Source organism: Dermochelys coriacea, chromosome 14 (genome assembly GCF_009764565.3).
Source record: "Dermochelys coriacea isolate rDerCor1 chromosome 14, rDerCor1.pri.v4, whole genome shotgun sequence".
Taxonomy (NCBI): domain Eukaryota; kingdom Metazoa; phylum Chordata; order Testudines; family Dermochelyidae; genus Dermochelys; species Dermochelys coriacea.
In genome coordinates, this window is record NC_050081.1 from 19,234,638 (window position 1) to 19,373,387 (window position 138,750).

At 44.4% G+C, this 138,750-nt stretch overlaps 1 protein-coding gene and 1 long non-coding RNA gene across 2 annotated transcripts; one reads left to right on the plus strand and one right to left on the minus strand.

The window, feature by feature from the left end:
- Positions 1-520: 520 nt before the first annotated feature.
- On the minus strand, positions 521-100,865 carry LOC119842830. Its single transcript, XR_005288817.2, has 3 exons — positions 100,381-100,865; positions 2,234-2,375; positions 521-1,516 (listed from the first exon to the last, which is right to left on the minus strand). It is a non-coding gene; the product is annotated as an uncharacterized LOC119842830 (long non-coding RNA).
- A 17,884-nt stretch (positions 100,866-118,749) lies between these two features.
- On the plus strand, positions 118,750-120,695 carry LOC119842826 (urotensin-2 receptor-like). Its single transcript, XM_038371497.2, has one exon. It carries the CDS (start codon positions 119,009-119,011, stop codon positions 120,092-120,094), a length of 1,086 nt encoding a protein of 361 aa, XP_038227425.1. The 5' UTR covers positions 118,750-119,008; the 3' UTR covers positions 120,095-120,695.
- Positions 120,696-138,750: the final 18,055 nt, after the last annotated feature.

Sequence of the window (138,750 nt, forward strand, 5' to 3'; positions counted from 1 at the left end):
TCAAATGGACCATCACCTGGTTAAGTGGCTACTCTTCAGCAGGAAAGAGCATGTGAAAAATCTACATCTTGACAAAGAAACAGCTTCAGGTTCCCATCCACACAGACTTTCTGTCTCTTGAACCTCAGCCGGAGATGCTTTTTGAAGAAAGAAAGAACTATAAGAAGGCAGAGTAGATGTCCCAATTATTCCTCCCTTTCTCTCTATCCATGGCTTTCACAACACCTGAAGAACAAAGGAAACATTTGGACTAGGGGATGGATCCAGACTGAAATAAATTCATCCAGTAAGACTGCTGAAACATGTGGTGAGAGTGACTTTGCTTTAAATTCACTTAGCTTGTTAAATTAAGCATTAATTGTGATTTACTTCCATTTTCTTGTAACCAATTCTGACTTTTATGTCTCATTACTTATATTCACTTAAAATCTATCTTTTGTTGTTAATACATTTATTAATACAGCGTGTTTGAACTGAAGTGTTTGGGAAACTCTATTTGAGATACAAGGATTTGCGCATATCATTTTCTATTAATAAAATGGCTGACTTTGTATGAGCTTGTATGGTCCAGGAGCAATCTGGGCAGTACAAGACGGATATTTCTGGGGAAAGTCTGGGACTGGGAGTTTGCTGGTGTTGCTCTTCAGTATAATTTAAGAGTGGCTGGTTACAGCACTCATATACTATAACTGGGAGTAACTTACATGCTGGAGGCTGTGTGTAAGGAGACCAGGAGTGGTAACTCTCACAGCAAAGCAGTGTAAAAGGAAAGCCAGGTTGGAGAACTGAATTGGCACAGCTGTTCATGAGTCCAGATTGTACCATGGGTAATGTCACAGCAGAGGATGGGTCTAACTGGGTGCATCATCCAATTTTCATGCATTCAGTGGGAAAGCACCACCTCCACACAATGGCATTGAAAGGTGAAATGTTTAAATGACAGGCAGCTATTAAAAGGATGTGCCAACTTTTAAAAAAAAAGAAGTTGTTTTTATCTGTACAATGGTGAGGAATGGGCCAGAAGGTGAGGGAGCAGCTAATCAGTTTTTCATGTACTGCTAAGCCCTTGAACCGCTAAGCATCACTAAATTGTGGGCCACCAATCTTCATAACAAATGCTCAGTGCTGAGGTTTGTTCACAAGGTGAATGAGAGTTTATTTTGCACAGGCATGCACGCACGCAGACTTTTCAGTTACGTGCATGCATGCCTGTGCATTCATATGCATAAAACACTGGATACGGTTGCTGAGCCACCTTGTCGGTGGCAGCAGAGAGATGTAAGTAGATTCGCTTTCTGTAGGACCCCTTATGCACGTTGTGCCAGGCTGCCTCTCCGATATCTGGAGCACTCCAGCATTAGCCTTCCTGTTCTCTGGAAGCTGTTGAGTCAGAAGCAAGGTGGATCAGGGCTTCATCTTGGCTAAGAGGCTTTACTTCTAATGGATACTGCGAAGGATGAAAGTTGATGGGGAGGTGGAAAAGGCTGCTCCACTTTGTAGAAAGCGTGAGTTCTGCCTTTTCCAAGAAACAACAAAGAGAGCGTTTCAGTGGCATTGCAGGATGAGTCAACCAAACTAATCCACATCCTCCCGAACCTCTTGTCCCAGACCCGTGAGTCGGTCTGACTCTGGAGCCAACATGATGAGAAGCTCCACTTCCTCAAACCTATACCAGACCCACTGAGAACAGTGCCCTCCTTTCACATGCATAACCTACTGTGATGGCCGTTGACCTTCAGTGGGAGTCAGGCACCTACCCCCTTTCAATGCCTTTGAAAATCCCACTTCAAACTCCATCTCGGCAATGTCTTGTGGGTGTCCAATCACCCCCAGGGCTTTAAACAGGGCCCCAATGATAGCTCTGCAAAGAAGCCCCATCCTCTGTCAGGAGTAACCCACCACGTGTTACACCTCCACAATAAATATTGCTGATTGAAATGGATGGTCTCCCAGACAGAAGTATTGGTGCTTTGCATAATTGAAACCATCAATCTTTCAGGAGCTAATTTTCTGAAAGGCAACTATTAATTGTAAGAGCCAAACATTGTCACCATCCCCTTTTGTTGAAGGTCATTGTTAAAATATGATGCAAACAGCCAAGATGAAGACGTCCTTTCCATGCAATGATGCTTAGAGGCTAGTCCAGAGGTTCAAAAACTGTGCTGCATATGCCCTTTATTATTGCCCCTAGTAATCCATACTAAATAAACCTATTGATACATTAATTACAAACCCAGAGAAGCGGCAGATTTGCATCTTTGCTGGGAGCAGGAGTTTTATGCCTCGGTGATTTGTACGTGAATGTTGTGTCCTTTCCATGAGGATGAATCACAAAGTTTGGTGCCATACTGACCTCCCAGAAATTGGCTCTGTTTCTGTAAAAAGCAAAAGCATTTCCATGTATTATTTTCATTATTAAGATACGAAAAGATGAGAGAGTTCTGCCTGCCAATACATCTACAGTCCAATAGAAACCCACATCACCATGTCTCAGAGCCTGGTCAATTGACTCGGGTTTGCAGGGCGCAGGCTCCGGGGCTAAAAATTGCAGTGCTGAAGTTCGGGCAGAGGCTGGAGCCCAGGCTTTGAGATCCAGTCCCCTTGCAGGGTTTCAGCTGATCCAGGCCAGCTGCAGCCATGTTGTGGTTCTTTTACTGCGGTATAGATAACCTCAGTGGTTTGAGGAAAGGACTAGGAATCAGAGCATCTACATTAAATATCCAAAATTGGGAAGAGCCAAGGCGGGTGAGGTAATAGTTTTTATTAGACCAATTTTGGCTGGTGAAAGTGAAAAGCTTTCAAGCTACACAGCTCTTCATCAGTTTGAAAGCCTATTTCATTCACAAGCAGTAGTTGATCCAGTAAAAGATATTTCCTCACCCACTTCTGCTCTCATATCTTGGGATCAACACCACTGCAAACAAAATCTGGAAAACATTTTTCCCTTCTAGGTGCCGCTACTGGCCTGCTATTTGAAATGGGATTTCCATATAACTGAGTGGCTTCTAGGGCCCTGCTGTTTAAAGGGTCCAGGGAAGCAATGGGACTCAGCAGCACGTTTTGAGAAAAGCAAGGATGATCTTGTGGTTAAAGCACTGGACCAGGACTCAGGAGATCTGATATTAATTCCTCGCTCTGCCACAGAATACCTGTGTGACCTAAATTTCTGTGTTCCATAGTAAGCTCACACACACAAAAAATGAGAACAACAATACCTTTTCCCCACACTTTGTCTGTCTTGTCTATTTAGGCAGTAAGCTCTTAGCAACAGGCAGTCTCCCTTCCTCAATGTGTCTACACAGCGGCACCTAGCATAATGGGGCCCTGATCTCAGCTGGGACTACAAGATGCTACTGTAATATGAATAATCATTATCTCCCACGCTAGAGAGCTCCCCAGCTGGGCATCCTTCAGAGAGAACACTTAATGTCTCAGATCCCCCTTACTGCAAACTTGGTGGGGAAACCAACTCAAGTGCACCTACCTGTCTACAGGAAAGCACCTACCAAAGAGGCCCTTACTCTGCTGCTTTCCCAAGGGTGCCGGTTGAGAGAGGAAGGCCAGACAGTCTGAACAAGCAGAAGGGAGAACAAACTGGCCAGCCACAGGGATAAAGTGGAAGACTACCAGGCCTCACACCTGCCCAGGTGACCCTCAGGATGAGCTGGGATGGTGCCCATCCAAGCTCGTTTTTCTTCTTTCAGCACCTCTGGAAGTTGAGGTCCCCCAGCGCACAGATTAGCATCTTTTCTTTCCCACTTCTCTAAAGGCTCAAAAGAGAAAAGTGCTTTCAGCTTTCTGAATATAGTCACAAATAGATGAAGGACCGAGAGCCCCTCTAAAAGCACGCAGCATCCCTTAGGCACTGAGCCGCCTAGGATCACAATTCCTCCAGCAGCTCCTGCTGGGCGCTGTGCCACTGTGCTGCCTGTGAAGGCATGTGACACTCATAACTGAGCCATTAGGCTGAGCTTTTCAAAGATGCCTAAAGGATCTGGACACCCAATTGGGTGGGAATTGGGAACCCAAATCCCTTAGGTGGCTTTTCAAAGTTCAGCCCCAGCCTTGTGCTTTCCAAAGCAGCAAAGGTTGAGAGTGTTTGCTCAGCCCTGAAAAAGGGAAGTGCCTCAAGTCGCTGAACATCATCTCTGGACAGTATTCTGGGCATCCTGCGACACAGAGCCTGGTCCAAAGCCCCTGCAGTCAAGAGGCATCTTTCCATTGACTTCACTGGGCTTTGGATCAGGCCCAAAGTGAGCCCCTGGAGCTCCACTGATTTGATAGTAGGGAGTGATCGGCACCTTGAAGGACCAGCCCTGCAATGTGCTAAGGGGTGAGGGGGTGGGGCGGAAGTCCCAGCATCCTTGGCTTACAAGTTGGCTGCATGGGGGTGGGGACTAATAGAGGGATCCTTAGGAGCCTGTAAAAATCTCCCAAGACCCAGATAAGCAAACGCTTTCACTGTTGCACTGTTTTAAAGAACTGTTTTACAAAAGCTCATTTCCAAACGCTCCTGCCAAATTTCATCAAAAAACATTGATCAGGCAAAAGTGGGGAGGACACAACAATTGGGAAATTTATGTGAAATGACTGCATTTGTCTTCTGGAGTCTACGACAGTGTGGCTGGCATTCATACAGGAACGGAGGCTGCCATCCACCCAATTAATTCCAGGCTACCTGACATGTACCTAATTGCTTTAGGTAATGCAAAGGTGGACATTAAGCCCTGCCTTTCAATTATTCAGCAGCTATGAAGTCCAGAAATTTCTGCTGCTCTTGCCTAGTTCTTCCCCTTATAGGGAGTCTACTGGCCTGAAGGAAATTGGGCCATCAACATGGAAATGAACTAATGAGGGACACAATGAGCAGCAGCAGAGCCTTCTGTCATTGTATCGTTCTTTGTTTCTCCCAAGCTGCTTTAAGTCTCAGGAAAGAACAAGGGAATGACTGTAATACGTGCAAGATAAGCCAGAAAGTAAATGTAAGGAAAGCAGGCATCACCTCTGTCTGATAGATCGGGACTGGATTAAATGGGATGGAGGTGAGTCGTAGGCTAGAACAAGGAGCAGGGTACTTGAAAAGCTGCAAAGACAGAAGGCCCTGCCATTCTATTTAAGGACAGATCACAACTACAGAATCTTCATCTGTTCGCATTCAGGGGAAAGCAATCTCCTGTCCCCAATTCATTGGCCAGTGACATAGTTTCTAGGTACAAGGCAGCTATGAACAGAGGTGAGAGCCTGATAGAGTTTGATAGTAAGAACATTTTTTCATATTTGGAGGAGGAAAATACTCTTGCGCTGATACAAATTATGCTCTGGAATGTCATGACATCCCGTGACCACGGAATATGTGGGTGAGAGAAGAGTTTGGAAAAAAATAATTTGGGAAGTATCCCATAAATGCCAGCAAATGACACAATGTTATGGACCCAGTCTTGGCATTCTCATTCAGTCAGAATTCAGGAGTTCCATGGGAGTTTTGCCTGAAACTGAACTTCAACTTTTAACCCGACATAAAACATTTTATTTTTGTATTTAATTCCACAACAATTTAATGGAAAATTGGGGTTTCGACTGACGATTTGGGAATCTGTCTGCACAACTGATGATTTCTGTTTAATCCTGGGGACTCTGTACGCATCGATCAGACTGCAAACTCCATTTGAACATGTAGCCTTTCGCCTTCTCTGTTGCCCATTTGCCTACATGTTGGACTGAAATTCTAAAGGCTCGCGGCCGAAGAACAATAGGAAGTCATTAAACTTTGACAATTGGCCAGCCCGGTGGCAAAGACATAGCTCTTACCCAGGAGGACTGATTCGAAAGGTCACCTTGGTGACAAAGTCCACTGGCATGGGTTTTCTGGTCATCTGGAGGAGCCAAGCAGGATGTCCCCTGACCAAGGGAGCTCAAAGTTATAAAGAGGGAGGAGATGATCTGTCCGGGGTCTTGGGCCATTTTCTCTCTAGCTCAATGAGAGAGGACAGAGAAGCAACCCAGCATGTCAGGGCCTACATGAGGCAGGGGGCCTTGCCGGCCTGAGTCCTAAGGTTGCCTCCAGGATTGGCCTGGAGTTTCCAGGAATTAAAGATTAATCTTTATTTAAAGATTATGTCGTGTGAAGAAACTTCCATGAATACGTCCATCCAAAATTGGCAACCCTACTGAGCCCAGTTGGTCCCCTATAGATTCCTGAGGGATGGGTGAGCTAAGGAAAGGCATTGCAGTTAGGATGTTTATTGTTTTTTAAATGATCTGGTCTCTCTTGTGCATTTTATGGTTAAGTATGAAAGAGCAATAATGTGTTAGACTTGTTCAAAGTATCTCCCTGGATGTTGAATGCTCCACAACTACCACTAGGAGCTGCAAGAATGAGTGAGAAAGGAACTCAGCAGGCTCTCACCCTGGGGTAGAGTTCTGAGTGACTGTTAAAAGTACTGGGGAGTCTAAATGGTCACCATTATGCCCAGGGACTAGGCAGCTGGACAGCAGGTTCCAGCTCTGAGGACGGGGTGCTAGAAAAAGGATTTGTGCCCCAAATCTGTGCCAAGGGACCCCAAGATTTGGGCAGTAGCTGGGCTCCACTCAGGCTCCAGGAGGCTTAACACACTTGGGGACCCAGAGATCTGGATTCTCCTCACAGCAGTCTGGTGGGTGGCCAGAAAGGAGGAGCCCAAAAAGATATGTGACATTGATTAATAGATGTATTCCATTAACTGTGTTTGTTCTGAGCTCCAGCCGTTTGTTGTTTTTTAACAGAATTTCCTGGGCGGGGTCATTTTCCAACCAGCTCTAAAAAAAACAGTAGCTGCAAATGAACTGTTGGAGAAGGGAGAGTTGGCCAGTTGTCACTATGCCCTGTAGCTTGATGAGTCCAGTCCTCGCCCTGTCAGCTTCTAGGAACGTCTGACAAGCATCAACGACAAGTTATTCAGAAAACTCCCCAAAGGGATGATCAGGTTTTTCGTCCTGCACTAACTATGGGGCTTGTAACATTCACAGCTGGCAGAAATAAACCTGTTACATTTCCAGCAGTGTGACCAATAAATAGCTCGTGCACAGAATGGGGGCAGTTGGGGTGAATAAGTCAAAGGCACAGGGAGAGGAAGGAGTCACAGTTACAGCAACAAGAGCCAGGGTACATCAGAGGGCTCCTGCTAGCTCATCCTCTACGGACATTACAGGGCTCTGAATGCAGGAGGAAGTGACCAGTCAATCATGAACCTCTTTGTTTTTTGCTGTTAAGATCAGACAAGGTCAGTTAAAAACCTGAGAGCACTGAAACATGGGCTACCCCTGGATAGAAAAGCCCACAATTATACTCATGGGGTTTTCTCCTCACTGTTCGATCTGGGCGTATTGTATTTACAGACATGGAACTAGTAAGGTGTTTAGTCCCCAGCTATTTCTCTAGATGAGCATGGATATACAACATATACAGAAGGTAGTAGAATCCAGGCATAGCTCCACAGCTTCCTTACAGTTCCACAGGCTTCTTCCGCCCCCCTCAACCGCTCGGCGGTTCTGTGCCTCAGTTTCCCCATCTGTAAAATGGGGGTGATAGTACTTCCCTACCTCACCAAGGAGTTGTGAGACTTAATCCATCAATGTATGTGAAGTGCTCCAAGATCGTCCCCCTGGCTGGCACTACAGAAGGGCAAAATGTCATTAAATTATTATTACTCAATGGATAAGAACCACAGCATCCAGGGATTGCACATAGGAAAGGGCAAACATCATGGATATTACAATCTCACCCCTAAAAGAAGATTGTAACCAGTGCCCCTCCCAGCTGCTGCAATCTCCCTTCATTCCCCTACTCTTTTTCCAAGACTTTGTTTAGACTTCCCCTTTTCCCCATTAGAGCTGCTGAGCTTTCTGGCAAACCACACGCATGCGATAAACAAAGAAAAATACCCTACATTGAAATCAAGTTCTATGGGGGGGAGGTTTCTAGAACTTGCCTCCAATTTATTCTGTCTTGGTGCATCTGTTGGGAGCAGGGTATTAAAATGCATACCATGAAAACAATTGGCCAGAACGTTTTGGGAGCAAATGTTTTAGTCAGTCAAATATAATAGGCTTCCACTAGTTAGGTCATTTTGTTGTTCCAAAATATTATTCTTTGATCTCTTAACAAGGCCTGTTCTTTTAACAGGGTTTCATGTAACAAAGCTGGCCCGGTTTGTGCAGTATGTAGTCTGGTTTGCTTCTGTACTTTGAATACGCATTGCATTCACAGGGCTGTTCTTTCATCACATCAACTTCAATGGCACGGTATCTTCTGGTGCACTGGGAATTTGTTTTCAAAAAGATTTTGCCTCTTAGCAGAGATTCATTTCAATTGGCTCTGCTGTACATCTTTGCAGGTTTTGATTGGGATGAATGGAAAGTATTCTCATCTCGGAAGGTCTGATCTTTCAACAAGTGCTCATTATGGACACCACAAAAATGTGATAGACACACACAGTAAAGGGGATAAAGGGCCAATCTTGCAACCTGTACACTAGCAAGATCCCCACTGAAGTCTGGCCATATGGCATGAAATTTATCTAGTTGTGGTTAATGACATCTTTCCAGTCATTATTATACGCTTGTTATATAAACGAGCTGTAAAATAATTCAGGGCAAGAAAGCACATGGCATTACTCTGTCCTCCTGAATTACTGCTGTTTACATGGAATAAGAGATAGAAAGGGAGAATGCTAAACCATGTTTAAAAAGGGCCAATAAAGCAAGGAAGAAGGTCAGACTCTCAAAGGTATTTAGGTGCCTAAAAAGACAGACAGGTGGCTAGTGGGATTTTCAAAGCTGCCTCAGCAGCCTAGGTGTCTAGCTCATCTAAGTGAGTTTGTAAATAACCCCAGATGCCTGTCTGCCTCCTTTAGGCACCTAAATAGTGAATTATTGCATATTAAGAAGTACCGAGGGCTCCACACCCCTATAACCTTAAATCATACACTGTTCCCATTGAAGGCAAGGGAAGTTTTGTATAGTAAAGGGCTGCAGAATCAAGCCACTGGTCTGGAAAAATTACAATTCCCAAGCAATTTTGGAAACCTAAGATTTCAGTTTATGGCACACATCAAATTGAACCATCAGAACAAAAGCCTTTCAGTCTGGATTATAGAATCATAGAACCAAAGAAATGTAGACCTGGAAGAGACCTCGAGAAGTCATCAAGAACAGCCCCCTGCACTGAGGTAGGATCAAGTAAAACCAGGCCATCCAGGACAGATGTTTTCCAACCTGTTCTTAAAAACCTCCAATGATGGGGATTCCAAAATCTCTATTGGTAACTTATTCCAGAGCTTGAAGACTCTTATAGTTAGAAAGATTTTCCTAATATCTAACCTAAATCTCCCTTGCTGCAGATTAAGCCCATTACTTCTTGTCGTACCTTCAGTGGACATGGAGAACAATTGATCCCCACCTCTCTAACAGCCCTTAACATTTTTGAAGACTTATCAGATCCCCCTCGGTCTTCTTTTTTCAAGATTAAACATGTCCAATTTGTTTAACCTTTCCTCGTGGGAAATGTCGGAGTGGGAGTGAATGGCTAAGGCAGGAGTAAGTAGATCTAATGGGCCAAAACTGCGCCTGTAAAAGTCAGTTAGACTGTGGAATAGTCTCCAAACCTAGTCCATGAGGAGCCATTTTGGAAGCTCAGACGGAAGATCCGGCTATTGCTAAAGTTCTTCATTATAAGTCCTTTGGGCATGAACCAAATGACCAAGAGAACACCAGAGAAGGATGTGGTAAAATCTCCACTCTGATGCATGAATGGTATGGTTGCATTTGGACACAGATGGAATATTTTTATCAGAAAACCAAGTTACAATCAATGCACAGAAAAGCACTCATCCCAAGCTCTGGGCATCTTGGGAAAATTCTTAATAAAGCAGTTAATCATAAACAAACTCTAACAGTTACCCACTAGCAGCACTACCCAGAAGCACCGGAAAGATAATCAACATGTGATAAACCCCACCAATGAAATCACCATAGTCCCCCAACTCTGCCTTCTCCCTGCTGGCCAGGGAGAAAAGTTGAGTCTCGCACCTGGATGAGCCCAGCTTCAGTAGTACATGCGATGGAGGGATGGAAGGTCAAGAAAAGTGATGCGAGGATCTGAGGCCCTTGCCTCATTTACCCTACTTGAGCCACTGCTGAAGCCAGATGAGTTTTATCAGGTGTCAGACAACTCTGGAGGCAACGCGGCTCATAGAGACCTTGGTGACACTGGGCCTGCAATGTGCGTGGCTGTCCCCACAGCCCCATCTCAGAGTATGCCCAGGCAGCCAATAAAAGCGTGAAACACAGCCACAAAACATGAAGGTGATGAAGAGTGCAAGGGGAAAGGGAAATTCCTGCCACCCCAGGACTCAAGCAATGGCTGCTCAGATGTCATCTCAGGCTTTGCAGCCAGTGTGTTACTTATGGTTCCACACTTGCTGGTGGGATTTTCAGAAACAAAGTCATGATTCCACCCAGCTGTGCTAAGGGTTTGCCTCCAGGTGAGTTGATTTTCTCTCTCTCTCAAGGCAGACATAAATATACCTTCCCCTTTCCTGTTACTGTGTCAGAGGCTGAGGCAGGTGTGAGGGAGGGAATTCTCCTCTATGCTCTGACCATGGTGCTGAATGCTAATGAAGTCTAACAGGCAACATCTTTCCAGGTTATTTCTTTACCCCTCAGCTCACGTTTTCAAATGACTGAGCAAGGCATTTTTCTCTAATTACTCGCAGGTATCCAGGGGGTACGATGCATCTACTCGGGCTGGTCCCGAGTCACCAGCTTTGCCTGCCACACTGAGCTGCCATTCTCAATAGCTGTGCTCCAGCCTCCTCTTTACATCAGGTGCCAAACTTCAGAGCTCCCCCGAAGCAACACTAATGATTTCCTGGCAGCAAAGACAGGCCCACTGTACTAATGAAACTGTTGCACACAGATGGCAATAAACAAAGCGCGGTCACATCCTCCATTGTTTCACGAGAATCTTGGGAATTGGGGAGGGAACGAGAAATTAAATAGGCCTCTTCAAAAAACAGCAACAAAAATTAATGGATCGTTGGCTTTTTCAATGTTTGCTGATTCAGCATCTAAAAGTCTCTATTTCCATTCCAGATACAGCGTCTTTCTGGTTCACAAGTGTATTTTAACAGTAGCAAATGTTGCTGCTCTCTGAGTCTTCACCATGCAAACTGCCCATGAAAGCCTGGCTTTGGCTAGGGTAGGGTTGCTTACCGGTGCTTGGCTGCTAGCAGCCTTTTGTTTTGTTTTGTTTTGTTTTGTTTTGGATGTATTGGATTCCCAAAGAGATACTAAAAATCAACCTTTTTTCTCTTGCTTGTCTGCACAAAGAAATTATTTGGGGAATGACTGGGGTTTTTGTTGAAGTTACAATGGCTCCTAGTAATAAGATTATACTCAGTCTCTGCAGCTGAGAAAAGCTCTCCTACTCAACACTGGCAGTCCAAGATACCATGCATTTCCCTCCCTGGGCTGATTAGCTCTACCACCATTGCTGCAGATGCCTCTTTCTCTGTGCTTAATGAAGCTTATCCATGCTGAACTGCTGTTGCACACTTGAGACAGCTTTTGCAAACATGAGCTGTGAAGCTCTCAGCTGGGCCTCGACCTCCAAATAGAACCTCTTCTGTTCTTATCAGCCCTGGTATTAGGCATAAGAAGATGCAATAATTGGTTGGGGCCCAATCAGCGGGAAAATATGATTACCTACTGTGACAGGGCAAGGCCAGATGGCTATAGAAAAGTAATGAGAGATAGATATATTAGCTCCAGACTAAACAAATCCCTGGTACCAGGATAAGTGAAATGGAAGCTACTCCAGGTCAATTAAGACACCTGGGGCCAATTAAGAACTTTCCAAAAGGCAGGGAGAAGGCTAGGTTGATTGGGACACCTGAAGCCAATCAGGGGCTGGCTGAAGCTAGTTAAAAGCCTCCCAGTTAGTCAGGTGGTTGTGCACGTCAGGAGCTGTGGGAGGAAGTTGTGCTGTTGGAGAGGCTGAGTAGTACACACCATAGCAGGCACAAGGAAGGAGGCCCTGAGGTAAGGGTGAAGTGGAGCTTGAGGAAGTGAGGGCTGCTATGGGGGAAGTAGCCCAGGAATTGTACATGTCATGTTTCTAAAAGGTCAGCTACCATAGCTGATACTATTAGGGTCCCTGGGCTGGAGCCCAGAGTAGAGGGTGGGCCTGGGCTCCCCCCCACCTTTGCCCCCGATTAATCACTGAGACTGGGAGACAACAGAGACTGTGCAAGGAAGGATAACTTCTCCTCACCTCCCTCGCTGGCTTATGATGAAAATGGCTCAGTAGGCTGTGACCCTTGTCTCTAGAGAAAGAAGGGTTACATGGAGGGTCACAGTGAGCCTCTGAGGCTAGCTAAATCCGCCAGGAAATGTGGGACCCACGGAGGCAAGGACAGAGCTTTGTCACATTACATAAACGCAGGCTGGGTTCTTTGTAGCTAGGCCGGCAGAAGGAACAAATGATGCAAACTGGGATTATTTAAGGATCTGCACTCAGTGTTTGAATAGTTTCTTTTATACCATCAAATTAGCAAATTATTCAAGTCTATTCAGTCACCCAGTTTAGCATTGTTAACTCTTTCCCCACCAAAATCACCACATCACATGCCTCTCTCAGCAACTCAGTAGTATAAATGGTAGGTCCTTCCTTAGACCGCTATTGTATTGTGATGGAACACCTTAGAGACCTGACTACTGCTGCATAAGAGCAGTAGAGAGGGCAAGCAGGAGGCACTGTGTTTTATACTCTAGTGAATGAGTCTGATAACGTGACTAGCTCTCTGAAGAAACAGTGTAGGCTAATGGATAAAGCAACACTTTGAGAGTCAGGAAACCTGGTTTCTGTTCCCAGAAATGCCAGTTACTTGCAGTATAGCATTTTAGGTGGGGTGCCGCTGTGCCTCAGTTTCCCCATCTGTAAAATTAGGCTAATGATGCTCACCTTTTTGCAAAGTGCTTTGCAACCTGTAGATAAACAGTGCAGGCATGTATCAAAGTCAATGGGAACTGGGGGAGGAGGGTCCTTTATGTTTCCTACTTTCCCTATTTTAGGGTAGGAGGTGCCTGAAGACAGGACTGTCTCTCTCTCCATCTCCACCTCCTCTCCTTTTATTCTCCTTGTGAAAATTTCCTCTCCTCTTTTGTTTCTCTCATTGCCCTGTCCTGTGACTTCTCTTAGATCTGTGTATCAGGGACTTCAACCCTTCCTCTCCTTCCTCCCCTAGGAGTTCTCCTCCACGCACGTCTTCTCTGCTGAGGGCTAATTGGGTGCACTCAGCCTCCTATCTTCCCTAGTCTCATTTCCCATTTCTCCATCATTGTAGAGAACCTGTTCGCCGAGTCTTGCTTTTTCTGCCTCTCCCCCAACACACCCAGCGAATAGCTAAATCCACTCCTGGACATTATGGCAACAAGCACTCTGTGATCACAGCCCTATTTCTCTCCCATCAGTGGGGCCTACTGAATCTCCCAAACCTCCTGTCTCTTTCTCCCTAAGTGAGTTTAATTAGAGGGCTAACTGGGGTTCTCCACACCCCAACAAGAGATTACCTGGTTGTCTCCTCCTGCCCACAAGAGGCCAGATGGGCTAGTCAATGTCTCCCCCATCTCTCACTGGGATGACTGGTTTGGAAGGATCTCCTGCACCCCAGCAGGAAGCAGGTGTAGAAAGCAGGGCCCAATTCCTCCACCCTCAGGCACCTTTTCTACATCTCATTCCCGCACTGATCCCACATCAAACAGGGAGGGTCCTTTGCCGCAGCTAGGATCAAAGAGCAGTGAGCAGCCAGCTGCGTAGGAATGTCACAACACAGAATGGAGCCCCCTGCTAGAGGCAGGGGTGGGGGAAGCAGAGGATGGCTGGTGTGAAGGAAGAGGAGGAGCTGACCCATTCAGGGGGTGCAGTGGCACTCAGAGTTGCAGGCCTGTGTTTACGTGAAGAGCAAGGGGCCCACTCAGATGCTGACCCAGCCAGCCTTTCAGACCAGCTGTAAGCATAGCTCAGAGTGGGGGCCTGCTGTTTCTTCAGAATGTTCCACAGGTCTAGCACAGGGGGTTCCCGGTCCACAGATGACTAGGGCATCTAGGTGCTACAGTAATACAAACAATAAATCATAATGATGATGTGAAATATATAACCCCACCTTCTGAAATAGACCCACACAGAGAGAAACCAAACAGCAGTGCTGCGGGAGGCAGATGGGGCAATTTTATGTGATACCCATTTTGCTGCTTTCTGTCAGTAACAGTGTGTAATTCACATCACCTCCCAGAAGTCTTGCAACAGGAATTGACCATATATTATTACAACTGTCTAGAGTAAAACTGATCACAGGAAATACTATTTTACATAACACAAAATTAACCTGTGGAACTCATGGCCACTGGGTAGCATGGAGGCTAGGAGCTAAATAGAACAAAAATGTGGGGGAGGGTTATATATTTACATGGATAATAAGAACATAAGAAAAGGGATTTTGGTAAGTAATTGATCTTTAAATATTCAGGGTAAATAGGCCAAATCCCCTGAGATGGGATATTAGATGGATGGGATCTGAGTTACTATAGAAAATTCTTTCCTGGGTATCTGGCTCGTGAATCTTGCCCATATGCTCAGGGTTTAGCTGATTGCCATATTTGGGGTTGGGAAGGAATTTTCCTCCAGAGCAGATTGGAGAGGCCCTGGAGGTTTTTCGCCTTCCTCTGTAGCATGGGGCATGGTTGACTTGAGGGAGGCTTCTCTGCTCCTTGAAGTCTTTGAACCATGATTTAAGGACTTCAATAGCTCAGACATGGGTGAGGTTTTTCATAGGGTGGGTGGGTGAGATTCTGTGGCCTGTGCTGTGCAGGAGGTCGGACTAGATGATCAGAATGGTCCCTTCTGACCTTAGTATCTATGAATCTATGAATCCACATTTACCGTACATATGATACAAAATAGAGGGATATACACTAGCATGCCTCAAGGCAGAAGCCAATCACTAACTGACAGGGTTAGGAAGAAACTTTTCTTATGGGTAGGTTACTCCATAATTGTCCATTGCAGAGTCCTTGCATCTTCCTCTGCAGCATGGTCTCTATCAGTGATAGGATCCTGGCCTAGATCCAGAATGGCAAGTCTTATGTTACCTATATATACACACTATTACACTAACACAAACTACATTCAAAGCACAGGCACTGACTTTTCTTTTGCCCAATGGGTGCTCCTCCCCTGCTCGGCCCCAAGACTCCGCCCACACTCCACTTCTTTCTGCTCCCCCACTCTGTCCCTTCCCCCGAAACCGACCCACCTGCTGCTTGCTCCTCTCTGCCCCCTTCCCTCAAGCGGCTCCCACTGTTGCCTGTCCTGGGAACCAGTCCAGGAATAACCACAACAAAGGGTGAACTTAAGCAACACTGAGGGTTGATTTACTGGCATTCCTTACTTGCGCAATTATACTTACACACACAACTCATTCATGCTGGCAGGCTGCAGGCACGGATGTTGGTTTCGATTTCACAGGTGACTGAGGCTAGCCGGGCTACAGCTTCCCGGAGATCAGCCGTGAGATCTCCCAAAGTCTCTTCAGATCCGCAGGAGAACTTTACAGCTTCCAGTCCCGAGTTTAGAATGCTGTTACATTTCCTTGTTGGAAACTGTCCTGGCCACCCATCTCAAGATTTATATCTTCACTCAGATAATACCATGGTTCCATAAAAGACTATATTTGCTTCTTTGTTTTGCCATTGGCTGTCACTCATACTATTTCACTCGTTCCTTATATTAATTGATTACATATTCATAAGCAAGGATTACAATTGGTAATATAGAGCAATGCAGCTTTAAGCAAGCATCTAACATCTTTCTGCTGCTTGTGGTTTTGTAACAGCAGAACAGGAAACTGTACAGGCTGCACTCGAAAGAGCACATGGGGGGGCTGTGTCTGGCTATACCTGCCAACCCCAGGGCCCACTGAACAGCTGATCAGTGGCCAGCCCTAGGGTCACAGAACCACTGTGGTTGGTGAGTGCTGAGCACCGCCTATTTTTTTCCATGGATGCTGGAGCACCAAAGCATGGGTGCCTATGATTAAAAAAATGTTAAGGTTGCAAAGTCAAGCCCTCAAAAGCTAGGTACTGCCAGAATTCGGGTTGCCCATGCAACCTTAATTTGCCCCCCTTGTGCATATGGATTATGATACAGACTTTAATTACATGATCACACACTATTTTTGCCAGAGCACCCCTGCCTCATTCAGTGTACAGAACAGCTAGTGTTCACTTAACCAGCTATTCAATATTTCATTTTCTTATTGTTCAATATGTGGCCCCCAAACCTCATTACTTCACACTGTTCAAACCCTGCTCTGAAAGCAGAATTAATTAATTTCCTCCTGGGCATTTCTATGGCACGCATTGCAACAGTATCCAAGTATTTCACAAACATTAATTTATCTTCATAAAAACCCCTATGAGGTGAGATGGTGCTATTATCCCCATTTTATAGATGGGGAATAGAGGCACAGACATATAAAGATCAAAAGTATCAACTCATTTTAAGTGCCCAGTTTGACACACATAGGAGCTGACTGTTCAGAGTAATTAGCATTTTACAGCATGTTATATATTTGGCAAAGTTCTAAGAACTGAAAATGGGATCTTATAATGGGAAGTGTCAGGCAACCCTAGTAATAGGCAGTACTCCCAGCCCTGCCTGTAAAACAAAACACAGCTCTTGAGGCTGAAAATAAATAGCAAGTAATAATGCAGAAGGAAGATAAGTCTTTATTTAGGCAAGACTCCCTGAAGTCTGAAAGATCTGAACTTTACCATCTTTCATTGCATTAGAAATGGTTCTGTTCATTTAAAAGCATGTGGGTGGTTTATTGCATTCCTGTAGACAGAATTAATCCAGATTGTTTGTTTATGCATTGTTAGTGTTAGTTCAGCTATTCAGTTTCTCGTTCTTATTTAATAATACAGGGTTATGTGATGGTGCCATTATATTTAAGTCATTGGATACTCAACCCTAGAAAAACTTTGGTCAGTGCAAATGTGGGTAAGAAAACAGGTCACACAGTTTGCTTTCAAGTGTTTAAAATCCAGATGTGCACCCAAATTTCATAGGATTTTCAATGCTGAATTGGACATGGCCAAAAATGGGATAGTGAGATTTCAAAATCCAGAGCCAGATCCAAATTTTGTGGCTTATGTCCCTCTTCTGTGCCTCTATGACAGTCTTGCAAACTGTCATGAAAATCTAAAAGCCCATACACACAATCTACTTGCCAACTCTTTACTATAGTGATGGGTCACATTTCAGGGCAACCGCACCTGTATTCCCCCACTGTGGTACAGCAAGGGCACCTCCTCTCAGGCTTCCAGGTCTCCAGCCATTACCTCTCTTGGGCAGCAGCATACATCTCTCTCCCTTCTGACTGGGGTATTTCCAGGCTACACAGTTTCCTCCTTACATTGATATTCCCAGCAAGTCAGACTGCCTCAGCAGGTCAGCTTTGCCTTCCTGCCTCAGAAACTACAAACAGCGTAATGACCACAGTTACATTACCACACATCCATTATTAAGCAAGCACGTTTATTCTTAAGGTAAAAGCATGACAGAGAAAACTTACTGAGAGCAATAAAAGAACCTCCATGCATGCTAATAAGTTTACCAGAGATCACGTCAACTCCAACAAGGTTTCTGGCAGATGAACAGACTTTCAAACCCCACCAAAGGTTTTTCTGTGGTTACAAGTTCATAAGAGCCTTAGCTCAGAACAAGCACCTCAATGAATGTGTAATTTTCTCCTTTATATAGTTTGATTCTTTAGTGACCATAAATGGGTAACCAGGCAGACAATTGGGATTCTCCTCGAGGTGTAGTTTCAAAAGGTTGGGTCCAGCAGTGAGGAATTTGTGTTCCCTCCTACCAGGTATTTCCTAGGAAACCCAGTTAACTTTAAAAATTCACATTGATTCAAATAGTTCTTGAAGCTTATAACAGTTTCTGGGGTTTATATTAGTCTGGTCTCCTCCCTAACAACATTACATACAATCCCACAGTCACACACACAATTGCATTTTTAATACAATCAGCTCCTAAGATCCTAAAACTTTATTCAGTGAAGTTTATCCAGGAAATGGCCATATCTGACATTTGCCCTTAAAAATAAACTATTTGCCCCAGGTGTAGAATTTTGCATGGCAGCTTTAAGGAGTTAAAGACTCTGAAATAGCTTAGCTTCTCAACAGCTTTTTAAATCCTTAAGCCACTTTATGGAATTAAAATCACATTCACTCTTAAAGCAGCTGAATTCCTGAAAGTTTAAGCCACTTTCAAGAAGTGCTAAGCTGGTTTAAACTATCTGGGCTCCATACATTTTTCACACTCACTATCCAACCACTGTTCAATAGCCTCCAAATCTGGTATCTTATGTAAATCAAATCCAATTTGGGTGTCCAGTATTGCTAGCTAATGATGTACATTTGTACAGATTAATACCTAGAGCCTGCAAGGGGAATGGATTCTAAAAGAAAGAAAGAAAGGGCTAGCTCCTCAGCTGGAGTAAAACAATGTAATTCTACTGCCTTCAAAGTTGATTGACACCAGCTGAGGATATGGCCCATACTCTCACTGATCTATGTTTTCACCCTTTACTGTATGTCCAAAACTAAAACGATCTCTTTCTCTCTGATAGGTTGCCAAAACCTCTCTATTTCTCCCCATAGAATTACTGCTGTATGTTTCAATAATCATCTTTTCTCAGCCAGGAGCTGGAGACCAGGAGCTATTCTGTTCCTGATAACTCATGAACTCTGCACTGGAACAGGATGCATGTTCAGGAGAAACACAAGGAAGACAGCAGCAAGTCACTGGCTTTCTTATTCCACTTTTGATAACTCCAGGGCAGTATGCTACCAGTAGTTTGCACCAGATATCCCTGGAAAGAGATCATAATCAATTACAGGTGAACAGTGAAATCAGTGGTGCTACCAGTCCTGTATCTCGTGGACAGCTGCCAATATCTCAAAAAACAGCCATTATCGGAGAAATTAATTGGTAACTCTGTTGGCAGTCCAAGCAAAGAAGTCAGAGACTAAATAAGCATAGGAACTGACCCGCTCATCCTTAGATTTTTGCTATCTTCAACTCAGGATTAAGTCATATCCACAAAGGCAAGGTAGAGAATCCTGTACTAACTGCCTGTGCAGTCCCTGTTCTGTAGCCATGCAAAGTTCCCATCATCGTAATCTCTAATGCTGTCAATCTGGCATCACTTCTGAGAACTAAAAAAATATGGAGGAGAAAGTGGGACATTGGGTATTCAAAGAATTAACAATAGCATGTGGCTTTGGAACCTAGTGTTACTGTCTTTGGTTTGGTTTCAAAGCTATTATGATTGTTGGGTGCAGTTCATCTAACAGATTGCGCACAGGAATGAAAAACTACAGAAAACCCCCCAGGTTTGCTGCGGTATGTCTACACAGCAAAGAAAAACCTACTGCTGGCCCATGCCAGCTGACTCGGGCTTGCAGGGCTGTTTCATTGCTGTGTAGACCTAGGGCTCGGATTGCAGCCAGAGTCTGGGACCCTCCCATCTTGCAGGGTCCTTGAGCCCAGATATCTACACAGAAGTGAAACAGCCCCACAGCCTGAGCCCCGCAAGACCAAGTCAGCTGGCACAGGCCAGCCACAGGTGTCTAGTTGCTATGCAGACATGCCCCTAAAGGTCAGACACCCCCACACACCTCCCTCTGAAACCAGGCCCTGTGCCCCTTAAATCTCAAAAGTGAGCAGCCTTTTCAAAGAGCTCCTTTCCCCTTCCCACTTGCTCCCCTTAAACCTTGGTTGCTCTCCTTCATGCTGTCAGTCCCCTGACTTCCTCAAGGATGGACTAATGAGAATGGGATTTTTGTAAACCCCTTGGTTGCATGACCAGTGGTCTGCTTAAAACTCATTTGGACGAAGGCCTGGCCCTCAAATGACTATGAAGCTTTGCAGCCACTCACTTCACACTTCTCTAGTCAGAGCAGCTATAGTCACTCACTCCTCCAAACTTCTCTTGCTGCTCTATAGATTCCTGACTTCCCTGCTTTTGTTTTATGCTGCACGCAGACCGATTAGAGACATTCTTGTGCTTTCAGAGTGTTATTGAGCCACTCTGAGCATGGAAGACTTATTGTAGCATGCTGGAATTTAAGTATCTCTTGCCAGGTTCTGCTCTGGTGGAAGTAAGTGTTCCTCTGTTGATTTCAGTAGAGTTACTCCAGTTTTATACTGGTGTAACCAAGATCAGCTTCTGGCCCAGACCAGATATTGGACCTGCATAAAACCACTCAACAGGTCAGTGGCAAAGGAAGGATTAGAACTAAGGATTTGAGGGCTCCCAGGCTGGTCCTAAGGGCTCTGGGAAATAATCTCTCTCCTGGATTTGTAGCTTGTGAATTTACCCTTGATAAGAATAATTGATACGATACAGCCCCTTCTATGGAAACAAGAGATATATGCACAAAAGAGATTCAGCAAATTCAAGAGTTTCTCTCTATTTTCATTTATTAAAAGAAACTCTGCAGTCTTTCAGTGCTCACTGAGTTCAAGGTACTTACACAATAAAAGGGCACTCTTTCATTATTGAGAAAGGAAGTAGATTGCAGGCAGTAAGGGCTTGGTGATTAAAACCAGCCCCAAACACTATAGTATCTCTTTTCTGATCTCAATCTGGAGTGTCCTAAGCCTACTGCAGCTGGTTGAGCAATGAGTCATGACAGCCTCACTGGAGTGTGCTATCAGGGTTCCATTAAGAATACCCATCCCATTTCTGCATCTATTTGTGAAGAATCTTGTTTTATGTTCTGACCAGGATGCCATTTAGTTGGAGAGCTCAAAAATCCTTGTTCCATGCAAATCCAACACAGACCCTGGCAATCTGACAACTCATCGCTGTAATGGCTAAGTGCATGTGAAGAGCAGGAAGAGTAAACGTCTCATCCTATACCTCCATCCATTTAAAAACATTCTTTAACCCCCTTCTCCTCCAGCCACAATGTTTATTTTAATCTTTGTTATTCAGCTGAATCTAACATTATTCCACTTCGTGTTATAGGGTGCTTCACTCTATGAAGCAGGCAGAGGTATCTCTTTTGGAGCAAGATTGTTGATCACCATTGTAAGAGGTATAGACAGATATGCTTTGAATGATTAATAATTTAATTTCACCTGGCTCTAAAAAATAATTAGAAAAGCTATCCACTTCTGTTTATCCCCAAATAGGATCCACCTAGGAAGTAAAGACAATAAGAAAATCGTTCATGTATGTGAGACACTTTGTTTGAGGACCCACAGAGCAGCCAAAGTTGGGAGTTCTACTCCAAGAATAAAAAGTAAAATGGCTGCTTGAGATTATTGTAGGCCAGAATCTCTCATATTTTGAAGATGGATAAAACCATCTGTTTTCCTCCCAACATAGCTAAAAAGAATTCCAGAAATTTACCAACCCAGGGTAACACCCTGCTTCCCTATGCAAAGTAGCCCACTACAGAATGTGAGTGGATCAAAAGAGGGGTGAGGAAGCTGCACGTTAACCCAACTAGAAATAATTTACTGTGAAACTTAAAGTCAAATAAGACAAATTGCCTGTTACCCCCAAAAAATCCAAACCATGTTTTCACCCCAAATTATAAGCTATATATCTGTTTGCCTTGTAAACCAAATATACCATTGATCATTTGTTTTGCCTCATCAATATGTCTTTCACCCCAGATTAGAAGCTGCACATTTGCTTGCCTTGCGACTCATACATCTCTCTATATGTGGACAGTGTCTCTTGTTCTGCTATAACCCCTAAATAATAGGAAATGCTTATGTACAATCAAAGCATGCATGAAGTATGTCCATCAAATTTGGAAGATAATAAGGGATTTTGTTGATTTTCATTGTAAATAACTGTGGCACTCTAGAAGTAATAGGAATTGTATGGCACAAGAAGGAGGAATGTTGAAAGATATAAACCAAAGTATAACTATGGATTATTAAAGAAAAGGCTTAAAAGGGGAGAAATTACAATTATGTGGGCTAGGATTGAAATACAATCCTTGAAATTAATCAAACATCAAAAGCCTCCGATAAAAAAAAGAAATGAAGAAATTTGTTCTACACCAGCGCCATCGACAAGATACTGATGGAAGCAGCAGAGAGCTGAAATCTGAGCACTCAGTGGACAAGCGTCCAATAGAAATCTGAAGGCTGCCCCCTGAAATCAGGAGATATATAAAACTGAGGGCACCATGTAAGATCCCAGAGTTGACTGAACCCACAAATAAGCTGCAGAATCCCCAGTGTGATAGATGCCCAGACCAGCCAGGTGGAAAGGACAAGATCTAAGAAGTGGTGAGATTTTATTTCAAAGATGGCATTTCTCCTGTTCTTTACCAAAAGTATCTAAGATTATCTTGATTAAGTCTACACTATGTAGTGAGACAGCAGGTAACCATATTTTAGATTCTAACAATGCATGCTTTCCTGCATAAGTCCAAGCAAATTAGCCTAAGAGAGATATAAAACAAAACTGTAAGCAATTGCTTACAATACTCTAAACTTGTCTCTTTTGGAACAATCCATTCAAATACCAAGGAACTTTACTCCTAAAAGTGCCTTAAAGACAAGGGCATCCTTGGAAGTGTGATAAATGTGTTACATACTAAAGAATTAATGATCATAAGTAAATCTAATAAGAAATCTTGAATGATTTGCATTGTTCCTTGTTATAACAACTGAGCCTCAACTTTAGTCTGTGATGATTGCTATCAAGACTGTGGTTGAGAATTTGAAAGTGGAAGGCAGCTTGGGTGAAAGTGATCATGAAATGATAGAGTTCATGATTCTAAGGAATGGTAGGAGGGAGAACAGCAAAATAAAGACAATGGATTTCAAGAAGGCAGAGTTTAGCAAACTCAGGGAGTTGGTAGGTAAGATCCCATGGGAAGCAAGTCTAAGGGGAAAAACAATAGAAAACAGTTGGCAATTTTTCAAAGAGATGTTATTAAGGGCACAAGAGAAAACTATCCCACTGCATATAAAAGATAGGAAGTATGGCAAGAGACCACCCTCGCCTAACCAGGAGATCTTCAATGATCTAAAAATGAAAAGAAAGTCCTACAAAAAGTGGAAACTAGGTCGTATTACAAAGGATGAATATAAGCAAATAACACAAGTATGTAGGGTCAAAATTAGAAAGGCCGAGGTACAAAACAATATCAGACTAGCTAGAGACGTAAAGGGTAACAAGAAAACATTCTACAAATACATTAGAAGCAAGAGGAAGAACAAGGACAAGGTAGGACTGTTACTCAATGTGGAGATAGAAATATTAACAGAAAATGTGGAAATGGCAGAGGTGCTTTGCTTAATGACTCCTTTGTTTCTGTTTTCACCAAGAAGGTTGGTGGTGATTGGATGTCTAATACAGTGAACGTCAGTGATAATGAGGTAGTAGCAGAAGAGGCTAAAATAGGGAAAGAACAAGTTAAAAATTACTTGGACAAATTAGATATCTTCAAGACACCAGGGCCTGAGGAAACGCATTCTAGAATACACAAGGAGCTGACTGAGGAGATATCTGAGCCATTAGCAATAATCTTTGAAAAGTCATGGAAGACGGAGAGATTCCAGAAGATTGGAAAAGGGCAAATATAGTGCCAATCTATAAAAAGGGAAATAAGGACAACCCAGGGCATTACAGACCAGTCAGCTAAACTTCTGTACCCGGAAAGATAATGGATCAAATAATTAAGCAATCAGTTTGCAAACATCTAGAAGATAATAAGGTAATAAGTAAGAGTCAGCATGGATTTGTCAAAAACAAATCATGTCAAACCAACCTGATAGCTTTTTTTGACAAGGTAACAAGCCTTGTGGATGGGGGGAAGAGATAGACATGGTATATCTTGACTTCAGTAAAGCATTTCATACTGTCTCGCATGACCCTCTCAAACAAACTAGGGAAATGCAACGTAGCTGGAGCTATTATAAGGTGGGTGCAAAACTGATTGGAAAACCTTTCCCAGAGAGTAGTTATCACTGGTTCACAGTCATGCTGGAAGGACATAATGAGTGGAGTCCTGCAGGGATCAGTTCTGAGGGCAGCTCTGTTCAATATCTTTATCAGTGATTTAGATAATGGCATAGAGAGTACACCTATAAAGTTTGCGGACGATACCAAGCTGGGAGGGGTTGCAAGTGCTTTGGAGGATAGGATTAAAATTCAAAATGATCTGGACAAACTGGAGAAATTGTCTGAAGGAAATAGGATGAAATTCAATAAGGACAAATGCAAAGTATTCCATTTAGGAAGGAACAATCAGTTGCATGCATACAAAATGGGAAATGACTGCCTAGGAAGGAACATTGCAGAAACGGATCTGGGGGTCATAATGGACCACAAGCTAAATATGAGTCAAACAGTGTAACCTGTTGCAAAAAAAGCAAATATCCTTCTGGGATGTATTAGCAGGAGTGTTGTAAGCAAGACATGAGAAATAATTCTTCTGCTATACTCCATGCTGATTAGGCCTCAACTGGAGTATTGTGTCCAGTTTCAGGTGCCACATTTCAGGAAGGATGTGGACAATTGGAGAGAGGCCAGAGAAGAGCGACAAAAATGATTAAAGGTCTAGAAAACATGACTTATATGGGAAGACTGAAAAAATTGGGTTTCTTTAGTCTGGAGAGGAGAAGACAGAGGGGACATGACCACAATTTTCAAGTATGTAAAAGGTTGTTACAAGGAGGAGGAAGAAAAATTGTTTTTCTTAACCTCTGAGGATAGGACAAGAAGCAATGGGCTTAAATTGCAGCAAGGGAGGTTTAGGCTGGTCATTAGGAAAAACTTCCTAACTGTCAGGATAGTTAAGCACTGAAATAAATTGCCTAGGGAAGTTGTGGAATCTCCATCATTGGAGATTTTTTAAGAGCAGGTTAGACAAACACCTGTCAGGAATTGTCTAGTTAATACTTAGTCCTGCCACGAGTGCAGGGGACTGGACTAGATTACCTCTCGAGGGCCCTTCCAGTTCTATGATTCTAAGACTATACTGTGTGTGCCGTACACACCTAGAACATTGGTTAAGCATATACTTGCATGGTGAACTGTTGATGGTACACTAATGTGGGTGCTGGGTGAATTAATAAATGAGTGGTTAAAAACAACCAAGTGTTCTGATTTGAGAAATCCTGTTCAAGTGAAAAGTTGACCTGAAAAGAATCCAACATTAAAATTAGAACATTAACACTCCCTGGACTCCTTCAAAAGGGGTTATCCTGTTAGATTCCTTCCTGTTTTAGCTACAACACTTATTAATTGTCAAACCTAGTTTATTCAATTTCAGCTTCAATACCTAACTAGCACCTTAGCAAAGTCATAAACATTTATCCCTTTTCTCACTTACACCATCTATAAACCACAGTAAGAAGAAAAGGAGTACTTGTGGCACCTTAGAGACTAACAAATTTATTAGAGCATAAGCTTTCGTGAGCTACAGCTCACTTCATCGGATGTAGCTCACGAAAGCTTATGCTCTAATAAATTTGTTAGTCTCTAAGGTGCCACAAGTACTCCTTTTCTTTTTGCGAATACAGACTAACACGGCTGCTACTCTGAAACCTATAAACCACAGTGAAAGCCACCCTGAGCTCTAACATAACAGACAGCTTCTTGCCACACATACAATTCAATTAATCACCTACTTAGGGCTGCTAATTACATTTTACCAACAATCGAGGACCCTTGCTACTCAAATTGAAAATTACGTAAGATCTGCTTTGAATTAAAGATGCTTTTATACTATAAACAAATCCCTTAACATGGGAGCAGCAGAGAATATGACACATCACAACAAAACAAGCACTGGCAAAAGCCAACAAATACATTTGTTTGTATTTAGTTTCTGGTATTAAATATGTGCTAGATACAAAATAATGTTTCCACCTTCATTGTTTCATGTGCCTTAAAAAGGAGTGACACTGACAGGCCAGATGCCAGCGCATGTCAAGGTCCCCATGTCTCAACTGGACACTGCTAGATACTTGGCAGGAATCTGTTTGTCTTGCCTGTGGGTTAATATTGATAGAGTAGGTATTAGAATTATAAGAAAGTGTTTAGTGTTTAGACTCTTAAATGCTTGTGAGTTGCTGCCTGCATAGGTGCGGCGTCTGGGGGTGCTCCAGGGGTTGGAGCACCCACAGAAAAAAATTAATGGCTGCTTAGCACCCACCGGCAGCCAGATACCCCCCCTCAGTACCTCCCACCCACCAGCGGCCCCACTAATCAACTCCTCCCTTTCCCTCCCAGAGTCTCCCACCCACCACAGTCAGCTGTTTTGTGGCATGCAGGAGGCTCCAGGAGGAAGTGGGAGGGGACAAAGCACACTCAGGGAAGGGGGCTGAACAGGGTGGGAAGAGGCAGAGAAGAGTGGGGACTTGGGCGGGGCCTGGAGTGGACTGTGAGCAGGAAAAGGCAGGACGGGGGTGGGGACTTGGGAGAAGGGGGTCGGTGAGGCTGGGGCCTGGGGCAGAGTGGGGGATTGAGCACCCTTTGGGCCAGGAGGAAGTCAGCACCTATGGCTGCCAGCATTAATCTCACTTGTAATATCTGTGGTCCATACTGTAATGTAATATTTGAGCGGTTATATTGTGAGCCTCTGTGACTGTCTGAATGGCCATCCAGGAGAGGGACATTAATTAGTGTGAAGAACGGCCCTTCCACACAAATTGTTATGCCCCTCCCACAAGAGGAGACCCATCAATACCAGATAGGCTATGAGTAGATCTTACAACTGGAAACACCCTACATCTGGATTGAGGAATCATCAACAAAAGGACTAAAGTCTTTTATTGTTTTTCTTCTCTCCTCCCCATGAAGATGAGTCATGTGAGTGGACTTCTCCCATCAGCTGAGTTTGCAGCTCAAAGCACATGGCAGGAGGGGGATAAAAACCCCTAATAAAAGGAACTAGGGATCTCTATGGTGCTTGAACTCTGCAGCAGCAAGGTGTTTCTAGGCATAAGCAAGAGATCCCCAGCTGCTTAGCCTGGGTTAGCCCTAAAGGACAAACAGAGCTTGCTGCTGATAAAAGTGGATATTACCTTTTGAAGCCTCAGACTGTAACTCATTCGTGTGTCTATGTTGCCTTGCTTTAACCTTGCAAATAGCTCTCCAATTTCCTTGCAGGGGCCCTTCACGGGGCAGGCCCTGTCCACAGTCCTCTCCTGTTTCAACTCAGCTAATTACACTTGCCCTGGTATCACCCAGAGAATGAAATGATCCCTCATGCTGTCAGAAACCAAACGAGGGCCAAGTGATTCTACAAAAGAGGAAGGATTGCCCAGTGGTTAGGGGCTAACTGAGGCCAGGAGAGACCCATGTTCAGTTCTCTACTCTACCATGGGCTTCCTGGGCAACCTTGGGCAACTCACTTAACTTCTCTGTGCGCCAGCGCCTGAAATCAGGCCCTTGTGGTGTTCTGGCATTTGGCGCACTGGCACAGCCAATCAAATTTGGCCTTGCCTCCAGTGTTCCCTTCAGGCCATACAGCAGCAAGTATCTACCTGACTAGGATTCAGGAGCCCCGTGGTAGCTCCTCTCCTTGCCAGGGACTGGTGGGAAGTTGAAAGCCCCTGTACCCATCCCAGCTACTCATCCTAGTCAGTTCAGCCAGGCAGCGGCTCAGCTTGGGGCTCAGGGCAGGGGAAGCCTGGCATTCAGCACATGGGTGGATGCTACACACACTCAGAGGCTCTGGTGACCCTCAGTCTTAAATTTCAGCTTGTTCTGCATCAGGGCCTCTGGCATCTGAGCCCAACGGTTAAAGGCCCAGCCCTAGGCACCCCCATCTGCCTTCCTCCTCCCTACCCACTGCTCAGCCAGATGGTAATTTACAGCTCCAGCATGTGGGCACAGAACAGACCTTGGGCTTTGTGGCCAGGAGCAAAGAGGGAATAGAGGGAGGAGAGAGGCACAGGGCCACGCTGGGTACTTTGTGCGCTAGCTCCCCTCTCCTTGTACTGGGGCCCTATAGTCTCACCCAGGGTCCGCTCTAGCTGTAAACAAACTAGGTAGCTTCAAGCTAGGGTGGCAGGCAGGTGCCTAGGAGTGGCAGCTTTCTGGGAGAAGCCACACTGCAAACCAGTCTACAGGCTGTGAACTGCAGCGCGCTCTGACACGTAGTGCTCGAACTCAGGGGTGGCCAACCTGGAGCTCCGGAGCCACATGCAGCTTTTCAGAAGTTAACATGCGGCTCCTTGTATAGGCACCGACTCCGGGGCTGGAGCTACAGGCATCAACGTTCCAATGTGCCGGGGGGGTACTCACTGCTCAACCTCTGGCTCTTCCACAAGCCCTCCCCCGACTCCACCCCTTCCCACCCCCTCCCCTGAGCCTGCCGTGCCCTCGCTCCTCCCCCCAAGAGCCTCCTGCACACCACAAAACAGCTGATCGGGAGGTGCGGGGAGGGAGGGGGAGGCACTGATTGGCAGGGCTGCCGGTGGGTGGGAGGCGCTGGGAGTGGGGGCGGGGGAGCTAATGGGGGGCTGCTGACATGTTACTGTAGCTCTTTGGCAATGTACATTGGTAAATTCTGGCTCCTTCTTAGGCTCAGGTTGGCCATCGCTGATCTAACTGCCCCATAGCAACCCTGCTGGTGCAAACTAAGAGATACCTTGTGTGCATTGTTGTACAGGACTACATCTGTGTGCGCTAGGAACCTTTTAGTTCATGCCAGCAGCATCTACATGGGGCCATTAGAGCACTGCACATTACAGCGCTCTACAATTCACGCCCCCAGAGGCCAATCTACAATGCCACTTTACCCAGAAATCTGCCAGACCTAGGCAGCTGCCTATGGCTAGTATAGATAGCCTTTGGGTTGCAGGAGGCAGTAAGTGAGGGGAGTTCCATCAGTCTTGCAGTTAGAACCCGGGAGTTAGAATCCTGTACAGCTGATAACTTGAGGGAAAGACATACTCGGGGTGAGGGAGGGGGGGAAGTGTACTTTTATGGGTGCATGAGAAAAAGAATTGATTACAATACTTTTCTTGTGGCATGGCTGGCTATAGGTCCTGTTACTCAGGACAGTTGAAAAATGAGCTATATTTCAGAGAAGTTAGTGTGAGCTTAAACTTCTTCAAACCAGTATTTAAACAGACTGGAAGATGTTGTGACTAATTACAAATTGACTGGGTAATTAAAATGAATCTACTGGGGAGGCAAAGGTCTACTTAAACATGATGAAAATAAAATGATAAATTAAAACCAGATAGGAGAATTCCCTGTTCTCTCTGCCGTTCACGACCAATTTAAACTGATTAACATAAAATAAGGTTCAACTGAAGGGCTTTTCATTTTGTTGTTTGGAAGGTTTTGTTTGTTTCTGTTTTTAATTGCCTAGCAGTATGGATCCTAGTGGTTAGTTTCTGTGACAGACCCGCATTTTCAAGATAGGTCTGTATATTTGCGACAACACTTGTTCGCATTTGGTGCCCAGCCCCATGATTGGTGAATGCAAAGCAAATATGGTTTCTGCTTTAATTGCAAGATTTTCCACGGGCAAAAAAAATGTGGTTTCAAATATAAAGATTTGGGGCTTGATTCCTCACTGCATTATTTCCCTTTTACAGCAGTGTAACTCCATTCCTTTAGTTCCTGTCAAGTTACACCAACTGGCAACTGCAGTAACATAACAGCAATTCAAACCCTTCTTGGCTGAGACCCTTTTGAAAATTCAGCCAACTGAGCATAAACTCACATGCTGCCACCAAAGCCAATGAGCAAAGTACTGATATTAACTAAGGAAAGCCCTCTGTGTTCGCTCTCTGACTTTAAGCTGATAGAAAATGTCCCACTGTGCACCTTTGTTCATAATCCTGCCCTAGGAGAGAAGTCTGTAATCCTTTATCATCCAGTCAGTCACCTGACACCATTCCAGATTTGCAGACTCTAAACTTAAACTGTGAGTGAAGTTTGAGACCAGCGTGAAATACTCTTTTGCATTTTGATTTGAGCTTTGTAGCGAATATCAATGTTGTCAAAACAGTATTTTACATGCACCCTCCCCGCCAGTGGGCTTTTTGACTAACATGTATGCTGTGGATGTGCCTTGCTGCTAGGTGTACAATTTGGCATACGAAAGCTGCATTATGCATGTTTGACGTTGGTACAATAAGTGTCTATATTACTAATCTCAGAAGCCTCATAATTGCTGTTGTGCAGATTTTCAATTAGAGAAAATTGACTGGTAAAATGTGAGTGAGGTTTTGAATATAGGGACTTTATTTTATAGTGACATCACACATAAGATACATTTTGAAGACTGATAATTCCATCACGCAGCAATTGAGATAATTTCTGCAAGGCTCTAGCACTATCAAATTTAGCATGACATCACCGCCCTGAGCCCTTCCCCATGTGTGAAATGGGGATATTATTACCGTCCTGCCTCAGAGAGGTGTTGTAAGGATAACTACATTACAATCTGGGAGGTTGTGATGAGGCTGGTGCCACCTAGTGGTTGGGTCACTGGGTCCAAGCTCTCACCCGTCTCTGGCATCCCTTGCCAGCAATCACTCCGACACTGTGGCAGTCCACCTTCCAGGCGCTGGTGACTCAGCCCTTCGGCCAGGTCATCAATCAATTTCCCCCCCCTTACAGTCCAACAGCCCCACAAGAGAAAGGTTCTTCAGCCCCTCCTCCAGACCCTGGTGGGTTGGGCACCCTGGCCTCAGGGCTTACAGTGTCTCTATCCCCCCATATCTCTGGGGGGTGGAGTGGGAAAAGGGGTTTGTGCCTCCCTCACAAGAGAGTGTTGGTTTGGGAGCTGGGGCTCTTCCTCTCCACAAGGCTCTGGCTAAGGTTCATACAGACGGCAGCATGTGCAAGCACCCCAGAGTACTTCAGGGCTGCCCGCCTGGGCCACTTCCTACTACTTACCCTCCTACCCAGGGCACAGCCAAAAGTCTTGCAAAAGATCCAGCCAAATTTTGGGTGAAGGGTTCCCTAGTCCTAGGGAAAGGCTAGTCCCTTTTCTAGGGTCTGGGGGAACTGCCATGCACAGACCTTTTCCCCTGCAGCCAGGCCTCCTGCTGCCCCTTCTCTCAGGCAGTCCCAGCCCTGTCTGGCGCTCTTATCAGCTCTTTCTCTTGCTGGAGCAGGCTCTGCTGGTGCAGCAGGGAGAAGCCACCTGGACTCAGAACTGCTCCTTAACCTCTTCAGGCCCAGCACAGGGTTTATACACCCCATCATAGAGGCACTTAGGTACTACAATGTTTGAGGCACTTCTCTGGCCCCTGACAAACAGACTCTTTGGCGGTCTTAATGACCCACTGGGGGTTTTGTGAACGTGCATGAAACTAATTTATTTCCTGTTCGCACAAAGGTTCATTGCAAATCTGGTGAAAGCTCCTGCAAACACACCTCCTGCAAAGCCTCAAGCCTGATGCGTTAGCACGACCATCTGGAGAACACTGTAAGCAAGGAAGAGGGAATGAAAAGGCTCAGTCCTCCAGTTCGTGAGCAGAGAATCCCATAGGACTTAGATGACCCATCACGTACCTCAAAGCACAAATAACTTTAGGCACAGTCCAAGAAAATGAGTCTGCAAACTATTCAGTGACTGGACTAGCAGCAGCCCTTATGCAGGTTAGCACTGAAGTGTTGTTTGCAGAGCTGCTGGGAAGAAGCTGGCACTTGTTTGCATTGCGAAGTTGTACTCTGTGTTATTAGCCCCCCTTTTACCTCCACGCACACCAAGGTTACTCCAATGCTGTTTCAAAAAGATACGACAAAGAGCAAATAGCCAGGTCCAAAGTACTGTGATATATTTTATTTCATGTTTCAGAGTAGCAGCCGTGTTAGTCTGTATTCGCAAAAAGAAAAGGAGTACTTGTGGCACCTTAGAGACTAACAAATTTATTAGAGCATAAGCTTTCGTGAGCTACAGCTCACTTCATCGGATGCATCCGATGAAGTGAGCTGTAGCTCACGAAAGCTTATGCATCGGATGCATCCGATGAAGTGAGCTGTAGCTCACGAAAGCTTATGCTCTAATAAATTTGTTAGTCTCTAAGGTGCCACAAGTACTCCTTTTCATTTTATTTCATGAGGCAGATTGCACTGAAATGCCATTCCAGCTCACAAAAAACATTAATTCAAGTCAAAAACCAGAGATGGAAAAACACTCCAGCCCTGTCTTAAGGCCACTCGATTGTGCGGTGTAGTCATCTCAAGCTGTTATGCAGCAGCTGAAAGGTAGGGTAGTTCTGGAATGGAACTTTCTAATTAGACACAATAATTTAAGTACTCAACTGATTGCAATCTTGTATCAGTAAGGAAAAGCAACACGCTCTGAGGTTGGAGTTAACTGATGCATGGGTTTGGATTTTAAGAGCAATACCACCAAATGAATGGGAGACTTTTGTCTAACCTTTAAAGGTCTTGTAAGTCAGTGATCCAGCATAAGTGAGAGTTAGCCTTCTAAAACTGCTAGAGTGCAGCAGCTCTGAAACTGCACCTTGGCGATGAAAAATTCAGCCTTCAATCACCCTTCACATGCAGTGATCTTTTTTATACAAGATGTCCTACTACATGCTTGAGCTTATGCCATTGACTTCAGCGGGGACTGAAACAGCCCCATAATCCCAACAGTCTTGCTTTCAAACAACATCGTGCTGCCTAAATGCAAGCAAGGTTGAAGCTGGGAAACCCCAATACATTTTGTTTTGTTTTCTTTTAAGCCGGTCCAGCCTAAAAATGGTCCATCAGTGCTTTGGCAAAGGTCAGGCAACGACACCAGGGTTTTTTATTAACACATTCAAACAAACAAAACAAAAAACAGGCTTTCAGTTAAAAAAATGAAAATGGAGTATTTAATTCAAATTCCTAAGTAATGAGCACTTCTGTGAAATCCCCACCACACTGCTCAGGAGGGATTGGACTGATTCTAATCCACGTTGGATGAAGCATCTGAACAATGCGATTTGAAGCCTATACAGAGAGTAGGTTTTTGGACCTCTGGATTGCTAAAGCAATAATCAGCTCGCTAGGGACACTGAATATCTCCACTCCTTAACTGGGGAGCAACCAAGGCAGGTTCCAGGGCAAAGGACAGGAGGAGGGAGAGCTTCTACTGTTGAGCTAACCCCTCTGTAAAGGCTGGGAGGAGGTTCCCATCAGCAAACTCGGCCAGTTGTGGAAGGGGAGTTCCTGTCGTTTTTCCTAATATGTGACACAGCAGCTGCACAACTCCTGACACAGTGCAGCCCCACCCTGCCCCCTACTCAGAGCTGTCCCCTAGTGGCACAACTTGGCCGGATTTATAATTTACTGATGGCTGAAAGCCTAACTCCTGACTAACTCAACCTTTATGTCCTATGGGCAATGGTTCAGCTTAATACCACATGGCAAGCATTAGCCATGCCTTTAAAAAAAAAACCACACAAAACAATTACTTGCCTCACTGGCTAATCATGGCTTTGGAGTCTGTTTTGCTAAAATAAAAAGTTAAACATCAAATGCCTCACTAGGCGTCATTAACAGACACAGGGCTTTATTCTCCTTTCCCTTCTGCACATTTTATTCCATTGGCTTGGATGGCCACACACCTGTGAGCGAGCAGAGGATCAGCCCCCAAGCATTGCTCTGTTATAAGTTAGCGGCACAGGCTGTCTCATATCTGATGGGGATTGTGACATTTCACAAGCCTCCCTTGAAAACAAAATTACTTTAAAAAATTCCATGTTAACCAGTCTGGAAACAGCAATAAGCAAAGCAGCGTTCAAGCCACTCATGCTCTCCAGAAGCTGAAAAATGCTCCGAGCCGTCTTTCTCTTATTCATGGTGGAATTCTGGAGGGAAGAGCAGACATCTGCCTCAGAGGTTAATAAGAAGCCACTCCCCACCTGCTATCAGGCTCTTTAAGGTGCACTATAATTTAATCAGCTGCAATTTGTGGTGCCAAAAAATCTGAAGGAAGGAATCATCCATGTTTCATATCCCTGAGCACTGCTGAACTGATAAGAGCAAAATCCCTTTCCTGCGGATGTGCTCTCTAAAAAGGCTTAGCCGAATTTCTTTTTTTTTTAAATCATTCTGACAGATAAACATTGATATTTTGAAGCTTTTTTTCTATTTTTATCAATTTAAATTTTCACAATTGTGCAAAATTATGGGTTCTAAGCTTTTTTTCCCCAATATTTATTGATTTAAATTTTCACAGTTGTGGGAAACTATGGGCATTTCAGACAACAGGGGTTACACACAATAATTATTAGTTGATGCTGAGAGTCAAAAATCTTAAAGCTTTATAGCCATTAAAACACAAATTGTCAACATCCACATGTCAAAACATACAAAGTAAATATCCTTAAATCAAACTCTAAGAAGTTCTCAAGCAGCATGTTCCTTAATTTGCCTATCTGTAAATTTTGATTATTATGGATGGAAGTATTTTTCCCATTGGTTTCTGTGTGTACACTGAAATTGATGTTTAGCTACATTGACCAATAAAAGTCTAATCCTTCCTAGCCTATTTGTAAATAAGTATGTGTCCAAAAGGCTGCACAGTACAGGGTCAGGCAACTGCACCAAGCAAAGCAGGGAATACCAAATACAGGGAAGCCTTTTAAAAATGGATTTCTGATAACAGTGTCAGGCTATCTAGAGTAACTCTCGACTGTGAGTGCCAATCGCAAGGCAGACTGTTAAGAAACAGGGCACAAACCCCAAATTGGTTGTGTGTTCTATACTTAGATTTCACCAACCCAGTATCAAGTATATACTCCTCAAGCATTATAACAGCTTTTATATGGAGTCATGGACAATCCCTTTGGCCACTCTGGTCTGCCTTGCCACCCAGGCAAGCCCGCCTTTGTGATAGATGGTCCCTGAAACCCAAAATCACAACAATATTCAGGTTACTTCCCATCCCAAAGGACCAGTCACTTACTCCAGCTCAGTTGTACCTCAGAGCTCAAACCAAAGACAACGCTTGTAGCCAATCCTACAAGTAAAGATTTATTAACTAAGAAAAAGAAATGAGAGTTATTCACATGGTTAAAGCAGGAAAACACACACACACACACACACACACACACACACAAATGAGTTACATTCTTAGGTTCTGAAAAGGTAACAGAAGCTACTGTAATATGCAAGCTCTATATGCCCTTTAGGGTTAACCCAAGCTACACAGCTCAGGGATCCCTTGCCTATCCTTAGAAGCATTGCCCTCTCCAAATTCCGAGCAGCACAATGATATGGTTCCTTCTGGTCAGGCATTTTTATTCCCTCCCTCCAGAGTTCAAACTGATGGAACAAGTGTTGGCACTGTCTCTTCTTCATGGATGTCGGGGGGGGGGGAGACAATCAACAAAAGTCAACATGAATCAACAGTGTAACACTGTTGCAAAAAAAAAAAAATGCAAACAGCATTCTGGGATGTATTAGCAGGAGTGTTGTAAGCAAGACACGAGAAGTAATTCTTCCGCTCTACGCTCAAGGTCTACCTCTCAAGGTCCCTTCCAGTTCTATGATTCTATGAAAATCCTTTTTGTCCTTTGATGCTCCACAAAGGCTTATTTCGTTTCAATGGGCCTTCTTGTCCGCAGGGCCAGCACTTTACACTAATGAATGATTCATTCCTGTTTGGTGAGTTACACAATTACGGAGGTTTACAATGCAAATACTCACTATGACTTTATACTAGGGAGATCAATACACGCAGCCTTCTACAAGCATTTCATCAAGTCTAAACATTAAACACATTCTTTAAATTAATTAAACATTCTTATCAACTTAACATTTATTTTATCAATGCTAACACACAGGTGGGCCAGACTGGTTTCCAGCTGTGCATTTGTCATTGTTCAGTGAGGCACAGGGGCCTCGGCATGAGCCGGCACCTGGTCTGCCAGCATCACAAAAAAACCTGATGAAAACAAAATACAATTCCAGGGCCCCTAGAAGGGGAAAATGCCTGTGAAAACTGGTCTCAGAAAACTCCATTGTAGAGGTGATAGATGGAAAGTGTCAAAATGGAAATTTTTGTGGAAATATCCATTTTCAATTAAATGTTTCCGGTGTCCTGGGGGAAAAAATGAATGCTCCCAAACTGAAAAATTTTTTGGGGCTTGGTTGCAATATTACAATTTTTGAGTGTTTGTTTTTTCAACAAAAACCTGGAAAATTTCAAGGAAAAACTTTGATGAAAACTATTTTTTTTTCCATTTTCATGGAGCAGGCATTACAATTAAGACTCTTGTTCCCTATGAAAAAAGAAAAGGAGTACTTGTGGCACCTTAGAGACTAACAAATTTATTAGAGCATAAGCTTTCGTGAGCTACAGCTCACTTCATCGGATGCTGTAGCTCACGAAAGCTTATGCTCTAATAAATTTGTTAGTCTCTAAGGTGCCACAAGTACTCCTTTTCTTTTTGTGAATACAGACTAACACGGCTGCTACTCTGAAACTTGTTCCCTATGCACACAGACAAAAGGGGGAATATGTTGCTCCTGAATTTTTCCAACATTGATTACTTTTCTTCCTCACCCCAATGTCCATTCCACTCTACTTCTATTTGGTGCCCTCCCACCCCCAGCAAATGAACGACCGCATCTGTGAAATGCTAGGTTTGCTGCTAACCACAGTCTGCAGCAGACGTTATCTCAGCGCAGCCTGACCAGTTTGCAGCTGTACACCAGAGATTTGAGAGAAACTAAGGCTGAGTCAAATGGCCAGGGAATAATGCAGACAGTGGAGCAAAAATTTGTCTGGGGTCTCAGAGGACATAGAATGCTCAACAATAAAACAACAACAACAACAGACACAATTGCAGCTTTCCTCGCAGTAGAAAAGTGACTTTAAATACCAACAAAACCACCACAAACATACAGAGTGGCTCATCAATTTCTACTGCTATTTAGCAAAGCCATTTACAGAGAAAAATTGCCACCTGCTCCCCCATTGCTAATTTGATAGCACTTAGGCTTCTACTCAGATGCCAGTTCCATGGTTATTTTCTAATACAGTCCAAATGCCCTCAAGTGCCACCCTAAAATTGAAAAAAACCCAGCACACAAGAAATGAAAATAATGACTTCAAACTTCTCCTGAATATAGCAAATATCTTTTACATATTTCAGGGATCTAAGGCAGCACTCGAATTGTGAAGGGGAAAGAAAGGATTGAGAAAGAAGTTGGAGAAAACTATTGCCTTTTCCTTCCAATTTGAACAGCAATCTGAGAACTATTTTCCATCATTTCATATCAAAACTTAAAAAACAGCAACCCAAAAGAGACAAAGACAGCTCTCAAAGTACATTTTAATAGCATTTAATAAACAGATATTACCACAGAGTCTGTAGTCAAAAGAGGTAACACTCTTAATATGCAAATTCAAACCACAAACTAAAACTTTTATTTGAATAAGTTAAAATATTTGCTGTTATTTCCCCCAATGGTAGATGCAGAACCACTGCATAAGATACTGCTGCAAATTCTGTCTGAGGCCTTTTGTCATTACTTTCATGTAACGGCAGAATTTTTATCTGCATATCGGTTTTGATAAGTCAGAGCCTGCTGGATAATGGAGAAGGATAAGAAGAACACATTGTGGTGCATGGACAAATAAGCAATGAATATTTTCATTCCATTATCGAATGGCACTTAATCAAGGATTTGAAGCATCTACACCTCTTCAAGGAGGAAGGATGTGTTGAATTCAAAAACTATTCCAGCCTTTTGTTTGAAAACCCACTTTTTTACTGAATTGATGCTTACATTCCATCTATAAATGATGTATTATATTTTTGGTGGGTGGTGGAAGAGATAGGCAGGGGTTGTTTGCCATTTCAAAAAGAAAACCCGTGTGTGAACTCATTGCTGTCAAAACTTGGGAACTCAGGCCCAGATCCTTAAAGGTATTTAGGCACCTAACTCCCATTGAACTCCTTTGAGGATCTGGGCCTCATTCATGGCTACAATCAAGCATAATTCACACAGCTGTTGTGCAAACTTCCTGCATACCACCTTTGTCAATAGACTTCAATCCTAAACTGCAGCAGCCCCTGCTGTTCCAGTCCCGGTCTGGACCCCAGACCACTCTGCCAATGCACTTAATTTTTGATGGACAGCAAGTCCTTTCTTTCTAAAGCATGATAGATAACTGAACATTGTCCTTAAGCCCATTGTAAAATCAGGATCCTCTTTTTCTCCGTTTATTCCCCTTCTCCCCAAATGGAAACTGATAACTATTTTTCAGATCACCCCAAGTGCAGCAGGTGGCAGTCTCCTGCTGTTTTTTTTCAGTGTTTTGAGTATTTGTAGTGTCACCAACTCTGGACTCCAATTTAGGCAGATGCACACAAAGGGAACTGCTTTGTCAGTTGGTTTTAAAATATTTTAAGGACACATTTATTTCAGACACTGAAATCATTCATCTGGAATCTTTGCACAGAGCAAAAAAAAAAAGGGATTCTACCATATATATCCATTATATAATTCCACCATTATATCTTGATTTAGTAAGACTTGATACTGTCTTGCACGATCTTCTCATAAACAAACTAGGGAAATACAACTTAGATGGAGCTACTATAAGATGGTGGCATAACGAGTTGGAAAGCCATTCCCAGAGAGTAGTTATCAATGGTTACAGTCAAGTTGGAAGGACATAACAAGTGGGGTCCCTCAGGGATCAGTTCTGGGTCCGTTTCTGTTCAATATCTTCATCAATGATTTCGATAATGGTGTAGAGAATACACTTATAAAGTTTGCAGACAATACCAAGCTGGGAGGGGTTACAAGTGCTTTGAGGATAGGATTAAAATTCAGAATGATCTGGACAAACTGGAGAAATGGTCTGAAGGAAATAGGATGAAATTCAATAAGGACATATGCAAAGCATTCCACTTAGGAAGGAACAATCAGTTGCACACATACAAAATGAGAAATGACTGTCTAGGAAGGAGTACTAGGGCAGCAGGGCTTAGGCTTCAGTCCCCCTCCTGGGGTCATGTAGTAATTTTTATTGTTAGAAGGGGGTCGTGGTGCAATGAAGTTTGAGAATCCCTGGTCTAGATCAGCAGTTCTCAATCAGGGCTCCCCCCAGGGCCATCTCCAGCTTTTTTGCCGCCCCAAGCAGTGAAGGGGGAAAAAAAAAAACAAGCCTGGTTGAGCTACAACTGAAGCGCCGCCAAAGGCGAACAGAGGGACTGCAGGACCCGCCGCCAAATTGCCGCCGAAGATCCGGACATGCCGCCCCGATGACGGACGGAGTGCCGCCCCTTTCTATTGGCCGCCCCAGGCACCTGCTTCCTTCACTGGTGCCTGGCGCCAGCCCTCTCCCCGCCACAGGGCTAAAGCCGGGAGTAGTGCTGGGCTAACGCCCTGATCCCCGGTGCCCCCAACCACAGGGCTGAAACCAGGAGCAGTGCAGGGCTGATGCTCTATCCCCAGCACGCACACATAGACCCCGCGGGGCAGAAGCCAGGAGCGGTGTGGGGCTGATACCCTGAACTCCTTCCTTCCCCCGCCACCCCCACTGAAGCCGGGAACGGTGGGGCTGAAGCCCTGATGTGGGCAGAAGCCCTGAGCCTATGGGCAGAGTTGAGGGGGCACGAAGTGTTGCCCCACCAAACTGCAGTGCCTTACCCAGAGTGGGGCAGTCCTGGGGACAGTTCCACCCCCCACCACCTCCTCCTCTCCCTCAGCCCCCACCCCCTGGCCAGATCCTAGGAAGCTGGAGCCAGGCAGTGAGGGGCAGCTTCTCCTCTGGCTGGTGGTGCCCTGGACCAGGCAGCCATGGCATTCCCCCATCTGCTGCTAGTGCCTGGAGTTGCAGCTAATCTTCAGCTCCCAGCCCCCCTTTGACTGCTCATGCAGCTGGTTAGAGATGCCCAGGTGGGGACCTGGCTCTGGGGCTGGCAGAGCCCTCAGGGACCAGCCACAGGCAAACAGCCCAAGACAGGTGGATGACCTACTGAGGTGAGTTGGGGATGGAGGTGGCACTCCCTCCCTGGACCCTGCTGTGCAGAGCTGGCCTGAGCCCTGCTGGCCCTTGCCCCCCCCCCCAAAACTAGAAGTCACACTACGCCTATGCCCAAGGGTCCCACCCCTGGCCCAGAGACCCGAGTCCCCCCTGCCCTGGCTGGCCCTGGAGATTTTAATAGCATGTTGAGGGGGGCCCTCAGAAAGAAAAAGGTTGAGAACCCCTAAGATAATATTCAGTCCTGCCGTGAATGCAGGGGACTGGACTAGATGATCTCTTGAGGTCACTTCCAGTCCTACGATTCTATCTTTATTCCCAAAGGGAATGCATTTAAATGTAGACCAGATGTTTTCCTGTAGCATTGATACAGCTTTATTTTTTGCTACCATTCCACTGCGAGTGCCATCATATATTATAATTACATACAAAATCTACCTTAAAAGAACATTATTTGTGTTGCAAAGTCAAGTGCTCAAAAGTTAGGTAATGCCAGCTGGAACTCAGATTGGGCAAAACAAGGTATTTTTCCCTAGCTTTGCTCTTAGAAATGACTGAACCATATTTGCTGAAGTTTTTCAGAATAATTCGGCCTAAGGTAGATAACTAGTATGTTAAATTTCAGCCTGAATAGTTAAAGTTTGGCAAAGATAAACAACTGAAAACAGGGTCTTATAAAGGGAAGTGTCAGGCAACCTTATTAATAGGTGGCACTCCGAGCCCTCCCTGTAATATATACACACACTCACACACTAATCATTGATGGAATGTCACATGCAGAAAGATGTAGGCCCAGATTCTCAATGGTATTTAGGCACCTAACTTCCATTAAAACCAGGATCTGGGCCATGCAGACTCTGTAGCCTTGGCAATGCTGACTAGCCACTGTATTTCTCACAGAAGAATCACCTTTCTGAGACCAAACATGGCATCAAGTGGCACATATTGGCCTGATGTTTTGAACAGAGATGTGTCCAAGCCAAGAACTTGGATCTGAACATGCCCAAAGTCAAAAAGAAGCACAGACCCAGCAATCTGCTTTGGGACCCCTCTCTAATTTTGAAGGAACCAACATGCATCTGCTACACCAATGTTTGTTTTGAGAAAAAATTAAACACTTATCTTACCTCAAGGTCAGTACAAAATGAACTGAAATGATGATTGCTTGGGAGTCCTTAGGCTGATTGCCCTTTGACTGAATGCTCTGCTGTATTTCTTTTTTGCATTGTACAAAGCACAATGATGTATGGAATGCACATCGAAACAAGATGGGTATCATCCTGTATTGTCGGCCCTACTGGGATAACAAGTATGCGACAAAAATGAAAGCAGTATTTTTGGAGCCAGCCGCAGGGTTAGGCCTAGTCCTAAAGATGCGTGAAACATGCGTTTGAATGTAGCACCTCCTTTTGCGCGGTGTCACCTATGGGATGGGACCATTTGGAGTTCATTTTTCCGATTCTTAGGAACATTTAAGGTGTCATTAGAGAGGGGAGAGGAAGGAATCATCTCAAACAGAAACACAGTGCAAATAAATCAGCACTGATATACCAGAGTGAAGCGTTTTCTAAATGCCTATGGATAGAGCAATTTCACAAGCCATGGGAGTAATAGGATGTCTCAGCTGTGTATTGGGAGGACCAGTTCTATCAGCCCAAGCCTGCAGCTCTTGGGCATTTCTTCAGTTCTAAACATGCCGTTTAATTAGTTCCATCTTTTTGAAGGTAAAAGACAATCTCCAAAATAGCATCCCCAGTCCCTCCTCCCCGACTCCCTCCACATTTACTATGTTAGTGACAGTAGTAAATTAAAGTGCTATCATGCAAAGAATCATCTAGGAACAGGAGATTCCACAGCCTTCCATAAAAGGTTAATCAGAGCAAGTGACAGAAACCATTTCTTCTTACTAAAGAGACGTTTAAATTAAAACTCAGCGGGACTCCAGCTGTCCATTTGAGCGAACTCAGTTTTGCCAGGCTCCAATGCAGTGATTGAGCACAAAGTCCAGTTGTGAAAGCCAAAGCAGTAATCCCAGGGGTGAATTTGGCTTAGATGTTCAGTATACATGTAAACGTTCATTCAGTGTGTACACCAGTGGTTCCCAAACTTGTTCCGACGCTTGTGCAGGGAAAGCCCCTGGCGGGCCGGGCCGGTTTGTTTATCTGCCGCATCCATAGGTTTGGCCGATCACGGCTCCCAGTGACCGCGGTTCGCTCTCCAGGCCAATGGGAGCTGCTGGAAGCGGCGCAGGCCGAGGGACATACTGGCCGCCGCTTCCAGCAGCTCCCATTGGCCTGGAGCAGCGAACTGTGGCCACTGGGAGCCGCGATCGGCCGAACCTGCGGACGCGGCTGGTAAACAAACTGGCGCGGCCCGCCAGGGGCTTTCCCTGCACAAGTGGCGGAACAAGTTTGGGAACCACTGGTGTACAGAGTTAATATGTTTAATCCTGACGAGGAACTCAGCTGTGTACCTAAGGACTGAGGGATGGTAAACAAGCAATGCCTCAGGTTGCATGGGAGGTATTAGCCATGGCAACAGTTGAGCATCTAATTACATAGTAATATCAGGCTCTATTCAGGTAATTACAGGCTAAGTGCCAGCTAATTATTTCTCTCTTTTTATTTATCAAGCCAAATTGCAGTTGCTATCAAGCAATGATCACTCTCAGACCTTATTCAAGTAACGTTCACTAAATATACTGTTATCAAGAGGTCTACTGGCAAATAATCGTTGCCACCAATGTTAATGGGAGCTACACATGCTGACTGCTGGGGGAATTAGAGTGCACGGTATTTACCTCCTAAAACCTGTGAAACTGTTGAAAAATAATGAAGGTCACTCACAGGTTAAATTGAGCAACTTCATGCAAGTGCAGGCTTGGTCTAGCCCCAGGCAGCTGAATCTAGCAAGGTTAACTGACTGGGGCTGCTCAGCCTCTCCAGCAGTTTGTTGCCTTTTAAAGCAACAAGGCTGCTTGCAAAATAAATAAGAGACAAATCATCCCTCTTGGAGCATAGGCAGAGTAAAATGATTTAGCACAAGGTTCTCTGCAAGGCCAGAGGGGGGGAAATCTTCCGTTCATTCCACAGAGCTGCCCATCAGCCTATACTACAGCCTATGGGGTCTCCTGCTTCCACCATAATTACACACACTCCCCTCTACAGGGCTTGATAGTAACCGATCTGCTGGCTACCCCCTAACATCCCTCAGTCATGTGATAAGGAGAAATTGACTCAAGTCTCTGTGATTCTTCCTTCTAACCATGAATAAGGAAAGCAGCATTATCCCTGCGCTACTGCATCTCCTTCGCCACCACACCCTGCTGCGCTGCAGAGCTTCTGCCCGGAAACTTCCCAGCCACTCCTGCCTGGCTTCCTGCTACCTATCAAAGGCAACAGTACTACTCATATCCTCTCACACAATACATTACACTACTGGACACAGAGCCCCCCTGGAGCCATGCAAACTTCTCTTCCTGCCCTCTGTGGTACCTCTGCAGTCTCCTTCCCCTCCACAACAGAGCTGAACTGTTTCTGCTGCCTTCTGCACATTGAATTCGTCCAGTATTACTGGTATTACTCCAGTGAATCAGTGGGGTGAATTTGGCTCAGCACTTCTAGAAGGATTTGACGGGCAGCAATTAGCCCTAAGCAAAAGTGATGTATACAGCTTGAAACTGTGATGCCTTTGGTTCCTGTGTACTGCACCTTTGATTTTCCAAGAAATCTTCCACTGTGCAATGAGAGCAGCCATTTTCTTCTCAGATTTACTGCAGCATGTACTCAGAGACATACACTGCACTCTCTCAGTGAGACTTTACATTCATTCTTTCTTTCTTGTTGTTTTTTTTACTCTAAAATAAAAGTTGTTTTAGATTAACAGTTCACTTTGCGTGCATGGGAACAGAATAGCAAGTTAAAGTTAAAGATGCCAAATTACAGCCCTGAAAAGTGACAAGGTGAGTGAAGTAATATCTTTTACTGGGCCAGCTTCTGTTGTTGAAAGAGACAAGTTTTCAAGCTTCACAGAGCTGTTCTTCAGGTCTGAAAAAGGTAACCAGAGTATCACAGCTAAATACAAGGTGGGACAGATTGTTAAACATAAGCAGTTAACACGTTGTAAGAAACAACTTAAAATGAAGTAGGCAACTAACATCTTTGCAGTCATAGGACAGAGGAGGATTAGTAGATTACGAATTGTTGTAATGAGCCATAAAACCAGTGTCTCTGTTGAAAGCATAATTTTTTAGTGTCTAGCAGAGGTATGAATTTAAGCTTCCCTGGTCTTTTGAACGTGTCGTGAAGGTTTCCTTTGAGGAGTAGGACTGAGAGGTCAGATATGGAGTGATCGCTTTATAAAAAGGTTTTCAACCCAGGTGATATTTTTGTCTTTTATTTTCTATTTGTCTATTATTATATTCATTTTTCTGTGTGGCTTCATTTGACAGCATAGTGATTGGTTTCACCCACATAGTGTTGGGGCATTTGATGTACTGGATGAGGTACACCACATGTTGTGATAGGCATATATAGGATCCATGGACCATGAAAGGTGTTTTGTTGGAGGTATTGAGCATCATAGCAGTGGAGATATGTCTGCAGGTTTTGCATCTGTTATTTTCACAGAGTCTGGTGCCTCTTTGAGTTGGTGGGTCCTGGTCTGTGGGGAGCTTGCTTTGGATTATGAATTTAGTGAGACTGGGAGGTTGTCTGAAGGACAGAAGAGGGGGTTCAGGAAAGAATTCTTTCAGGATATGGTCCCCATCAAGGGTGGATTGTCATTGTTTAAAGATACCCTGTATGGGTTCCAACATGGAATGGTAGGTGAAAACTGGGTTGCTGGATGAGGGGTTCTGTATTGAAGCAGGTTCTCTCAGGGTATTTGAGTGGTCCAAACCATGACGCAGTCTACTTCTCTGGTGAAGGCGGTTTTAAGTGTGTTAAGGTGTGTATCCCAGACATTCTCCTTGGAGCATATTCTGTGGTATCTGAGTGCTTGGCTAGAGACAACAGATTTCTTGGTGTCTGGGGTGATTACTGGATCTGTGGAGGTATGTGTAATGATCCGTGGGTTTCTTGTAGTGTTCCACTGTTGGGTCATCTGTAGGATTCCACAGTTGTCTGTAGGGTTCCACTGTTGAAACTGATCATGAGGTCCAGGAAGATGATGCTGGTATAGGGAGTATTCTAATGAGAGTTTGATAGATGTGTGTTGAGTTTGATAGATGTGTTGTTGAAGTTGTGGTGGAAATCTATGAGGGAGTTTAGGTCATCTGTCCAGAGGATGAAAATATTACCCATGTATCTCAGGTATATCATTGGTTTCATGGTGCATTCTTCCAGAAATTCTTCCCTGCAGCATAACATTCCCCATCCACAGAACTGGGACTGAATGGACAGCAGGGGTGCAAGTGTCCCCCAGTCCCTCACTGCCCTGCCAGTATCCTTCATTCTGGCCTGGAAAGAAAGAGTGGAGTTAAATTTGCATGCCGTAACACAAGGCAAACACATTAATACAGAAACCCAGCCCAGCTGCCCCTAGTCTTATTCCCCTGAGCAGCCTCATGCTTCACTTTGCATATTGTGTTTGACACCAGTGTTTAAGTCCTAGTGAAAAGCACCAAAAAGAGGAAGGCCCTAGGGGACACCATCAACCCCCAATAATATATTTTAATCTCTCGTTAGTGTCAATATCCCTCCGCCCTCCAAAGCTGGATTTGTAGCCCAAGGGCCGGTCCTGCTGCAAAACAGGCACCCAGGGCAACACTTGAGCCCACACTGTGTGTGCAACAGGTTGCTTCCAGCACCATTAATCCCATTCATATTGGGCCAGACAAAGATGTCATGATTTGTTGCATGGATTCAATCTCAGACTGGAGACTTAAAAAGGTGGTGCCCATAACTGACTGGTTTGAAATCAGGAAATCGCTGCTATTCACAGTCAAGCCGTTACATTTCAAGTTTTTGATTATTTCCAGACAGTGTCTCTGCTGCCTCTGCCATGTGTCACTTTGCATTTTATTTTCTGTTAACAGAAATAGTTCCAATTTCCAAGTCCTCATGTCTCACACAACTCTCTGGGTGCTGGGATATTAGGGTTATTGCTACCCTTTCCCATGATTATTATTTATTATTTTCATTGCTGTAGCACCTGGGAGCTCTAGTCATGGACCAGGACCCCATTGTGCTAGGCACTGTACAAACACAGAACAAAAAGCCAGTCATTATTACTTCAATATCCCTGACCTATTCAGTCTGAGACAGTCAACATATCACTGCCCTGTGTTCCTCTCTTTGTATGCATTAGTAATGATTAATATCAGTATAAGAAGTATGAGTTAAACTCATCAACCGCATATTTGGGATCAAATTCTGCTCCCAAATAACTCCCATAATTGTTGTTAAGCTTCATAAGACACTAGGAAAAGAGGGTAGCAGCCATAAATATGATTTCAGCTGTTAGAAGTGATGACAAGGGGGAGGGATAGCTCAGTGGTTTGAGCATTAGCCTGCTAAACCCAGGAGTTGTGAGTTCAATCCTTGGGGGGGGGGGGGCATTTAGGGATCTGGGCCAAAAATTGGGGATTGGCCCTGCTTTGAGCAGGGGTTGGTCTAGACCTCCTGAGGTCCCTTCCAACCCTGATATTCCATGACTTTTACCAATGTTTAGGACTTCACATTCTAATGACTAGAAATCATGAGTGTATTGTGCTTACTTTAATGAGATCTTGATCCCTGACTGGCTTTACTAAAACTACAAATACCAATAGCTCAGCCAATCACAATACTACCACAACTATCAGCATCCCTAATGCTGCCACTGATACCGAGAACGTTGTGCAGTAACTTCACATTAATAAATTATAGAACACAGCACATTCCCTGGCTATGGCTATACAACAATGCAAGCCTAGCGGGGGGTTAGTGGGACTTGAATCAGCTGCCCGTGTCAGGGAACCGTGGACTTGAGTGTCTACACTGCATTTTAACCCTGGGTTCAGAATGTTCTGACCTGTACTTGAATCTAGGGCTCTGGCATCCACACTGCAGTGCACAGACGCGAGTCAAAGTAACCCTATCCCAGAGTGCCTAGTGCCCCCCCGCATCCCCGTCAACACTCTAGCCCTAGGAACGTCGTGCGCTGTGGGAAAACTCTACCGCCCTCCCTGTTTCCTAATTGTGGCAGTGCTAAAGATGGGACTCATGCCCATAAGGCACACATGAATACATAAAGTGCTTAACTAGCTCCTTTGGTGGCTGTCTCAGTAGAATGACTGCAGTTTGAGAACACTTTATACTGAACTATCATCTAATCCGAGAATTGGGCTCTCCGTCTCTAGGCTGAGTCACATTGGCAGGAAAATGCCTGCGTGCACCCATTCTGAGGGTAATTCCGACCTCAAGCTCCAGGGCCGTCAAATGATTCAAATGAAACTTTGCAACCCTTAATTTTGAAAATGCAGGTGTTTTTCTTTTCTTGTGTGTGTGTTTATTTATGTATTTGTGTCTGTCTCTTTGAAGTCTGACATAAAATGTTTCAGGTTTCAGAGGAAAACACACACACACACCCTGGCTGCTGCCGGCTACGGACTGGTGAAGGGAATCTTCAGGGCTTGGGGTTCAGGGTGCTCCAGCACCACTGGGGATCCCTGAGCCTTGCCCCCGCCACACCTCGGGAGGCTGCAGGGAAGTTTGGGGGCTGACTGCCACTCACCACCCTGACAGTGCAGGCAACCCGGGCACCCCTGCACACGCAGCCCCTGGGAAGGCTGGGGGACCAAGAGCCAGAGAGCGGAGCAGGGAGCAAGCGCTGCCCTGCAGGGAGGGGGAGCAGCAGAGCTCCTGGCTCAGGCTGACCTGGAGAGGGATGACCCCCAACATCCTGGCATCCAGCCGCCACCTCCCACCTTGCAACTTTGCTTCCTGCTCCAGGCAAGCAACGTTGATGCATCTAGTGGTAGCAGAGACTTCACCAGCGTGTTGGCTAACTCTCCCCAGTTAACCCCATCAGCAGTCCTATTGGTACAGCTGCACCAGCAAGCAAACCATTTACATTTTTTCCTGCTGCAGCCCACCTCTTAGGCAACAGGCTCCATCAGCTTTATAGATAGGTTAGAACAAAGACTGAGCAAAATTAGCATCCCGAAAAGTACACACTGTTTCTTATGAATGACACAGGGCTTTCCACAGCATAAATAATTCCAGTTTTGCGCTTCCAAATTCTCTCTCAAATGGCACAAACTCCTTATATCAGGTCTGTGTAATAGCACTCAAATCAGGACAGAGTAGGACTTTATTTCCTTGCTGGGTGAAGTATTCTGCAGATTTAGTTCTTTTGATCCCAGATTGCAGTCAGATACCACTATGGTGCTGCCTTTCTTACACATTAGGGTAACCATATTTCCCAAAATGAAAACAGGACACAGTGTGGGGCTGGCCCTAGCCCTCTGACATTTCAGCTTGCCCAGGCCCCTCTGCCCGGGCCTGGGGCTGACAGCCCAAGCCCCGCCACTCGGTGACTTGACTACCCGCCCTAATGTTTCTCCACATCCCCCTTGGGAGAACACACCCCACTTTTTTGGCAAGAGGATATGGGACAAATGCCCAGCTTTGCCAAAAAAGTGGGGAAGTCCGGGACAGGGCTTAAAAAGGGTACTGTCCCAGCCAAACCGGGACATATGGTCACCCTGTTACATGTGGGTTTCTAATAGGTCCCTTTAACGGACTCCTCAGTGGCATCAGTTTACAGAAGATCAAGGAGAAGCCAATTCGAACTCTCCCTGACCGTGGAGGCTGCTCCCTGCTTATGCAGCCTCTGGGAGGGCTGAAGGAGCCTGGGAGCAAGGGACAGAGAGCAGAGCGGAGCTGTTGCTGCCACCACAGGAAAGTTTTGGGGCTGGTTCCCACGCACCACCCTGACAGTGGATGCAGCCCGAGCACCCCTGCACATGCAGCCCCTGGGAAGGGTGGGGAACCCAGGAACAAGGGACAAAGAGTAGAGTGGGGACCAAGCGCTGCCCGAGCTGCCTCCTGCCTTGCACCTTTGCTTGCTGCTCCAGGCAAGCGCCGTGCAGTAGCGAGGAGGAACCAGAGCCGCCACCACCATAGGAGGAGCAGGAAGGGGAGCACACTCCGCCAGGCAGTAATGGCACTTCTAGGCCACTGTACTGGCTGCCTCCAGCGCTGCTACTCTGCTGCCAGGAACTCTGGAATACCGCCTGAGGACTTCCAGGACCCCAGTCAAGCCGGGGCTGTGTGTAAACAAGCAAGCAATAGGGCTTGGATGCCAGGTCCCAGCTTAACCCGGGCTTGGACCTTCCAGTTCTGCAGGATCCTGGAACACTGGGTGCAAGCCCTAGGTTACCACACTTGCAGTGTGGACACAAGGGGGTTTGGCTTGAACCCGGGCTCAGACCCAATCTTAAACTGCTGTGTAGATATACCCTCAGTTGCCCAAATTCAACCCACTGTAAAGTGCGTCTGACTTCCACTGAAGAAACCCAGGATGGATTCAGCCCATGATGTGGTAATGTGATTATACTATATCACACTGCATTGGTGCAAGAAAGTGATTTTCTTCCTTGCATGGGAAGGATACGATGTGTGTGGTTCTACCCTCCAGAAGTGTTCTGGGACCATACACAGACCCAAATCAGTGGTTCACAGTCATGCTGGAAGGACATAACGAGTAGGGTCCCACAGGAATCAGTTCTGGGTCCGGTTCTGTTCAATATCTTCATCAATGATTTAGATAATGGTGTAGAGAACACACTTATAAAGTTTGCGGACAATACCAAGCTGGGAGAGGTTACAAGTGCTTTGGAGGATAGGATTAAAATTCAAAATATCTGGACAAACTGGAGAAATGGTCTGAAGGAAATCGGATGAAATTCAATAAGGACAAATGCAAAATACTCCATTTAGGAAGGAAAAATCAGTTGCACACATACAAAATGGGAAATGACTGCCTAGGAAGGAGTACTGCGGAAAGGAATCTGGGGATCACAATGAATCACAAGCTAAATATGAGTCAACAGTTTAACACTGTTGCAAAAAAAGCAAACATCATTCTGGGATGTATTAGCAGGAGTATTGTAAGCAAGGCATGAGAAGTAATTCTTCCATTCTACTCTGCACTGATTAGGCCTCCACTGGAGTATTTTGTCCAGTTCTAGGCACCACATTTCAGGAAAGATGTGGACAAATTAGAGAAGATCCAGAGAAGAGCAACAAAAATGATTAAAGGTCTGGAAAACATGACCTATGAGGGAAGATTGAAAAAATTGGCTTTGGTTAGTCTGGAAAAGAGAAGACTGAGAGGGGACATGATAACATGTTTCAAATATATTACAAGGAGGAGAAAAATTGTTCTCTTTAACCTCTGAGGATAGGACAAGAAGCAATGGGCTTAAATTGCAGCAAGGGAGGTTTAGATTGGACATTAGGAAAAACTTCCTAACTGTCAGGGTGGTTAAGCTCTGTAATAAATTGCCTAGGGAGGTTGTGGAATCTCAAACATTGGAGATTTTTAAGAGCAGGTTAGACAAACACCTGTCAGGAATGGTCTAGATAATACTTAGTCCTGCCCTGAGTGCAGGGGACTAGATAGAATGACCCCTCAAGGTCCCTTCCAGTCCTATGATTCTATGGTAAGACTGGTTTCGGAGTAGCAGCCGTGTTAGTCTGTATTCGCAAAAAAGAAAAGGAGTACTTGTGACACCTTAGAGACTAACAAATTTATTATTTATTTATTTATAAATGCATCCGATGAAGTGAGCTGTAGCTCACAAAAGCTTATGCTCAAATAAATTTGTTAGTCTCTAAGGTGCCACAAGTACTCCTTTTCTTTTTGCGAATACAGACTAACACTGGTGCTACTCTGAAACCTGGGTAATGACTGGAGGAGTTGGTCCTAAAAGAACAGCAATGCTTGCACTGATCTTACTGCAATGTCAACTATTCTCTGTAGATCTCCGTGCCCCCAGGCCTCCTCCCCACATCCACCAGGCAATGATCCATTTAATGTTAATGAGCTAAAAACACAGGCCAAGAGCAGACTATCTGAAGAGAATGAAGATGAAGTCAAAAGCGGATCTATTTCTTTCTGTACAAGAATATCCCAGATCACGCATCCAACCTGTACCTATTCTGGCCTCATCCAATCATTGTTCCCCTGTGGGCTGCTTCCAAATATGTAAGAGTTGTAAAAACCAATTTCATTCCAATAAAACTGCTAATCCTCATCGCAATCAGCTGTGAAATTGCCATGGCATACCCCATCCCAGTACTTATTTCTAGTCTCATACAACCTTTTTACATTTCATCATTCAGCAGCATCAACATAGTTACAAATCAATTCCATATTCTACTGAGAATATGCAGGTGGGGGAAGGCACCAGCAATTTGTGTAAAACAGCAGCAATGTTGTCCTGATGTAAATGTGTAATTCAGTCTTAAGTTTCATCTAAAAATCAATCAATGACATTATTTTATTTAAATGGGTTTGTGCTTCATGGTGTACAAATGGATTTGGAATCACTATTCATTCCACTCCCTGTGGATTAGCCTACCTAATAAATTACTTTGTACCTGCTGAAAATTACACCAGTAATACGGATTCTGCTTATCTAACACATAGCATGACAGCGGCACCAGTACATCGCAATCAGACACCCCCTCTGTGCTGTCATTAAGGACAAACCAGCTCAAGCAATTCAGTTATAGCAATGGTGGATTTTTCACATGTGCAGCAAGATGCTTATTTTTGGGAAATTTAACAATTTATTGCCCTCCTTTCCAAATTGTTTGAAATAATTCAGGAACATGGTAGCAAGAAGGGATGCTGACAGTCTGGGAGTCCAATAGAGTATTATTATTATTCCTAGTTCTTATATAGAGCTTTTTATCAGTAGTTATCAAAGAGCTTTACAAAGAAGCATTATCCCCATTACAGATGGGGAAACTGAGGTACAGAGGGGTGAAGTGACTTAGCCAAGGTCATCCAGAAGGCCAATGGCTGAGGCAACAATAGAACCCAGGTTCACTGAAGGGAAAATGGAAGAGCAATGGGGGAAAGAACAGTTTTGAGTACTGTTTTGACACCATGTAACTTTTTGTTTAGTTCTGTTAGCATAAGTTACAGGCAACAGCTACCCCTTAGAAAATTATTCTTATTCATGTAAAAAGAAAAGGAATACTTGTGGCACCTTAGAGACTAACAAATTTATTTGAGCATAAGCTTTCGTGAGCTACAGCTCACTTCATCGGATGCATTCAGTGGAAAATACAGTAGGGAGATTTATATACACAAACAGAGAACATGAAACAATGGTTTTTATCATACACACTGTAAGGAGAGTGATCACTTAAGATGAACTATTACCAGCAGGAAGGAGGGGGGGGAAGGGGGAGGAAGAAAACCTTTTGTGGTGATAATCAAGGTGGGCCATTTCCAACAGTTGACAAGAACATCTGAGGAACAGTGCAGGGGGCGGGGAGAAATAACATGGGGAAATAGTTTTACTTTGTGTAATGACCCATCCACTCCCAGTCTCTATTCAAGCCTAAGTTAATTGTATCCAGTTTTCAAATTAATTCCAATTCAGCAGTCTCTTGTTGGAGTCTGTTTTTGAAGTTTTTTTGTTGAAGAATAGCCACTCAGGTCTGTAATCAAGTGACCAGAGAGACTGAAGTATTCTCCGACTGGTTTTTGAATGTTATAATTCTTGACGTCTGATTTGTCTTTTACGTAGAGACTGTCCAGTTTGACCAATGTACATGGCAGAGGGGCATTGCTGGCACATGATGGCATATATCACATTGGTAGATGCGCAGGTGAACGAGCCTCTGATAGTGTGGCTGATGTGATTAGACCCTATGATGGTGTCCCCTGAATAGATATGTGGACACAGTTGGCAACGGGCTTTGTTGCAAGAATAGGTTCCTGGGTTAGTGGTTCTGTTGTGTGGTGTGTGGTTGCTGGTGAATATTTGCTTCAGGTTGGGGGGCTGTCTGTAAGCAAGGACTGGCCTGTCTCCCAAGATCTGTGAGAGTGATGGGTCGTCCTTCAGGATAGGTTGTAGATCCTTGATGATGCATTGGAAAGGTTTTAGTTGGGGGCTGAAGGTGATGGCTAGTGGTGTTCTGTTATTTTCGTTGTTGGGCCTGTCCTGTAGTAGGTGACTTCTGGGTACTCTTCTGGCTCTGTCAATCTGTTTCTTCACTTCAGCAGGTGGGTATTGTAGTTGTAAGATTCATGTAGAGACCCAGGCAGACACAACAGACATTACTGTTGATGTGTTCAGCTTCTGAAACGAACTCCACCATAGGAGACAATAGACATTTCTCCAAGATCTAACTCCTATATAGTCAGATGAAAGCTGGTGGGAATTTTTTCTTCAATAACAAGCAACAGCTTGCTTAGACAGTGGAAGTCCATAGTACCAAATGTCCATGATCACTCTGTATGCCTTTATTCCAGGTATCTAAGAGCTCCACAGGTTTATTACTGATCAGGTGCAGCCAGTTTAATTGTGAGCAACCACATTACTGCCACCAGGCAGTGACCCCTTCTGACCTCAAGTCCAATCTTCAACACTCCATGTGCGGGGACTTTTCTCCAGGTAGGCAACTGACCAAAAAGGACCAGCCAGGGGTGGCCAATGATGACTTTAGTCTTCTAGAGGCCAAGTCTCCATTTTTAATTTCCCCGTGGGAAATTCTGACTTTTTTCCCCATTGAATATTTCAACTTTTCATAAAAAAAGACAATTTTTCTGTTTTTGGCAAGCAAAAACTGAAATATTTTCCTCCAAAAAGTGCTAAAAAATTAAAACAATTCAGCCAAAAGCTGAAAAAAAATCCAGTTTCAGTTTTCTGACAAAATAATTGAGATTTTTCCGTGAAAGCAGACACTTTCTGTGCAGTCAAAAATCCTATTTTCCATCCGAAAAAAGTTTCTACAGGAAATGCTTAACCAGGCCTGATTCAGATTAACAGAACTAGCACCATCTGCTGACTCCTGATAATGTTGCAATGGGAAGAAAAAGATGAGAGTGCTGGGACAGACACAGGAGGGAGTGAGATGTTTCCCCCGGTAGAGTTGTGAGGCCTTTTGTTACCAACCTGCCCTTGCATGTGGGAACCTTGTCTGCACCTGCTGGAAGTCAGCTCCCTGACTCTCCCAGCTGAAGGCAACACAAACACTCCCCACAAGCACTTTCAACTCATGTGGACTCTGCTGTCCCTCATGCAAGCTAATGACAGGCACCCTCCAACCCCCGAGTTCTCTGAGTGTCACCCTGCGGTGCACAGCCCCTGCTCCACTAGACACTCACAGAATAACCAGCAACAAGTAACAGCAGCTTACATAGATGCTTGAACTAGGGGTGCTGGAGGTGCTGCCGCATCCCCTGTCTTGAAGTGATTTCCATCATATACAGAGTTTAGTTTGGTTCAGTGGTTCTCAGCACCCGCACTATATAAATTGTTCCAGCGCCCCTGCCAGCTTATGCATTACATCTTAGCCACCAGCTCCGCTTAACACTCAGCGCTTAGAATTGTTTATAGAGACAGCAAGTCTGAGCTTAGTTAACAAAGAATAGAGATTCATATGATAGCAAACAGAAATATAGGAAACAAAGGGTTACATATGAAACAAAATCATAACATGCATTCTAGAGCCTAACCTCAACTGATGAGATGCCCTCTTGTCTATAAGGTACTGATTCCCCCAAATTCTCGATCTCTCTCTGCGTTTTTCAACCAGGGCAGCTGAGCGCCCTCTTTCATGAGACCGAGCCCACTGGCAGCTTGCCTCCCGCAAAGAAGGATGCAGAGCATCTTTCTGCATCCCAGATTGAACAGCTCAGACCTTTGACTTCACTTGAAAACAGGGTGCCTCCCCACTGTTTATCTCTTCCTGTTAATTTGCCTTCTGAAGTCCCCACAAGCTCTTCATTAGCATTTGACTCAGTATGCTAATAGACTCTCATTGTAAAACACACAATACACAGTGGTCAACAGAGAAATTAGTGTCTCCCATCTTCAGCGTGGTGGAACCTGACTGAACCTCTGGCTAACCTGCCTTTCTATACAAGGTCTTAGGAACAGTTTCCAGTACATATACATATTTCCTTGCCTATTATCTGCACATTCATTTCACAAAGGTTTGATGAGCTGGGTGACATAGGCTTTCAGTAGAAATCTTACATGACACTCTGCTACCAGAACATAGATACCAGACTCCAGGGATCCCTATAACCCCTATGGCCCCTATGTGCTTTGCCAGTAGGCATTAGCAGGTCCTGGGGTCACAGGGCTTAGCCAGGACAAAAATTTGTCTGTGCAGGAGACAGATCTTTCATGGAGGCCAATTTGAGACTGTGGAACAAACTCCACCAGAAACCAAGGACCATCACAAACCTCACCACCTTCCACTTCAAGTACAAAGCGCTTTCTTCATTCTGCCTTCTCTGAAATAAGCACACACCAGTGAGTACATAAACAAATTAAATGAAACTAAAAACTCTACCAAAAGCAAATACTCCACTGCACACAGAATTCTCCCCTGGGAAAAGGTTAAGCAAAAGAACAAGATGCACATGACAGATGTCTGTCATCTCGCTCAATGCACGACCAGAAGACATTCAGAAATTACAGTGATACGGCCAGTATAAGAAGAGAACAGAAAATGAACATGCTGCAAAGGTAATTCTGGGAGGAAGTTCTGAGGTAGAGAGCCAGGAACCAGCTTGCACCTGAGTGTCCTATGTAGCTTAAAGAAGCTGAGCCAGGAACCCACTGCAATGTCACATCAGAGCTCCCTCAGCACTTTCAGGACTGGATATTGCTCTAGTGAGACTACCATTAGCCACTATTAGGCCAAGTGCAGTAGCTGGCTTTAAAAGCTTGCAGCCATACGTGAGCATGTATCTGTGAGCAAGGCCAAGCCACCATATTTTTATCTAAATTTTATCAATGTTTATCTAAATGTTACTAAAATGTTTATCCAAAATGTTCTGAGCATATCCTTCCACCCTCAGCTTGAAATGAGCCCCAAACCTCCCATCAACTTGGTTGCAGGACTTTGACAAGGAGCTCTCAGGAAACGCTAAGAGCCACCTCCAGCCTCTACTCTTCCATAAGCCTCTTCCCTAGCTCTTTGGACACACACATAAACACACAATTCCAGAAACAGATCATCATCTTCTCCTGCTGGGAATCCTCTGTATAGTCAGATGCTGTGTCACAGAGGAGTACGGGCCCAATTCTGCAAAGCGCCAAGCACCCTTGACTAATTCAACTTCAGTGGGAGCTGAGGATACAAGAGTCTGTCTGTGCTCACGTTGCCAATAGTACAAACAACATTTAGAGCTTGTCTACACACAGAAGTGGCACCGGTTTAACTCAAATCCATTTAAAAACTTGAAACTGATGCAAACCCACAGGTGGAAGCTAAACCAATACAAGGCAGATTAGGAGGATCCGTGCACAAGGTTGTACCAATTTAACTAAATGAGTTTCAAATCACACTTTAAGTTAAACCAGTGTTATTTTAGTAATAGACAAAGCCTTGGGGTTAGATTTTTAAAGGTATTTAGGTGACTAAAGAGATAGGTAGGTAGGTGCCTAGAGGGATTTTCAAAAGGCCTAAACAGATTAGGCACCTAACTCCCCTTGATTTCAAAACTCAAATACAGGTTTTAGATAGAAGATGTATTCTTCATGTTCCACCTGGGAAGCTGTATTATAGTGCATGAGCTACTAGTTTTCAAAGATTATTATTTCCTGTGGCCATTTCCTGTAGCTGAATTGTTATGAATTCATTGTTACTTTGCACAGGGACAGTATATACTGTATGAAGCCGTCAGATCACCAGGCTGCTATTTTATCATTATGCTATATAAAGTTATTTGGGCAGGTCTCTTTCCCAACCACAGGAGAGAACCGTTTGTCTTGTATAAGAGAGGAAAGTCCCACCACATTTGCCTGTCTCATTTTTTTTTTTTTGTCTCCCTGGGCTATGTCTTCATTGAGTTGTTTTAAGCTGTTTTAAATTGTTTTAAGGTCATAAAAGCAAACAAACTGCTCATCCAGGGGAATCTTTCCCAGCTCTTTTCACCCAGGCAACAACAAGGGACCATAGATCCATCTCAGTGCTCACTGCCCAAATTGGGGTTGACTAGGATACTGGCCCTGTAGTCAAAGATGTGCCACATACTGACCTATTCTCAGTGGTACAGTCAGGTACCACAAACAGCAAACCCTTCCACAACCTCTGTCTCCCACACCAGCCCCAGGTACGATCCTAGCTGTGCCCCAGTGGCACTGTCAGGTACGCACCCATGTTAATCTTTCTTGGGGTCCCTCACAAAAGCCTGAACACTAGTTAAACTTGTGCCCAACGTCACATTTTTGGTAGCAAAATTACAAACTGACCCCATGTGCCCATTCTACTCATTTTGAGGCCAACATGATTTGTGTGTGTGTGTAGGGGGGGAAGGACGTAAAATCAGGTTTACTACAGTCCACATGCAACCTGAACTCGGGACAATAATTTAAAGATACAGAAGCAATTAAACTTTTCTGGTTTTGCAGATGTTGTGACCTAACCAGCTAAGCTTCTCTCTGCTTTAAAATCTGTAAAAGAAATAAGTGGCGCATACTTCTAGGCTGACTCATTGTGTCCAACAGCAGCCTGAAGAGAACTTTTATGTCCAAGATCTAATGCCAGGAAAAGAAGTGTTTACCTAACAGAATGGCTGCAACAACACTGACAGGATCCAGGCACTGTTGTAATGTCTCATAAACTTCTAAGTTATGGGACATTGGCTATTTACACCTGCCACTGTTCTTTTGCTTTCTAGTCTGGCACTGTTGGATTTTAAGACGTATGGCATTTTATCATCATGCAGGCTTCTCACTTCATTGCTGTGCAAAAATGAGCAAAGCAAATGTAAATTGGGTGGTATGTTATTCAACATTTTACACATATTTAATAAAACTGCTTTGTTTAATAACATTAAAAGCTGAGGAAGAACCGCCATTTAGCATTTGCTGCCATGCCAGGAACATGACCCCGGGATGCGCACCCACCAGCTCACTACCTTGTGCTGTTTTATCACTCTGTAGATCCATGCCAGCATAGAGCCCAAGCCATGCCTAGCACAGTGCCTTAGGCTGGTACAGTCCACTGTTCTACTTAGTCATTTCATATCCTGGTAGCTCAAAAACAAAACGACTCCAATTCCCATCATCTGCCCAGATGTGGTATATCAGGGCTCTCTCCCAGAACATCATGCCAATACATCCTGAAATGTCTTTTTGTTTATTAACATACAAGTGAATTTAATACACAAATGCTTTCAAAGGAATTCAGGGCTCCTGAAAGATACCAGAGTGAAACTGACCTTTGTATTCCTACACCACGTACTGCATGACCATCAGCAGCTGCAAATTTGGCCAGGTACATCAGTTTTAACTTAGAGGGATCACTCTTTTGGGGGTTCAGCCTCCATGATTATTCAGTGTTTGACCACCTCTTCTCTAAGTCCCACTACTCCCACACAGTCCCACATTACACTTGCTATACTCAGACTGAGGAGGCCTGGAGAGAAATTACCTTAGGAACCCATTTGTCCACCACTTAAATCAGTCATCAGCCTATCACAAATGAGTGACAGGGCTGCTCCTTCCCCCTCTAGCCTAGGGCTGTGTGTGACCCCACAGCTTGCCTGTTCTGACCTCAGGCTAGATCCAGAAACAAAACCAGTCTCCCACATTGCAGCATAGAGCCCTGCTACTGCCCACTGAGCTGTCTGCCGGCTCCCCATGTTTGTAAATCGGTAGCAGTCGCTTGAGGATAAGCCTCTTGTGGGCTGCGAACCTTCCTGGACGTCATTTCACATCCTGGCAGCTCAAACACAAAATGAATCAGACTGGCCCCCTTTAGCAATTCCACAGGCACCAAGCTTCTTCAGGCAAGATCAACTGCAGAGGTCACAAGAGTTACCAGGGCCAAAGCTGCATCTGTTTTCTTGGGTTCAGTTCAGCTATTTATGGCAGTAGCCTGTATTCATTTTCTTCTCTAAGAGGCCAACAGAAACATTGTGGGAAGATCACTCAGCTCTGGTAGGAAAGGCAGTTGTCAAACCAGGTTGAGAAGTGGCATCCTGGAGAAGTGACATCCGATGAAGTGGGCTGGAGCCCACGAAAGCTTATGCTCAAATAAATGTGTTAGTCTCTAAGGTGCCACAAGTACTCCTGTTCTTTTTGCAGATACAGACTAACATGGCTGCTACTCTGAAACCTATTCTGGAGATGGAGACACAAGATGTAAAACTTTGGATCTGGGTTCCAAATCCTGGGGGGAAATACGGGCGTGTTTAAATCAGGCCTAATCTCTAATCTCCAGCTGTTGATCCAAAAAAAAAAAGTTGGGGTTAAATTTTGAGGTGAGTTATGTTAATGGTCTTAGTTCTAGTTTGTATTGAGGTAATGCCCAAAGTCACCAGTGAGGATCAGGACCCCCTTGCTAGGCGCTGTATAAAGATTTAGGTAAAGGCAGTAATTGCCCCCAAAGAATTTAAGGCAAAGGTTCAGATTTGTGAGTTTTGTTTGTTGCTGTCTCAGCTCTGAAGAGTTCTCTTCCCCTTTAAGTTCCTTTAGGGTCTTTTCTCCTTAAGCAAATGTTCCCAACTGACAGTTTGAATTAGTTTTTTTAATGTTTTAGGACACTCGATGAATTATGAGACCATTTGGTAACTAAATATTGCATGTTTTATTCATATAGACTACGAATTCTCTTTCACATCCCCATGGAGAGTTTCATGAATCAGACTCTAAATCCAATGTTTAAAAACCTGGTAGGGGAAAGAAAATAACTTACCAATTATAGCACTTGCTGCTCCCAGGATGTGCCTCTTCTCCAGCTGTGATATATTTAGTGGCTAGAGGTTTTTAAGACAGCTACTGATGTGACTGAATGAAGGAGCCTGTCATCCATGCCTGGGTAAGAGTGAATGGACACACCAGCACAGTGGAACTCCCATAATGAATCATGGGAAAAGATGCTCCATTTTCAGCCACCGGGGGAGGAAGGAAGGAAACCAAAAGGTTTTCAGGCAGGCACAGAGATGCATTACAGAGACTGTAAAAGTTGCCCGACTTTTATTGTCACTGTGGTTTTATAGGGATATTTGCAATCAATTACACAGGAAGGCATGCAGAGCTTAGCTGCAGCAGTGTTGTATACAGATAACAGAGGTCCTTAGTATTGTTCTGCATGAGAACATACACATTACTTGGTATAGCTCTATTACACACATACATATATACAGGTATTTGGGCAATGAGTATATGTTGCTATGTCCACACATAGCTGGTGCAGCATTTTTATACAAAGGTGAGCAACATGGGTGCCGTATTTTTATATTCAGATTAGGGCTGTTGATTAATCGCAGTTAACTCACACGATTAACTCAAAAAATTAATCGCAATTAATCGCACTGTTAAACAATAGAATATCAATTGAAATTTATTAAATATTTTGTATGTTTTTCTACATTTCAAATATATTGATTTCTATTCCAACACAGAGTATGAAGTGTACGGTGCTCACTTTATATTATTATTTTTGATTACAAATATTTGCACTGTAAAAATGATAAAAGAAATAGTATTTTTCAATTCACCTCATACAAGTACTGTAGTATAATCTCTTTATCATGAAAATACAACTTACAAATGTAGATTTTTTTGTTACATAACTGCACTCAAAAACAAAACAATGCAGAATTTGAGAGTCTACAAGTCCACTCAGTTCTACTTCTTATTCAGCTAATTGGTAAAACAAACAAGTTTGTTTACATTTACAGGAGATACTGTTGCCTGCTTCTTATTTACAATACCACCTGAATGTGAGAATAGGCGTTTGCATGGCACTTTTGTAGTGGGCATTGCAAGGTATTTACGTGCCAGATATGCTAAACATTGGTATGCCCCATCCTGCTTCCTCCACCATTCCAGAGGACATGCTTCCATGCTGATGATGCTAGTTACCAAAATAATGCGTTAATTAAATTTGTGACTGAACTCCTTGGGGAGATTTGGGGAGAGAATTTACAATTTGGGGGAGAATTGTATGTCTCCTGATCTGTTTTACCTGCATTCTGCCATATTTTCACATTATAGCAGTCTCAGATGACCCACCACATGTTCATTTTAAGAACACTTTCACAGCAGATTTGACAAAATAAAAAGTACCAATTTGAGATTTCTAAAAATAGCTACAGCACTCCACCCAAGGTTTAAGAATCTGAAGTGCTGTCCAAAATCTGAGAGGGACGAGGTGTGGAGCATGCTTTCCGAAATCTTAAAAGAACAACACTCCAATGTGGAAACTACAGAACTCAAATCATCAAAAAATAAAATCAACCTTCTGCTGGTGGCATCTGACTCAGATGATTAAAATGAACATGCATTGGTCCGCTCTTCTTTGGATCATTATTGAGCAGAACCCATCATCAGCATGGACACATGTCCTCTGGAATGGTGGTTGAAGTATGAAGGGGTATACGAATGTTTAGCATATCTGGCACATAAATACCTTGCAACACCGGCAACACAAGTGCCATGCGAACACCTGTTCTCACTTTCAAGTGACATTGTAAACAAGAAGCGAGCAGCATTATCTTCTTCAAATTGTAAGCAAAGTTGTTTGAGCAATTGGCTAAAGTAGGACTGAGTGGACTTAGAGGCTCTAAAGTTTTATATCGTTTTATTTTTGAATGCATTTTTTTTGTACATAATTCTACATTTGTAAGTTTTACTTTCATGATAAAGAGATTGCACTACAGTACTTGTATTAGGTGAATTGAAATATACTATTTCTTTTGGTTTTTACAGTACAAATATATGTAACCAAAAATATAAAGTGAGCACTGTACACTTTGTATTCTGTGTTGTAATTGAAATCAGTATATTTGAAAATGTAGAAAACATCCAAAAATATTTAAATAAATGGTATTCCATTATCGTTTAACAGCGCAATTAATCACAATTAATTTTTTCAATTGCTTGACAGCCCTAATTCAGATCAATATGCAGGTGTTTATTTATTATAAAAGTGAAAGATTCCAGTCTTTCTCCTGTGGTTTGAGCTTCAGGTCAATGTGTGTCTTTTTTTGTGTGTGTTACAAGTAATATATTAGCTAAGACCCAACACTGATCTAAGGAACTTTGGGCAAGGTAACCATATTTTCAAAGTTTGGGGCACTTTTATGGGGGCATTTTTCTAGGGTCACAGAACTGTAATACAAAAGCACTTCTTTAATGCACATGACTCTTGCATATTTTTGAAGTGGAGGATTTTTTCCAGTAACTTAGTATCTGAATGAGTTTATCATGAAACCCCAAACTTGAACTTTGAGAAACAGACCATATTTCATAATATTTATATGCATTTCACTTTTCTCTTCAAACACAAGGCTCTCTTTCCACTGGACTGATTGTTACTGGTAAATGTGGAGTAAACTCTACCTGCTATAGCTGTTTCAGAGTAGCAGCCGTGTTAGTCTGTATTCGCAAAAAGAAAAGGAGTACTTGTGGCACCTTAGAGACTAACAAATTTATTAGAGCATAAGCTTTCATGAGCTACATGCATCCGATGAAGTGAGCTGTAGCTCACGAAAGCTTATGCTCTAATAAATGTGTTAGTCTCTAAGGTACCACAAGTACTCCTTTTCTTTTTGCTATAGCTGTATGTCTTGAACAAACATTTTGTACTTGTAAAAAAGTTTTAATTGGTTAAATGAAAAACCAGGATATTTCATGAATGAGAAACTGAGTTAGGACATATAGTCTGTTTAATTTTGGGACCATCTAAACTGAGCTACAACCTGTTCCATATCTGAGGTTTCTTCAATATTCCTTAACCAGATTAAGCATAGAGGTTGATCCTGGGAAGCACAAGGTGACCATGCCTTTTGTTAAGATTCTGGGTAAATGTTAGCTCTGGGATTTTGAATGTGTTAGTCTCCTAGACCTTTTTTTAATATCAAAATATATCTCGGAGTTGTTCTGTGAGCTTGCGTGAACCTGCTGGCAATGCCAGGAAATACATGCAGTTCCTGTATATCCATGCCCTTTCTACCCAGACTGTGACCAGGTTGAGTTAATTTTCTTGGTGATTAATCGGTTTACCACCTGAGGGTTGAAGTGGTTCTGGTTCATGCAAAGCCTTGCAGCCTAATGAGATCATTGTATCTCAAGAGGATCAAGAAACTCTCAGCCTTCAATTATATTTACTCCGTAAGGATTTGAAGGCAATAGGGCTCGAGCATGAAGCAGGAATTACAAAGCATTTGTAATTATTAAGCTAAAACTAATTAAGTTTCAACAGCGTGGAAAGTTGTCAGTTTAGGATTTCTGGTATGAAAATGGCATTGCCCAAGAGAACTACCACTCTCCTGACAGCATTGTGCTATGTGTGGCACAATATACGGGACTTCTGGTGTGTGGCATCTATTTTGTACAGTTTTTAAAGTGATTTCCAGTTTTGGTACCCAAGGGAGGTACAGCACAGGGACATACCTCTCCGCAGCACCTCATTTTGAGGGATGTGGATATTTAGTTATTGGCAGGTTAAGAGATTTCCACAGGAGCATCCATATTTGGTAGAAGCCCATAATGCACCTGGCTATGTAAAACTGTACATGAGGCATGGAGATGGCTAGGACATACAGGGAGGAAAGACCCAAATAACATAACAAGACAGGCATTAGACTGGAAACCCCAGGGCAAGAGACAGTGAGGTACACCAAGGATAACATGGAAACACACAATAGAAGCAGAAATGAAAGCTATCAAAGTGACATTGAAAGAAGCTCAGGCTGCAGCAGGAGACCAGCAAAGACAGGGGGCAGTAGTGAAGACCCTGCGCAGGGCTGGAGCAACACACACAAAAAACCCCACACAAAAAACCCCACACACATGCAGCCGAAATCTAACAAGTTCTGTTTTCCGCATGGAATAGAAAGGCACAAGACAGTCCACGAGGCAGAGGAAATCTCTTTCCTGACCCTTTTACCCCACCAGAGATACAACTGTTGATGTTCATACATGTATCCAGTCCTTTTTTAAAAAAATTAGCCATTCTACTGCTCTATCCAATAGGGCAGGACATCTTGTTATTTATCAGGACACAGTACAAGACCTGGGAACCTATGTCAGTGTTTAATATAGAGAATCAGGCTCTCAGATCCAGAGAAGAATGCAGAAGCCAGCCCTGTATTTTAGTAGTGGGGAGAAATTTATCAGATTACCCTGTGTCATATCTAAATCTCTCCATCTTTCTTATCTCGTTAAGGATAGGGTAGAGAGGGTATTAAGTGCATCTAAGTAGCTAACTGTCCCCAAACTCATTAAACCAGACCAGATAATGATCACATCAAACACCATAATCCCATTCAAAGCAGTCACCTCTTTTTAGAAGGGGGATATGATGCAATCAGAGTACTTTTTCTAACACAAAAAGAAAAGGAGTACTTGCGGCACCTTAGAGACTAACAAATTTATTAGAGCATAAGCTTTCGTGAGCTACAGCTCACTGCATCCGATGAAGTGAGCTGTAGCTCACGAAAGCTTATGCTCTAATAAATTTGTTAGTCTCTAAGATGCCGCAAGTACTCCTTTTCTTTTTGCGGATACAGACTAACATGGCTGCTACTCTGAAACTTTTCTAACACAGTTTGCTCCATTATTTATGAAAGGAGGAGCAAATAGCTGCCTGATAACCTTACCAGAACTGAAGCCTAAAAATCGGTCTTTGATTAAGCATTTAAGGAAAAAACAAATTGCTGCAGACCCAGGTCATAATAATGTTGTTTGGGCCCAGTCCTGCTTTTACTGTAGGTTAATGGAAGTTTTGTCTGACTTGAAAGGCTGAGGGAACCAGATTGTCTGTGAATCAGTACTCCCCATTGGTCAGTCTTTTTTACAACAGAATCTGGTTTTTATAGAGCAAGTTTTATATTGCAGATGCTTCACAAATATGACAAGTTAGATTCTGGCAGGGCCATGGTTGTAGAATGCAAATGTCACAGTTAAGAGGTTATTCCCTGACTTGTCTAATAAATCTGTTCCAAGTGCCTGCAGTCAGACAGGTATTCACTACAGAGCAGGGATTTCCCCCCCGAATTTCCCCAACACCCCCCCAATTTTGTGAACTAGTTACATGCAGTGTTGCCAATTTAGTGATTGTTTGGAAATTTGAATTGAAATTGAAACAATACACACTTTAAAAGCATATACCGTGTATGATAAAATATGTGAAACTGAAAAAATATAAAGAAAAGGAGTACTTGTGGCACCTTAGAGACTAACAAATTTATTTGAGCATAAGCTTTCGTGAGCTACAGCTCACTTCATTGGATGCATTCAGTGGAAAAAATACATAATAAAAAAAGTATAATAGATTTGAAAAGTATGAACATAGACTAGCTTCCTTATACAGCTGTTGGTTTTATGACCATGTCAGTGCATTCATTTCGGTGATGTTGGCCAACCTAATAATTTCAAATTATGATTTGTAAGCAAAGTCTAAATGAGCTCTCCCTGACAGCTAGTGATGAGCTGGGGAGAAAAGGCTTCAGGACCAGATTGTATTTACATTCACACCTAATCTACATAGGTATCCAGCAAACAGAGCTGTGTTGCCCAAGTGATAGATTTTGGCTGGGGTTGGGTTCCAAATCACTTGAATGCAGGCAGGAGGTGGCAGGGTGTAACTTTTATTGTATGAGGAAATGGCAGTAGAACCTTTACTGTGCTGATTGAGGGCATGAAGAGAGAGAGAGAGAGAGAGAGGGGACAGAGTGTTTTGCTTGATGGTCTGCTTGAGTCACAAGTACTATTTGATCTGCCCCTCTCCACTGTTTAAAGACAGAGCTGATTAGGCTCCATGGATAGTCTTTGTTTGTTAAGTGATCACTACAGCTGAAATCACTGAGAATCAGGTTTAAGTGCTTAGACATGCTATGGGACAGTGTTTCTGTGGAAGAGAGGGCCTAGTTTGCACTAGCAGTGAGGTTCCCCCACTGAGAGCTCAGCTAAAATCACTGAGAGCTGGAACCTCAAGAGACCAACTCGCAGAGGTCACAGTGGCGGCGGAAGATGACGGTGCCTGATCATGTGAATGAACTAGTGAGCATATCAATTGAAGGAATGGAAGTACCAGACACCCGAGAAGCCACCAAAGATGAATGCATTGCATTCAAGAAGCTCATTAACAGAGTTCTCCAAAATTATAACAAGAAACCAAAAAGGATGTAGATGTAGTGCTTCATAGAAGGCTTGAGTAGCCAACTTTAATTTGTGTGATCATTTTAAAATCTAATAAAATGGTCATAAAATTTTCAGTTTTTACTATGGTGCCATACAGCCCACTTTCACCCTCATGGTCTCACCCCTCATCAGCCCAGACCCCCTGTAAATTTGAACACCCCCCCTACTTTCAATTAATGGGGAAAACACTGCTACAGAGGCCTTCAAGCAGTGTGGCATGCAAAAGGGACTGTTTGCAAGACTCCTAACCATGCAGCACTGAGTAAAAAGAGCCAGGAAGTCATATATTAATGCTGCTAACCACACAACCGTCATCATCTGGAGAAAATGAGCTTGGGGGATTCAACCCATGTGAACCTAATCATTCAAGCCAATCAGCAGTACACACTCATACATGACTGTGTTCCTGCCTAAGGTACAGCTAGGTTGTGTCATTTCATTTGGCGGTCCCCCTTTCTCCCTAAAGATCTTTCCTATTTCTTTCTAAACTTAGCCCTTCCCTCCTACTGCCTCTTCAAAGGGGATAGGAGAGCTCCTTTTTCTGATTGTCTTCTCTGAAAGTGCTATTTCACTTCCCCCCTCCCCCAATACCAAAGGCCTAAAAAACACACTAACTAGACAAACAGAATTTTTCATTTCCTCAGAACAAATAAACACTATATGAGAAAAAGAACTACAAATCTAGTTCTAGCCCACATCCCCTTAGTAACATCCTGATCCTTTCTAATTTCCCCCACACCCAAGTTGGCCTTTTATAGGAACCTTTTTCCCAGCATGCCTTTCAGGGGCTGCTCCTTTAAATATGGCAGAGCCCATCAGCTGCAAGCCTTAAGTGAGTGTTTTGTAATGAGATGTGTGGCATCTCTATCCTAGCTGGTAAATATCTGCTATATTTCCCTTTGTCATAGCTGAGTAAGCAAGATGTAGGCAATATAGCCATGTTGATCACAGGATATTAGAGAGACAAGGTGAATGATATCTTTTATTGGACCAACTTCTGTAGGTGAGAGAAACAAGCTTTTGAAGCACAAAGAGCTTTTCTTCAGATCTGGAAAAGGTACTGCCAGCATCACAGCTAAATGCAAGGTGGAAAAGATTTTTTTTAGCAAAAGCAGTTAGCACCCATTGTAAGGGACCATTCAAGATAGATTTCAGAGTAGCAGCCATGTTAGTCTGTATTTGCAAAAAGAAAAGGAGTACTCGTAGCACCTTACAAATTTATTTGAGCATAAGCTTTCGTGAGCTACAGCTCATGTCTCATGAAAGCTTATGCTCAAATAAATTTGTTAGTCTCTAAGGTGCCACAAGTACTCTCATTCAAGGTAGAGTGGCCCATTAACACCTCTGCAGTCAGAGGACACAAAGAGGATGGTCAGTGGGTTGCAGACTGATCAATCCATGATTTTTAGCATCTAGCAGAGTAATGAGTTTAAGCTCCTAGGCTTGTCTTTTGAAAGTGCTGTGCTGACTGATGGGGCAGATATAGAGTGATGGCTCCGTGAAGTGTTCACCCAGAGGTGTTTTCATTTTATCATTTTCCTGTGTGAGTTTTTTTGAGAGCCACATTCTCATTCTTGGCTAGTAGATAACTCCCTTCATCCTCAAGAACTTGGCTGGAGTTACCACAAATGGAGCTGAGCTCTTGTGAAGTGAGCTGTAGCTCACGAAAGCTTATGCTCAAATAAATTTGTTAGTCTCTAAGGTGCCACAAGTACTCCTTTTCTTTTTTGCGAATACAGACTAACACGGCTGCTACTCTGAAACCTCTGTTACCTGCTGTTGCACTACAGCACTACCCAGGAAGGGGTGCAGCTGTCTTAAAGGTCCTATTCTTCAGATGAAATGTAAAACTGGAGGTTCTTTCAGCCTCTTTTTAATAGATTACCAGGGAGATGCAAGCAGATCTCACTGCATTTTTACAACGCAGTTTGTCAAGGATATGTGATACGTGGGGAAAAGACCATTTCTACTCCCAATAGACCCAATCCTAACGACCAATAGCCCACCAAGCCTTGTGTGGGCTATTGTCTGGTGCAGAATGACAGCAGTAGTTGCCTATTAATTGCCTATATCACTATACTAATAATTTATTATTGTAAAGGGAGCTTTAGGAAATGCCTTGGTTATGAGAGCTGCCATAGGAAACCAAATTCTAGTCCAATCTAAAACTGTTAGACCATGTAGGTGTTGTTTCCCCCAGGGAGCTCCAACGGTGATCTCCAAAAAGTCATCCTGTAACAGGCAAAAAACATGACAAATATTGTATGTTTTAAAATCTAGCTAATGTATAGCAAAGAGCAAACACTGGGCCTTCCCTTGGAAGAAGGCTACCTTTGCTAAAAGAGAGAGCACAGCAATAAAGTAACTTAGTTAATTTTCCGCAGGATACTATATGTGAGCTTTCAGAGTAGTAGCTGTGTTAGTCTGTATTCGCAAAAAGAAAAGGAGTACTTGTGGCACCTTAGAGACTAACAAATTTTATTTGAGCATAAGCTTTCGTGAGATACAGCTCACTTCATCGGATGCATTCAGTGGAAAATACAGTGCGGAGATTTATATATACACACAGAACATGAAACAATGGGTTTTATCATACACACTGTAAGGAGAGTGATCACTTAAGATGAGCTATTACGAGCAGGAAGTGGGGGGGGGGAGAAAATCTTTTGTGGTGATAATCAAGGAGGGCCATTTCCAACAGTTGACAAGAACATCTGAGGAACAGTGCAGGGGGCGGGAGAAATAACATGGGGAAATAGTTTTACTTTGTGTAATGACCCATCCACTCCCAGTCTCTATTCAAGCCTAAATTAATTCTATCCAGTTTGCAAATTAATTCCAATTCAGTAGTCTCTCATTGGAGTCTGTTTCTGAAGTTTTTTTGTTGAAGAATAGCCACTCTCAGGTCTGTAATCAAGTGACCAGAGAGAATGAAGTGTTCTCCAACTGGTTTTTGAATGTTATAATTCTTGACGTCTGATTTGTGTCCATTTATTGTTTTACATAGAGATTGTCCAATTTGACCAATGTACATGGCAGGGGGGCATTGCTGGCACATGATGACATATATCACATTGGTAGATGCGCAGGTGAACAAGCCTCTGATAGTGTGGCTGATGTGATTAGACCCTATGATGGTGTCCCCTGAATAGATATGTGGACACAGTTGGCAATGGGCTTTGTTGCAAGAATAGGTTCCTGGGTTAGTGGTTCTGTTGTGTGGTGTGTGGTTGCTGGTGAGTATTTGCTTCAGGTTGGGGGGCTGGCTGTAAACAAGGACTGGCCTGTCTCCCAAGATCTGTGAGAGTCGTCCTTCAGGATAGATTGTAGATCCTTGATGATGCGTTGGAGAAGTTTTAGTTGGGGGCTGAAGGTGATGGCTAGTGGCGTTCTGTTATTTTCTTTGTTGGGCTTGTCCTGTAGTAGGTGACTTCTGGGTACTCTTCTGGCTCTGTCAATCTGTTTCTTCACTTCAGCAGGTGGTTATTGTAGTTGTAAGAATGCTTGATAGAGATCTTGTAGGTGTTTGTCTCTGTCTGAGGGGTTGGAGCAAATGTGGTTGTATCGTAGAGCTTGGCTGTAGACAATGGATCGTGTGGTGTAATCTGGGTGAATGCTGGAGGCATGTAGGTAGAAATAGCGGTCAGTAGGTTTCCGGTATGGTGATGGCTAGTGGCGTTCTGTTATTTTCTTTGTTGGGCTTGTCCTGTAGTAGGTGACTTCTGGGTACTCTTCTGGCTCTGTCAATCTGTTTCTTCACTTCAGCAGGTGGTTATTGTAGTTGTAAGAATGCTTGATAGAGATCTTGTAGGTGTTTGTCTCTGTCTGAGGGGTTGGAGCAAATGTGGTTGTATCGTAGAGCTTGGCTGTAGACAATGGATCGTGTGGTGTAATCTGGGTGAATGCTGGAGGCATGTAGGTAGAAATAGCGGTCAGTAGGTTTCCGGTATAGGGTGGTGTTTGTGACCATCGCTTATTAGCACTGTAGTGTCCAGGAAGTGAATCTCTTGTGTGGACTGGTCCAGGCTGAGGTTGATGATGGGATGGAAATTGTTGAAATCATGGTGGAATTCCTCAAGGGCTTCTTTTCCATGGGTCCAGATGATGAAGATGTCATCAATGTAGCGCAAATAGAGTAGGGGCATTAGGGAACGAGAGCTGAAGAAGCGTTGTTCTAAATCAGCCATAAAAAGGTTGGCATACTGTAGGGCCATGCGGGTACCCATCGCTGTGCTGCTAATTTGAAGGTATACATTGTCCCCAAATGTGAAATAGTTATGGGTGAGGACAAAGTCACAAAGTTCAGCCACCAGGTTAGCTGTGACCTTATCGGGATACTGTTCCTGACGGCTTGTAGTCCATCTTTGTGTGGAGTGTTGGTGCAGAGGGCTTCTACATCCATAGTGGCTAGGATGGTGTTTTTAGGAAGATCACTGATGGATTGTAGTTTCCTCAGGAAGTCAGTGGTGTCTCGAAGATAGCTGGGAGTGCTGGTAGCGTAAGGCCTGAGGAGGGAGTCTACATAGCCAGACAATCCTGCTGTCAGGGTGCCTATGCCTGAGATGATGGGGCATCCAGGATTTCCAGGTTTATGGATCTTGAGTAGCAGATAGAATACCCCAGGTCGAGGATCCAAGGGTATGTCTGTGCGGATTTGTTCTTGGGCTTTTTCAGGGAGTTTCTTGAGCAAATGGTGTAGTTTCTTAAATAAATTTTAGTCTCTAAGGTGCCACAAGTACTCCTTTTCTTTATATGTGAGCTGTGGTTTATGACTAAAGAGAAATAATTTAATACAATCATTACTGTTAATACACTTGAATCCACTATTTTGACATTCTCCATCACCCTTTAGATTAGGGGTGGCCAACCTGAGCCTGAGAAAGAGCCAAAATTTACCAATGTACATTGCCAAAGAGCCATAGTAATACGTCAGCAGCCCCCATAAACTTCCCCCACCACGTTCCCAGTGCCTCCTGCACACCTGCAGCCCTGCTGATCAGCACCTTCCCCTCCATCCCCATACCTCCCGATCAGGTGTTTCATGGCATGCAGGAGGCTCAGAGGGAAAGGAGTGAGGGCACAGCAGGTTCGGGGAGGCGGCAGGAAGGGGTGGAGGCAGGGCAGGGTCTGTGGCAGAGCCAGGGGTTGAGCAGTGGGCACCCGCCAGCACATTGGAAAGTTGGCGCCTGTAGCTCCAGACTCTGAGTCGGTGCCTATACGAGGAGCCGCATATTAACTTCTGAAGAGCCACATGTGACTCCGGAGCCAGAAGTTGGCCACCCCTGCTTTAGATGGATGGAATAAACAGATGGGGTAGACTTAGCAACACAAAGTTAGGGCCAAAATCTTTATTCAGGCCTAACCTCCCACTCATAACGTTAAAAATACTTGGCACTTACATAGTGCTTTTCATCCCTAGATCTTGAAGCACCTTACAAAGGTGAGCATAGGTATCATCAGCAGTAAGTGATTTGCTCAAGGTCATACAGCAAGTCAGGAGCAAATCTAGGAATAGAACAGAGGCCTCGTGACTCATGGTGGTGCTCTATCTGCTCTGCTGCCCAAATGTCAAGGCATAAAGTCAAGGCGGGAGGCATGGAGAACATGGCTTGTACCTGAGATAATCACCTCAAAGCCCAATGCAACCATTATTAGAATGTGTGGAGAAACGCCATCTGTTGCACGATAATGGGTATAAATCATATCCCTATGAATGCCAGGAGCACAGCTGGGCAAATCTCAAACCCACTCAAATGTCACCATAGTCTAAAGCAAATATTTGAGCTCATTTACATGCCTACTTTCTAATCCAAGCTACTGGATTCAGGAAGGACTTGGAGCCAGACTGTAACAGAAGAGCCAAGCGGTGGCACAGTGAGCAAGCAGCAAGTAAGGCTGGCATTCCTATCAGGAACAGTGTGAGTTGGGCACTAGGAACTAGAAGCAATGAAGTCCCAGAATCAGGAAGAGGGTGAGTCCTTGACAACAGCTGCTAAGGTGACCATACTTTCAGAATAAAAAGAGACAAGTTTGTGGTAGCATGTTTCAGGGTTGTAAAACTGATCCTTTAAAAGGGGATAGTTAATTGTTATCAGAGCTCTCAAACATTCCCCGTTCCAGCTCCTTTCTTTCATCTGCTCACCGAGGTCAGAAAACTCCACCTGCTTTGTCTCCCCTCTGTCCATTGCTTCCCTACCCTCTATGATTCCAGGGACCACAGAAAGGAGGAAAGTAGAAGATAGAGAGATGACTAGATTACCCACTTCTTCCATCTTCCACCCCCAAAAGGCCAGAGCAGGGAGTTTTTCATTGACTATGTTGAAACATCTTCACCTGACAAGTTATGACAAACTTTGGCTATGAACACACTGACCAAAATTGCCTCCTTGTTATCTCATGGCCCCACCACCACCACCACCTCCCAGTCAGTCATATCCACCCGTTGTTTCTTTCATACTTTGACTACTTTTTGTTAGGCTTGTGCCATGCCTAGCCCAACAGGACTGGGACGGGTGAGTACTACTGTGATACAAATACTAAACAGCTGGTCCAAAACACACATTCCTTACATGAGTGAAACGGGGGCACAAGGGACTTTTAGACTCATTGCAATCAGCATGAGAAGGAAGGAAATTTAGTAGGCAGCACAGAGGAGTGTTGAAACTTTGGGCTTTGTGCATGAAAGAGGTTGTCGTTTTCTTCTAGTTTAGGAGGAGTGAATTTTCGTGCTACCAGCCGTGAAGGACTGATAGCACTGGCTTGAGTTAGGTATAATGTGGCCAGGCACCATGCAAGCTTCCATCAGAATTCATTAATGCCACAAGGATCTGTCTACACTGGAACTGGAGGTATAATTACCAGCTCAGATAGACACATTCGCACTACCTTTCATCAAGCTAGCATGCTTAAAATAGCCATGTAGCTGCAGCTGCATGAGTGGTGGGATGAGAGAGCGACACCAAGTTCAATCCCATCTGAAACCCTATTTACCTATTTGGGATGGCTAGATTTCACCAGGACAGAGCAGTTCTTTACAGTGACACCTCATACTTGCCAAATCCAGTGGACCTGAGGATGCCAAGACAGCTGGGCTAGAGAGAGTGAGAGAGAGAAGAAAGACATGGTGTGGATTCTTAGATCTTACTGTCAATAAGAATAAGAGAGACCAATGGACAGCTACAGATGTCAGGGAAGTCAAGTGTCATTATAGCATGGGAAAAGCGACATAACTCCTGTGTGATTAGCTGCCAACAACAAATTTCACAGTAAGCTCTTCCTGCAAAAACTCAATACAGTAAGAAAATTGGAGAGAAACCAAAACCTTTCTCCTGCAGTTTAAGTGACGCATTAAGTCATTTATAATCAACCCCATGATGGTGGGCTTGAAATTAGGCAAAAGAGTTCTGCTCCTTTCTAATCAGGAGCCACCAATCTTTGATGAATCAGGCAGTTGGAAAGACAAAATAATTTCTAAAGTGGTTATGACACTAGCAGAGCAGGTGCCAGCTCATGCAAAGGTCCCTTAGCCTCAACTGAACACTAACAAATGCAGAGCTGAAATCACTTTGCCTCAGCTGTGTGTTAGTTTTGTTAAAATAGGTATTTGAATTATAAAAGTGTTTAGCCTTTATGAAATGCTTGTAGGATGCTGCATGTATTAATCTCACATATAGTATCTGTACCCCATGTTATAAGATATTAATGTATGCATTGTAATCCTCTGTAATTGTGTAAATCAAACAGGAATGTAAGGTTATGTATTTAGGGATTAATAACAAGAATTTTAGTTATAAGTTGGGGACGCATCAATTAGAAGTAACGGAAGAGGAGAAGGACCTTGGAGTATTGGTTGATCATAGGATGACTATGAGCTGCCAATGTGATATGGCTGTGAAAAAAGCTAATGCGGTTTTGGGATGCATCAGGAGAGGCATTTCCAGTAGGGATAAGGAGGTTTTAGTACCGTTATACAAGGCACTGGTGAGACCTCACCTAGAATACTGTGTGCAGTTCTGGTCTCCCATGTTTAAAAAGGATGAATTCAAACTGGAGCAGGTACAGAGAAGGGCTACTAGGATGATCCGAGGAATGGAAAACTTGTCTTATGAAAGGAGACTTAAGGAGCTTGGCTTGTTTAGCCTAACTAAAAGAAGGTTGAGGGGAGATATGATTGCTCTCTATAAATATATCAGAGGGATAAATACAGGAGAGGGAGAGGAATTATTTCAGCTCAATGTGGACACAAGAACAAATGGGTATAAACTGGCCACCAGGAAGTTTAGACTTGAAATCAGACGAAGGTTTTTAACCATCAGAAGAGTGAAGTTTTGGAATAGCCTTCCAAGGGAAGCAGTGGGGGCAAAAGATCTATCTGGTTTTAAGATTCTACTTGATAAGTTTATGGAGGAGATGGTATGATGGGATAATGGGATTTCGGTAAGTAATTGATCTTTAAATATTCAGAGTAAATAGGCCAAATCCCCTGAGATGGGATATTAGATGGATGGGATCTGAGTTACCCAGGAAAGAATTTTCTGTAGTATCTGGTTGGTGAATCTTGCCCATATGCTCAGGGTTTAGCTGATTGCCATATTTGGGGTCGGGAAGGAATTTTCCTCCAGGGCAGATTGGAGAGGCCCTGGAGGTTTTTCGCCTTCCTCTGTAGCATGGGGCATGGTTGACTTGAGGGAGGCTTCTCTGCTCCTTGAAGTCTTTAAACCATGATTTAAGGACTTCAATAGCTCAGACATGGGTGAGGTTTTTCATAGGAGTGGGTGGGTGAGATTCTGTGGCCTGCGCTGTGCAGGAAGTCGGACTAGATGATCAGAATGGTCCCTTCTGACCTTAGTATCTATGAATCTAGGAAAAAAGCATTAATCAAGGTAAAATGCTGGCTTCCTCCAGAAAGTGTTGGGTCTTGCTCACCAAGAAGGCCCATCAAAACCAAATGAGCCACTGTGAAACATCAAAAAACAAAGACTTTAATTGCATCCCTCTCCCTTTCCCTCCACCCCCATGAAGAGGAGAGTTGTGCATGAACTCATCCCATCAGCTTGAAGTCTGGGATAATGGGAATAAAAATTCCTAACAAGGAGAAATGGTATCTCTGTGTTTGGACTTTGGGAGGGCAAGATTTCTAAGCATAAGCAAGGGATTCCCAGCTGCTTAGCCTGGATCAGCCCTAAAAGATATATATATATATATATATATAGCTTACATATTATAGCAACTTCTACCATCTTTTGGAACCTAAGGCTGTAACTCATGTGTGTGTTTACCTGATTTAGCCTTGTAAATAACTCATTTCCTTTTTCCTAGTTAATAAATCTTTAGATAGTTTATCATAAGATGGGTTATAAGTGATGTCTTTGGTGAGAGATCTGGGGGTGCAATTGACCTGGGGGAAGTGACGGGTCCTTTGGGACTGGGAGTAACCTGAATATTATGATTTTTGGGTGTAAGGGACTATCTATCACAAAGGCAAGCTTACCTGGGTGGCAAGATGAATTGGAATACCCAAGGGGACTGTCTGATTCAATGATAAGGCTTTTACAGTGCTTGAGGAGTTTATACTTGATTATTGGTTGGTGAAATTTAAGTATAGAATTCCCCGCCAGTTTGAGCTTTGTGCCTGGCTTCTTAACAGTCTGTCCTGAGATTGGCACACTCACATGTGAGCCATTGCAGGACAGCATGACAGTGGCTTGTGATTTTGGGTGCCTGAATTTTTTTGATGCCCAACTTGAAACACCTTAAAGGTGCCTGATTTTTCCAAAGGGTGAGTGTTCAGCACTTTTGGAAAATCAGGACTCTTTTTAAGGAGAGCTAGCGAAAAAAGATGGAATTTCCATCTCAAACTTTCATAATGTTTAGTCCTGAATCAAAGACACACAAGAAAAATCAATCTTCGAATTTGTTGCAAAGCAAAATTCCAACATATTCCATTTATCTTTATGAAATATTTCATTTTTACTTTGTTTCAACTTTTGTAATATATTATCATTTAGAATATATTTCAAAACATTTTGACTTTTATATTGTAATATTAATGTTCAAATGAAATAACATTAAAATGAAACTTTGATAACTTCCAATAACATTTTTAATTGCTATGTTCCTTCAAAACGTTTAGATTTCATTGAAACAGCATGTTCTGATAGAAAACTGTTCCATCAAAGTTTTCATCTCTACTTTCTAGCTGTTCAATTTGAAACACCTTAAAACAGACCTACCCAAAATCATTAGTCATTTCTGAAAAATCTAGGCCATTCATATGCACAGCCTTATGGCACCCAAGAGGGCACTGGTCTTGTGTGTCAAACTTTACTCCATTAATCCTGTCAGAACATTAAAAACTTCTGTACAATGCAAAGGAGGAATCTTTGTGGTAGTCTCTGTGATTTGAAAACAAATTGAACAGGATTTCTCTCAAGGACAAGACTGATTAGCCTACAACTTCACTTATTACAAATAAGATAATGAGGCTACAGCATAAGTTCTGTCTTTTTTCATACACCTCATCCAATCTATAAAGAAAATGAGGCATTTAATGCATCTCCAGGGTATCTGTGAGAGACAATCGCTGACAGCATGGAGAGTGCATTGAACTTGATAGGTCACTTTGGTTGCCAAAAAAAAAAATGCCAATTACAAAGGGTCCACAAAGTCAGACTAAGATTTAGCTCTATGAAGATATTCTCAATTTATTGACATGTTGGCAGCTACTCCTGCTTTATAAAAATTAATAATGGGAAATAAATGTATCTGTTCAATTATTTTTCCAGTGAGCATAGCGCTTGGGGAAGCTGCTACACCGCAAGCCCTGGAGACAGAACAGTTACAGCATAAGCAGCAGCAAGCCCTCCCCAAAGTGCCTCAACCCTTTCCTGGGACAATCAACTCCAAGGCTGCATGGGAAGCTCTGTCTTCATGGTCCCATTCAGTTCCTGGCCTCTCTTCTAAGGCCTCATCTCCACCAGAAAATGCTTGCCAGGACAGCTATGCTGGTATAGCTCTACAGCCAATCCTACTAGTGGAGAGGTTCTTTTGCCATTATAGGCTATACCCGTTCCCCAAATGAAATAAGCTATCCTGGCTTTTGCTATATAACCGTATCTACACTGGGGTGTTTGCTGGCACAGCTACATTGGGTAGGGATGTGATTCTATTTTTTCTACCCTCCAACCAGACATACTTGTGCCATAAAGCTTTTAAGTGTACACCAGGCCTCAGACGGGGGACAAGGGTTCCAATTCATGCCCGTTGTGGTGGTAGGTTTTAATGATGAGAACCCCTATCTACTAGGAACTGGACCAAGACCAATTCACTTCACAGAAAATACCAGATTTTGGCAACAAATTTTGGTCATTACTGATCTGGGCTGCATATGGAGCTCTTCACAATGCCTGTTCAGTTACAAAGTAAAAATAGTTGCAGAGATGCATGAGGGGCTTAAAATCCCTGACCTACCCACCAGTGTTTGTGTAAACTCCTGGGTTCAGCTCAGGAGTGGGGAATAGTGAGGGCATGGCGCAATCAGAGAAGGTGCCTCTGTTCCTGGGTTGCTTTCACTTCTCCTATGATGAAATGAAGTCTACAATGCTAGAAGCCTGTTACACTGAACTCGGCTCCTGCCATCATGTGTCTTCCTTCATGAACTCGCCATGCCGGGGAAGGAACAGCTGATTCCTATGGGCATCAACAATCAATGTCTCAGTCCCAACAAAGGGATTCTAGACCAGGCTGCATAGGTTAAGATCCAACGGCAAGCCATAATACCAGCCAGCCAGGTGGAAGAGCCCAGATACCTGCATTTCAGGAACTTGGGGTAGAGGTGGTGGTGTGTGCTAGTTGACTGGGCATCAGAACAATGGGATTCCCCTAGGTGACATTCTTCTTAAAAATAGGTCGGCCACATTTTACAACATAGCTCCTAGTTAATTGGTGCTGGACTCCAGTTAGCTCACTACAGATACATCCTTTCTCTCAAGCTCTCCTACCAGAGCAGCTCCAACATCGGTAATGATGGTGGGAATGCTGGTGATGGCAAGAGATTGGTGGAAACTATAACTGTAATTCACTCTTATCTAGACTTGATCTGAGCAGGGTAAGATAGTAATAACACCAGTGCTTTGTCTACTCTATGGGTCAAATTCTCTGCTGGTATAAATATGTGAAACACCAATCACCAGAGCTGTGCCCACTTACAACAGCAGAGAATTTGGCCCTGGTGTTGTGAGCAGTGGGCCAGCATCAGTAGGAGGCTTCAGAAAAGAGCTCAGTATAGACACAGCCAGCATCCAGCCTTAGAGAGAGCATGGAGCTGTGCATGCTGAAATAGTCAGCAAGGTGTGATTATTTCATCAGTAATTACTCTTCACTGTTAACTACCCAGATTTTTACTTGGTCCCATAAGCGGTCTCTTCCCCTGAAGTTCTTACAATCTAATGACTCCGCTGTTCTACTCCTCTGAATAAGGAAAACACCTATTTTCAATGTAGAATTAAGGCAATAAAGAAAGAACAAATATAAATCTCCACGAGAGAGCACAGCATGTTACTCTCTGACAACCATTTTGAATTGACTGGGACATGTTCCTTTGTTGGGAGAGGAAGGATTGTGTGCAGTGGTTGGAGCACTGGCCTAGGAAGTAGAAAGTCAGAGATCAATTCCCTGTTCTTCCAGGACTCCATGTGTGACCTTGGGCAAGACATGTAGCCTCTCTGGCTCAGCTCCCCATCTGTAGAAATGGGAGTCCCAGAGAAGAGACAGGCACTCGTGGGTTAAAACTGCCCACTGAATTGTCATTAAATGATACCCCCATGACTGAGTCTACCAGGAGATACACAGATGTTCCCTTACTGTAAATCAGCAGCAGAGTTGACTGAAATCTCCATTGCACTTCATGGACTCTGCCACAGACAATGTCATGTATGCAGCCTTAGTGGTACCCCCTTTCTTAGTGCCCGATAGTCAACTGAGAACCTGCAGAGTGTGTGATCTGTGCAAGAAATAATAAGCAAATATTGCTTGCTCAGATCATCGTGCCATTTTTAGGATGGTCACTCACTCAAATTAATTATATTCTGTCTGCCCAAATCTCTGGTCTTATGGTACAATTTTTGCCTTTAAATAAATCTCTTCAGTTCACCTTCATTTATCAATGGATTTATTTTCTGTAGTCTAGCCACATTAAAATAGGCCATCCCTCCTCCCCCCCCACCAACACACACATTCCTGCACCACCAGTACCAAAAAATGACAGAGGAATTGGTCCAAGGATGTGCCTCTGGCTTCCAGACGCCAACCTATTTCCATCACTATGGCTCATGAACAGAGCCATGTAGTCTAGTGATCTAAGAGCCAGGAATTCATAGGATATGTCTGCACTGCAAAAATAAAACCCACCACAGCGAGTCTTAGAGCCCAAGCTCCTGGCCAAGTGACTCAAGCTCTGCAAGTCCGAGTCTGTAGACCCACTCTCTGAGACTCCCTGCTGCAGGGTTTTTCGGGGTATTTTTGCAATGTAGACATGCCCTTACATTATAATCCCCAGCTTTGAGTCCATTGCTCTGGTTCTGAGAGTGTAAAGCAGCCTGCCTCAGTTCTTACATAGCCACTTCATGGGACTTCTACAAAGTTTAACTAGCTAATGTTTAGTAAGTGCCAGATATATGATGTCAGCTCAGTTTTAAACAGAAATAGCTTGTCGCTTATTAAAAAATAACTACGACAAATGTCTAAGTATTTGCATTTTTTTTAAGTGAGCTAATATTTGGCACTTAGTCTAGTAAAAACAACTAAACTAAATAAATGTCAACTTAGTTCATTTTTTAAAAAGATAGTCATTCTTCTTTAATTTATTTTTGGAGTATCTTCAGGCAATGGAATTTTTCTCTTAATTACAGCTGTAGTGATCCCATCAACTAGCTGATATTAAAGAGGAAGACTAGAAGGTTGCGGTGAACACTGATTCTGGGATAAACATGGAACAACTTTCAATATATAGATACCCACCTTTGTGTCAGCACCATATAGTACAGAAATACCTAGTCTCCAATTCTCCATTGCAAGTGGAGTGTGAATGCTAGTGTTACACTCACTTTGCATTATGTAAATGACTGCACAAGATACAAGGCAACAATGAATAGGTCCTAGCTTGTGGTAATGGGTGGCAGAAGCTTCCCATTGCACTAATCACTAGGAGACATCTTTCTGCTAGGAGAGGAGCTCACAATGGCATAGGTTAAGTTTTACAATAATGGTATAAATTAGTAGGCAATTCCATGAGCACATCACTAACAGAAGTGGTGGATATTGTAAGGGCCTCATCCAGCTCCCATTGACTTGTATGGGAGTGGAGGGGGAACAGATGGAAAGTCATGTTATCCCTGCTGCGGGGGTGGGGGGGTGGAAAGGGCCCACAGATCTGTATCAGGGAATGTGGTTGTCCAATTGCTACTGTGCTGTGCCTTCCCTGCAATGTGGAGTGATGTTTTCAAGGACACTGAATGAGAAGCATCTTTCACTCACCTGTTGCTGTTGTTTGATATCAGGGAGTGGGCAGCACAGATGTTAATTCTTTGTTCTTTTCTTTCTCCTCCTATGTGTCTTCAGCAGCTGCCATGTTCCATGCTCTGGCTCTTGATACTAGCTGGCAGCTGGCATCTTGGGTAGCTCCGCTTTGAGCTTTTGCAAAATCCTCATTAGCTGAAATGAAGTGGTGAGTTGGCATGACCTTCACAGTGTAACAAACTTCTGGGACAACACTGGAGCCTGAAGATTTTAATCTCATATAGTTTTATCCAGATAATCTGGGGGGTGTTTTAAACCGAACATTCTTCTAACTCAGTGGTTCTCAACTAGGGGTACATGTGCCCCTAGGGGTACTCAGTTCTTCCAGGGCATACATCAACTCATCAAGATATTTGCCCAGTTTTATATGAGGCTACATAAAAAGCACTAGCAAAGTCAGTACAAACAAAAATTTCATACAGACAATGACTTGTTCATACTGTTCTATATACTATGCACTGAAATGTAATATATTTATATTCCAATTGATTTTAGAATTACATGGTAAAAATGAGAACGTAAGCAATTTGTCAGTAATGTGTGTGCTGTGACACACTTGTATTTTTATGTCTGATTTTGTAAGCAATTAGTTTTTAAGCGAGGTGAAACCTGGGGATACAAGACAGCCTCCTGAAAGGGGTACAGTAGTCTGGAAAGGTTGAGAGCCACTGTTCTAACTAGATGTTTAGGGGTCTCTGCCCACCATAATAGGGTAGATGGAAGATGTCAGGGAGAGGAGCATGGCTTAAATTTAGGCCTAATAATCATGCATTTCCAGGCTCTAATCCAGGTGTTGACAGAGTGGCCATGGATAGCAGGTCACTTATTTTTCCTACCTCCGTTTCCCTGTCTGTAAAATGGGGAACTTTGCCATGGGACTGCAAAGATTCCATATTATTTTTTAGAAATCCCCTCAAATCACCTGTCAGTTATTACTTGCCTCCCTACAGGCTAGAGCGCCTCTCAATGCAGGGTTGGCTGGAAGCATTGTGCTAGCACCCAGCCCATCCTGTGCTGCTGTTTGCCTGTTACTGGGCTATGGGTCACCCTGATTCCGGTGTTGTGAAGGACATAGGGCTGATCTAGAGTAACATATCATACTATATGTGAGCTGGTTATTGCAGTAATTACTGTATAGCTACATTGGGTTATTGGAACTTTTGCTGTATGCAGGGGTTGATTTAGCTTAATAGCAGGACTATTACGAAATGAGTTAGAAGGCAATAAAATGGATCCAGAGAAGCAACCTTCCAGTAAACACAGTAAATATTAAGACAGGGTGCCTGAATTATTAGCTGGGAAGATGCTACTTCTAGACACAGCCCAGTTACAGGATGTGCTTTGCCAATGCTGGAAATAAACAGCTCAAAAGCACCAGACAAAGGTAAAAAGCCTCCCTGAGCAGAGGCAGGCAGCTGTCAGGGAGTTGTTTGTGGAGAACAGACTGACGCAATCCCACAATTGGAGGTTGGAAGGAGTTTGGCCTTCCCAAGCTTCCAGGGAGATGGCTTTGCTCCAGTTGCTGTGGCTAATCAATCCTTTGGTTTCAGAAGGCTGCTTGGACACCGTAGTCACCACTGAGCATGGGCTCCCAAAGGGGAGACTTGCAGGTGCTGAACCCAGTCAGGCCGGCTGGGTAAGCAAGGTTGAATCAGAGATTGCTCTAGCCAGGACCTGGTGTAAAGGTGGGAGAATCATGGGATTGTCCCCCAAGAAAGATGGAGGTATGAGACTGCAGGTGTGGTCAGCAGTGCAAGCTGGCTTGTAACCCTAACAACACATACAGTCATTAATCACGCTGCTTTTCCAATGTGCCTCAATCCTGACCAGGGAGGGGCATTCAAAGCCCATAGGCTGTGGGGCCCTGACTTCTTGGTTGAGACTTCCCGCAAAGGGGGCCATGCATAAGGTTCTTGTTGTTAAATTATTACTGCAAACAGTAAATCGCAGAGGACATTTATTGCTGCTGACGTCCTGTTCTTTTGTTTGCAGTCAGCACTCTGTAAGCTGTCCTGTTACGTGAAGATCAGTACTTGAAACTGAAAATCTGAAGACTTTGCTTTCCCATTTTGATCATACCAGTACCTCAGATGTTGACATAGCAATAAGCGGCTTGTAAGTGCAACCTAGTTATCCACAGACAGCCTGTCACAACACTCAGCGATATCCTAACCAGTTTCCACAGCTCCTTTACTGCAGCAACAAAAATGCTAGTAAAGCCATGCTTCTCAAGGTAAACATTTAGATTTCTACAACCTCATAGGGGCACTATAAGCAGCTTGTCCATGAAACATTTATACAGCAATTAAGAAGGAAGTGAGATTACAATTAATTACCTTTCATTAAAATGAATAACTTGGTTATCTACACTGGATATTTTATTTCCCTGCAAGAATCAAAACAGAGAGAAAACAGAAATCTTTAAATGCTCAACAGAGCTGGCTGAAAGGTTTTAACCAATACATATTCCTGTTATAAAATGCAATTACATCAAAATCACCATTTTCTGCAGGAAAATATTGACTTCAATGCCTCTTTTTATTTTTCCTCACAGAAAAATTAAATAAAACTTTCAAAATGAAAATTTTAAATGAAAGGTTTTGAATCAACAGTTCTGGAGTGAAAAGGACAGGGATAGAATTACAATACTGGAAAACTGAAATGTTTTAGTTTCCAAAAAACAAAATGGCATGAACAAAACAAATGTCACAAGTAATTGATTGCTTGGCTTTTTTCATATGCTGTACATAAATATTTGCCTGCTTATCTCATAATGCATATGCACAGTCTTTAATTACAAAATCACATTTTTCCAACAGACTCCTCATTCAGTGCTTAGATTGGATGCACAAAGGGAAGAATTAAGGGTGCATGGGCAATAAATCTGCTTTTCCTAACTTTTGAGTGCTTGATTTTGCTACCTATATAAAATTTGTCGTCTTATTTTATGTCTTACTGTAATGCCTAGGAATCCCAGTCATGGACCAGGTCCCCATTATGCTAGGAGCTGTACAAACAGAACAAAAAGATGGTCTCTGCCCCAAAGAGCTTACAATGCTATTCAGCAGCCCAATCCTCCTGATATGTGCTACATGAGAGATGCAAAGCTGTCTAGTGGTGTTAGACTAGAGAATTCCTGAGTTCTAATACTGATTCTGCTGCTGACTTACTGTGTGACTTTGGGCAAGTCACTTCCCCTCTCTGTGCCTCAGTTTCCCCACAAGTAAAATTGGGATAATACCTCTTCACTCAACAGAGTTGTAAGTTTGTAACACATTTTGAGGCCCATCAGTGAAAGAGAATGTTTGGTTAGCGACACTTATGTGCACAGTAGACTGATGCTTTAGTTAGAGTTTAAGGGTAAATTGGCCCCAATGATTCACTGAAGCAAAACCTAGTGGAGAGAGCACTGGACTGGGACTCAGGAGAACTGGGTTCCTTTCCAGCTCTGCCACTGGCCTGCTGAGTGACTGTGAGCAAGTCATTTTCCTTTCCTGTGCCTCAGCTTCCCCAGCAGTACAATGGGAATAATGATCTCAAACTCCTTTGTAAAGCACTTTGAGCACTACCGATGAAAACCACAAGGTAAGAGCTAGGGATTATTAATTAATATTATTGAATGACCTCATGCCCCCTTTTGATTTGGTTATTGGTGTTTGATTTTTAGTGTTCGCCACTAGACACTCTAAGTGACCACTCAACCAACATGCAAGTAAAACCCAAAAGCCTGTCCAGCATTGTACAAAAAAGACAGGGTTAATGATCATGAGAACCCCCACAACTCCCACCTCAGCCATCACTTTAGAAGGCACAGAAATCCAAGAGGGGAGTCAATGCAAGTGACTGGGGGTGGTCTAGAAGGAAATAATGTCACAAATTGGCCAGGCAACACTGCATTCATCAGTGCAAACAAACGTTCGCCACAAAATCTACAATTTAAAGGTCAAACCCTGAAGCTTCAACACAAACATTGTTTCCATTTAACAACTAGAATTGAAAGCAGGAAATCCTCCCTTTGCCCCCAAATTAGACAGTTGTCTAAAGGCCTTCAAAAGCAAATGCCTCAGGAAAACACTAAGTATTATACTGAATTAATTTATAACAAATGTCAGAGATTGGTCAGAGTTCAACAGCACCTTATCTCTAAAGTTAGCCAGAAAGCAGGTGGAAATAGCTAGGACATGACATGGGTTAAGAATGAAGCCAGCGCATCTCCCATGGCAGGCGTGCGACTTGGCAGCTATGGGAACATACAAAAGAGCCTGCTGCAAAGAGCACTAGAAAGGGAAAGGTATGGGACTTCACAACAAAGGATGTACAAAGAGTGGAGCTTTGTTCCAGCCCTAAATGATGTTTGATGCATGAGAAGGATTCGGAGTAGGCTGTTTCACAAAAAGCAGTTTCCCCAGTTCACCTTAGTAATTTCATTATAGTCATGGTGACAGATTGTGATGTCAAATTCCCACGGAGAAAGCTGCGGCAGGAGGAAGAAGGAAACTTTGATGTAATCCATGTAACCTCCTTAATAATCACAAATTTCAGCACAACAAATATTCAGAACTGCATTCCATGGGCTTCATGATGTTTGGTTCTTTAAATTTGTTTTTTAAGCTGAAACTGTTTATTAAAATTAGTTCCTGATTCCTATGCAGTCAGACTTGGGCTTCACACTGAACTGTATTTGTCAGCCAGGTCATAGGAGCATTCTGTGGATGTACTCGAAAGAGTATCACGCTACAAAACTGGCGCCCCAGAGGGCTTGTGTGTTTGTTTCTCCAGGACTCCAGAACACACTTGCTCAGCTTACAAGTAACAAGCTTTTCTAAACACCAGCCCTTCAATTTCTATGGCACCCAAGAGCCAAGATGTATCCTTTCTTGATACTGTATCATAAGCCCATGAAGGTATAAGATAAAGGTACACCTCTAATGAACCTTAACTCTACCCAAGTACATATCCAATGGGCCAGAGTTAATGATGGTGAGGCAATAAACCAGCTTGACTTCTAGTTCCCAAGCTGAGTTTGCAGGGTTGACAATTAGAAACTTTGTGTGGGGGGAGCGTGTAAACTGAGCAAAAGGGTATTGAGAAATGGTTAAAAACAATAAGCACAGAGCCTCAGCAGAAGAGGACCACACTGTGATATCGGTGTGCTGCTGACTTCCATTCAATGAAGCTCATTCATCCCAAATGGCATTGAAAAGCTGTAAAGAATAACCATAAAGTTTGATATTTATACTCTGAATGACATGTCAGTGTTAATGGATGTGAATACAGGGGGGAAGGGTGTTAAATTCCTTTCACGGTCCTGTAAAAGATGAGGCAGATTATACAGAAAGTAGGGAAGAGCAAACATTGTCAAGGTACATTTTCTTCCCGTTACCATGTTCCCGTTACTATGTATCCAACAATAGCTTCATAATCATCTCTGTTCTTTGGTTCATGTCTGAGTTCTGCAAATCTCCAAGAGCTGGGTTTTGTTTAATGCAGAACCATTTAGAAAAAATGCTTCCTGCTCTTGGCTTTCTATCATGCAATGCCACTTTGCAATAGCTGATGAATATGGAATCTCATTGGGAGTGCATAACCTAGCCACCCACACCTAGTCTGTTTAGCACAAACTATAGTACCACACCACGCCGTGAACTCCACCATCCCCGGGACGGACAGCCAGTTGCGACCTGATGTGGTAGTCACCGACGAGGACCAGAAAAAGATCATCCTCATCGACATCACGGTCTCCTTCGAGAACAGGACCCCAACCTTACGCGAAGCCCGAGCTCATAAGCTGGAAAAATACGCCCCCCTGGCCAACACCCTGAGAGCAAAGGGCTACGAGGTGCAGACGGATGCCCTGATCGTCGGAGCGCTGGGCGCTTGGGACCCCTGCAATGAGCGTGTGCTGCGGACCTGCGGGATTGGTCGACGGTACGCACGGCTCATGCGGCGCCTCATGGTCTCGGACACAATCCGATGGTCCAGGGACATCTACATCGAACACATCACCGGCCACCGACAGTACCAAGAGATGTGAGCCGGTACGACATCGTGCATCAACTATGGGAAAGGGACTGAAAGACTTTTTCCATTTGGACCATATGAACTGGAACCATAAACTCACTGAAGATTAAATCCCACCAAATGAGGGTAGATCCATCCTAATCATCATATCCGCTCATTATATTCCACAATGAACATAGCCATTATATGGACAATATACCCCCACATCTCAGTGTCTGTACTTTGACCCGTTAAACTTTTACCCCCAATCAGGGAGATTGCAGATTATATATTCCTTATGCCACCCGCTCCTAAACTGAATTTCGCACCCCTTGATAATCTGTACCTTATTCCCTGATAACCAGAAACTTCTATGCCTAAACTCTGTACCACTTTCTTTTTACTTCAACATTATCTTAATAAAAATATTTTTCCTTTGCTAGATTGCTCCTGCCAAAGTCCCATACTTAGAGGAAATATCACTGCTATTCTGGATGCAGCACATATTAAAGAGGAACATTCTGTTCTATGTGTAGTCTTCCTTCTAAGCAGTCTCTCCCCTAATGCTGGCAATATTCCCTACTCCTCCACTGATACTTGCACATATAGGGGAAGTTCCCCATACTCCCCATTCAAGCACATCCATCCTCAGGCTACACAGCCCACTACTGCTGGCATTGCATCCTTTGCTGATGCAGCCCAATGGCACAGTCATGGTGATGCAGGCACCAGGGGTGGAAAGTTTGTAGAAATTTTGGTGGTGCCCAGAACCCCCTCACACCCCTGCCCAAACTCTGCCCCCCCAAACTCCACCCCCACCTGCCCAAGGCTCTGGGAGGGGGTTTGGGTGGGGGAGGAGATCTGGGGTGCAGGCCCTAGGCTGGGGCAGGAGATTGGGGTGCAGGCTCTGGAATGGAGTTTGGGGATGGGAGGGGGTGTGGAGGGAAGGGGTGCAGGTTAGGTTCTGGGAGGGAGTTTGGGGATAGGAGGGGGTGCAGGGGTGAGGCCTGTGAGGTGAGGGCTGTGAGGTATGGCTGCAGATGAGGGGTTTGGGGTGTGGGAGGTGCTCAGGGCAAGAGTAGGGATGTAGGGGGTGAGGGCTCTGTCTGGGGCTGGAGTGTTAGAGAGGCTCAGGGCTGGGGCAGAGGGATAAGGGCTCTGACTGGGGCTAGGGATAAAGTGTTTGGGGTGCTGGAGGGGCTCAGAGCTAGAGTAGAGGGTTGAGGGTGTGGTGGGGGGGTGAAAGTTCTGGCTGAGGGGGTGAGGTCTGGGGTGGGGCAGGTCTGGGAATGAGTTTGGGGTGCAGGCAGGCTGCTCCGGGACAGGAGCCAGAGAGGTCTCCTCTGCCCCCCCCCAGCCCTTTCCCTACCAGCAGCAGCGAACTCTGGGGGAGGAGCCCCCCTTTCCCACTCCCCAAGCAGCACACTCATCCCCACCACTGTCACTGCACGTGCTCCTAGGGCCCCTCTCAGATCCAGCAATCTCCCTCGCCTCCCCTATGGTGGGTGCCGGGGGGTGCTGCATGCCCCTCCTCCCATGCTATTGCCCCTGACTGTAGCCTCACTGGGGGTGAGGCATGGGGCTGCCTCCTTGCCCAGCATGGGGCAGGAGCAGTGACTGCAGGCGGGCGGGCGAGGGGGGTCCCCTATGCTGGTGGAGGGTCCCACTGGAAAAGGGAAGGGTCTGAGGTGGAAGGACAGACTCAGTCAGTCTGCCCTGGCAGTCGAGTGGGGGTCACTAGGACTCTGCGGCAGCTGTTGCAGGAGGGAGGCAGCATGGAGCTGCTCAGAAGAGGCAGCGAGGGACGCTCTGCTCTGGGGCCCAGGGAGGCAGCAAGCGGGGGCCCGGGGACATGCGGGGAAGGATGGCGGCAGGTGGGCCGGGGGTACACCCAGCCCCAAATATTGGTGGAGCTGGGCCCCTGGGCTCTGAATATTGCTGGTGCCAAGGCACCACGTGGAGATATAACTCACTGCCTGTGGGCATTACCTCTTCTGGCATAACTATCTCAAGGGTAGCAGCATGTACAGTGGGTAGCGCATAGCGCTGGTAATCAGCAGACCTGGGTGCTATTCCCAATTCTGCCTTTGGTCTATTATGAAACCGGATAAGTCACTTATCTTCTCTGTGCCTCAGTTTCCTCCCCAGATGCACAACTGGCATAACTGTCGTAGCAGGAGTCACCAGCTGGTGCTGTTACATATAGTTGCACTATTTTTTTCTTAACATCTTAGCACTGTTCAGTCTTTGGAAAAAATGCTGCATTGTCATTAGCTTTGTGATCCAGAGCTTTTTGCGGGAAAGTTGTAGCAAGCAGCAGGAGAGGTTGCTTTCTAACTAGAGTCAATTCTTAGAGAAGAGTTGCTTCCTTAGAACGAGGCCCTGGTGTTTTGGCTGAGATTCCTGAAAGAGGAGGTTGCCTGGGTGCTGTTGGCCCCTCTGTTCCAGGTGTGGTCTATACTGGGTATTTTCTTAACACTGACTCAGCATCACCCATTTCTCTCTCAACAGGAAACTGACCAGCAAATCCCTGAAATATTCTGCACTCAGCAGAGGGGCAACAATAGTTGCTCACCTTCATAAAGTGCCTTGTGCTGCTTAGAGAAAAATGGCTAAGGAATAGTTATTATCCCAAATTCCCCATCCTCAGGGCTGCCACAACCTCCTTCTTTTTTCCTTGTTCTGTTTGTCATCCTTTTTGATCTGATGGCCTGCAGGGAGGTGGGAGGGTTTCTTAAACCCAGATCTTTAAGACTGACAGAACCACAAGTATGAATGCATTTTTTACTAGACATCTTTTAACACCACATAGCAGTGAAGTTGCTCACAAAACAATGATAAAAAACAAAATAAAAAAAACACAAATGCTTTGAAACAAATCCTAAAAGATACGAGTGTGCTCACCCCTTTAGCTTAAAATTAAAACCGTCTTCAACTCTGAGGAAAGATTGTGGAACAATTTTGTGCAGACAAAAAGATGAAATGAACAAAGCAGACATGGAGGTTACCCAGGTAGCATGGCCAGTAATATTAGTTTTCAGAGTAAACTATCTAAACTACTACATGCCACAAGGGGCCACAACAGCAGTCCCCGTAACCCACCCAGCAATATTGTTAATCTATCCAACTATACTCTTAACCCAGCAGAAGAATCTGTCCTATCTCGAGGCCTCTCCTTTTGTCCCTCCACCCCCACGAACATGATACAGTTCTGTGGTGACCTAGAATCCTATTTTTGACGTCTCCGACTCAAGGAATATTTCCAACACACCTCTGACCAACATAATGCTCAAATAAATTTGTTAGTCTCTAAGGTGCCGCAAGTACTCCTTTTCTTTTTTTCAGTAATATTAGTGATGTCTACACTGATCCAAATTGCCTCAGATTCATTAGTCTTTGTTTCAGAGTAGCAGCCGTGTTAGTCTGTATTCGCAAAAAGAAAAGGAGTACTTGTGGCACCTTAGAGACTAACATTTATTTGAGCATAAGCTTTCACGAGCTACAGCTCACTTCATCAGATGCATTTGGTGGAAAATACAGAGGGGAGATTGATATACACACACAGAGAACATGAAACAATGGGTTTATCATACACACTGTAAGGAGAGTGATCACTTAAGATAAGCCATCACCAGCAGCAGGGGGGGAAAGGAGGAAAACCTTTCATGGTGACAAGCAAGGTAGGCTATTTCCAGCAGTTAACAAGAACATCTGAGGAACAGTGGGGGGTGGGGTGGGGTGGGGAGAAATAACATGGGGAAATAGTTTTACTTTGTGTAATGACTCATCCCATTCCCAGTCTCTATTCAAGCCTAAGTTAATTGTATCCAGTTTGCAAATTAATTCCAATTCAGCAGTCTCTCGTTGGAGTCTGTTTTTGAAGTTTTTTTGTTGAAGGATAGCCACCCTCAGGTCTGTAATCAAGTGACCGGAGAGATTGAAGTGTTCTCCGACTGGTTTTTGAATGTTTTAATTCTTGACGTCTGATTTGTGTCCATTTATTCTTTTACGTAGAGACTGTCCAGTTTGACCAATGTACATGGCAGAGGGGCATTGCTGGTACATGATGGCATATATCACATTGGTAGATGCGCAGGTGAATAAGCCTCTGATAGTGTGGCTGATGTGATTAGGCCCTATGATGATGTCCCCTGAATAGATATGTGGACAGAGTTGGCAACAGGCTTTGTTGCAAGGATAGGTTCCTGGGTTAGTGGTTCTGTTGTGTGGTGTGTGGTTGCTGGTGAGTATTTGCTTCAGACTGGGGGGGCTGTCTGTAAGCAAGGACTGGCCTGTCTCCCAAGATCTGTGAGAGTGATGGGTCGTCCTTCAGGATAAGTTGTAGATCCTTGATGATGCGTTGGAGAGGTTTTAGTTGTGGGCTGAAGGTGATAGCTAGTGGCGTTCTGTTATTTTCTTTGCTGGGCCTGTCCTTTAGTAGGTGACTTCTGGGTACTCTTCTGGCTCCGTCAATCTGTTTCTTCACTTCAGCAGGTGGGTACTGTAGTTGTAGGAATGCACAGACTGGACTTCTACATAGAGTGCTTACACCGACGTGCACGAGCTGAAATTGTGGAAAAGCAGCATCACTTGCTCCATAACCTCAGCCGTGCAGAACACAATGCCATCCACAGCCTCAGAAACAACTCTGACATCATAATCAAAAAGGCTGACAAAGGAGGTGCTGTCGTCCTCATGAATAGGTCGGAATATGAACAAGAGGCTACTAGGCAGTTCTCCAACACCACTTTCTACAAGCCATTACCCTCTGATCCCACTGAGAGTTACCAAAAGAAACTACAGCATTTGCTCAAGAAACTCCCTGAAAAAGCACAAGAACAAATCCGCACAGACACATCCCTAGAACCCCGACCTGGGGTATTCTATCAGCTACCCAAGATCCATACACCTGGAAATCCTGGACGCCCCATCATCTCAGGCATTGGCACCCTGACAGCAGGATTGTCTGGCTATGTAGACTCCCTCCTCAGGCCCTATGTTACCAGCACTCCCAGCTATCTTCGAGACACCACTGACTTCCTGAGGAAACTACAATCCATTGGTGATCTTCCTAAAAACACCATCCTAGCCCCTATGGATGTAGAAGCCCTCTACACCAACATTCCACACAAAGATGGACTACAAGCCGTCAGGAACAGTATCCCCGATAATGTCACAGCTAACCTGGTGGCTGAATTTTGTGACTTTGTCCTCACCCATAACTATTTCACATTTGGGGACAATGTATACCTTCAAATCAGCGGCACTGCGATGGGTACCCGCATGGCCACACAGTATGCCAACATTTTTATGGCTGACTTAGAACAACGCTTCTTCAGCTCTCGTCCCCTAATGCCCCTACTGTACTTGCACTACATTGATGACATCTTCATCATCTGGACCCATGGAAAAGAAGCCCTTGAGGAATTCCACCATGATTTCAACAATTTCCATCCTACCATCAACCTCAGCCTGGACCAGTCCACACAAGAGATCCACTTCCTGGACACTACGGTGCTAATAAGCGAAGGTCACATAAACACCAGCTTATATCAGAAACCTACCGACTGCTATTCCTACCTACATGCCTCTAGCTTTCATCCAGATCATACCACACGATCCATTGTCTACAGCCAAGCTCTACGATAGAACCGCATTTGCTCCAACCCCTCAGACAGAGACAAACACCTACAAGATCTCTATCATGCATTCCTACAACTACAATACCCACCTGCTGAAGTGAAGAAACAGATTGACAGAGCCAGAAGAGTACCCAGAAGTCACCTACTACAGGACAGGCCCAACAAAGAAAATAACAGAACGCCACTAGCCATCACCTTCAGCCCACAACTAAAACCTCTCCAACGCATCATCAAGGATCTACAACCTATCCTGAAGGATGACCCATCACTCTCACAGATCTTGGGAGACAGGCCAGTCCTTGCTTACAGACAGCCCCCCCAGTCTGAAGCAAATACTCACCAGCAACCACACACCACACAACAGAACCACTAACCCAGGAACCTATCCTTGCAACAAAGCCCGTTGCCAACTCTGTCCACATATCTATTCAGGGGACACCATCATAGGGCCTAATCACATCAGCCATACTATCAGAGGCTTGTTCACCTGCACATATACCAATGTGATATATGCCATCATGTGCCAGCAATGGCCCTCTGCCATGTACATTGGTCAAACTGGACAGTCTCTACGAAAAAGAATAAATGGACACAAATCAGACGTCAAGAATTATAACATTCAAAAACCAGTTGGAGAACACTTCAATCTCTCCGGTCACTCGATTATAGACCTGAGGGTGGCTATCCTTCAACAACAAAACTTCAAAAACAGACTCCAACGAGAGACTGCTGAATTGGAATTAATTTGCAAACTGGATACAATTAACTTAGGCTTGAATAGAGACTGGGAATGGATGAGTCATTACACAAAGTAAAACTATTTCCCCATGTTATTTCTCCCCACCCCACCCCACCCCCCACTGTTCCTCAGATGTTCTTGTTAACTGCTGGAAATAGCCTACCTTGCTTGTCACCATGAAAGGTTTTCCTCCTTTCCCCCTCCCCCCCCCCCGCTGCTGGTGATGGCTTATCTTAAGTGATCACTCTCCTTACAGTGTGTATGATAAAACCCATTGTTTCATGTTCTCTGTGTGTGTATATCAATCTCCCCTCTGTATTTTCCACCAAATGTATCCGATGAAGTGAGCTGTAGCTCACGAAAGCTTATGCTCAAATAAATTTGTTAGTCTCTAAGGTGCCACAAGGACTCCTATTAGTCTTTGTATAGCTCATGTTGTTACTGAGCAATTTCCATTCCACCTGATGATTCTCTGTGTGAAAAAGCACTCTCTTGTGGACTAAAGTTAATTTAGCCTTGGTGAGAGAAGCCTGTATTAGCCTCTGAAATTTTCCAATTATTCAATCAGTGCCTGCCACACGCTGCCCTGCTGATTTGCCAGAACTACAGTTCTCTCTGATCAAATCAACCCTACGCCTCTGTTTAGACCACCAGTGACTGGGTCAATTAGTCTGGAATACGGTGATTTTGTATCACTGACAGCTGTTCCCTGAGAACTGGATTGAGATCCATCAACTCATTTCACTCAGGCAGTAAGGCTCAAATCTTCAACAGCATTTAGGTATTGATTTCAATGGGAGATAGACATCTACACACCATTGAGGATCTCAGCCCATATCTACAAAGGAACCTAAGCAGTGCAGTGCTATGATGAGTATCACTGCACCTAGACAATCACAGGAACACACTGTGATCCAGAAAGCCTCCATTAGGCACCTAGGTTCCCCCTACAATGAATGGGGAGAGATAGGTGCCTTAGAATAGGCTCCATAAAACCCAGCACACTAGGTGGTGAATCACTTAAGCTAGCCAATGGGAGATCCTGATGGGGGGGGGGTTGCTAAATGCTCTAACTATGAGCTATTCTGATATCCAAAAGGCTTGGCCCCATGGCCCCTCCATGAAGGGGATGTTGTGGGGAAACACATGAGCTGTGCTATGACCCCCATGCACCAGGTAGCAATGCCGCTCAATTTTGTTCCCCACAACCCCTTTGTGATGGAAGGGCCATAATGCCAAACCTGAGTGGGCAGTGGGGCAGCCAGTGCTGCTCCTCCTTGCTGCTGCAACAGTATCTAAACCAGACCAGATGGAGCTCAGGTTGGGCCCCCCTCATGAACTGGACCCCAGACATGTGCCTAGATTGCCTATGCCTTAAACTGGTCCAACCAATGGCATATGTAACATGCCTATGGCTGCAGTCTCCATTGCCAGTCTCCTGAGACTTTCAGTCTGCCTTCAAATAGTTCGCTGGGATTAATTTTTGCTGTGAGCTGGCAAAATCCATTGTGTGCACACTCCAGAATGCTGATTCAGTAGAACAGGGGAGGACATTCCTGTGTCATGGGAGAAACCTACCAGCGTGAAAAATAATAAAAATGCACCATATTTTCTATCTGGTCACCACATATTAAGCTTTCCGAATCTACTGATATTTAACCAGCCAATCTAATATCCTCTAAACCATACTGACTGCTAAGAATCTATAATATCCTGCTACCCTCAATTATGATTATTGCCTATGAACTGAAATTAGTTCACATCCCTGTTATTTTTGTATTAATGTTAATTATACAAATGTATTGCAGTTATACTGCATTTGGGCCCACTCTCAAAACAGTACAGACTGTTTTCTGTTCAGGGCTGCTAAAATTGTAATTTTAATAAATGTTGTTTTCCCAGTTACCACATAACAAGTCTTAATATTGATAATAAAAAAGGAAACTTCAATGCGTTATTCTCTTATGGTAAACAATATGATCAAAGGAACTAGCAGTTTAGAACCAAACCAAATATTTACCCCTTCAGTTCCTGTTTATAAGAATATAGAAGATCTCCAATGACTTGAAAGGGGGAACTGAGCAATGTTTGGTAAATTGATGTCTTGTCTTGATAAATGAGAATAATTACTGGCACTCTCTTATCTTGTTGATGAACTCCCCAGAGAGCTCCAGAATTAAATTGTCCTCTAATTGCATCACAGCTTGAGTTCCAACAAGCACCTTAGGAAATCAGCCAGAGAATTGCTTGAGTTTAGCTTCACTACTTCCCACTGAAGATGATTCAGGCTGATTGCCTTCATTCACAAAATCAATGAGCTGAAATCCATTTAAGGTGCCACTGCCTCCCGACTTTTGGAGCTAGAGATCCTGGAAGTCAGAATCTGATTCCCTAAATGGCATTAAACAAGCATCTTTCCTTGCTGTTTTCTCAGCACAAAACTTCTATACTTTCTGGGGGTAGTGTTTGAAAATATAAGATTTAATTCTTCTTTTTCCTGCACCAGTGTAAATCAAGGTGAATGGAGTTACACCACTTGCAGATCATTGTAAGAGCAGAATTGGACCTCTGCCTATTATTTATTCAGTGCAATGTAAGTTTAGCAGTAAATTATAGAGCCCTGAATTGTCATCTCAGTGAAAGAAGAGTGGAAAAGTATAACATTTTGGCCGTATAATGGCATCTTCTGTTGCAGGAAGGGGTCCTTCTGTAGTGTAACTAGCACCTGGATTGGTTATAGGTGCTTTAAAAATATGAGAGACTAGCTAGGCAGAAATAGGTGTATTCTTAATAAGATTCAGTTCCATGCTAGATGGTACCTGAGTTAGGATAGTTCTAGTGAGTGAGCGAAGTGGAGGAATGTGTACTGGCTGAATTGCAATAAGGTTTGTACATTGACAAAAGGGAACTGAATTAAGGTTGCACAAGCAACCTTAACTCTGGCATTTTCTAACTTTTGAGTGCTTGACTTTTTTTCAAACCTTAACATACTTTTAATGTATTTTTGTCATAATTTCCTATTTTTTTTAAAAAGAAACTGGAAAAAAATAGAAATTCCATCATGTGGAATCAGAGTGACCTCCAGCTTGAGTCAACAGTAGGATTCAGATCTTTAGCTTCATACCACAAACCACCACTAGAGCTAACAAAGTCACGGGTAGCAGTAGTAGATTGTTATCCTCTACGTGGACTAGTCACTATGTTATGCTTAGAAGAAGCACATGGGGATCTTTTTCAGGGGAAAAGGCAATACGCTGCATTTATTGAAGATACAACAATTTGCATATACATTCAATCACACCACACACACACTGTCCTGCTAGTTGATGTTATAGTTACCAATCCAGAGTCCGGATCTAGGTTGATCACGGGTAGGTAGAAGCCGGGTTCTGTTGGTCGTGACATGATGTTCTGGGGAAGTCTTGGTAGGACAAACTCAAAGTTTCATGGCAAGGCACCCTGTTTATATAGTGATTTTCCTTCATTGAGACCAATGAATTTTGCACTGTTATGCTGTAATCAATTGTTGTTTGATGAGTGCTTGTTTTCTTAAATTGTTTTTCTCATCCTTTATCTTGTTCTTTCATTAAGTCTCTCAGGGAGTTATCCCATGCTGGTTTTGATCACAGCTATCTTGTCCCCTTGATAGTTGCCTGTCTAATCTTTAGAATTTTCAATCTGCCTTCCTCTGACATTTCAATAGGGGCGTGTTGCAGCCTCCTGGTGCCTTTGTCTCTGGTGCTCCTTAGAACATCTGGTTCAGTGAAGGCCTTCACACTTATCTCTTAACACCCATTCCTCATTCACACACAAAACAGAATTAATTTACACAGAACATTTTGACAGGAACATCAAATTGCAATGCAGAAGAAAAAGAATCATGGCATTCTTTTACGTATTTTAAAATGCTAAGCCTACAATAAAGTGGTGACCTTTTAAAGATCTGTTACTGCCTTGAAATCAGTCCAGACACAAAGAAATTCTGGCTGATGCATCTCTACCAATGGCTGTTAGACCATTCCTTTCTGCTATTCAAAAAGTGTGGCCGACAGGATATGGTCAAATCATATATCAATAAATACATGCTACATTATCTTATTATTCTTTATCCTTCACTCTAAATTATACAAAATACAAACAATAAATCCTACTACTACAACTAGAGGGGAAATGAGAAACACTAGTGGGTTTCACAGCTATTTGCTGACAGCAGAGGAATGCAGAGACTCAGGACACCTGGGTTCAATGTGAGCTTCCGGAAGGAAGTGTGAACTAGTGGTTTGAGATCCTTCTATCCATGTGCCCTATTCTGCCTCTGCCTTGCTCTGGTACTATCCACACACACACCCATCCTGGCTCCTGCACCGGCTGCTCCTGCACAACACCCCCCATGCCCTGCCCTCCTCGCCCTCTCCACTGTATACTCCCGCTGGTCCCCTTGGCTCCTATTCCCAATTCCTAGTCCCCCAAATATTCCCTGCAACCCACCTCACCTGTTTCCTTTCTCCCCACAACTTCCCACTCCTCTGCATTCCAGGAGCATGGCTCCTTCTTACTATCTGCCTCTGTGTCAGCCTGAGCAGTGGGCGGTTACCCTGGGTGCCAGCTTTCGAAGAGGCTCCAATTGCTTGGCCGCTCAACCATTTTTTTTTTAACTTGGCCGCTTGGAAGGGTGACAAAAAGGGTGGCAAAATATCAAGGGCTGGTCCTGGGGCTGGTGGTGGAGGGAGCATTCCCCATACAGGAGCGACAGGCTCCCCACTATCAGTTCCTGTGCTTGGTGCACAGCAGCCACCCCACAGCCAGGAGGAGCAATTTCAGGGAAAGTCCGGCTCAGCCCCTGCAGCCCTGGGCAGCAGCACGCTCAGTGCAAACAGGACCGCCTGAGAATTTAGGTGCCAAAATCTCGAGCGAGTCTCCACTGAGCATGTGTGCACTGAGCGGGGTTTTCCAGAGGCTTATTGCTTAGCCAGATTTGGGGGTGTTTTCACAAAGATGACACCATAGTGAACCCCTGCCAAATTTCCCATTCCTACTCCAAAGTCAGAGGCACCAGAGCATCCCTACAGAACAGTTGTAAGAATGTTTTTAACAAGTACAAAGCGTATCATTCCCTAAGCTTGTACTCCGGAATGATTGAATCGTTTAGCTAAAACTACCACCTATAATTACACTGTTGTCTGTCTGTACTTCCACAAGTCTGTATGTTTCACTGCTGTCCTTTACTGGCTGTCAGGCATCTGGGGGCTTTAGCCTTCAGGGAACACAAATTATAATATTGCTGCACAGGTGTGATTATTGCATAGGGTATTGATGATGTCTTTATTTTGCTGTCCCATTTGATCAGACATTAGAGTCTTTGCTATTATGTTTATATTAGGGAGCTGCCAGCATGTTCAATTTAGTCTTCCTTAAAGCCCTTTTCTGGCCTCTCCCATAGCTCTTGAGTTACAGAAAAGACTTATACAAAAGACAGACTGTACAAAAGCCTGTTTCCGTTCCTGGCAACAGAAACTTTGAAGGGTTCTTAAAGCTGAAGCATCAAGAGCTCTTGCCTCCCTGTGAGCTTTGATTTCCTTTCACAGTATTTCTGAAGCCTACAGATAAAGAATGTAAACAGCCTTGCCACAGGCATAAAACCTCACATTATGCAAACAAAAAAGAGGTTAGGTAGCAGGTGATATATCTGGAGGATTAAGCATGAGTAAACCAGCTACCTCACAGGGTAAAACTTAATGAATCTGCCCATTTCTGAATGGCTGAAACACAGCCATGCTCAGCGCTAACAGCTGGAAGCATTAATGTGTGATACAATGTAATGACCGGTTTCAGAGTAGCAGCCGTGTTAGTCTGTATTCGCAAAAAGAAAAGGAGGACTTGTGGCACCTTAGAGACTAACAAATTTATTTCAGCGTAAGCTCATCTCACTTCATTGGATGCATCTGATGAAGTGAGCTGTAGCTCACGAAAGCTTATGCTCAAATAAATTTGTTAGTCTCTAAGGTGCCACAAGTCCTCCTTTTCTTTTTGCGAATGTAATGACTGTCACCCGGTAAACTCACTGGCTGCGCAATACCAATAGACAACGCTTTAAATCCTTTCTAAATAAGCAAATGGTATTTACTCCTCCAGTGCTAACAGTGTAGATTCATGCCTCATTTTTCTAAAACAATCAGTTGGTATTTAAATAGCATGCATGACTGTAGCTGTTGTATATACCCTAGCTGAAGTTGCAAAAATATCCTCAGTAGCAGATAATTCTCTGGTCCGTAATAATAGAGAGAGACAAGGTGGATGAAGGAATATCTTTTATGGGACCAACTTCTGTTGGTGAGAGAGACAAGCTTTTCACTTACACAGAGGTCTTCCTCAGATCCTCAGAGCTTGTCTCTCACCAGCAGAAGTTGGTCCAATAAAAGATATTCCCTCACCCACCTTGTTTCTCTAATATCCTGAGACCGACATGGTTACAGCGACACTGCAATAACATAAGTAGCTATTCATGCACGATGAACTGCTGAGAGCTTTCTAAACAGTTCTGAGACAATACAATCCCATTGCCAGAGGAAATTAGCACTTTGCACATTCAGTTCCACATTTGCAAAGATATTTAGGGACTGAGAGATGCAGATATGTGCCTAGTGGAAATTTCAAAAGTGGTTAATCAGGGGCTAGTGAACCAATGGGAGTCAGGCACCTAACCTGATTAAGTGTGTTTGAAATTTCCACTAGGTACCTAAATTGCTTTGAAAATCTGGCCTGTGGTTCTTGTGCTAATCGAATCATGTGCTTCAGGCCATAAATTGATCATCACAGAGGTTAGGAAGGACTTCTCCAGATTTGTTTTCCTGTCGAAGCATGACATCTTGCTCAGAACTGTGAGCCACTGTGTTACCACTCTCCCTCAGCAGGAGTGAGCTTTGCTGCTACTAAGCTCTGTGTCAGCACCCTGACACACCAGCTTGTCTGCCATGCCGGCAAACTCTTCAGGTCTCTGCCAGCCCAAATCTTACCTTGCAGTTTCCAAGTTCCTTAGAGATGTCTCCCTGCAGTGACCAGTCCCTCTCACTGGGCATTCACAGAAGCTATTAAGTTTGCTGTCTTCAAAGAGACTGGGGTTAATACAGTTTGCTCTATCCACTGTTAACACACAGCCCTCCAGTCATCTCGGACTTTCCCTGGCACTGGGCCACAGACCTCCAACTTGTCATGATTGTGTGGTCGCTGCAGGCACACCAGCTTCCCCACGTTAAAAGAAATCACGCACAGGCTTCTACCACAGGAAATAACATCTTTCCAATCTTCCAAGCCCTGCAGTGATGGACTAGTGGTGACGGGGACAGGATTAGTGAATCTGGCAGTCCCTAGCCACGAATCTGCACATAGGCGGTGGTAGTTAGATGGTCGTCTAGCACCTGGACTGAGCAGGGGCGCAATTCAGCGGCTACTATTGCGACTGAGCAGTCCTCTTTAGGATCCCCTCTGCTCACCCCACATGGGGAGAGGGCTAGAAAAGCCTAGGCTGTCTCATACACTCCTGGCCATAGGCGCAAATTTCCCCTCTGCCCGGTGCGTGCTCGACCCCCTCACACCTGGCCCCGCCCCTGGCCCCATTTCTTCCTGCCCCTGCACCACCCTCATCCCACCCCCATTCCACCCCTTCCCCAAAGTCCCTGCCCCACTCCGCCTTTTCCCACCCCAGCCCCCTTCCCAAGACCCTGCCCCTGCCCTGCCTCTTCTCCGCCTCCTCCCCGAGCGTGCTGCATCCCCACTCCTCCCCCTCCCTCCCGGAAAGTGCTAAGTGCAGCCAAACAGCTGTTAGGCGGTGGGGGGGGGGGGAGCAGGAAGCGCTGGGAGGTAGGCAGAGGAGCGGGGATGCAGTACACTCAGGGGAGGAGGAGGTGGGGCGGGGGTGAGGGGATCTTGGCTGCCGGTGGGTGCAGAACACCTGCTAATTTTTCCCCATGGGTGCTCCTGCCCTGGAGCACCCATGGACTCGGCACCTATGCTCCTGGCTGGATTACCACGTCCAGTGGGATCACTCTGCCTGCGGTAAAGGTTTTAAAAAGACAGTGATTTTTGCTACATGGAATGTTCGCACCCTGATGGATAACAAAGATAATGAATGTCCGGAAAGAAGAACTGCTATTGTCTCCAGAAAACTTGGGAGATATAAACTTAGACATCGCTGCCCTCAGGGAGACAAGGTGCCCAGATGAAGGTCAACTGAGAGAAGAAGGTGGAGGCTACACCTTTTTCTGGAAAGGAAAATCTGGAGAGGACAGGCACATTCATGGTGTTGGTTTTGCAATTAAGAATAAGTTTGTCAGTCAGCTTACAGAATTTCCTGTATGAATCAATGAACAGAAATAACTTTCTCCCAGAAGGCCTCTGGCCTGCCACAAAATGTCTGTACTTACTGCAGGTGGATTTATGGTTCCAGGACCCATATGTAAACCCATGGTAGAGATCATCCTTGAATCCAGGGATCCTTGAATTGAGGGATTGCCAATCAATTACACAGCCCTGAGATGGTTTGTAATAAAACAAGAAGAAGTTTATTAACAAAAAACATAGATTTAAGTGATAGTAAGAAAGAATAAAAGAGAGCTATGGTCACAAACAAAACACACTTTTCAGTGACTAAAATTAATGTTAGCAACCTACAATCTTTGCCTGAGTAGTTTTCTTACTTACATCAAGTTACCGGCATCTCTTGCCTTTCAGGTCAAGAGGATCCAGGTTTCATAGGCTCAAAGAGTGCTGTACTCTATCATCCCCTCTGTGATGGACAACTAAAGTGTCCTTTCTGCTCCCCTTTTAAGTCCATTGTATTTGCCTCAAGACGCAGAAAGGCTTCCTGGGGTGCAGATTCTGTCCCCCACCATGATTTTTAAATGGTTTTCTCCCCCCCTAGTTTAGCTCAATGGCTTTGTCCATCTTATATGTAAATATACTTTCATTGTTCTCTACCAGTAACCAAGCCAGTCAGACAGGCAAATACATATTCCTTTGTCTAGGGCTATGCCTCCCAAACATATTTTAAGGCCATATATCCCGCACACCTCTATCACCTTTTGTATACAGTCTGTACAGCCATCACAATGATTTTCAGGACCCGTGTGCCACCAGTTTACATATGATACCATACATGACACCTTTTAGACATGGAACATGCCCAACATAAGTGTGTTGGGAAAAAGAGAGTGTCAGGCCTGATGTGGGTTACAGTATGATGGGTCCTTTGCCAGTTGGTATTGAGGGGCACCCAAGGTTACTCCCTAATGATTTTAGTTTCTGTAGAAAACTCCTGTAACTTCCCCATAGGGCCAGTATATAATCCCTAGCTCATAAAGGTACACATAACATGATACAATAGCCTCTGGAGATTCCAGGTGTCCCAAATGTGTGTCACACAGAGCACAGTCAGCTACATGCATTATAGCAGAGGGGAATTCTAGACTAGACTAGCGCAATGGCTAGATGGAATGCTTGAATATCAGAGATTTCCTCAGTGACAGATTGCATATTAAGTGTATTTAGAAACCATGTAAAGTGTTGCTTATTTGCATTATAGAACTAGTGAGCAAACTATTATTGAATCTATCCAGCTTTAAACCCAACAGCTGATGACATGCACTGCTGTGACTCTCCCTGAGTCATGTCTCTCTTATAGTAACTGTATGTGAAACAAATGTTTGATACTCAATTGATATTTAATTGAGACTTCAGAGATGTCTGAATCTTGGCAGAGTAACTGCACTGTGGCACCTCAGGATCACATGGACGTAACACCTTCAATCAACAAACAAAATGCTGGGATATGTGCCAACAACATTAGTCAGTGTTTCATCACTTGGCCTAGAGACACCACTGTTCTCATAGAATCCTCCCTGTTGGTGTTCTACTCAATATAGAGCTGTCATCCAATGGAACTACACCTCCCAGAAGCCACTGGGGGTCAGAGTGTGGTTTAGTTGTTAAATAAGAGTCAGGTCTACGTAAAATGAAATCATACAGCCTCCCGACAGAAGGGATCTCAGAGCCCTTCAGTCATCATTTAACTGATCTTCCGCTCAAGACCCGTGGGCCATCCTGGAGCTAAGGAAAGTGGGTAAAACATTGAACTCCACCAGATACTCCCGCTTTATGTTCCAGGCTGGTAGCCCTTCTTCTATACTCTTAGAATCGGGATGGGAAAACATTCCACTCCCCAAAGAACAATGGGAAGGGAGTTAGAGAACAATACACCCTCTTCTGTTCTTCTCACTGGCCTCTCGCCACTGAGGTGCCTCCAGCTGGCTGTCCAGGGAATTAGCTCTGCCCCCTCTTCTGTTGCTGTCTTGCCCGCTATCACCTCTGTTCCAGGACCCCATCACTCCCAGGACCATGGCATCCTCTTCAGGGACACCCCCCTCCAGCTGTGCCACATTCTACATTCCCCCACTTCTGGGGGGACCTGCAGTCCACTGTCCAGCCATTCCCTTCAGTGGCAAACTGCAGTCCACAGTCTAGCCACTTCCTTCATTGACTCCAGCACCCTCTTTACCCTTGCATCATGGCCTCAGTCTACAGATCCCTGCAACCTGCCAGGATCTGTCTTTAGCAACCTGGGTCTCTGCCTGCAGCACTGCACTGCACTGCACTGCACTGCACTGCACTGCACTGCGTGCTTCCTGCCTTCTGCTGCAAGGAAGCCACTCGTCCTCCCTTCTTAGGCTCCAGGGAGTGACTAGCTCTGCTCTCTTCTGCAGCCCTTCTTATATGGGCCAGCTCAGCCCTGATTGGCTGCTCCTATAAGCCCATCTGTGATTGGCTGCCTCCTGCACAACCTCCCTAGGGCTGCTTTTAATCCCTTTTCTTCACAGGGAGGGAAGATAGATGGCTCATCTCCATGGGACTTGAAAGAGGAGAGTTGATATGGTCCCTAGTTGGAAGGATGGGAGAAGACACCAGCTCCTATTGCTGCTTGTACAGGCCACTGTGGCTTGGAAAATAAAGTTTCTTCCTAGTACCAACTCTCCCCCGCATGCTGTTGTAAGCAGAGGAGTTAAAATGTCCCTGCTTCTCCCCAGTCTAGGCACTAAGGGAAATGGAGTAAAGACCCCAGACCTCTCCCTGCACCTCAGCAGAGACCCCACCCCAACCTAAAGGGAACTGTGGGGAGAAAATTTAGGTCAGGCCCTCTACCTCCCCACCCAGCCACCCACCCCACACCCCACCCTATTCCCTCCCTTCAGCAGGCCCCAGGCTTCACATACATGCTTGCCCTTAATCTATTTACTAGGGAGGGCCTAACGCCCTTTTATCACTGCAGCACCATCTCCCAGGGCCATTAGAGGGCCACTCCCTACACTCCATGGGGCTAGCCAGTAGGCCCCATGCCCAAATCCATGTACGTGTCTTCAGAGATTGGGTCACTTGTCTGCTGTGCTATCATGAAGCCCACTGCACTGGTTCTTTAAAAATCTGGTGCTAAGATGTCTCCTGGTACCCTGGGCTTTGAGACCTACAAAGTAGAAGTTGGTACAGCTCTTGATTTAGAGATATTGAGCTTCACTGAGCTGCCATAACATTTTACAGCTGTGCTCAGTGGGGGTGGAAAGGCTGGGTTTGCTATATGACCAGAGATAAGAAGAAATGGCATTTTCTCCCCCATTTTAGTACCTCCTCTGCTACTGCTTCATTGCCTCTGAACAATCCTTCCCCAGCCCTTTATTCAGATCACTCCTTTTCCTGTATAAAAGAACAAAAAGCCCAAATCTTTCAATAGGCTATTCATCTGCATTGTTTCAGGTGTTTTCTTCCTAGGAGCTGCTTGACAGAGTGAAATTTACCTTTAACTTCTATTCATTCCAGAACAGAAAGAAACCTGTTATATAGACAAATTTCTCACTGCAGGAATGTTAATTCTCTGTACAAGTGTCCCTAAAGTTAAAGAGCTGCTGACACCTCATGGCAAACTTTAAAAAGCCTTCTGTTTAGAAACATCTTTCTTGTGTAACAGCAGCCACCACATGTGCTGGGCCCCTCAGTGGCCTCCATGGAGACATTAAGATTAAGACCCAAAGCTGCAGAGCTAACCAACTATGATTATATTGACTCTATTATATGGCAGTGAACCACAAGTGGTGAGGTAGGCCAAAGCGTGGCAGATTGGCATTTTCCTTTTTTGTCATCCTCATCAGCTGCTCCATGTTAAGTGTTAGGACAAGATCAGCAATGAGGATATTTGTAACTATTTGCAATGGTTCAGTTTCAGCAGCTTTCTAGGTACTTTCTACGTGACATATTATTAGGAAAGAAGACCAAAGAACTACTAAGCACATTTCTTAATGCTGCTAGATGCCCAGCGATATCATGGGTGCCAAAGCTTCAGTGGCACTATAAGATAGACAATGGTGGTCATAGATTGAACATCCCACTAGACCATCTTAAAGATGTAGCTAGAGATTGATCTGCATGGAACTCAGTCTGTGAGGAGGCTACGTCTCTTTGAGATTTGCCTTGAGGATGTTTAGAAACAATTTTTCTTATTATATATATACAGAGAGAGAGAGAGAGAGAGAGAGTCTATATTTCTCATTCCTTGCTCCTTATCCTATAAAAGCTACTGCTCCTGTGATGAACAAAAGCACCTCTTGAATGTATCTGTTGAATAAAAGCTCATCAGATATTTTGTGCTCTAGCTAACAGGGCTGTCCTGAATGATTACTACTGATTAAATGCCTAAGCATTACATGGTTCCAAGAATGCTAATTAACTTCCCACAGAGTAGCAGTTGGGGGATGAGATCCAATCCATGTCCAAACAGGAAGGGCAGCTAGAGAACTCTTATATAGCTGATGGGGTCTGACTTCTCGTGTAGTTCCTTTCATCCAAGATGAACTTTAAGCCTTATAGCACCCCTTTGAGGTAGGTATGGTCCCAATTTTACAAATGGAAACTGAGGAACACCGAAATTAAGTGATTTGCCCAAGGTCACAGAGGATGCATGTGGCCAACCTATGATTAGAAATCAGACCACCCGATTCCCATGTCTGAACCACAAAACCATCGGTCCTCTCCTTATCCCTTCTTAGTCCTCAGAAACATCTAATCTTTGTGTGTTATTTGCTATAAGATAATAAGCCAAATCCTGTTCTGTTACACAAGAGTAACTGACTTAACACCAAACTTAACCACTTAGGTTCAGATTCACAAATATATTTAGTGGCACCTTTGTGAATGTAGGCCTTATTGCACAGTACCCCAGGTAGGGATGGAGGTAAGCACTATCCCACTGTGTTTCATGGATGGAGACACAAGGAGATGAAGTCACCAATCAGGTCATTGGCTGAGTGTAACCTACTCTCTTGGGAGGCTCAATTCCTTCCCGTTTGTGAAGTGCTCACATGTTCTGGTGAAGGATGCTGGGCCCATAAATAAACATTTTCAACATAAAAGCCCATGGTGTCTGTCATTTGTAAGCCAGCTGTTCAAATTGCACCCATATCAATGGGGATTGAAAACTGTGTACCTGATAGTCTGCATAACATCTCTGTTTCCTACTGGAAGGGTTTTTCCTCCAAAGAATCTCCCACAACCAAGTGACATGCTTAAGTACCTGCCTTGCTCCTTTCCACAGGCATTGGGCAGAATTGGATGAAGCAAGAGGAGGGTTGTTGTACTCTGTTAGGCAGGATTTGTTTTGCTATTGTATAGTTAATTTCTTGAAGTGGAGGGAGCAATCCACCATTCCCCCTTACTATGACAGCTAATCTATGTGATGGGAGACAAGCTAACAGTGAGGGCCCTTACTGAGACTAGGAAAGGAAGGCCAAGGTATGAATGGCCCATAGTAAATGAACTACTGTCCTATCCCTTAGAAGCAAGCCCTGGTCATCAGGTTGAACAGGCACATTGGCGGGGAAAGCTTGCACCAATACTTCCAGAACATCTCTTCTGCAGAAGAACAGAGGACCTAACTCTCCAGAGCTATAAAACAGGCTCATTTGACAGGCCCTAAATACACTTTAAATCAAAGGAAAGGAAAGCAGTAGACATCATGAGAAGAAATACAAATGACTTCCAAACAAATTGAGGGGAGGGCATGAATTTATCCTGGGAAGTGCAGAAAGAAGTTTTATGCCCCCAAAGCTTTATGGATCACTATGCCAGACTTTCACATTATAACATGATCTGATTATATGGCAGGGCAGATTTTGATGTTCTCTTTCTTGCACATCATGTACCTCAGAGATTCTGCACTAGCTGCCAGAAAATGAGAACACCATGATGCTAATGGGGGTGAGGGAGAAGAAATCAAATGTTCCATTTTAAAGACAAACTCTCGGGGCTTGTGCTCCAAGCTGTTTGCAATAATAAAATCATCAGTATTTTGACATGAAAATCAGCTAATCTAGTCTCACCCTGGCACCTGCAAGGCTGAAGTGTGGCTTGGTTAAAACTCTGGTAATCTGTAACCTAAAGGGGAAAGGCGTGAATTATAATGCCTAACTCTCAAACCATCCAGTCTCCTGATTTTCATATTGAATTTCTCTAATCCTTTAAAAGAAAAGGTGTACTTGTGGCACCTTAGAAAAATGCACAAATTTATTTGAGCATAAGCTTTCGTGAGCTACAGCTCACTTCATTGGATGCATTAGAGAGTTGCATTTTAAAAAAAAAACAACTTCTTCATCACTGCATCTTTCACTTTGCTTCAATTCATCCTTGCCAGAACCAGTTCTTCCCTGGAACCCCATATCATGAGCTGGCATGGAGGCATGTGGAAAGACATTTGCTCCCATTCTGCATTATGGAGCAGTCAGTAGATGGTGGCACATTGACATGATAAAATGTAGCAGCTCTATACATTGTGTGCAGACTCTTATATGGATCTCTTAATCTAGGGAACTCTGGTAACAACCTCATGTAGGCTCAAAAGAAGCATCTAACAGTGCATCAATTCCATCAACCCATTGGTCACCCAGTTGCAAAAATATAAATTTAAGGGGAACACATGGAGTAAATAACCCATTTTGTCCTGTTTACCCTGGTGCCTGGGCTTTTCTAAACAAGTTTGACTCAACTCTAGACATTAAGTGAAATTCACAGTTAGTATTAATGATCCTAACTCTACTAAATTTATTAGAGCATAAGCTTTCGTGAGCTACAGCTCACTTCATCGGATGCATTTCCACAAGTACTCCTTTTCTTTTTGCGAATACAGACTAACATGGCTGCTACTCTGAAACCTAACTCTACTGACTCCAGTTGAGCTGCAGCTGTATAAGCAAGTGGCCCAAGAATTGATGATTATGATACATTTATTTTATTTGCTGATGTTTATTCAAGTGCCAAGACCCCTTAGCTGCAGCTTTTCCTGGGAAGAAATCCCCATTGGCAGAAACCTCTGAGAATGACAGATTCAAACCCATGACACTGAATAATTACAATGCAGAGACATCAGAACAGAAATATCACAAACTGTTCTGCGGATCTCCAGAGACTGCAAACTCCTAAGTAGAAGAGGCAAGAAACAGGATGAAAGTCTGGCTTTTTTGGAGGATTTTGTAAGCTTTTGGAATCCTCTCTCACTGGAGAGGGCTGTTTCATGTTCTCTTTCTTCTTTTCCCCACACTCTGTGTCTCCATGATGCAGCTTGAGATGAGGAGAAAAGTGTAAAAGAGAAAGACGCAGATGATGAAAGGGATATAACAGCAGGTGAGAAGGTTGGATTTATACACACACCCTACCTCACAGGAGTGTTGTCAGGTTTGATGGTGTTTTACACTGAGATTTCAAGATACAATGCACTACCCAAGAGCTATTATTACTGCTTCATGATTTCTAGAGTTGGCCCAATGAGTTCATTGTTTCTGAAGCATGGGTTTGATCTGAAACTCACTGAAGTCAAAGGAAAGATTCCCACAGATTTCAATGGGCTTTGAATCAGGTCTAAATAGTGAGGCTTGACCAGGAACCATTTATTTAACAAGAGGAAATCCCTTTCTCTCCTCACACATATTAAATGTATTTACCTTGACTTTGCAACAATTAAGTATAAACTACTCCTACAGAGACGGAGTAAAGGCTGTGAAAGAGACATCCCTGTTCTATGTGAGCTGTAGCTCACGAAAGCTTATGCTCAAATAAATTTGTTACTCTCTAAGGTGCCACAAGTACTCCTTTTCTTTTTGCGAATACAGACTAACACGGCTGCTACTCTGAAACCTAGATTGTTTTGTTCACTTGAGCAATGATGGATCAAGTAGCAAAAGCAGCAGTGTCTACCCAGGGTATTCTGCTTCCAGAACGCCAGCTAACTACCAGGGAGTTCAAGTTTCCAGATCAAACCTGCTTCTTTGCCTGGCACTGCAATTCACACAGTTTGGAGCAGAGACCTGTTAATGGTTTGGCATAGATTGCTCTCTATATACTGATGTACTGTGTAACAGAAAGCCTCTCCAATAGCCAGTATTTTGCCTCCCTTGCACCACCTTGGGTGGCAAAAGAGGTTGATTGATGCCTTTCAATGTATTGTCCTGAATCTAGAGGGGGTTTTCCAAATCTCGCTGTAATGGTGTTGGGGAGGGGTGTTGAGCCTCTACAGGAAATGGCTTGAGGTTATTACTATTAGTAGTATCATGGTTGCGCCTAAGACCCTGAATGAAATGAAATTAGGTCCCCATCCTGCTAGGCAGATAGTAAGAGTGAATCCCCTTGCACAATCTAAATAGACAAGTCAGATAAAGGAAATATTTTCATCCCCATTTTACCCATTGGGAGCTGAGATAGAGAGATCAAGTGACTCGCCCAAGGTTCGATAGGGAGCCCATGGCAGAAGTACAATCAAACCCAGATCTCCTGAGTCCCAGTCCAGTGCCTTAATCCCAAGAACATCAGTCCTTTCGCAGGCTGGCTCTATTCTTTGAAATTCTTCACATCACTATTCCCTCTGCCCAAAAGGCATGAAAGCTATACTCTCCATCAACGGCAGTGGGGTGAGATCTGTTTTCAGACGCTCCATTACAAGGACAAGATCCTACAAACACCTACGACTAAGCCATAGTACTTATTGCTCCATGTGGTCTGAGTCAGACTATATACAGCTGTAAGCGCTGTGCTCAGCTCTAAGGATTGACGTGCTCTACACATGGTAGTACACCCTATAGACCAGATACACAGCTGGTGTACACTCGTGTAGCTCCTTGGACTTCAACAGAGCTACACCAGTTTGCACCAGCTGAGAATCTGACCTTCTTCTCATCTGTTTCTACTCTAAAGCTACAAAGCACTTATGAAGTTGAGTATTTTGCGTCTTGAGCCTACAGGTTCAGGGCTGAGAGATGGATCTGGGGAGCCTCAGCTGGCGGCATGTGCTCAGGGACCTCGCCAGCTCAGCCTCTGGACATCTCTGAAGATGTCTCGAATGCCTTTGACCCTTGCCCTGCCGTTGTGTAGAGAGCTGTCTGAGCTCTCAGCACAAACCGAGCACTTTTAATTTCCCAGGTATTGTGTGTGGTGATTGGCTAATTTGTCAGTGCAGTACGTTCACTTCCTGTTAAATCAGAAACTGACAGATGGATCCCAAGACCAGCCTTTAAGGTCTGTGATGACACAAGGACATGAATGGGGGAGGGGTTCGTCCATCCATCCACTGCTCCTTTAGAGCTTGTGGTGTCCCACCTGTCTGAAATCTAGGCATGAAAATCCTGCAAGATGATCTCTCCAGCAAAGCAGAATTACAAGGTCCTTAGTCTGTGGTGCCCGGTGGGAGCTATGTACTGCCAGGTGGAAGATTCAGGCTTGATACACCTTGAGTCAAGATATGTCACTGCTTCTGCTGAGACAGGAAGCCTGCAGCTACAGCAGCATGTACAGCTGACCATATAAGGGAACAACTTTGCTGGATCTGAAAGAAATCCCATTCAATCCTCCTCGTTCAGAAGGCTGGAGGGTGCACTGTAGGGCTTAAATAAACATGGGACACCAACATTTAAAGTGTGTGTGGTGGAGGGAGAGAGGGAAATGGCAAATGACACAACCTCTTATCCTAGGCATGTAATTCATCCTAAATATGAATCAAAACCAACAGGATCCTACTTAAAAAATGGCCATGGCATTCAAGCCCCAACCCAGGAGTGATTCCTCTTTTCTAGCTGTGAAGCCTGTCAAACCTGAATAGAGGAATCAAAGACTGTTTCCAATTTACAAAGGCTATGGCCTTCAGCTTCCCAAATTACACACACTCGCCTTCCACCTGTAGATAATGAAGTAGCAGCTATTAGCTGAGTAATCCAGTGCAGTTACAAAAATGACCTGGGACATGACTGCTCATTCCTTTCCCATCATGTACATCACTGCTACTCTTTTCCGAATGAATAGATTAGTAGTTAAGAAATTCTAATAAGTAGGCTCTAAGTACCTGAAAAAATCATTACCTCTCAAAATGGACAATCAATAAAATGGAAGGTCAAGTTACAGTTTAAGCAAAAAGAAAAGGAGTACTTGTGGCACCTTAGAGACTAACAAATTTATTTGAGCATAAGCTTTCGTGAGCTACAGCTCACTTCATCGGATGCATTCGGTGGAAAATACAGTGGGGAGATTGATATACACAGAGAACATGAAACAATGGGTGTTACCAGACACACTGTAAAGAGAATGATCAGGTAAGGTGAGCTATTACCAGCAGAAGAGTGAGGAGATAATAGCTCACCTTACCTGATCACTCTCGTTACAGTGTGTATGGTAACACCCATTGTTTCATGTTCTCTGTGTATATAAATCTCCCCACTGTATTTTCCACTGAATGCATCCGATGAAGTGAGCTGTAGCTCACGAAAGCTTATGCTCAAATAAATTTGTTAGTCTCTAAGATGCCACGAGTCCTCCTTTTCTTTTTGCGGATACAGACTAACACGGCTGCTACTCTGAAACCTTACAGTTTAAGATGATTTTAACTGCACTGTATTTTTGTGCATGACCCAAGTACCTCAGTAGGAGAAGGTTAATAAATACAATAAAATAATAAATTAATATCAATTACTAATACTCTATATTTTAATGATTTTAAGAGATTACAAATAAAATCTGTGGGATTTCTTAGATTTAAAGTCCAGAAGAGACCATTAGGTCTGACCTCCTGTATAACATAGCCTACAGAATTTCACCAAGTTATTCCTCTATTGAGCCTAATAACTTATCCTTTAGTCAAACACATCTTCCAGAAAGGCATCCACAGTCCTAATTTATAGATTTCAAGAGACAGAAAATCCACCACTTGCCTGGGTAGCTTGTTCCAATAGTTAACAACTCTGACTGTTAAAAATATGTTCCTTAATTTTTGCCTTGTTTAAAGCAACAAGTGCAAACCTTCTTCATTTCTCTCTCCCGCAGTCCCACTCCTTACACTGACTAGTCAAGTCACTCTCAGACATGGTGGGCCCACTCCTGCAAAGTGCTGAGTACCATCAGCTCCCACTGGTGTGCAGGAGTTATACCCACAAGAGAAGACATGCATGTTTTTCCAAGGACCAGGTATTCCTCTGCTGTGAAATGACTGCAGAGAGCAAACTGCTCTTTATAAAAGCTTAACAGGAATGCCCTACGATCCGTGTGAGGCCTCCCACATGTTTCCCAGAACAAGCGCCTTGGGGATTCATTAGTGCTCAGCGTTGCTCAATTAAATATTCTTCCACTGAAACAAAAATACATCTAGAAAGCAGAAGCTTATTAACCACATTTTCAAGTTCTCTTTTTAGAACTAAATGTGGCTGCTGGGGTGTTAACACATCCTGGGGTGCAATCTCTGATCTCCGTAGCATGTGAAAAGAAAGGAGAATGTGGGGTCAAGAGGGGGAAAGCGTGTCACGATGCTGGTCTTTACCATCATGTCTGATCATCCAAAAAAACAGATAACGTGGCAGAGGAATGAATAGCTATTCTTTCCTATTTTGGCCATCTGTGCTGGCCGTTAAAATGAAGAATGGTGCCAAAGCAAAGACGACAGGTTCAAAACAAAAAGGATCGCAAAAATTTTATGCAACCTACTATTTGAGATGAATCTAGTTATGCCAAATCCTGATCTTCCTGGGGTCTGTGGCAAAACTCCTATTAACTTCAGGGCAACTAGCATTTGGCCTTATAAACAGTCTATTGAATTCCCAGCTGCTCAGCTGAGCTGCCAGGATGGCATGTAGCCTTGTACAGGGTGGATTCAGACTTTACAGTAGAGAGAATTTCTGTCTCAGTAACTGGATCTAAACTCTTTGGATACTGAAGGTGAACCAGTTAAAGCTAATCCCTGTCCAGCCGAACTGTATTGGAGAATCTGACTCTCCCCCAGCAGGATACAAATCACATTTAACCCAGCCACTGTATTCAAGGTAGTTTAAAAGTTGTATAGCTGTGAAGACACAGACACATATTTGCGGTTGCAGGAGCACAGCCTGATGCTGTGGCTTCTTGTCAGACTGTGTAGTAAATTACAGATGAGAATTCAATCAAATATTTTCATAGGGCCAAATCCTGGTCACATTGAAGTCAATGGGCGTTTTGCCACTTTGTAATAAGCTACAAAACTGAGCCGGGGGTTTTCACTAAAACATTTTCAGTTGTGGTCAAATAACATAAACAAACATGGGCATCATCTCAACAGGTTGGAGAGACAAGGAGGTTTTCAAAAGCACAAAGGACAGCGAGGCATCCAGTTCCCACCGGAAGTCAGTGGAAATTGGGGGCCTAATTCCCATTTTTGCCTTTGGAAAATCTCCCCTTTGAATATGGATGGCCCAAACCCACACCAGTCTTTAAACCAGGGCTGGAATCCAGACCTCCACCGGTTTTGCAGAACAAAACTACACCCTTGCCCATCTCTATTTTCAAAATCGTTTTATAAGTTTTTCTTATAAACCTCATTCATTCCTTTAGGTAGTTGAGAGTAACAAGATGAATCAGCTGTCACTTTAAAGCTCAGATTTCAATTTAGCTTGAATACTCCCTTGATATTGAAAGCAGATAGTGAACAAACAACATTTAAACCACCAACCATTTAAAACAAAATCGGTATGCTCTTTCAGCCACCTCAGGACTGTCCCTGCTATTGAAGCCTGGCCATCACTGTCAAGGTCTGTCTCTGAATATGCCCAGAATGATAGATACTTACTCGCTGAGAAATGTAAGTGCTACCTCTGTCTCGGTTTCTCTCTGTTGTTGTTGTTGTTCACAGGGTGATCTGCTCCAATTCATTTGGCTGACTTAAGGTAAAGCATTGAGCTGGCACTTGCCAAAGAAGGAAACGCTGGAAAGAAGAGGAAAATGGCAATAAAAAAGGCAAAGAAAAGCCCATGAAAGATCCACATCTTGGTCTAAATCTTGCTGTCACTCTTTTTTGGGGCGTTATGGCAGCATATGCCTTTGCTGGTGGCATAGTCAGTCTCACATGTAGAAATCTTACATATTCAAATCCATTTCTTCATAATTTATTTCTTTGAGCAAGAGAGGGATAAAAGGTTTAGGCTACTCAGCTTCTGTGGGTTTCCACTGCTCCACAACCTGGATCAAGATGTTAATTACTACCGACCCACATATCTCCACAGGCACCACGAATCGTTTCGCCCCTCAGTGCCTTGGTTTACTTCTTACTCACCTTTGCAAAGTCCTTTAAAAGTGAGTGCTAAATATTATTAAGATTTCACTTCTATGCACCCACACACTTGTATAATATGAAGTAATGTCCCGCTGGGCTGGCTCTCTGGGGAGCGCTCCAGGGAATTACATTCATGAAACTTCTTTGTGCCACCGTGAGTGAGGGCAGCTATACCCAGACTACATGCACACGTACGTTCTCTCATAAGGCTTGTCTACACAGTGGCACAGTGCAGACTATAGGAGTGTGAATTGCACAATGTGCTCATGAGTTGTGCTCTGACTGTCCTGTGTGTAGACCCCGCTGGTGCCTAGTTCGCACCGATGTAATTCTGTTTCAAACTGGACTGTTAATACGGAGCAGGTAGAATGCAACATGTTAGCGCACTCTACAATTCACACCCTTGTAGGCTGCATTACACCACTGTGTACACAATCTCATAGTGCACAGTATAGAGTCAAGTCACTGTGAACAATAAACACAACACACACGAGTCACTGGCAAGCAATCTTCCACCATGCTTTGCATTATTTACGCAGCCTTGAGAAGCACGTCAGACTGCATCCTGTCCAGCCAGCCATTTCATGTTACCACGGGTGTGTGCGTTTCTCCCCCCCTCCGCCCCAGAACCTGCAACATATACTTTGCAAATACTCTGCTCATCCAACACACAAGTCCTGCAAACTCAAGTTTTCTTCATCTGATCGTCTTGATAGTATCAGGTATCACTCCGATGATATTGCAAATTTGGCAAATTACCTCCTCGTTAGTCATATGCATAGTATAGCTAACATGCAGCAATCCCCTGTAGTAGTTCAGTTCAAAGGCAGAAAACCTCTTAGGATATGTCTACACAGAAAAAAAACAAAAAACAAAACTCGTGGCTCAGGCTGCGGGACTGTTTCATTGCTGTGTAGACTTCTGGAGTCGGGCTGGAGCCTGAGCTCTAGGACCCTGTGTGGTGGGAGGGTCCCAGACTTATATGGACTTAGATGTCACCATTGTCTTTGTCGTTTCATGTGATATCTTTAGAGCTAACTTCTCTGCTTCCAGTGCTGCTCTTTCTAGAGCAGGATGGTGGTGACCAATCCCAGGCATGTGGCTTTAGCAGTTCAGTTGTGTCAGGATGATGAATGCATAAAGCTAGGTCAGGCTATGCCCACTCACTCACAGTATGTTCTTGGGCAAGTCATTACTCCTAGAGGAATTCTGCACCAAAAAATTAAAAATTCTGCACACAATATTTTAAAATTCTGCATATTTTATTTGTCAAAATAACACAATATAATCACGCTGGTTTCAATTATTTTGGTAATTTATTTAAACTAAGTACAATGAATGGAGAATGGGAGTGGGGAGCATAGGAGGAAATCCCCAAACCCCCTCTGCCTAATAGTAGTGAAGCTAGTATTGATCCTTTACTTATAGTTATTAGTCAACAAATATATGCAGCCATATGGGGGAATTCCCTAAGAACAATGGGAACAATTCACGAAGCAGACAGGCTGCTACATTCTGCTTTGTCCAAGGGGACAAAGCCTGCCTGATGCCTACCTCCTCAGAAACACCCCAAAGCCCTGCCCCTCCACACCGAGCGTGCTGCAATAGTGAGCGAGAGAGATAGAGTGTCTCTCTCTCACTTGCACAACTGCTCAGCCCTATCCCCTGATCGTGATTTACATCTCTACCGGGTGCCCAAACCAACCTGTCCGCACTGCTGGAGAGGGGCACATGACCGCCCTTGCAGCTTCCCTTTGCTTCCCCATCAGAAGTCATTTTTCTGCAGAGAAGCAAAGAAATCTGTGGGGGCCATGAATCCTGCAAACGCGCAATGATGCAGAATTCCCCCAGGAGTAAAGTCATGCCTGCACAGGGATGCTGGAACAATTTGTATAGTGGCGGTGCTGAGAGCCATTGACCGAAACTGTAAACCCTGTATATCAGGAGTGGGCCCATGCGGCCCATCAGACCTTTTAATCTGGCCCTCAGCTTCTGCCGGGGAGCGAGGCTGGGGGCTTGCTCCACTCCACGCAGCTCCTGGGAAGCAGCCAGCATGACCCCCTTCCGGCTCCTATATAGTACACAAAGGTGCAGCCAGGCAGCTCTGCACACTGCCCCATCCACAGGTGTTGCCCCCGCAGCTCCCATTGGCCACGGTTCCCAGCCAATGGGAGCTGCGGGGGTGGTGCAGTGGACAGGGCAGCGCACGCAGAACCGCCTGGCCATGGCTCTGTGTAGGAGCCAGAGTGGGAGACATGCTTCCGGGAGCTGCTTGAGCTAAGCACTACCCAGAGCCTGCCCCCCTGAGCCTCCCCCCTGTGCCCCAATCCCCTGCCCCAGCCCGGATCCCCCTCCTGCCTGCTGAACCCCTCAATCCCAGCCCAGAGCCCCCTCTTGTACCCCAAACCCTCATGCCCAGCCCCACCCCAGAGCCTGCACCCACAGCCAGAGCCCTCACCCCCCACCATGCTCCAACAGCCTGCCCCATCCCTGATCCCCCTCCCACCCTCTGAACCCCTCAGTCCCAGCCTGGAGCACCCCCCTTCACCCCTCATCCCCAGTCCCACCCCAGAGCCCACACCCCCAGCCGGAGCCCTCACCTCCTCTCACACCCCTACTTCCAATTTTGTGAGCATTCATGGCCTATCATACAATTTCCATACCCCAATGTGGCCCTCAGGCCAAAAAGTTTGCCCACCCCTGCTGTATATGATGGAAACCACTTGAAGCCAGAGGGTACAGCAACACCCCTGGTTCCAGCACCTATGTGCCTTCACAAAGGGATTAATGATCTTTCCTTTCCTGGTGGGTGTCTTTGTGAAACTAAATGCTTAAGACCCTGATTCTCCCTTGTGCCAAGATCAACTTATTGTGGGGGGGAAGGGGAGGGCAGCAGCCAGGGAGGTGGTTACGCCTATCTCATTCTCAACCTGGTCCAGCTCCAGTGTAATTTACAGAATCACAGGGCTGGAAGGTATCTCCAGGAGTCACCTGTTCTAGGGGGGCAAGGAAACCTAAAACCATCCTTGGCAGGTGTTTTTCCAACCTGTTCTTAACAACCTCCAATGAGCCAACCAGCCAGGTGAGCTGCTCCACTGCCTCACTAGCCTTCTAAATAAGAAGACTTCCTTAACATCTCAACCTAGCTAACCCTCCCTTGTTGCTGATTTGAAGACTGTTAGGTCTCCCCTCAAGACTACTGCACATGCCCTCACAGATCAGGTTTTCTAAACCCCTTGCCATGTTGTCACTCCTTTCCTCCTCCAGAGGGGCTGCTCCCACGTTCAGTTCCCAGCTGGCAGGGCAGGCCCTGTCTGCAGCCCTCTCCCAAGAGCCCCTGTGGGGCAGGCCTAGGAAGCTCAGATGGCTTCACACCCGGAGGGGTCATTCTCACCTGGCCACTCCATCCGCTCCTTTGCCCACCCCAGAGGGGCAGGGGCGGGGTTTGTAAAACACTCTGCCCAGGGTTTGTCACTGGGCTCCCGGTGGCCTCATTCCCGGGCCCAGAGGAGGATGCAGCCTGCGATCTGTGCCGCTGGCTCTGCCCATTGCAGGGATCCAAACCCCCGAGGTCCGCCCCGCTGCCCCTCAGCACCCTTCCTGCCTGCCCCCGGCCCGGCCATTTCGGCCCCGGGGTGACCCGGGCACGCCCAGACACACGCACCCAGCTCACCCCCACCACGAGCCGAGCGTCCGACGGCCACATCCTCCCGCCGCCTCCCCCCGCCCCAGCCGCGGCGTTCGCAGCCCGGAGCCACTCGCCGCCCGCCCGTCCCCGGCAGCGGCTGGGGGCCGGAGCCCTGCCCCTCGCCAAGCGGCTCGGCCGGCTGGGGCTCGCCCCCGGGCTGCAGAGGGTCCCGCTGGGCGCTGGAAGGGGGCTCGGAGGCGGCTCCCCGCACCGGAGCCTCCCGTCCCGGCTGAGCAGCTGCGCCGGGGAGCGCGCCAGGCGGGGCGCAGCGGCCCGGGCGATGCCCGCCGCCGGAGGCCGCCTGCCCTGAGCCCTTATGGAGCCCAACCTCACCGCCGGCGGGGCAGCCAACGCGTCCGGCCGGGCGGCGGGCTCGGGCGGCGGCGAGCTGCTCGTCACCTCCGCCTTCGGCGCGGTGCTGTCCTGCATGTGCGTGGCCGGCGTGGCGGGGAACCTGTACACCCTGGCGGTGATGTGCCACGCCGCGCGCTGCGCCGCCCCCATGTACGGCTCCATCATCAGCCTGGCGCTGGCCGACCTGCTCTACCTCTCCACCATCCCCTTCGTCGTCTGCACCTACCTGGCGCAGGACTGGTACTTCGGGGACCTGGGCTGCCGCGTGCTGCTCAGCCTGGACCTGCTCACCATGCACGCCAGCATCTTCACCCTCACCCTCATGTGCGCCGAGCGCTACCGGGCCGTCGCCCGGCCCCTGGACAGCCTCAAGCGCTCCCGGGGCTACCGCAAAGCCGCGGCCGGCGCCGTGTGGTCCGTCTCCCTGCTGCTCGCCCTGCCCATGATGCTGATGGTCACGCTGACCGAGGCGGCCCAGGCCGGGGGCAAGGTGAAGCGGATGTGCGCCCCGACCTGGAGCGCCGACGCCTACAGGACCTACCTGACCGTGCTCTTCAGCACCAGCATCATGGCCCCGGGGGTGATCATCGGCTACCTGTACGCGCGCCTGGCCAGGACCTACCTGGAGTCCCAGAGGAACCCGCCCCACAAGGAGGGCAAGAGGTCCCCCCGGCAGAAGGTGCTGATCATGGTCTTCAGCATCGTGCTGGTCTTCTGGGCTTGCTTCCTGCCCTTCTGGGTCTGGCAGCTGGTGCGCCTCTACCACAGCTCCCTGCAGTTGACTTCTGAGACCCAAAAGTGCATTAACTACCTGGTGACCTGCCTGACCTACAGCAACAGCTGCATCAACCCCTTCCTCTACACCCTGCTCACCAAGAACTACCGGGAGTACCTGCGCAACAGGCACCGCAGCTTCCACCGCTTCACCTCCTCCTTCCGCAAGCGGAGCTCCAACCTGCAGCGCTCCTGGGGAAGGGCCATGTCCTCCAGCAACCCGTATGACTACGGCTCGGAGTCCCTGGGCATGGCCACGCTGAAGGACAAGTGAGGAGGGAGAGGGGCTCCAGACAGGTGGGAACCAGAGGAATGTCTGTCCAAGGTAAGCGTTAAGGGCCCCATAAAGCCAAGGTACCGCTGGGAACTGGCTCTCTGGGTACTTCCTTACATCTTGGGCAAACTCCTTCCAAGCTTTGTCTAGCTCCCGCTCCGCACTTGTTTTACTTTGGTTCTGTGGTACTACAATGATGCCCAGGCTCCAGGACTAGAAACCTGGCAGTCTGAAATCTCCCTTGTCCTGTCCATAGTACTGTTAACTGTTCAGAATGTGTCTCAGGAAACTTTTAAAGACCCTTTCCTATTTCATCGTAAACTTCAACTCTCTTTTATACAGTAGAGTGTTCTTCTGCACTTTGATCAAACTCTTCTCATAAGTGGGGAAAGGCTGTATGGGTACATTCATTGTGGCGACGTGGCCAACCCCAGTCATGACAAGCTCATGGGCCAAGCCCTCTGGCATCATGAGATTGTCTTAAAAATCAGGTGAAATTGAATGAGAAAACATTTGGGGTTCTTTTTATTGGTCTCCTGGTTGTTGCTGCTGCTGTTGGGTTTTGTTTTTCGTTTTCTTCCTTAGGGATCGGATTTTCAAGCTTTTCTATAAAAAAGAAAAGGAGTACTTGTGGCACCTTGACAGGTTTCAGAGTAGCAGCCGTGTTAGTCTGTATTCGCAAAAAGAAAAGGAGGACTTGTGGCACCTTAGAGACTAACAAATTTATTTGAGCATAAGCTTTCGTGAGCTACATCCGATGAAGTGAGCTGTAGCTCACGAAAACTTATGCTCAAATAAATTTGTTAGTCTCTAAGGTGCCACAAGGACTCCTTTTCTTTTTGTGGCACCTTAGAGACTAACAAAAAGGTGCCACAAGTACTCCTTTTCTTTTTTTTTGCGAATACAGACTAACACGGCTGCTACTCTGAAAGTTTTTCTATGTAATCATGAGGGCTAGAAACTTTTTTTTTTTTTAAAGAAAGCTGGGATTCTCTAAATACCTAACTCCATGAGCCCGGGCTTTTAAAAAACCCCACCAAATATTGTGAGACTCGTGATAAAACTGTGACAATTGGTGACACAGTTGTGGGGGACATGCATCAGAACAATGTTCATGCCAGAATCTCCGTGCAGTCTGCACCAGTCTCTTTTAAGAGCAAGATGAGGAACTTAATGAATTAAATACCATGCTGGTATTGTTTCCTGATTGTGTGATTCAACAACTAGAAATTGCTCTGCTCCCTTGAGCCTTTCTACTGCATTTTCTAGGGAAAAGAGGATGATTAGGTCAGAAATTGACATAATAGGCCAAATTAATTACTGATGTAACTCCACAGAAGTCACTTTGGCTCAGTATAAACTACTCATTAATGTTCTTCCGCCTAACATCTAATAGCAAACCTTCAGCACACCCATTTCAAAAATATGTTTGTAGCCTTTTTTTAAAGAGTAAAACCTCAATTCAGACAAGATTATTAAGAAGAAATGGTTCATCAATGGTTTTCCCCTCAGTCGACAGATCGCTTCTTCACTCAGCACAAGGGTCTGTAATTATGAAAGCCAAAGACACTGATCCTTGGCTGCCACAGTCAGGGCTGATGAGAGGCTGGGAAAGGGGGGACAATTGTACCAGGATCCCAAGTATAGGTCAAAATGTCAAACTGGGATGAAATGGGAGGGATTGAGGCCCCAGAGACCATGATATACCAGGGCACCAAATTTCTCTCAGCAGGCCTGCTCCCAGTGTAACATGGAGTGGATGAGTGGGGACAAAGATAGCTTTAAGCTATCACTGTTTCAGCCTGTACTGTTACCGTATCGTGCGGACTAGCTAGCTAGCTAAAGTGTCATCGAATCATAGCGTTTAAGGCCAGAAGGGACCACTCTAGTCTGACCTCTTGTACATCACAGGCCACCAGCACCACCCAGAGAATAGAAGGATCAAGGTCCACCAGTGTCTAAGGCTCCTGCGTGGCAGGGAAATGATTGAGATATACTCAGATAATCCTGATAAGTGACCCATATGCTGCAGAGGAAGGCAAAAAAAACAACAACCCCAAAACAAAAGTAAAACAAAAAAAACCAAGGTCACTGCCAATCTGACCTGGGGGGAAATTCCTTCACAATCCCATATATGGGGATCAGTAACACACTGAGCATGTGAGCAACAAGCAGCCAGACAAACATCTGAGTGAGAGAGAGTGTGCTGGGTGCCACTGCAGCACCCTGGCCCAACCTCCCTTTTCCCCCCCAGCCCCCCCATCTCCAGCTGTGATCATCCCTCATGCTTCAGAGAAAGAAGATTCAAAAAACCCTCTCAGAATACATGGTACCCGGGGGAGGGAGGGGGAGATCCCTTAGTTATCCTGGCCACTGGCCTGTTGAAACCCTGAAGCATGAGCTTTAGGTAGATTTACATAATCTAACATGCTTATCCCTGAGGTGTCTGGGAACCACGACATAAGGCATTGTTAGGACAATGTGCCACATACTTTTACAACATTTTAAGTACTTGCCTTTTTTGGAACTAACCCATGGTTGGATTCATCATTTGTAACAAATTTTCCTTTCCTTTGCTTCACATTTCTGGGCCTGTCTTCATGGGAAAACAACACCCATTAAAAAGAAACAAGGTTAAGTTTCATTTTGAAAGGAGGTGTGGGAAGATCTGAGCGTCTCTTTCTCATGCTGGTTGTGGATGGAATGCTGCTGTCAAGCAACAGAACAATACGATGGTGAGAGGAGAACCACTGCTTATTTGAATCAGGCTGTATAGATTGCAGATGTTGTCCTTGCAGCTTGCTCATTTCTGAACAAAGGGGATGTTTCCTCATGACCATACAGTGAAAAAAATTCACGCTGGCTGGAGCCCGTTCTTGTGAAGTATTGAGTATTTGTGACTTCCATTGCTCGGCACCTCGCAGGAACAGGCCCTTAAAGGCCAATTATATAACAAGATGGTCCCATGCGAAAATGTAGTTGTTTAATCAATGGAAAGTAGAATTACAAAGTTATGAAGAAGATAAATCAGTCTTTGTGGATGAATAAAGTACATTATAGAAATGTAGGACTGAAGTTGCTTCAAGAGGTCATCTAGACCTTTTCCCACCCTGAGACAGGATTAAGTATACCTAGACCATCTCTGACGGATGTGTGTCTAACAACCTAGTCTTAAAAATCTCCAGTGACAGGGATTCCACAACCATCCGAGATAATCTGTTCCAGTGCTTAACTAACTTTACAATTAGTTTTTCATAATATTTAACCGAAATCTCCCTTGCTGCAGATTAAGCTCATTACTTCTTTCTCAGTGGACATGGAGAACAAATGATGATCACCATTCTCTTTATAACAGTCTTTGACATATTTGAGGACTATTATCATGCACACCTCGGCCTTCTCTTCAACCTTTTCTCATAGGCCAGGTTTTGTAAACCTCTGATCATTTTTGTCGCTTTCCTTTGGACTCGCTCCAATTTGTTCATATCTTTTTTAAAGTGCAGTGTCCTAAACTGGGCACAGTACTCCAGCTGAGACCTCACCAGTGCCGAGAAGAGTGTACCAATTGCCTTCCATGTCTGAAATACGACATTCCTGTTAATATGGCCCAGAATGACATTTGTCTTTTTCACAATAGCATTATACTGTTGACTCATCCAATTTGTGATCTGCTATAACCCCCAGATCCTTTTCTGCAGCATTGCTGCTTAGCCAGTTATTTCCCGTTTGGAATGCTAGTCTTACTATTTGAGGATAGTCTTCTGATGTTCTATTCTATTTAGGTTCTTCAATACCACGGTGATGGGTATGGTATAAGTGCCTATGCTTTAGCCTAGATAAAGAAGAAGGGGTAATTATATCACATGATGTCACAACCCCAGAAAGGGATAGACCCAGTTTGTATGACATTGATGGCTCCTTCTCAGGCTCAGGTTGGCCACCCCTGGTGTGGTGGGTGGTGCACGTTGTCTTCAATTTTGGTCTCAATTCACACTGGAGTTGGACTCTTGGTAGGACCCTATTAATCCACACAGGGTTAGAATAGTTTCTGCTAAAGAGGATTAAACATGGTAAATTTTAGTGAATATGGACCAGACAAAACTCTTTTATAACAGTATTAGCAAGTTGTTTTTTAGACTAAGTTGTAGTATTGCCAACCCCAAGCTTGGAAAAATCACGAGTCAGGCCCCAAAGATCATGAGACAGGATTAAGTTTTGAGATTTTGGGGTCCTTTTTGTGGCCTCTGGGTTTCTGTGCTTTTAGGGTGCACTCGCTTCATGCTTTTTTCTACAACCACAAGGGCTAGAAACCTAATTTAAAAAAAAAAAAAAAAAGAAAGCTGATATTCTCACACAATAACATGAATCCAGGAGCTGATGCTTTACAAAAAACTCCAGATATGATAAGACTCATGATAAAATCACAAAAGTTAGCAACGAGTTGTGAATCAGAAGCAACTCCCTTGATGTCAATTCGCTTGTAACTGACAGGAAAATGTAACTCCTTGACTAGAAAACTTTTTTTTAACATTGTTTGAAAACAATTTTACATGGGTTGCTCTTTTTTAGTCTGACCAGGCAAAACTAGAAACTACTTTTAACCCTTATTTTTAAAAATGGTTCCCTGATGCAGGTCAAACTCCAGTGAGCTTCGGTTTGTCTGATCCAAACTTACAGGTCCCAGGTCTCAGCTAATTTTCCAGGAAAGAGGGAAGTATAGTTTTAGGTAGTATAGCATTTTGCTGTTTGGCCAGAGTTTGTGACTGCAAAACACTGTGCCCATTTCTCAGCAAAATTAATAATTTCATCATAAGAAAACTCGTCCAGACTCATTATGTGTTTATGGTAAAATAATAACCATGAAAAGGACCACTAGTCAATGCAGTTCCCCCCAAAAGTTTTCCCCTTCATTCGTCTCAGCTAGTTTCTTTGTTGCAAGACACTGTAGATTTTCTATCTTCAGTCTGAAAAAAGAACAGTGCTGTTCTGTGGGACTGGTGAAAATATTTCTGTTTTCCCAGGAGCAGATGAGCTCCTTTGAACCTTGCTGAGTTGCTGCTGACACTTCCATTTGTTGCTGGCTCGTCCACCTTTTAAAATAAGCTCCCAATAAATAATTGAAGGGCCTGCTGTCCGTTTGTAATGACTTCAGTGGCACTTCAAAGCTGGCATATGTGGCAGGGAGTTTGCAGGATGTTTGATTCAGAGATTAATATTTGGATCAAATAATTTAGGTATTCCTAAATCATGTTTTAACATCAGTTTTCATTAATATGTCATTGAACATAAAAAGAGAAACAATAACAGGAGTGATTCTAGATAGTGGGCCCTTAAATTAATAGCAAGGGGGAGGCAGGACCAACCTGAGGCACTATCAAGATGAACAATTCTTGGATCTTCCTTTCCATACAGAACCAGCAATTTATGCTCAATTTCCTCACCAGCAGCAAGACCAGAGGAAAAGGCGTAAAAGCCACTTCCCATTCCAGCCCTCTAGCAGCGGGATATTCCTGCACCTGGTCATTTAGATTCTTGTCAATCCTAAAGCCATCCCTTGGGCAAATCATTTAATCATTGTCAATTTCTTTGGAACTTGTATCTTTTCCTCACCCTAAACAAAACAACAACAAAAAAACCCTCCCTGCTGTCAGTGTTAAATATGCAATCAAGTTAGACTATTTTACAAATATTTCCTTCAAAGAAAGAGGCTTGTAGGAAATAGGTCATGATTTCAGGAGAGGTCCACATGGGTTTGGAACGGCAGGGGCTAGAGAATACCAGCCCAGGACAGTTATTTCCTAACTGTTGTGCTCTGCTGACATCCAGCTAAATGTGCCTACTATTGTATTTCTCAAAAAAGAAAAGGAGTACTTGTGGCATCTTAGAGACTAACAAATTTATTTGAGCATAAGCTTTCGTGAGCTACAGCTCACTTCATCGGATGCAGTGAGCTGTAGCTCACGAAAGCTTATGCTCAAATAAATGAAGTGAGCTGTAGCTCACGAAAGCTTATGCTCAAATAAATTTGTTAGTCTCTAAGGTGCCACAAGTACTCCTTTTCTTTTTTGCGAATACAGACTAACACGGCTGCTACTCTGAAACCTGTTATATTTCTGTGGAGCAGTGTGGTCCCCTAGTGGCCAATTAGGGAATTTCCTATGGATGACCAGAGGCAAAAATTCACTGCCCATGTCAGCTTCTAAAAGGTGTCTGGTTGTAGTTAATGAGGTCATAATATTGCTTTATTTTGTAATATTCCTTTCATAGTGTCACATGGAGAAGAAAGCCATTAAGGAGAGAGATCTTATTTTCAAAGCCTAATTTGTGTCCCTCGTGTTTCTAACTGGGCTGAATCCAAACTGGCTCCAGTTTTGTGATTATGTGCACCAGCCTCACTGGCAACCTCCAGAGGAAGGAGCAGGACTCTGGGAGTAGGGTGACCAGATAGCAAGTGTGAAAAATCAGGACTTTTTTTTTGTGGGGGCAGGGGAAGGAAGGGGCTATAGCTGCCTATACAAGACAAAGCCCTTAATATCAGGACGGGACATCTGGCCACCCTGCATGGGACTAAGTAGTGATGGCATAGCTGCTGCAGCAGAGGGAGCTAACACATTTTAAATTTGCCACATAACATTAGTGGCTGATTTAGGTGTTTGTTTGGGGATTTTTGTGGGGGAAATGGGGGTGGCTGTGTGCACCAATGCTGATTTAATTTACAAAATTCTAGTGGCATCTTCATAAACTCCCCTTTACACATCCTTTAAAGGCAAGAAGGGTTCTAACTGAAAGCTAGTAGTGAGGATAATTGGCCCACTGTTTAGGGTCTGTGTGACCTTGGGTGAGTCACTGAGGCCCAGCTCCACAAAAGAGATGGATGTTGTGTTGCTCAGTGTCGCAGCACTCAGAAAATCACAGGAACAACACTGTGACCCACAAAGCCTAAGTTAGGTGCCTATGCTCTTATACAATGAATGGGGACAGGGAGGTACTTTAGAATCATCATCATCACTCCCATAACTGCATTGGTCTTTTGGGCACCATCATTGATGAGCAATCAACCAACTGTCTCCATCCCGATGATTGCGTGTCAGTGCTTGAGTCTCCGCAAAGTCCATTCCTGTCCACACTTTTATGTTGTCAGTCCATCTCTTCTTCTGTCTACCTCTTTCTTCTTCTTTTCCCCTGTACTGTCTCTTGGAGGATGATCTTGCATAGGCCAGATTATCTTGTTACATGGCCATACCACTTCGGCTTGCGCAACTTCACCGTTGTCAGGAGGTCTTCATATGACCCAGCGCATTGGGTGATGATGTTGCAGACCTCTTCATTAGTGACGTGGCCAAAGTAAGAGATGCCCAGGATTTTACAGAAGTATCTCATCTCTACTACCTGTATTTTACGTTCAAGTTCTGCCATAAGGGCCATGTCTCACACACATACATAAAAATGGAGATGACCAATGCGTGCAGCAGTTTCAGTTTGGATTCCAGGGAGATGTTCTTATTCCTCCAAATTGGCTTTAGTTTTGCCACTGCTGCTGTTGTTTGTGCAGTTCTTGCCCGAATTTCTGCCTTGGATCCTTGTGATGATTGCTCCCAAATACTTGAACAGTTTCACTGTATCCAGCTCTTGTCCACTGACAGTGATATGTGAGCTGATCCCATCACATTTGTTTGTCATCCGCTTGGTTTTCTTTGCACTGATTTCCATGCCATATTTTGCGGAGGTTTCATCCAATCGTTTTGCAAGGTTGGCAAGTTCATCTTCGCTGCTTGCCAGGCCATCAATGTCATCAGCAAACTGAAGATTTGAGATTCTTCCCCCCTCATTGCTGACTGTGCATATGTGATCTTCTAGGGCATCAGTTATTATGTGCTCCAAGTAGATGTTGAACAGTGTGGGCGAAAGAAGGCAGCCTTGCTGGACTCCAACAGTGGTGCGAAACCACTCTCCTATTGTGCCATTGACAAGAACTGCACTGCTGGCCTTGGCATACAGTTGTTTAATGGTAAGAATAAGCTTATAAACAACATTGTACTTCTTCATGGTTGCCCAGAGAGCTTCATGCCATACTCTGCCAAACGCTTTTTTGAAGTCAACAAAGATGCGGCAGATGTCCTGCTGGTGTTGTAAGTACTTCTCACCTAGAACACAGCGGTTGAAAATCTGTTCTGTGGTACTTCTTCCAGCACAAAAGCCAGCCTGTTCTTCAGCGATGATATTCTCTGCTTGTGGCTTCAATCTGTTCAATATGACTTTCAACATCACTTTGCTAGGCTGGCTAATTAAGCTTATGGTCCGGTAATTTTGACACAATTGCAGGTTGCCTTTCTTTGGCAGAGTGACGATTAGTGACTGTGTCCAAGTGGAAGGCCACTCACCCGTCCGCCAGATCTTGCTGCAGATCTTGGTGAGTACATCTATTACTATTTCTCCTCCAAATTTCATCAATTCAGCTGAGATGTTGTCAATACCTGTAACCTTTCCATTCTTGAGAGATTTCACAGCTGTGTCTACTTCTTCATGTAGTATTGGAAAGTCATCCTACTCTGTTGAATCTGGGCTGTCTAAGACACTAGGATCCATTTAGAGTAGGATCCACAAAAACCAGCATGCTGTGTGGGGAGCCACCTAAACTAGCCAATGGTGAATGCCGACAGGAAGTGCATATGCTAAGCCTTGGCCCTTTTATGGCATTTTATGCCTAAATCTGGGCTGCAAGGAGGCGCCTGTCTCTGCTTGTGATTCACAAACTGGGGGAAGATAGATGCTTGGCTGCAAAAATGACATGTGGGCCCCGATCCACTGGTGTGCTCAGAGGCTTTTGTGAACCACAATCTAAGGTGTCTGTTTTTCCCCATTCATTATACAAGAGCCTAGACGCCTAACAGAGGCTTGATGACTCACACTGTGATTTTCTAGGCGCACAGAAAATCATCGTCACACCTAAGTACCTTTGTGAATGTAGGCCCCCAGGCCTCGGATCCCTTCCTGTAGAATGGAGACAATGGCACGTTCAGCCTCACAGGAGGTATGTGAGGATAAATCCATTACGGATGGTGAGGAGCTCTGACACTATGAAAGTTGGGGTAATATAAGCACCTAAGCACTCTAGGTTCTAGTCAGACTGAACCCTTAACCCAAAGGAAGGTTCTGAAACTGGAGTGGGCTCTCAGGACTGAAGTAAACTCCTGAAGCTCATGCCAGGAGCTCGTTCTGAGCTGAACTAAGCTCTGGGCTCAAGAAGGCTTCTGCATTACGTCACACTCCCCAGCTGAAGGGATCTCCAGGGCTATGCTAAACCCTCCAGTTGGAAGGAGCTTCCCCTGGAGCAGGCTTCCCAGCTAAACTGAGTCTCCATCTGAAATTGGCACCAGTGTGAGACTATCTGTATAGTCCTGTAAGCCCACCCCTAATAGCTTTTGGACAATCATCCCCCTCCACCTGACCCAATATGGATCCTCACAGGTACTAGCCAATGCTGTAGCCTTTCCCATTGCCAAGGAAAACATCACCAGTGTGGTACCCCGAAGTGAAAATATGTCAGTCCCTGTTTTGTTTTGTTTTTCTAGATAAGGAAAATTAAAAGGAGGAAAGGAGAACCCCCCTGCAGAGCACTCCCTGCAATTGGGTCCTATTTCTCTGTCTCTCATTGGGACCCAGAAAGGAATTTTAATAGAACTCAACCATTTCACAAACCTGCTTTCTGGGTCACCATCTTCTCTATTACTTCAAAGCAATGGGCCAAGAATGAGAATAACTGTGGTCCAGTGGTGAGGGCATCCAGCTGGGAGAGCCAAGATCTATTCCCCTTACACCAATCACTCTTTCATTATTTACCTACACTGGACAACTAGGAGAGACTGTGGGACCCCCACGTCAGAATATCCCAGAGCTCAGTGATTAGAGCACTCACTGGAGAGGTGGAAGAGCATTGTTCAAATCTTTGTTCCCCTCTGGCTGAGAAGGGGGAAATGAATCTGGGTCTCTCACATCCCAAGTGAGTGCTCTAACCACTGGGCTAAAAGTTATAGGGTGGATAGTGCCACCACTGCTGCTGCTGCTCTGGGGTTTAGGTGGGAGATGGCAAGACATAGGCCCCGAGGCAGAAACATAGGTGCTGAGGGAACTTTTACCCTGAACACTTAGGTACCAAGCGTGTTTAGGCACCTACAGGGTTTGAGGGGAGTTTTGTGGATCATAATGGCATCAAAACTAGGACTCACACATTTAAATCTGGGATTTAGGCTCCTAAGCACCTTTGTGGATCTCACCCAAAATAACTAATTTCAGCAGAATTAAACCACCCATCAGTGTTCTGTACATGGGTATTATTAACTGGCCTCCAATATTAGCTGTCGTTGGCAGCTGTTGGGATTTATAATAACATGGTGTTCCCAAAGTTGCAAAGCAAACTCCACTTTGCTAGCTGCTTGATCACAAGGTGCAAGGCGGCTTTCTGCATGCATCCAGATTAGCATCTCAAAGTCAGCGCCTGTATTTCTGATTCAAAACAACCGTGATTCGTCCAAGCAAAGATACTACAACTAAACTGCAAGTCTATAAACCTGGAGTACTGGAGAAAGCCACGAGTGGTTTAACTATAATGGTGTAAGTGGTGAAGTCACTGGCCAGGGCCCATAAGATTATAGGGACCCAACCAGAATACTATTTCAGTTTAGAATTTAGGAGTCCAGAGAGACAAGGCTGGTGCCATGCGCTGTCTGGAGATAAGGGGATTGCACCCCTGACTAGTACATTGGATAACACCCACGCATCCAGGAGCTTGGATACCTACTGCCTGGAAATGTAACCAGATGGTAGATACAGACTACCTCCATTGGACAGAATGCAGGTATCCAGAAATTGGGGTGACAGGCTGTGCTGATGCTTAAAGGGGCTTCTAGCTGTGTAGGATGGTTGGATCTAGCCACACATAGGTATCCCCATTGTGCCACCACCAGCCCGGAAGAAGTTGAGCCAAACCATGCCATGCAGCAATGGAGACAGGCCTCCTGGTGAGAGTGGGGTCCCCTGGCCCCTGGGGAAGGGGGCAGCTGAGAGGTAGGTCCCCTCCAGCTGGGACAACCCTGGGCCTCAGATGTGAGCACCTGGCAAGGACATGCAGAGAAGGCATAGGGGGATCACAGTGTTGGAGGCTGGGAGCAGCCTAGAGACACTCCCTTTACCCCCCCTTGACCTCCCCCCGTCCCCTCAGAGTGCAAGGTAAAAGCATCAGCCACTTTGCATGGGGGAGGTGGCAGTGCAGATGACAACTTGCAGCACTGGGGAAGGGAAACTTGGGAGGCTAGATCTGAGCTGGGGAGGTGGGGGTCGGGGAGCTGAACTGGAGTTGTTGAGGGTGGGGGAAAGGGGTTGGAGTGGAGCTCAGGGGCTCTGGATCAGCACTAGGAGAGGAGGGTTGGAGGGATGCTGGGGGAGGGCTTGTGGGGGCCTGGGGAGGTGGATTAGGGAAGTGTGGGGGCAGGTAGTGAGCTAAAAGGAGCTGGAGTAGGGATTAGATCAGGGCTAGGGGGAGTGAGGGTTGGACTGAAGGAGGCTGGAAGGGGGTTCAGGAAGAACTGGAGGGGAGCAAGGGGGGGCCATGGAGGGAGCTTGGGGGGTTGTAGTGGGTTGTGAGAGAGCTGGGGCTGTGGGGGCGCTGGAAGGGGGTGGATTGCAGAATCGTGAAGAGGGCTTTTAACCTATTCTTGCACCAGGGCCCTCTGGGACCTTTTTACACCACTGAGTTACAGCTTCGGGGACATGCTCTGACAGTGACTTCCAGCAAACTCATTGTAATTCAACCACCTTTTTTAATTTGGAACTGTTCATTTCACAGCTGAGAACCATCAGGACTGCAGCTGCGAACTATAGCCTCACCAAGTTTTCTCTCAAGTAATTACTTCGCAGATTTGATTGAATATAATGTCATCCAAAAATGTAGAGGGGCGAAGACGGGGCAAGTGAGTAAACTCTTTGTATTGCAGGAGTGCCTGGGGGGAAGGGAAGAGGGAAATTGGGACACCTGTGCCTCTGAAAACTTCCCCCTTCGCACCTCGAGGAGGTCAAGGCCCTGTGAGCTTGTGCAGTGGATTTAGTTAACCTTTAAGAGTTGGGGTTGAAGTTTGCTCTCAGTTCACCCTCTCACAAATCCTGAGTGACTTAACAAGAGTTTCTGCAGCTTCACTCTAGCATAAAGCTGTGTCTGCTCTACCACTTCTGTCTGTCGGCAAAACTGATGCTGCTCAGCAATGTAAATATTCCACCCCCCTGAGAGACATAAATTACACCAGCTTAAGTGCTAGTGTGCACAGCGCTATGTTGGCGGGAGAGAGCTACCGCCGCTCATTGGGGGAATTAGTTATGTTGATGGGAGAGCTTTCTTGGTACAGCCTCGCTCCTGTAAGATCGGTTTCAGAGTAGCAGCCGTGTTAGTCTGTATTCGCAAAAAGAAAAGGAGTACTTGTGGCACCTTAGAGACTTAGAGAGAAAATGCATCCGATGAAGTGAGCTGTAGCTCACGAAAGCTTATGCTCTAATAAATTTGTTAGTCTCTAAGGTGCCACAAGTACTCTTTTTCTTTTTGCTGTAAGATCGCTAGTTTAGACCTAGCCTGAGGCTATGTCTACCCTGGAAATTGAACGACAAAACTTTTGTCTTTCAGACATGTTCAAAAAACAACAACCCTGAAAGAAAAGTTTTGCCGCGACAAGTGCCAGTGTGAACAGCGTGTTGTCGGCAGAAGCACTCTCCTGCCAGTGCAAACACCACTCATTGGGGGTGGACGTTTTTGTTGTCAGGAGAGCCGACAAACAGCGGCTACACTGCGCGACTTTCAGCAGCACAGCTATGGTGACACAGCCACATCGCTAGAAGCTGTGTAGCATAGACATAGCCTTAGGGAAAGCCGAACTTGGCCCTTGTCTTAAATCTGATTTAGGTTTTGTGTAACAATGTGTGTGGGGATCTCAGCCACATCCATATTTTGTGTGCCCCTCCCCCAATCACCCCCATCAAACAATTCAGTATCAGTTGCATTCTCCCTTCAGGGCACAGCCATTGCAGATGGGCTCTCAGACAAGATCGCCTTAGAAAAACTGTGCAAGAGTAAAAGAGGTACTGCTAGAGGTACTGTGTGCGCTACACCTGGCTGTATCTCACTCATTCTGCTATCAGTATCTCACTGATGTATCTATTTTTACATCACCTGACACTGGGGCCCGGAGGCCAGCCGTCCTGACAATTCTAGCGCTGGGTTACTATGTAATTATGTAGGTTTAAAATAAGAGAGCTGATAGCCTTACAATATCTGAGCTAAAAAGATACTTTTTTATTTAATGGCTAGAATAGAGGGCTATGGGGTCAGGACTCCCGGCTTCTGTTTCAAGCTCTGCCACGCACTTATTGGATAACCTTGGACAAGTGCCTTAACCGCTCTGTGCCTCTATTTACCCATATATAAAATTGGGATGATTAATACTTCCCTGGTTTACAGGAGAGCTTTAAGACCTAATTAATATCTGTAAAGTGCTTTGAGATCCTTGGATGAAAGGTGCTCAGTACAAAAGGACAAAGTGCTAAGTACAGAAGAACCAAGGCTTTAGGGATATCTCATGTTTCCATTAGCTATTAATGGACTGAAGAAAGAAACATTTGTGCACCAGAAGAGTTTATATACCACTTTTAAATTAATGGGAGCTACTTGGCTAAGAATATATTTCAGTCCACAAGGAATATGACAGCTATGCTTGGAAGACTTGACGTAATTTTGCTGCTAAAAATATTTCTCAGTTCCATAGCATCAGTACAGTTTCTGGAACATCTCCCAGGGTAAGAACCTGCAACAGGAGGTGTGGAGGGAAGATCAAGTCTTGGTTCCTTGATTTCCAGCACCAGCTGTTTCAGGCTGTTTCTGATCACCTGTCTCCCAAGTCTAGCACGATGGGAGCTTTGTACCAAGAGAGAACCATTTTCCCCTTTTTGGTTCTCTGATTTTCCCCAAAATCAATAGGGCTCTAACCATTGAAGCCTAGAATATTCCCCGAAATTTTGAAACTGACCAGATGGGGCAGACAGAGAGATGCTTTTGAATTGAGTACAAGGTCTGTACAATCTTGCCAAATAAATGCCAGAAATTTTAACTTAAAAATTTCCTTTTTCATTTTTTGCATAAAATTTACATACAAGTGTGCCCCATCCCCACCCCTAACGGAGGATAAGCAGCCGCTGGAAAGTCTGCTGCATCCCACAGACTCCCCGCTCTGCTCTTGCTTTGAGAGACTCTTGGGGATCTGAGTGCAGACTGTCATTCTGGCTGCTGAATTTAGTGTCTCCTTGAACAGTTTTGAGTGGGCTCTTCGGGGTTAAGTTGCTCTTTCATTTTGATGACAGTTTGTTTGGGGGAAAACAAACAATTCCTTTTCTCTTCCCTCCCCATGCACACTTTGGTTCCAGGAGTTTGCCTCATTTGTCAGGGAGAACTGATACAACCCCAGGCTAACCCAAACCTCTACTGAAATAAAAAGCCTAGGATAGCCAAGTCCCATTCCATGCGATGCCCAGCTAGCCTCTCTGCACACCAGTGTCTCTTTGAGTTTCCACTTGCCTGTTGATGGTTGTCACTGGATTTAAAGCAGATCTAGGACATGACAAAGAATGTCTCCTTCAGCAGGTCACCTTGAAGAAACCCAGAAAACAATCCAATGCATGTATCCCAGGCTGTATCACAAAATAGCCAGGATGTTCATGCCATTTTATCAGAAAGGCCCCATGCACGCCATAGCAAGTTGCATTTAAATTCTGCAGCAAAGCCCCTAGATTGTGCTGCAATCTGCCCTGCTGGAGTGTAACTGAGGGTGGTCCAATAAAAGATATTACCTCACCCACCTCGTCTCTGCAAACTCTGCAGAAGCCTACGTTACATTAAAAGATTTAATTAAATATGAAAATAGAATCAGTGCAGTACAGTAGGGGTTTTTTACATTACATCTATTTTGATTCTGTCCTCACACATATTTTCAATATGTCAAAGATTTTTGTACTGACATGATACAAATGAATCACAGAAGCCAGAGGATTAATGTTGGCATTTAACTTTTCATGTTCAGGTTTCTGCGTTAACTGCTGGTTAAGACGGATAGACCACTGCAGCCCTCAGAACTATTGCTTTAGGCTGTTTACAGACTTGGGGAAGACAGCACTGCATCAGTTTATACACTGCTTTCAAGGTTATCACAATCATGAGTGCTAGAAACTTTCTTTAAAAAATGAAAGCTGTGGTTCTGGAGCATGATTCTATGGCAGATTCCACAACCTGAGAATACACAGTAGTCCGATCGTAACCTGGGGCTAGAACAGGATTTAGCCGGATGCAATTAGATCAACTGTTAAACCAGCAAACCTCTCTCACCTTTGGCAATCTTGGTAGTGATGCTGAGTCTGCATGCCTTTTGCAAGGAGAGGGAGAAGGTAGCTGGGCTGCCACAGCAGCAAATCTGTAATGCGTGCCTGCTTTCTTTATTTCTAGCTAGCATTGCACACTGTTCCCTCTCTTGCCAGCAAGGCCAGTTAATCCTGCGTGATGCTTTCATGCTGTGTTTGTCACGCTCTTGTTTTAGTGAAGGAACTGGTCCAACAATAACCCTGCGGCTATTCACTCCCGCTGGACACACTATCTGGAAGTGGCCATTCCTTCACAAATCACCTTTGGAAACTGCCCCACAGAGAGCAGGAGAGGGGAGAAACTTGCAAGATTTGACTCTTGCATATGACGTTCCTTTGTATGTTGAGCGTGCACATATAATAGGACAAAATAGCGTCTTAAGTGATTATTGGTGGAAGTGGGCATAGGGCATCTCTGCCAGGGTATGCAGATTTTTAATTTCTCTGGAAGGCCACAGTGCTTATGGCCATCTCACTGTCAGGATTGTTCTGGTTATCCCTGTCCTTTACTTACATACTGCTAGAGGTTTTTTTTTCTCCTGCTGATAATAGCTCATCTTAACTAATTAACCTCTCACAGTTTGTATGGTAACTTCCAACTTATCTGTATGTGTGTGTATATATATATATATATATATCTTTCTATATGTTCCATTCTATGCATCCAATGAAGTGAGCTGTAGCTCATGAAAGCTTATGCTCCAATACATTTTTTAGTCTCTAATGTGCCACAGGTACTCCCATAGTGCTAGATACTGTGTCTTCAAGTAACTCTACCTGTTGCACTAATCTTCATAATGTGCTAGGGTATTTCCACATAGCTAAACAATGACTGAGTGAATTAAATTTCTATGGAGATTATCCATAATGGATTTCATTGAGAATTTCGCCCTAGGAAGCTCTGCTTTTTTTTTTTAATTATTATTATTATTATTATTATCACCAAGAATATATTAGGGAAAATATGGCTGTGCTAAGGGTTAGGCTATGTCTTAGCCTGTGTGTGTACCCATTTTAAATTCCTATTGACTCATACTCACTGCACTCTCGTGGGACAGGAAGCAATGGCAAGATTCCCATTGACTTTAATGGAGCCAAAATTTCACCTCAGACATTTAAGATCTAAGGCTAAAAGCTTTAACTGTCCAACAGATTTAATACGTCTCTGTAAAGGTACTTACTTGTAGCGCTCTAACTGCCATTAGGTGAGGGAAACTATAGAATGAAAGAAACTTGAAGAGAAGTCACAGTTACTCCCATGGCTAGAACATGTACTCAGCCAGACCCAACCCAGAAGCTCTATTTGTTTCTATTTCCAGGTAGTGTCTCTCTACTGTCTCTGTTACTGGGTAGCTAAAGGAATAAAACAACTGGTGCTTTTATTTTCCTCTTCCTCAGAAATACCTGGAATTCAAAGCTGAACACTGGATGCGTGTTCTAAGCAGGACTGGCAGCCTAGCCCAGCATGGTAGATGGTTGTTAGAAGAAAGAGATACCCTTTCATGCAAACAGCCTACAAAATTTAAGTTCAGCCCTGAGATTTTTAAACTGGGAATGTCATAGAAGAAATACAGCCCCACGTCCAGTCCAAATAACTAGCATGAGTTAAGCCCCCAGATGTTTTTACTTCTTGGTGTGACATTCCACCATCAGAATTAATCATAATGCAACTGGAAATGTAAGGGTATTAAAAAAGGGCACCTGCACTGACAGCATCCTTTGCCCCAGTCAGAATGCAGCCAATCAGCAGTTTTTCTCACACCCCCTACTCTTTTCATGATTGGACTATTGCTTTTGTATTGCATACAAGGAAGGCGTAATATATAAACCATCTGAGCTGCTATGAATGTTAAGCCCCAGCAGTGGTATTGTATGTCTTAAAAATTTAGTGGGGAAACAAAACAGTAGAGATTCTTGAAAAAACGGCATTACTGACCAGGGGCCAGGGCATGAAAAGAGCAGGTGGAGCTACACAGCAGTAACTCGCTACCTCTGACTTGAGAAGAACATCAAAACTGCTACTTGCTCCTCGTTAAGGACTATAATCGTTTTTTTAAAAACAGGAAAGCATGGAAATAGTATTGGGAAAGACACTGCTCTTCACAGAAAATGTCTAGTTTCTCTTTCCTCTCACATCCTAATTGGGACCCCTGTCTTGAAAAGCTCTAAAGCCTGTGGTTCAAATTCTATGCGAGTAGAAGACTGACTTTCCCATCTCACTATATAGGCTTTGGCTGGGGTATAAATTCTAGACCATGGACGACGTTCAATTCACAGCAATTGGAAGTCACAGGCCTGCGGGAGGGGTAACCAATTTAATAGCAAGCACCCTGGTGGATTACCATTTGCTGCCTATCTTCTCTAACGGGAACTCAAAGGGGCAGGAAAGGAGTGCTTCAAAATGCAGAAATCACTACCCAGAGGGAGGGCTCCACAAAGGGCAAGGATTATATATGGCCTGTGTAGTAATTGAACTTTTAGTTATTTACTACTTATTTAGTGCCTTATTGTCACATACCATGTCACTCAGTGGGAATATCAGCTTCTCTTCAGGATGTTGCTATTTCTTACCTTTGTTTCTCATCCTCCTTTCCGAAATTCCCTCGATGTTTCCATCTCAACAGTAGCTCCTAGTTTCCTCCATGAACTCCAGTCCCACCCCACTCCTCATTCAGCTGCTAAAATTATGGGCAGTGAAACTGTTTATTGATATTTACTGTCATTATCAGATGTTAGAGTTTAACCCCCAATGAAATTTTTAGGGACCAGGGAAATTTTACACCTCTCCCAGCTATTGTTTCAGATGGTGTGCAGACCCTAGAAGATAACACTTCATTGATTTAACCAAGTATCTTTGCAGGCATGTGAGCTAGAGTCTTAGGGCTGTTCTACGTTAGACAAGTTGCACCTGTAAATCCTTAATGCTGTGCACTTAAACTGGTTTAAACCTCACTTATTTTGATTTAGCTAAAAAGTTGGTAAAAGTCTGAATATAAACTCATCGAAATGCATCAAGATATAGCGTATCTAAAAATCCCTATTGTTGCACTGATGTGACTTTCTAATGTAGATAACCCCTTTAATTTTTCCTTTTTTCAACCAAAAGCGTAGCTTCTGCAGAGTCCGAATAGGCCATGTGGGCCATGTAAATACATCTCCAAGGGTGGGTGTTTGGCACCTAGGCTCTAAAATTTGATGCAGAGCTCTGTTAT

Coding starts and splice junctions, on each gene's coding strand:
- LOC119842826 (XM_038371497.2), top strand. CDS start 119,009: ATGGAGCCCAACCTCACCGCCGGCGGGGCAGCCAACGCGTCCGGCCGG.